The following is a 144179-nucleotide window of genomic DNA, read 5'->3' on the forward strand; positions in this document are numbered from 1 at the left end:
TAGGCACCTGAACAACTAAACAGACCATATGGACCCACAACATCCAATCTTCCAGAATAAGAACTAAGGGGACAAGCTAAAAATTAACCAAAAGAACAGGATGGGGAACGAGATTATTCTATAACTACCCTCATTCAAAGATAAGTATACATAAACAAGCAAACACAATAAACATGAAAAAACACACACACAACCAACCTCAACTAAAATGGAGGAAATCAACACAAAATACAAAAGATAGATGAAACAGATGAGAAACATTCCTTGGAAGGTTTGTACTAGGAAACTCTAAACACTTTGCTTCCTCTCAAGGAAATTAAAGCAAACACTGAGCTCATGAAATAAGAAATTAAGAAACAGATGAGAAGACAACAGTTCACAAGGTGAAATAGCAGCTGGCCTAACTAGGAAAAATCAATTTCCATCCTCCAAAGGTCATAGAATCTCCAGTCTTCTAGGTCACTCTAATCAGAAACATAGCAGAAATTTAACTCTGGAAAACAGAGTTTGGCCAAGGCAAGTTGAAACATTACAAAGACTACAGTCTACCCCTTCTCAACTGGCCACCCACACGTTGCTCGAAACACCATTTAATCTCCAAATAAAGACAAAAACAAAGCTATGCTTCTGCTTAACATGACACACTATCCCTCTTACAACCAAAACCATTCTAACCTCATCCCCAGGAGAGCATCAAGGTCCCTTTTTCATCTTTGGATAACATTCATTCTTTTCCTAGCTGATTCACACTCCTGTTTTGACATCTTGTAACTTAAAACACTTACATATAAAGTGATTATGAGCACATCTCAGGTTAGATGATAAGAGTTTGAGAGAGGAGATAAAAAATTTTTGGTTAATATTTATTAAAATATAGTCACATCAAAATAAAGAAGAAATACTTTAAACTATTAGAGTCCTCATTCTACAGCTGGTCACAAGGCCACAGCTAGTATTTGTAACTATCATCATCTACTGCTCATTTCATATTTCTTTTGCCCTCAGCAAACACCTCCGTCGTCATAGCTCCTTGCCTGGTGGAATGACTCAAGCCCTTTGTGAAGGATATGGGACGTTAGCAGTCTATATTGGGCGGTTGTAGTTTTCCACTGATTTTTGTTTGTTTGTTTTATTGACGTATAGTTGATTTACAACATTGTGTTAATTTCTGCTGTACAGAAAAGTGATTCAGTTATATATATATATTCTTTTAATATTCTTTAATATCGTTCATCATAGGATACTGAATATAGTTCTCTGTGCTATACAGTAGTAGGACCTTGTTGTTTATGTGTTTTCCATTGATCTTAATCAGAGGATATGGGAGTACTAAGAGGCACCCCAAAGGGTCTCCTGCAGTACCCCTTCTTACCCCCACCGTGCAGCAGCAACCCAGTTTCCCCTTGATAGTCAGGTCAATCACCCCAGCCAGTACTCTGCCTATTGATTCAGTGCCCAAAGAGGCCAGATGGCAGCTTCAAGTTCCAATTTAATGCAATCTTTGCTGTGTCTCCTTGTGAAAGCATTTCTCCAAGATCTCTACACCAGCAGATGCTAAAACTGCAGAGATGGGAAGCAAAACTTTGACTATTGGATCATTAGGGTTAATACTGAGAGGATTGACTTTCATATTTATCCCTTGATTCCTGAACTTCTGAATCCAGGGTATGGGAGAAACATAATGCTGATTTAGAGAATTTACCACAAAGCGGAGGACACTGCCCCAGCCCTTGCAAGATGTCACCACCTATTTGGCAATATAACTGAATCTTCAAAAAGTCATTCAATTGTCTGTCAAAGCAGTTGCTTTGAGATGATGAAGACTAGGGTTGGACCAGTGAATCCCAAAAGCACGAACACACTGCTGTATTTCATTTGCTGTGAATAACATGATGGCGGATGAGACATCCTGTAAGGCCACAGGTGGTAGTTTTGGCAGAAGCATTGTGGGCAGGGAAGGCAAATCTATGCCCGGAGCAAGTGTCAATTCCAGTAAGAGCAACTTGCTGCCTCTTCCAAAATGAAAGTGGTCCAATGTAATCAACCTAACACCAGGTAGCTGGCTGATTCCTTGCGGCAATGGTGCCACATTAGGGGCTCAGCGCTGTCTCCTGCTGGCAGGTTGGGCACTGAGCAGTAGCTGTAGCCAGTTCAGTCTTGGCGAACACACGTTCATGTTGCTGAGGCCATGCATAGCCTCCATCACTATCACCAGGGCCACTATGTTCACAAGTCCACAGGAGTTGCTGGGGAAGGGGGCTGTCTGATGTCTACCAAATGGGTCATCCCATCCACCCGATTATTAAAACCTTCCCCTGCCCTTCAGTGAGCATTCACATGGAACCCAAACATCTTCACCCTCTGCCAATCAGAACTCTATCCTCAGACCTCTCTCCTTCAGACCTTTCGATTTTCCAGTTGTGCTCCTTCCAGTTCAACGACCCAACCAAACCATGACTCAGGGCAGACCCTTTCTTCTGGCCATCTCTTTGCAGGCAAAATAAACAGGTGCACTGCTCCCAGTTCTGTCCAGTAGGAGGATTTCCATTCACCACCACCTTCCAGGGCTGTCCCAGAGAGGAACTCCAGTGCCAAAGCAGTCCACGTTCAGGTGATGCATGCATATCGCACAGAACCACCTACAAACCAAGCCTGAGACTTTTCTTCCTCAGTCAACACATCATAGGGAATCCCATGAAGGCATGGGTGTGGGTTGAGAGAGAATACAATGTAGCAGGAACAGGGGCCTTAGGCAAGTCTGGGAATTTGCTATAGGATCTTAGGGCAAGAGACTAACCTCCTCAGACAGGGATGGAAGGGCTGCTCCCAATGGCAAAAAAGCTTTGAGGTCCCAGGTTCATTGGAATCTGCCCATATGACGTATCCTAATGCTCAAACTTTCACTCCTTCCCCCCAAATACCCTAACCTCTAACAAAAAGACTCTGTGAGGATGGGAATTCAACTTATGTTGTAATTCAACGCCCAAAGGACTCGTAAGACCCAGTAACTAGTTATACTCATAGTTCAATGTTTTTCCAGCAAATGATACCCGGCAGAAGCAGCAGGAGAACGATACGCATTGGTGGAGTCCAGAGGGGCCCAGCACAAGTCTCTGCATTCTTCCCCATCCACACAGGAGTACAGGAGCCCTCTCTTCCCAACAGCAAACCGAACTGTGGGGAAAGCGTGGAGCACCACCCAAGGAAGCCTGTTTTAGTCTCAGGTCAGAAGGGGCTCGTCACGTAGGCGTAACCTGTTAGTAACTCTTTCCTCACATACTGCAGGACGAGACTTTGGGTTTGGTTTTCAAAATCTCAGCCCCACAACTACAGGAAGTGGTATTTCTTTCAGGGCTACCATAGAAGCTATCAGGTCCCTTTGCAGATCTTGAGCCATGAATTAAAACTCTAAAGTCCCAAATTCATCATTTCAATTTTAAAGAAATGTTACAATTTTTTAACTGAACAAGTATGCTTTTAGGAAATTATTCTAAGAAAATGATAAGGATGTGTGTAAAAATGTAACTAACAGGATAAACCACCAGAGCACCGTTTATAAAAGTGACAAACTAGACACTGCTTATGGGCAACACTGGGCATTTGGTAGGTAAATTATGGTACATCCATAAAATGGAATGCTCAGCAGACATCATACTGACGTGTGAACAAAGTAGACTGTGAAATAACATAGAAATGATTGCGTTTTTTGTGTAAAATATATATGTATACATAGCAAAAAAAGATTTGCAAGAATACACACTTAAGTGGTAACAGTGCTTATCCGTGGGAAGGGAGCATGAGTGTTCATTTTGTTCTTTGCCTGTATTTCCTGATTTTTCTATAAATCGCATAATTTGCTTTTGTAATAAGAAAATGTTAATCTACTTCAACCCTTTATTTTGATGAAAACAAATCCAGCTTTTAATTTTAATTAATTAATTTATTTATTTATTTGCGGTATGCGGGCCTCTCTCACTGTTGTGGCCTCTCCCGTTGCGGAGCACAGGCTCCGGACGCGCAGGCTCAGAGGCCATGGCTCATGGGCCCAGCCGCTCCGCGGCATGTGGGATCTTCCCGGACCGGGGCACGAACCCGTGTCCCCTGCATCGGCAGGCGGACTCTCAGCCACTGCGCCACCAGGGAAGCCCCAAATCCAGTTTTTTAAAACTTAGTTTTCAGAAGCAGAAATGATTTCCAAGTTGTCACAGAGGCAATGATTTTGTTCTCTGTCGAAGCTGATGGGACCCTTCACAATCACAGCCCAAGTGAAGTTCTCTCCCCCGAGTCAGATTCAAAGGGAAAAGAGTGGTTCCTACACCTTCAGGGCGCTTGCTTCGGCTTCCGTGCCCCAAGGCCAAGCAGCTCACCTCCAGCCCAGGCCATCCTATTCTTGCTGAGTCACCAGCCTCATCATCTGCAGAGCCATGTCCCCTTGGTCGGAAGGAACCTGGAAGCAAGCAGTATCTGCGTTAGCACTCCTGGTTCTATGCCTGGAGCTGGGGTCAGGGCCGGCATCCCGAGACCCTGCTCCCAGGAAGGGGGCCAGCTCTGTGACAACAACCTGGGAGGACAGCTGCACTTAGGTGCCATTCCTTAAAAGAGCGTCCCTTCTAGGGCTTCCCTGGTGGCGCAGTGGTTGACAATCTGCCTGCCAATGCAGGGGACACGGGTTCGAGCCCTGGTCTGGGAAGTTGCTCCCACATGCCGTGGAGCAACTGGGCCCGTGAGCCACAATTACTGAGCCTGCGCATCTGGAGCCTGTGCTCCGCAACAAGAGAGGCTGCGATAGTGAGAGGCCCGCGCACCGCGATGAAGAGTGGCCCCCGCTTGCCACAACTAGAGAAAGCCCTCGCACTGAAACGAAGACCCAACACAGTCATAAATAAAAATAAATAAATAAATCTAAATCATAATGGGCTTCTAAGAAGCCCTCTGCTTAAAAAAAAAAAACAAAAGAGCGTCCCTTCTGTGAAATGACCCTACCCCCACCTGCTGGGCTGCAGGGGTCTAGAGAAGCCAGCATTTAGGAAGGAATCTCCTATTCCATTGGGGCTGATCTGCTGATTTCTTTCTTTCTTTTTTTTTTTTTGGCCACACTGCATGCAGGATCTTAGTTCCCCAACCAGGGATGGAACCCTCATCCCCTGCAGTGGAAGCGTGGAGTCTTAACCCCTGGACCACCAGGGAAGTCCCTGTTGATTTCTTTATAAGGGCTGTGCTTATGTTACTAGGACCCAGCCTGTTCAAGGAAGAGGGAAGATTGTAAACATTTTAAAGGATTCTACGTGTAGGAAGGGTCCCAGAGTGGAAGGGGAACTAACAGCAAATCTGTAAACCAACAAGACCCTTTGTTTGGGGCACCCCTGCTTTTACAGTTATTCAACTTTCTGTTTTCCTGTAAGATTTTTCAAATAATCCTTGTAAAAAATCTTCCCACACACCATCAAAAGGGGGAGGGGCAGAGGCCTCAGTTTGTCCTCCACAAGGATGGCGGTAGAGTAGATGGCTCCAAGTTCTGAAATTCTGCGGCTCCACGATTCTCACACTCCTGCCGACTCTCCTGCCAGGCTTGGCCCCCAGGAGGCACAGGCACGGTGGGGTATGCCAAAATGACACTTAATCAGCTAAAGAGGAAGTGGTTGGGGGATGATTTAATAACAGTCTCCAACAGCTATTTTAAGTCTGCCCCAACTGATGCCTTGTTCTATGGGTGACAAACCAAGAGGAAACGGGCCTGAACTCCTCACACCAGTGACAGCCTACAGCTGGTTCCTCCTGCCTCCCTCTCCTCTCTGACTCCGCGGAGACCCTTTCTTGGAATAGTGTTCTGCTCTAAGACCTCCTACTGCCTTTTCCCAGTCAACACCGAAGGTACTCAGAGCCATGACAAAATGCCTTCTTAACCCTGTGTCTTGCTGCCTTGTCCACTGTCTCTTCGGATCAAGTTTATTAAAAGGGTGGGCTACTACTTCCCTCTGGTTTCTTAAAGGAAGTTGTCTTCCGTCTTCACTGCTCATTCTTTCCCTCTGTCCTTTCCGTGCTGGCTTCTGAGCCTGCCGATTCACTAAACATGCTTTTGCCACAATTACCACCAACATCGGTGCACCCGAATCACTGCTTATGCTTCAGTCCTTTATCTGAGCTCCTGGCAGCATTCGACACCACTGGCCTCTCTCTGCTTTGGGGATGCCCCTGGTCTCCCTCCCACTTTTCTAGCTGTTCTTTACTCAAGTCTCATTTGTGGGTCCTTCTTTTTCCTCCTGCCTCTTAAATACTGGTGTATCCAGGGCCCTGCCCCTGGCCTTTTCCATATTTGACTGCCGAATCTCTATCTCTAAGGACAAACATTTAACTCTAGACCCACAAATACACAGTTTATATAGTCAATTGCCTATGGATAGCCCACTCGGCTGGTCTATCGAAAAACAGTTACCAAGTCCTGCTTATTCTCCCTTCCTACATCAAATTCCTCTATATGTCACTCCCGCCTGGACTATTATAAAAGCATCTTAGATCAGCTCTCTGCTCCAGTCTTGTCCCATGCCCTCCATTGCTAGAATGTTATTTCTTAGACAAATCTGGTAATTTTACTCCTTTGCTTAAAACCCCCCAGTGGCACATCATTGCTTTCAGGGTAGGTCTAAGCTCTGTACCAAGGCATGCAAAGTCTCCCTCTCCAGCCTCACGTCTCCTCAGTGATGCGGAGACAACCCTCCGAGGCCGCAGTTGCCTGAAGGCGCCTCTGGACTTGCATGCACTGCTCTCTTTGACCCCACACCTTCTCCTCTTTACCCAGCTAACTCCTGCCCATCCTTAGGGCCTCGTATTTGACCCCCAAGCCTGGGCTGGGCCTCCTTCCCAGGGCCAAGCCCCATCGTGGGATTTCTCACCCCATGTTACTAGAGTCTCTTTGCCTGTCTGCCGTTCTGGTCCATGAGCTCCCAGAGGACAGAGATGGTGTATCATCCATCTGTGTACTCCCAGTGCCTGGCACAGAGATGAGTAGTTATGAGACACTAAAATGTTTGCTCAGTGAATAAAGGAACCAAAGAGTAAAATACCTGCTAGACAGCCACTTGCCATTAGAGAAAAGGTCATTAAGTTTGGGATACTTGTTCTTTTTTTAAAGAATAACAGGCAGCTTTGCTTCAAGTTTTGCACTCATTTTAAGTACTCACTGTGACATAATCAGAGAGACTCTGAGCTACATGAGATGTTATGGTCACTTCCCTTCCTGTTTCAAGCATCCTAATGACTGACTGTATTTTTCTTTTTAACATCTTTATTGGAGTATAATTGCTTTACAATGGTGTTTCAGTTTCTGCTTTGTAACAAAGTGAATCAGGTATACATATACATGTTCCCATCTCTTCGCTCTTGCGTCTCCCTCCCTCGCACCCTCCATATCCCACCCCTCTAGGTGGTCACTAACCACCTAGCTGATCTCCCTGTGCTATGTCGCTACTTCCCACTAGCTATCTATTTTACATTTGGTAGTGTATATATGTCCATGCCACTCTCTCACTTTGTCACAGCTTACCCCTCCTCCTCCCCATATCCTCAAGTCCATTCTCCAGTAGGTCTGTGTCTTTATTCCCGTCTTGCCCCTAGGTTCTTCATGACCTTTTTTTCCCTTTTTCTTAGATTCCATATATATGTGTTAGCATATGGTATTTGTTTTTCTCTTTCTGACTTACTTCATTCTGTATGACAGACTCTAGGTCCATCCACCTCACTACAATTAACTCAATTTCATTTCTTTTTATGGCTGAGTAATATTCCATTGTATATATGTGCCACATCTTCTTTATCTGTTCATCCGATGATGGACACTTAGGTTGTTTCCATCTCCGGGCTATTGTAAATAGAGCTGCAATGAACATTTTGGTACATGACTCTTTTTGAATTATGGTTCTCAGGGTATATGCCCAGTAGTGGGATTGCTGGGTCGTACGGTAGTTCTATTTGTAGTTTTTAAGGAACCTCCATAGTGGCTGTATCAATTTACATTTCCACCAACAGTGCAAGAGGGTTCCCTTTTCTCCACACCCTCTCCAGCATTTATTGTTTCTAGATTTTTTGATGATGGCCATTCTGACCGGTGTGAGATGATATCTCATTGTAGTTTTGATTTGCATTTCTCTAATGATTAATGATGTTGAGCATTCTTTCATGTGTTTGTTGGCAGTCTGTATATCTTCTTTGGAGAAATGTCTATTTAGGTCTTCTGCCCATTTTTGGATTGGGTTGTTTGTTTTTTGGTTATTGAGCTGCGTGAGCTACTTGTAAATTTTGGAGATTAATCCTTTGTCAGTTGCTTCATTTGCAAATATTTTTTCCCATTCTGAGAGTTGTCTTTTGGTCTTGTTAATGGTTTCCTTTGCTGTGCAAAAGCTGTTAAGTTTCATTAGGTCCCATTTGTTTATTTTTGGTTTTATTTCCATTTCTCTAGGAGGTGGGTCAAAAAGGATCTTGCTGTGATTTATGTCATGTAGTGTTCTGCCTATGTTTTCCTCTAAGACTTTGATAGTGTCTGGCCTTACATTTAGGTCTTTAATCCATTTTGAGCTTATTTTTGTGTATGGTGTTAGGGAGTGTTCTAATCTCATACATTTACATATAGCTGTCCAGTTTTCCCAGCACCACTTATTGAAGAGGCTCTCTTTCCTCCACTGTACATGCTTGCCTCCTTTATCAAAGATAAGGTGACCATATGTGCGTGGGTTTATCTCTGGGCTTTCTGTCCTGTTCCATTGATCTATATTTCTGTTTTTATGCCAGTACCATACTGTCTTGATTACTGTAGCTTTGTAGTATAGCCTGAAGTCCGGGAGCCTGATTCCTCCGGCTCTGTTTTTTGTTCTCAAGATTGCTTTTGCTATTTGGGGTCTTTTGTGTTTCCATACAACTTGTGAAATTTTTTGTTCTAGTTCTGTGAAAAATACCTGTGGTAGTTTGATAGGGATTGCATTGAACCTGTAGATTGCTTTGGGTAATAGAGTCATTTTCACAATGTTGATGCTTCCAATCCAAGAACATGGTATATCTCTCCATCTATTTGTATCATCCTTAATTTCTTTCATCAGTGTCTTATAATTTTCTGCATACAGGTCTTTTGTCTTCTTAGGTAGGTTTACTCCTAGACATTTTATTCTTTTTGTTGCAATGGTAAATGGGAGTGTCTTCTTAATTTCACTTTCAGATTTTTCATCACTAGTGTACAAGAATGCCAGAGATCTCTGTGCATTAATTTTGTATCCTGCTACTTTACCAGATTCATTGATTACCTCTAGTAGTTTTCTGGTAGCATCTTTAGGATTCTCTATGTATAGTATCATGTCATCTGCAAATAGTAACAGTTTTACTTCTTCTTTTCCGATTTGGATTCCTTTTATTTTTCTTCTCTGATTCCTGTGGCTAAAACTTCCAAAACTATCTTGAATAAGAGTGGCGAGAGTGGGCAACCTTGTCTTGTTCCTGATCTTAGTGGGAATGGTTTCAGTTTTTCACCATTGAAGACGATGTTGGCTGTGGGCTTGTCATATATGGCCTTTATTATGTTGAGGAAAGTTCCCTCTATGCCTACTTTCTGCAGGGTTTTTATCATAAATGGGTGTTGAATTTTGTTGAAAGCTTTCTCTGCATCTATTGAGATGATCATATGGTTTTTCTCCTTCAATTTGTTAATATGGTGTATCACGTTGATTGATTTGCGTATATTGAAGAATCCTTGCATTCCTGGAATAAACCCCACTTGATCATGGTGTATGATCCTTTTAATGTGCTGTTGCATTCTGTTTGCTAGCATTTTGTTGAGGAGTTTTGCATCTATGTTCATCAGTGATATTGGCCTGTAGTTTTCTTTCTTTGTGACATCTTTGCCTGGTTTTGGTATCAGGGTGATGGTGGCCCCGTAGAATGAGTTTGGGAGTGTTCCTCCCTCTACTATATTTTGGAAGAGTTTGAAAAGGATAGGTGTTAGCTCTTCTCTAAGTGTTTGACAGAATTCGCAAGTGAAGCCATCTGGTCCTGGGCTTTTGTTTGTTGGAAGATTTTTAATCACAGTTTCAATTTCAGTGCTTGCGATTGGTCTGTGCATATTTTCTATTTCTTCCTGGTTCAGTCTCGGCAGGTTGTGCATTTCTAAGAATTTGTTCATTTCTTCCAGGTTGTCCATTTTATTGGTATAGCGTTGCTTGTAGTAATCTCTCATGATCTTTTTTATTTCTGCAGTGTCAGTTGTTACTTCTCCTTTTTCATTTCTAATTCTATTGACTTGAGTCTTCTCCCTTTTTTTCTCAATGAGTCTGCCTAACGGTTTATCAATTTTGTTTATCTTCTCAAAGAACCAGCTTTTAGTTTTATTGATCTTTGCTATCGTTTCCTTCATTTCTTTTTCATTTATTCCTGATCCGATCTTCATGATTTCTTTCCTTCTGCTAAATTTGGGGGTTTTTTGTTCTTCTTTCTCTAATTGCTTTAGGTGCAAGGTTAGGTTGTTTATTTGAGATGTTTCCTGTTTCTTTTTTTTTTTTGTGGTATGTGGGCCTCTCACTGTTGTGGCCTCTCCTGTTGCGGAGCACAGGCTCTGGATGTGCAGGCTCATGGGCCTAGCCACTCCGCGGCGTGTGGGATCTTCCCAGACGGGGGCATGAACCCGTGTCTCCTGCATCGGCAGGCGGACTCTCAACCACTGCGCCACCAAGGAAGCCCTTTCCTGTTTCTTAAGGTAGGATTGTATTGCTATAAACTTCCCTCTTAGAACTGCTTTTGTTGCATCCCACAGGTTTTGGGTCGTCATGTATCCATTGTCATTTGTTTCTAGGTATTTTTTGATTTCCTTTGATTTATTCAGTGATCACTTCGTTATTAAGTAGTGTATTGTTTAGCCTTCATGTGTTTGTACTTTTTACAGATCTTTTCCTGTAATTGATATCTAGCCTCATATCATTGTGGTTGGAAAGATACTTGATACGATTTCAATTTTCTTAAATTTACCAAGGCTAGTTTTGTGACCGAAGATATGATCTATCCTGGAGAATGTTCCATGAGCACTTGAGAAAAATGTGTATTCTGTTGCTTTTGGATGGAATGTCCTATAAATATCAATTAAGTCCATCTTGTTTAATGTATCATTTAAGGCTTGTGTTTCCTAATTTATTTTCATTTTGGATGATCTGTCCATTGGTGAAAGTGGGGTGTTAAAAGTCCCCTACTCAACTGTGGAGTCGGGGCTTTGCTTTGGGGGCACGAGCCGAGGGGACTAAAAAAAAAAAAAAAAAAAACAACGTCCCCTATTATGATTGTGTTACTGTCGATTTCCCCTTTTATGGCTATTAGTATTTGCCTTATGTATTGAGGTGATCCTATGTTGGGTACATAAATATTTACAATTGTTATATCTTCTCTTCTTCTTGGATTGATCCCTTGATCATTATGTAGTGCCCTTCTTTGTCTCTTGTAATAGTCTTTATTTTAAAGTCTATTTTGTCTGATATGAGAATTGCTACTCCAGCTTTCTTCTGATTTCCATTTGCATGGAATATCTTTTTCCATCCCCTCACTTTCAGTCTGTATGTGTCCCTAGGTCTGAAGTGGGTCTCTTCTAGACAGCATATACACGGGTCTTGTTTTTGTATCCATTCAGCCAGTCTGTGTCTTTTGCTGGGAGCATTTAATCCATTTACATTTAAGGTAATTATCGATATGTATTTTCCTATTCCCATTTTCTTAATTGTTTTGGGTATTTTATTGTAGATCTTTTCCTTCTCTTGTGTGTCTTGCCTAGAGAAGTTCCTTTAGCGTTTTTTGTAAAGCTGGTTTGGTGGTGCTGAGCTCTCTCAGCTTTTGCTTGTCTGTAAAGGTTTTAATTTCTCCATCAAATCTGAATGTGATCCTTGCTGGGTAGAGTAATCTTGCTTGTAGGTTTTTCTCCTTCTTCACTTTAAATATGTCCTGCCACCCACTTCTGGCTTGCAGAGTTTCTGGTGAAAGATCAGCTGTTAACCTTATGGGGATTCCCTTGTGTGTTATTTGTTGTTTTTCCCTTGCTGCTTGTAATATGTTTTCTTTGTATTTACTTTTTGACAGTTTGATTAATATGTGTCTTGGCGTGTTTCTCCTTGGATTTATCCTGTGTGGGACTCTGTGCTTCCTGGACTTGATTAACTATTTCCTTTCCCATATTAGGGAAGTTTTCAACTATAATCTCTTCAAATATTTTCTCAATCCCTTTCTTTTTCTGTTCTTCTTCTGGGACCCCTATAGTTCGAATGTTGGTGCGTTTAATGCTGTCCAAGAGGTCTCTGAGACTGTCCTCAGTTCTTCTCATTCTTTTTTCTTTATTCCGCTCTGCAGTAGTTATTTCCACTATTTTATCTTCCAGGTCACTTATCCGTTCTTCTCCCTCAGTTATTTTGCTATTGATCCCTTCTAGAGTATGTTTAATTTCATTTATTGTGTTGTTCATCATTGTTTGTTCCCTCTTTAGTTCTTCTAGGTCCTTGGTAAATGTTTCTTGCATTTTCTCTATTCTATGTCCAAGATTTTGGATCATCTTTACTATCATTATTCTGAATTTTTTTCAGGTAGACTGCCTATTTCCTCTTCATTTGTTAGGTCTCGTGGGTTTTTACTTTGCTCCTTCATCTGCTGTGTGTTTTTCTGTCTTTTCATTTTGCTTATCTTACTGTGTTTGCGGTCTCCTTTTCGCAGGCTGCAGGTTCATAGTTCCTGTTGTTTTTGGTGTCTGTCCCCAGTGGCTAACGTTGGTTCAGTGGGTTGTGTAGGTTTCCTGGTGGAGGGGACTAGTGCCTGTGTTCTGGTGAATGAGGCTGGATCTTGTCTTTCTGGTGGGCAGGTCCACGTCTGGTGGTGTGTTTTGTGGTGTCTGTGGCCTTATTATGATTTTAGGCAGCCTCTCTGATAATGGGTGGGGTTGTGTTCCTGTCTTGCTAGTTGTTTGGTATAGGGTGTCCAGCACTGTAGCTTGCTGGTCGTTGAGTGAAGCTGGGTCTTGGCGTTGAGATGGAGATTTCTGGGAGATTTTTGCTGTTTGATATTATGTGGAGCTGGGAGGTCTATTGTGGACCAATGTCCTGAACTTGGCTCTCTCACCTCAGTGGCACAGCCCTGACACCTGGCTGGAGCACCAAGAGACTCTCCTCCACGCGCCTCAGAATAAAAGGTAGAAAAAACAGAAAGATGAAAGAGAGAAAGAAAAGAAAGAAAGAAAGAAAGAAAGAAAGAAACGATAAAATAAAATAAAGTAAGGTAAAATAAAATAATTATTAAGAAAAAAATTTTGAAAAGTAAAACAAAACAAAAAACGGACGGACAGAACTCTAGGACAAATGGTGAAAGCAAAGGTATATAGACAAAATCTCACACAGAAGCATACACATACACACTTACAAAAAGAGGAAAAGGAGAAAAAATAATCTATCTTGCTCCCAAAGTACACCTTCTCAATTTGGGATGATTCGTTGTCTATTCAGGTATTCCACAGATGCAGGGTACATCAAGTTGATTGTGGAGCTTTAATCGCTGCTTCTGAGGCTGCTGGGAGATATTTCCCTTTCTCTTCTTTGTCCTCACAGCTCCCGGGGTTCAGGTTTGGATTTGGCCCTGCCTGTGCATGTAGGTCGCCTGAGGGCGTCTGTTCTTCGCTCAGACAGGATAGGGTTAAAGGAGCAGCTGATTCGCGGGCTCTGGCTCACTCAGGCTCGGGGGAGGGAGGGGTACGGATGCAGGGTGAGCCCACGGCGGCAGAGGCCAGCGTGACATTGCACCAGCCCAAGGCGCGCCGTGTGTTCTCCTGGGTAAGTTGTCCCTGGATCCCGGGACCCTGGCAGTGGCGGGCTGCACAGGCTCCTGGGAGGGGAGGTGTGGATAGTGACCTGTGCTCACACACAGGCTTCTTGGCGGCGGCAGCAGCAGCCTTAGCGTCTCATGCCCGTCTCTGGGGTCCTTGCTGTTAGCCGCAGCTTGCGCCCGTCTCTGTAGCTCCTTTAAGCAGCGCTCTTAATCCCCTCTCCCAGGCACCAGGAAACAAAGAGGCAAGAAAAAGTCTCTTGTCTCTTCGGCAGCTCCAGACTTTTCCCAGACTCCCTCCCAGCTAGCCATGGCGCACTAACCCCTCCAGGCTGTGTTCACGCCGCCAACCCCAGTCCTCTCCCTGGGATCCGACCTCCGAAGCCCGAGCCTCAGCTTCCAGCCCCCGCCTGTTCCAGCAGGTGAGCAGACAAGCCTCTCGGGCTGGTGAGTGCTGGTCGGCACCGATCCTCTGTGCGGGAATCTCTCCACTTTGCCCTCCGCACCCCTGTTGCTGCGCTCTCCTCCATGGCTCTGAAGCTTCTTTCCCCCTCGCCACCCGTAGTCTTTGCCTGCGAAGGGGCTTCTAATGTCTGGAAACCTTTCCTCCTTCACAGCTCCCTCCCACTGGTGCAGGTCCCATCCCTATCCTTTTGTCTCTGTTTTTTCTTTTTTTCTTTTGCTCTACCTAGGTACGTGGGGAGTTTCTTGCCTTTTGGGAGGTCTGAGGTCTTCTGCCAGCATTCAGTAGGTGTTCTGTAGGAGTTGTTCCACGTGTAGATGTGTTTCTGGTGTATCTGTGGGGAGGAAGGTGATCTCCACGTCCTACTCTTCTGCTATCTTCCCGTCTCTCTCTGGGAGGTTCTTAAGAGAAGACTAAGGGAAGGGCTTTTTGGTGGCACAGTGGTTGAGAGTCTGCCTGCCCATGCAAGGGACATGGGTTCGATCTCTGGTTTGGGAAGATCCCACATGCCGCGGAGCAACTAAGCCCATGTGCCACAACTACTGAGCCTGTGCTCTAGATCCCACGAGTCACAACTACTGAGCACACGTGCCACAACTACTGAAGCCCAAGCGCCTAGAGCCTGTGCCCCACAAGAGAAGCCACTGCAGTGAGAAGCCTGTGCACAGCAACGAAGAGTAGCCCCCCTCACCACAACTAAAGAAAGCCTGTGCTCAGCAGCAAAGACCCAACACAGCCAAAAATAAATAAAATAAATAAATTTACATATATAAAAAAATAGAAGACTAAGGGTCAGAAAGGTTGAGGATAAGTTATTCATGGCCAATATACCTAATAAATATTGTGAGAACAAGTATACCATACACCCAAGCTCCCACTTTCCTCTAGGTCAGGGTTTCTCAACCTGGACACGACTAACGTTTTGCGCAACACAATTCTCTGTGGCGGGGGGCTGGCCTGTGTGCAGCAGGATGTTTACCAGGATCCATGGCCTCTGCCCACCACATACCAGTAGCAACCTGCCCCAAGCTGTGACAACCCCAAATGTCTCCAGACATCCCTGAAGTCCCCTTGGGGCAAAACTGACCCCAGTTGAGAACCACTGCTGCTAACCCTCAAGTCCCTCAGCATTTCCTTGGCGGTCCAAGTGAGTGCTCTATGATGTCCTCACTGTGCACATGAAGCTTTAAGGCCAGTTCCTTAGGCCCTCCTTTCCAGCCAGACAGCTGTCCCTCAGTCCTGGCTCTGTGGAGATTCTGTCTTAGCGCTATGGCGCCAAGCCTTCCCATCTCTCCCACAGGTCTCCTCCAGGAAACTGCCATCTGGGACGAAAGGAGAGGCTGCATTTAAACGGCTGGACCGAAGCATAACCGTGAGGGGAACACCTGGGCCCCTCTGCTTGCTGGGCACTCCCGTCTTTGGCTCCTTTGCAGGTCGTCTGTGTGTGTATGCGTGTGCATGAGCGTGCATGTGCTTGCATAGTGGATCCATCCCTCCATCATCTCCCTCAGCCCAGGGAAAGCTACTCAGTCCACCTACAGCCTAAGGGAAAACACCGTGTTCGCTAGGCAAGTGCAAGAGTGCTGCAGCCTCAGTGCCCGTCTTTGCAGGTGAAGCCTCTTCTGAACTGAAGTTCCAGAGCCACCGCTCTTCACAAACACTTGTACTCTGCACTGTGCTCAGCCTTACAGACCACCGAGCTCTGATTTCACTCCCTGAAAATGTCAGGGAAAGACAATTTCTCCCTCCTCCCTCCCTCCCTCGGGACAAGTTGTTCCTTCAGGACAAACTGTCCAGAGGAAAGTAACATTCAACTCATTTAACCTAAAGAGCAGAGGATAGAGAACCCAGCGTAAGTCTCTCAGGAGGATTTACTTTTTCAATGAAGCACAAATAGAGTTTCATTAGCAACCCCCAAACCCCCCAAACCCAATGCACTTATGAGACCAGTGCGTGTGTCTCCCCCACCCCCAACTCGAGTGGCAAATCTGGAACAAACGCTGACCCTCTCTCACCATGTGTCCAGCTCTGAGAATCCAGTAGAAAGCCAGGTTCTTGTGGGACTTGACAAAGGCAGACGTTTCTGAAGTCTCAGGGTCACTGTGCAGGGGCTTCCACTTCAGCTGACTGAATTTGGGCAGTTCTGCCCACTTCAGTTTTCGCACCCAGGCCTCCTGACCTGGCAAGGGGGATAAAGAAGGCCCCAGCATTAAGAGCTGAGTGGAGGAGAACCCAAAATCTGGGTCCCATGATTAGGCATAGAATCTGCAAGCTGGGATGTACATAAAACTCACTTTGGGATCTTGTTAAAATGCACATTCCAATGCAGTAGGTCTGGGCATGGCCTGGGACTCTGCATTTGTAGCACTGGTTGTCCCAGCCACAGCCAGGCTGCCCAGGAGAAATCTAACAGCTGTGACTACTTTTTGCCCCTGACCCTCCCACTGCCCTACGCTCTGTAGGAAGGAAATCGGGGACCTCTGGAGGTGGACAGCACTGTCAGGAGGACGGAGAAGCCTCAGGGTAAGGAGATGCTGGATCACATCGGGCAGGTCGTGGAAGAAACACAGAATCTTTTCAAATCGTCCTCGGTACCCTTGGTTCCCAAGTCGCAAAAATATTCAATCCTGCTGACTGAGGAATGCTCATACCCTCCAGACCGTGTGCCTCGATTTATCTGCCAGTTCTGAGAACCTGCCTGAGCTTCTCCCTGGCCCTCCCTGAAACCAGAGGTGGGCACAGGTGGCAGCCAACGCGGGAGGGACCCCACCAAGACCATTTCCCCTGGGTCCTCATCTCTACAGGGTCGGCAGGGCTGTCTTGATTCACGCTGCAGTGCTTTCCCATCCCCTGTGACGCTGCACAAAAATGAGGTTTTCCCTCAGTTAAATGGTGCCTCTGTCCAGTGGCTAGGGAAATGTCTTCTTTTTAAATTTCGAGGTGGGCGTGGGTATTATCCTTTTCTGTAATCATACCTAAGGCCTCAAAAGCTGGACAGGCCAGGCTTCTCTGAGGGGTCACAACCTCGGGCAGCCCTACCCTCTTCAAAGAGTCAAGGTCAGGGGTGGATGCATGTAACAGGAAATGGCCTTCCTCCTGCCATTTCAATGTCAACAGTCCCCCAAGAGGCCAGTTCCCTTCCAGCTCAACCTACGACACTGCCTCCATGGGCCCCGAGTGGTTCCTACCCATGGTGTCCACGATGAGGTCAAGCTGTCCATTATACACGGTCACGTTGACCCCGGCTTCCAGCAGCTCGTCCACAATGCTGATGACGGGTTTCATGAAGTCCCCCTTCATGTTCAGGAAGACGCTGGCAGCCTGGCCTGTACAAGGGGAAGGAGAAAGAGGTAGCAGCTTGGAACCTGCCAGAACAAGAGGCACCTTTCAGCCCAGAGCACCCAGCACCCAAAAGTGACCACCGTGCAGCACCTAACAAAGACCGAATACACAGCTGCTTCACCCACAGGGACCAGCTGGCCCAGAAATCTGTGCCCCGAGCTGGCCGTGTAGAAGGGGAGCCCAAACAGCACATGTGTCTGTTCATCCAGGTGCTTGTGATGACAGCAGATACCATCTGTCATGAGGGATGGAAACCCAGAGAAAGCTAACACCCAAGGAAACAGGGAGGTTTAGAAAATACCCTTTGAGGGACTTCCTTGGTGGCGCAGTGGTTAAGAATCCACCTGCCAACACAGGGGACACAGGTTCGATCCCTGGTTCGGGAAGATCACACACGCCGCGGATCAACTAAGCCCGTGCGCCACAATTACTGAGCCCACATGCCGCAACGACTGAAGCCCGCGTGCCTAGAGCCCGTGCTCCACAACAAGAGAAGTCACCACAATGAGAAGCCCATGCACCGCAACAAAGATTAGCCTCCACTCTCCACAACTAGAGAAAGCCCGCGCGCAGCAACGAAGACCCAATGCAGCCAAAAAAATAAGTAAAATTTTTAAAAGAAAGAAAATACCCATTGCGCTGGTCCTCTCAGGGGACAAACTGATTTGGGGCCAGCATTAGTTTTCCTCCTTTGCTGAGTCACCCCAGAGACAAGGTTTTTTTGTTTTGCTTTGTTTTTGCTTTTTCAGGGCCAAGTTTTAAGCTCTGAACCAGTAGGGCTACCTTAGTAATCAACAAATCAGTCCTAAACCAATTCAGAGCTGGCCCTTGGTAAAGTCACATGGATGACTAGCCCCAGGCAAGAGAGGAGGCAGTCCACACAGCCTTCTTGCTGGGTCCCTGACCATCACTCTCATCGTATGTACTGAACGACGGCAGCAGCCATCATTGACTTTTAGTGCTAAGTAAGCACTCTGCAAGCAACATCCCATTGCCTCCTTCCTTCACCAACCCTGTGAGGTTAGGCTCTTTAGCCTGTGCAATGGCTAAAGAACATAAGGCTCAGAGAGGCTGAGCAACACGCCCCGGGTGAAACAGCCAGTGGCAAGCTGGGACCGGAACGCAGGTCTGGCTGACTCCTAAGTATGTAGGCCTTAACTACAAACTGGACTTGGGACACTGAGGGTACCCGGAAAGGACAGTCTGTCCTTTCCAGACCCATACACAGGCACACCCGAGCTAGGAAGAGTTTGCTCTTATCAGCTTTCATCTGCAAAAGTGTAGTTGGCTCGCCCGTCTAGCCACACTGGGCAGCGAGGGAGGGTCCCTATAACGAGAGAAGCTGGGGCTGGACAACACTGTCATGAAGGTAAGATGAGGGGGTTGAGCTGAAAAGATGTGCTCTTGTGAGCTTGACCTTCACCTGGCCTCCTGGAGGTGCTCACATCTCCTCCTTCTCAGCATCCAACCTCCCATGGGTGTCTGTACCCCTTTAAGCTCTGACACCGCATTCTTTTGTTTGAGCTAACTTTTCCCTCATTACTAGAAAACTCTAAGGGATGAGGGGGAAATGAAGACACTAGGTCTAGGACGAGTCCTCTGTTGACTGCGTGTTGGGAGATGGCCGTGTCCCCTGAAGAAGCCAGGGCCAGAGCCAAGTCCCAGCCTCTCCACCGCTGTCAACGTTCTGCTCTAACAGAGGCATAGCTTTGGGGTCTCTTAGACATGAACAAAACCCTCCTTAGCTTGAGTGTTTCCCCTCCAGGAGTCTGGGGGTCCCACTTACTCACAGCTTCCCTATAAGACTGAGCAGGAACTTACTGGGGTCCCTGAGGACCCCTGTATTTCCCCACTATGACCTTCAGACCAGAAGGCAATAGATGGCAGACCACATCCACATCAGGACGCCTGCAGAGGCCAGCCCGAGAGAGCTTCTCAAACCCTGTCCGGAAGGGCCTTTGTCTGGAAGTCTCACCCACAACCAACTGTGGCCTTGGGCATGGCTTTTTTTTTTTTTTTTTTTTTTGCAGTACGCGGGCCTCTCCCTGTTGTGGCCTCTCCTGTTGCGGAGCACAGGCTCCAGACGCGCAGGCTCTGCGGCCATGGCTCACGGGCCCAGCCGCTCCGCGGCATGTGGGATCTTCCCGGACCGGGGCACGAACCCGCGTCCCCTGCATCGGCAGGCGGACTCTCAACCACTGCGCCACCAGGGAAGCCCTGGGCATGGCTTTTTTAATCTCAATTTTTTATTATGGAAAACCTCACACTGATACAAAAGTAAAGAGGGTGTGATGATTCCCATGTACTCACTCCTGGCTTCCACTTACAAAAAGTCGCTTCATTTCTCTCCCCAGCCACTTCCCTTGGTTCAAAACCCCCGATTTTGAACCAATTTTGGCATGTTATTTACTGTCTTTCTATGTTTGCTCATCTATCAATGTCAATACTATTCTACCTGCAACACACTATCGCCACCACCAAAGCCCATTCAACAGATTAAGGCCTTTGAATTTCCACCTTTTTCACCCCCCCAGCTCTACAAAAGACGTTTTAATTTGATCACACAAGTTACCTCCCCAGGAGCAATCTTCAGGAATAATTTTGAGTTTCTTTCTGATGGGACCATTCATGAGCTGACTTAAGGCATCCTGCTGTAAGTGTCTCACGTGGCGCTGGAAAAGGTGAACTAAAACAAACTGGTACACGGTGAGTCAAAGGACTGGAAATAAGACCATCCTCTTTTCTAAGCGGCCGGGGATGCTGTGTGTAAGAGGGAGACCTGCACCTGGAAGAAGAAAAGTGTCCCCGATTCCCCCCAGATGGCGGGGGGTGGGGGGAGTCAGGAACATGTTCAAAGTGCAGATGCTTCATTGGTTTTGATTGCTGCATTTTATGTACTCTGCGGCCACTGAGATTAGCCAGCACGGCCAAAGGCAATCAGCTGAGTGGAATCTAGAGGCCTCCTGCAGCTTCTACGTGGCGGGAGGATACCAGGCGTTCAGCACCCGCAGGGAAGACAACTCAATCCAGCCTTCAGAGAACTGAAGGCTGGTTCAATGTGCAGAAGCTGGTTTCCAAACTTCAAAACACTGTCTAAGTGCAAGAAGCCGGATGCAAACGCCTACCTAGTGCATGACTCCATCTATGTGAAATGTCCTGAAATGGCAAATGTAGAGAGACTGAAAGCAGATTAGTGGTTGCCTGGGGCTGGGAGTGGGAACAGAAATTGATGGCAGACAGACACGCGGGCTCTTTCTGGGGTGATGGAAATGTGCTAAAACTGGATGGTGGTGATAAGTGCACAACTCCGTAAATAAACTAAAAACCATGGAACTACACACTTAAAATGGGTGAATTTTATGGTACGGAAATTATATATCCATAACGCTTTTTAAAAAATTGGTTTCCTCTCCCACGGAGGCTGAGACAGGGTCTAGCAACGTCAAGGTCCACTCACCTATGTGGCTCTGGGTGAATTCTAGACTCGATTTCATGGTAGACGTGGGAGACGTCTTAGTTAAGATGTTATAGAAGTTCACTCCGTCTGTGTTCTGAGATACAGAAGAAATATATTCGGCTGTTTGTTTTACTTATTCATTATCAAAGTTGCAAAACAGAACGGCACCTGGCTCTCCACCTTATCCGAGGACAGCTTTAACTCTGTACATTTGCTCGGACCAGAAAGAAACGTAGCCCTTAAGGCTCAGAGACCAGCAGTGTCAGCCCAGTCTCCTGGCAAAGTGAGCAGCTCATTCCAGTGGAGCTCCGATGCCGCAGGAGGAAACCAAGGGCCTGTGTGTTAATTACCAGGGAAAACCGAGCTACAGAGTGTCCTTCATACTCAAGTCCTCAGCCTGTGCATTCCTCCCTCCTGGCTCACTGGGGCCAAAGCACTGCTCGGCAAGGATCCAAACACTTGCCTCTGTGGGACATATTCCTTTTTACAGAAGCCATACCTTCAGTCAAGAGGCAGGCAAGTCTTGCAGGCTGGGTGGCTTTCTGACCCCGTCTTTGCTCAGACTCGCCAGATTTATCGTTTAGTTTGACATTATTTCTCGACTTGTGGGCAGTCTCAGGATAGATCCCAATCTTAACAACGCCAACCAAGGTCCCTTCACCCAAGGGGAAAAGCCAAGCAGGCTGGCCCCGAGCGCGTCCCCTCTTACCTGTTCAATGACCATTTCTGCTTTCTCCCACAGCTCGGTGGCCTCTTTGTAGAGTCTCTTATTTATGGCATCCAGGACTTGTTCTGCAACCCGAGACACCTCTGCCAGACCTTGGTCGTCGAGAAGAGACTGGAACGCAAAGCAAGAACTAAAAGGCCCACTTTGTGAGAGACACAAACCTGGCATGGCTCCAGTTAGGGATGGGTAACAGAAAGAGCGGCAGGAAGGAGAAGGGACCGTCCATATTGATGATGGAAATATAGGAAAACGGTAACTGAGTCTAAGTGATGGGTATATGGGTGTTCCCCATGATCTTTCAACTTTTCTGTGTATTTGAAAATGTCTGTAATAAAAAGCTGGGGGGGGGGAATTTTAAAATGTGCATTTCTTATAGCTGGAGAAATGGGATAACTGTGCTGATATTTCTTTAAATTTGTCCCCAAGGCCGGCTGTTGCTTAGGGTCTTTGATTTGATACAGATTATTTGATAAGTCCCTAAGGGGCAATGTCAACCACACAGGCAAACCCAGCTAGCTTTGTCCTTCCTTCGGACAGAGCCAGAAGAGGTCAGCTGGGCTGTTAACCACAGAAGGTGCAGAGCTGGGGACTCATCTACTTACCATGCTGTACAAGTAAGGTCCCCAGGAGAGCACTGAATCTAAAGGAAACCACATAAGAAAATAAGTTTGTTGTGGCTCTGTCCTCCCCACAAAATACCTAACTAGTTTTCCTTCCAAAGCAGAAAGAGACAGAAGAAATGCAGTGGCTTTGGGTCTGAAGGCTCCTTAACTCACCAGGGCCCATGCAGGGCTGATGTCTCAGTGGCTGGGAGGTGGGGCGAGGCTGTGGGGGTCTTTCTGGTGACTGGACTAAATGCTACATTAATTTGGCCTGATACTGGCACAGCCAGTGAGTCGCCAGGGATGGTACCACAGGCGAGCAGTGCGTGTGCAGTGGAGGCCCTCATTTGCAGACTTCTAGACTTTGTGACAGCCTAAAATATTTCCCCACCTTCAGAGTTCTGCTCTGCATCCTGCCTGCTCCTCCAATCTGGGGACGCCAGCTTCCGTCAAGGAGCTAATTAAGGAAAAAGACTAATGACCTCACAAGTGTCTGTGCTGTAACTGCCAATCAATTCATTTCAATCCCGAAAATGTATTGAGAGTTTACTATGGGCCTAAAGCCAGTAAGGAGCTTTATAAGATATAAACACGAGTAAGACAATACCTGACTTCAAAGAGAATAGTTGGGCTTGGTTTGGACAAGTTCACAACTACCATAACACTAAGTACGGCTAGTGCCATTGAGAGATGTGCCCAAAAAGTAGCAAGGCCCACAACTTTTTTTTTTTTGGCTTATGTGATTTTCTTCTTCTGTAATTAAAAAAAAAAACTCAAGTATAGTTGATTTCCATCAACGACCACAACTTATAGAGCACATTTGAACACGTCACTCCTTTGCTTAAAAGCCTTCAATGGTTCCCCCTAAGCCCAAGTATCTCAAAGTCTGTTTCAAATAACCCCAGTTCTACAGAATGTTAACCAAAGTATTAGAAGGAAAAATGACTTGGTGGTGAAATACCTTTGGGGTTATGCAAAAGACAACATATTTTTATTTTTTACTGCAGGACTTCTCAGAGCCTTTAATGTACCTGTGAACCGTGAGGAAGTGGCACCAGTATTTGGCACTTCTGAAACTTATTTGGCCATGGAGCCCTTTGCATAGCACTTCATTGGACTGGTATTCTTCAGAGCACACCCTGAGAAATGCAGGCACACCAGGTCCTACAGGACCCAGTTGTCATTCACCTTTCCAGCTAAACCATCAAACCTGTGCCTCAGTTTCTGTTTCTGTTGCCTTTTTTTTTTTTTTTTGCGGTACGCGGGCCTCTCACTGCTGTGGCCTCTCCCGTTGCGGAGCACAGGCTCCGGACGCACAGGCTCAGCGGCCATGGCTCACGGGCCCAGCCGCTCTGTAGCATGTGGGATCTTCCCAGACCGGGGCATGAACCCGTGTCCCCTGCATCGGCAGGTGGACTCTCAACCACTGCGCCACCAGGGAAGCCCCTCAGTTTCTTTTTCTTTTTTCTTTTTTTTTTTTTTGTGGTACGCAGGCCTCTCCCGTTGCGGAGCACAGGCTCCAGGCGTGCAGGCTCAGCGGCCATGGCTCACGGGCCCAGCCGCTCCGCGGCATGTGGGATCTTCCCGGACCGGGGCACGAACCCATGTCCCCTGCATCGGCTGGCGGACTCAACCACTAAGCCACCAGGGAAGCCCCCCTCAGTTTCTTATAAAGAATCATCTGCAGTTCTCCAATGCATCCCATTCCCTGCTTGATCTAGACCAGGGACTGACAAACCTTTTCTGAAAGAAAGAGATAAATAATGAATATTTCTGGCTTTGCAGGCCAGCTGATCTCTGTTACAACTACTCAACTCTGTTTCGGCAGCCTCCAAACAGTCAGAGGATATGTAAATAAATAGGTGTGACTGTGTCCCAGTAAAAACTTTATTTACTAAAGCAGAGTGGCAGGACAGAATTGACTTGGAGGCCGTAGTTGCTGAACTCTGATGAGGACCTCTGATGTCCAGTAGAACTTTCTGCAATGATGGAAATGTTCTATACCTTTTTCTTTTTCTTCCACACCGCAAGGCTTGTGGGATCGTAGTTCCACGACCAGGGACTGAACCCGTGCCCCCTGCTGTGGAAGCACAGAGTCCTAACCCACTGGACCGCCAGGGAACTCTCAAAATGTTCTGTATCTGTGTGGTCCAGAACAATAGTCAACAGCCACATGTGGCCATTGGGCACTTTGAAATTGTGGGTAGTACAAATGAAAGGTGGAAAATTTAATGTATATTTATTAATGTAAATAGTCATATGTGGCTACGGCTACCATACTGAACTGTGCAGATCTTCTTGAAGAAATGAAGCATGTCTGCATCTTTCCTAGCACCCAACAAAACAACTACTCCCTAGCAAGCAATTAATAATTGCTTGTGAAAATTAATAGTACTTCTTCAAAAAAGAGAGTACTTCTGGGGTGGAAGAGTGATACGTAAGGTGGATCTGGAAGAAGGGATCAAGGCGGACCTGGAAGGAGGGATTAAGAGCTGGGCAGGAAGATTCAAAAGGGGAGGTGGGTCACAACAATGTGAATTCGGGAGATTTTCGACCAGATGAAGAGCACATGCAAAGCCATGAGGCTAACTTACTGGTCTCAGGGAGGAATGCAGGGTAATGGTTAAGTGCATGGATTCCACTGCCTGCTGCCTTCATGTGCATCCTGGCTTTAGCTGTGTGACTTTAGGAAGATTGCTTAACCTCTCTGAGTCCCCATTTCATCACCTCCAAAACTAGGATAATAATACCATCCATCCCATGGAGCTGTTGCAAGCATTAAGTGAAGTTAACACATGAAAAGTGTTTAGTGTTATTAACACAGCTGTGATGAGACCCTCGAAGGAAGTGTGAGGCCAGGACCGTCACTCTGAGTGAGACACCTGTCAGGAAACCTGCTGACTCCCTCACGCCTCAGGTCAAGGCTTCTGCAACATCTTGGCATCCTAGGAAGTACACCCAGGAAGGAAACACAAAGAGCAGCCCTTTTCACAATGCGGACTGAGCTTTCAGTTCTGTCCTTTAACCCCTGCCCTGGAGATGCCAAGAACGAGAGCAAGAAATAACCATTCCAAGCAGCTTCAGAATGTCTTGAATCCATCAGGGACATACCTCTGTAACAAGCCAAATTTCTATCTTTTAAGGGAAAAATATTACCTTTTATAAATTATTATTTTTAAAAACCTGAGGCATCATCACAAACCATAGACATACATTTAGAAGAGTTTCGATTAACACATCCACTCATGTAACCACCACCCAACGAGAGCCTAAAAAGTTCCTTCGTGTCCCTTTCCAGCTTACTCCCCTCCCTATTTCAGAGGCAACTTCTCTTCTGAAATCTAACTCTACCGTTTGGTTTTGCCTGTGAAAAGTCACCTTTTGTTAGGTTAGGGCAGTAGTTCCTAACCGGGGTGATTTTGTCCCCTGGGGACATTTGGCAATATGTCTGGAGATATTGTTGGTTGCCAAGCTGGGGTGGAAATACTGGCATCTAACGGGCAGAGATGCTGCTAACATCCTTCACTGCACAGGACACGCCCCCCAAAACAAAGAATCACATGACGCTCAAAACATCAACATTGCTGAGATTTAGAAATCCTCACTAGAGTTAACCCTACCACAGTGACTATTTCAGATGCCTGAAGCCACACCCTGGGTGTATACATTCCAAACGACTTTTATCTATACTCCCAACGAGGATGCTCAGGTTATGAAACTTCGAACCTCTGAGTTACAGGACCAGATGGTAGCCCTGCCTCACCATCAAAATGAGCAACAGGTGGGAATTTCACCCCAAATGCTCATGTTAGCATAAGGATGGTGGACAGGACGAGATGACAAACAGACTTGGGTTTGTATCCTGCCCAGGCAACTCATTCTGTGTGTCAGAGGGCAAATTCCATCATCTTTCTACGTCTCTAGAATGTCTTCAACTGTAAAATTTGGTTCTTTTGTTGTGAAAATCAAAGAAGAGACCTCGGTTCAGCCTGTAGCAGTCCACGATAGGTGCACTGTAAGTGAGTTCTCACTCCTGAATTTCTTGGAATACTCCTGGAGTAAACATTTTCTGTGTTGACTTTTTCAAGGACCCAGAGAATTCCATTGCCTTGTTCTTTGATCTAGATACCACAGCCCAAAGTCCCGAAGGGTAGGGAAAGGGACTTTTAAAATGTCTGAAAATTCCCTACTTACCGATGGGAGAGATCCAGGAATCGCCCAAAGCAACCCCGGCAAAGTTGCACTGGATGGTCCCTTGCTGAGTGGCCTGAAAGAGAAGCCAAGAAAAGTCCTTGTCAAGAAGACCCAGGGGCCTCCATCCCTTCCTCAACAGGAGGGGGCCAGGCCTTTAGACACTGCCTTTCCTGAGCAGAGACAGCTCCTGCCCACCCAGGATACCCTGGCTATCCAAAGACGACAGATGCCCACTAGAGGGCAAGGGTAACTCTTTCCTGCTGCCATTTGCAAAATGAGTAGGAACTGTTTGAGTTTTCCCAAGGGTGTTGGCAGGATGTGCGGGGGACCTGGTGTAGCTCCTATCTCTTCCTTAGAAGGGACGCTGGCACTCTTTCCCCTGGAGGTCTCTGATTTCTCACAAGGTGCTCTGGGGGCTCTCTGGGTACAATCGCCACTGTCTCCAGTGGTCACTGGAGAGCTGGGAGGCCTCCTCAGAAGGTCCTTGAGGGTGGGATGGATGCCTTAGGACTGGGAACTCATGCCCCCTGCTGCTTTTATCCATTTAAAAGGAATTCATCTGCCCAGTAGCAGAACATTGGGAACAACTGAAATATTTATCAATACGGTGGGCTAAATTAATTACGGTTATTTCCATGGTGCATGATACAGCTTACAAAAAGGAATGAGGGGCTTCCCTGGTGGCGCAGCGGTTGAGAGTCTGCCTGCCGATGCAGGGGACACGGGTTCGTGCCCCGGTCCGGGAAGATCCCACATGCCACGGAGCGGCTGGGCCCGTGAGCCGTGGCCACTGAGCCTGTGAGTCTGGAGCCTGTGCTCCGCCAACGGGAGAGGCCACAACGGTGAGAGGCCCGCGTGCCGCAAAAAACAAACGAACAAACAAAAGGAATGAGAAGGCTTTTTATGGTCGAATATAAAAAGATCTCCAGGGTATATTGTTAAAGTAAAAAAGAGACATGTAGAAGAGTGTGCAGTATATACAATCATTTGTATAAAAATGGGGGAAAAGAATATACATGAACTAGCTTATATAGGCATGAAATACTCTGAAAAGGTACAGAAAAAACTAATACAGGTTGCCTTGGGCAGGGTGACAGAGGCAAGACGGACATTTTTTTTTTTTTTTTTTTGCGGTACGCGGGCCTCTCACTGTTGCAAAGCGGAGAGATTCCCGCACAGAGGATCAGTGCCGACCAGCACTCACCAGCCCGAGAGGCTTGTCTGCTCACCCGCCAGGGCGGGCGGGGGCTGGAAGCTGAGGCTCGGGCTTCGGAGGTCAGATCCCAGGGAGAGGACTAGGGTTGGCGGTGTGAACACAGCCTGAAGGGGGCTAGTGCACCACGGCTAGCCGGGAAGGAGTCCAGGAAAAGTCTGCAGCTGCCGAAGAGACAGGAGACTTTTTCTTGCCTCCGTTTCCTGGTGCGCGAGGAGAGGGGATTAAGAGCGCTGCTTAAAGGAGCTCCAGAGACGGGCGTGAGCCGCGGCTAAAAGCGTGGACCCCAGAGACGAGCATGAGATGCTAAGGCTGCTGCTGCCGCCACCAAGAAGCCTGTGTGCGAGCACAGGTCACTCTCCACACCTCCCCTCCTGGGAGCCTGTGCAGCCCGCTACTGCCAAGGTCCCGTGATCCAGGGACAACTTCCCCGGGAGAACGCACGGCGCGCCTCAGGCTGGTGCAACGTCATGCTGGCCTCTGCCGCTGCAGGCTTGCCCCACATCCGTACCCCTCCCTCCTCCCGGCCTGAGTGAGCCAGAGCCCCCCCGAATCACCTGCTCCTTTAACCTCATCATGTCTGAGTGGGAACAGATGCCCTCAGGCGACCTACACAAAGAGGCGGGGCCAAATCCAAAGCTGAGCCCTAGGAACTGTACAAACAGAGAAGGGAAAGGGAAATCTCTCCCAGCAGACTCAGGAGCAGCGGATTAAAGCTCCACAATCAACTTGATGTACCCTGCATCTGTGGAATACATGAATAGACAACGAATCATCCCAAATTGAGGAGGTAGGCTTTGGGAACAACGATATATATATATATATTTTTTTTCCCTTTTTCTCTTTTTGTGAGTACGTGTATGCTTCTGTGTGTGATTTTGTCTGTATCGCTTGGCTCTTACAATTTGTCCTAGGGTTCTGTCTGTCCATTTTTTTTTCATAGTATAGTTTTTAGCACTTGTTATCATTGTTGGATTTGGTTTTTGGTTTGGTTGCTCTCTTATTTCTTTCTCTCTTTTTTTTTATTAATTTAAAAAATTTTTAATAATTATTTTTAATTTTAAAGACTTTATTTTATTTTACTTTATTTTATTTTATCTTCTTCTTTCTTTCTTTCTTTTCTCCCTTTTATTCTGAGCCGTGTGGATGACAGGCTCTTTGTGCTCCAGCCAGGCCTCAGGGCTGTGCCTCTCAGGTGGGAGAGCCAAGTTCAGAACACTGATTCACAAGAGACCTCCCAGCACCACGTAATATCAAATGGCGAAAATCTCCCAGAGATCTCCATCTCAACACCAAGACCCAACTCCACTCAACAACCACCAAACTACAGTGCTGGACACCCTATGCCAAACAACTAGCAAGACAGGAACACAACCCCATACATTATCAGAGAGGCTGCCTAAAATCATAATAAGGCCACAGAGACCACAAAACACAACACCAGACGTGGACCTGCCCAACAGAAAAACAAGATCCAGCCTCATCCACCAGAACACAGGCACTAGGTTCCCTCCACCAGGAAGCCTACACAACCCACTGAACCAACCTTAACCACTGGGGACAGACACCAAAAACAACGGGAACTACGAACCTGCAGCCTGCGAAAAGGAGACCCCAAACACAATAAGATAAGCAAAATGAGAAGACAGAAAAACACACAGCAGATGAAGGAGCAAGGTAAAAACCCACCAGACCTAACAAATGAAGAGGAAATAGGCAGTCTACCTGAAAAAGAATTCAGAATAATGATAGTAAAGATGATCCAAAATCTTGAAATAGAATAGAGAAAATGCAAGAAACAATTATCAAGGACCTAGAAGAACTAAAGAGGAAACAAACAATGATGAACAACACAATAAGTGAAATTAAAAATTCTCTAGAAGGGGTCAATAGCAAAATAACTGAGGCAGAAGAACGGATAAGTGACCTGGAAGATAAAATAATGGAAATAACTACCGCAGAGCAGAAAAAAGAATGAAAGAACTGAGGACAGTCTCAGAGACCTCTGGGACAACATTAAACGCACCAACATTCGAATTATAGGGGCCCCAGAAGAAGAAGAGAAATAGAAAGGGACTGAGAAAATATATGAAGAGATTACAGTTGAAAACTTCCCTAATTTGGGAAAGGAAATAGTTAATCAAGTCCAGGAAGCAGAGAGAGTCCCATACAGGATAAATACAAGGAGGAACACGCCAAGACACATACTAATTAAACTATCAAAAATTAAATACAGGGTTTCCCTGGTGGTGCAGTGGTTGGGAGTCCGCCTGCCAATGCAGGGGACACGGATTTGTGCCCCAGTCTGGGAAGATCCCACATGCCGCGGAGCAGCTGGGTCCGTGAGCCATGGCCGCTGAGCCTGCGCGTCCGGAGCCTGTGCTCTGCAACGGGAGAGGCCACAACAGTGAGAGGCCACAGCAGTGAGAGGCCCGCGTACCGCAAAAAGAAAAGAAAAGAAAAAAAAATTAAATACAAAGAAAAAATATTAAAAGCAGCAAGGGAAAAACAACAAATAACACACAAGGGAATCCCCATAAAGTTAACAGCTGATCTTTCACCAGAAACTCTACAAGCCAGAAGTGGGTGGCAGGACATATTAAACTGATGAAGGAGAAAAATCTACAACCAAGATTACTCGAACCAGCAAAGATCACATTCAGATTTGACAGAGAAATTAAAAACTTTACAGATAAGCAAAAGCTAAGAGAATTCAGCACCACCAAACCAACTTTACAACAAATGCTAAAGGAACTTCTCTAGGCAGGAAACACAAGAGAAGGAAAAGACCTACAATAACAAACCCAAAACAATTAGGAAAATGCTCATAGGAACATACATATAGATAATTACCTTAAATGTAAATGGATTAAATGCTCCAACCAAAAGACATAGACTGGCTGAATGGATACAAAACAAGACCCGTATATATGCTGTCTAGAAGAGACCCACTTCAGACCTAGGGACACATACAGACTGAAAGTGAGGGGATGGAAAAAGATATTCCATGCAAATGGAAATCAAAAGAAAGCTGGAGTAGCAATTCTCTTATCAGACAAAATAGACTTTAAAAAAAGACTATTACAAGAGAAAAAGAAGGACATTACATAATGATCAAGGGATCAATCCAAGAAGAAGATATAACAATTGTAAATATTTATGCACCCAACATAGGAGCACCTCAATACATAAGGCAAATACTAACAGCCATAAAAGGGGAAATCGACAGTAACACAATCATAGTAGGGGACTTCAACACCCCATTTTCACCAATGGACAGATCATCCAAAATGAAAATAAATAAGGAAACACACGCTTTAAATGATACGTTAAACAAGATGGACTTAATTGATATTTATAGGACATTCCATCAAAAACAACAGAATACACATTTTTCTCAACTGCTCATGAAACATTCTCCAGGATAGATCATATCTTGGGTCACAAATCAAGCCTTGGTATTTAAGAAAACTGAAATCGTATTATGTATCTTTCTGACCACAACACTATGAGACTAGATATCAATTACAGGAAAAAATCTGTAAAAAATACAAACACATGGAAGCTAAACGTGATACAAACTTAATAAACTTAATACAAAACTTAATAAACTTAATACAAACTTAATAAACTTAATACAAAAATACAAACACGTGGAAGCTATACTTAATAACCAAAAGATCACTGAAGAAATGAAAGAGCAAATCAAAAAATACCTAGAAACAAACGACAATGAAAACATGATGACCCAAAACCTATGGGATGCAGCAAAAGCAGTTCTAAGAGGGAAGTTTATAGAAATACAATCCTACCTTAAGAAACAAGAAACATCTCAAATAAACAACCTAAACTTACACCGAAAGCAATTAGAGAAAGAAGAACAAAAGAACCCCAAAGTTAGCATAAGGCAAGAAATCATAAAGATCAGATCAGGAATAAATGAAAAAGAAATGAAGGAAACGATAGCAAAGACCAATAAAACTAAAAGCTGGTTCTTTGAGAAGATAAACAATATTGATAAACCATTAGACAGACTCATCAAGAAAAAAAGGGAGAAGACTCAAATCAATAGAATTAGAAATGAAAAAGGAGAAGTAAAAACTGACACTGCAGAAATACAAAGGATCATGAGAGATTACTACAAGCAACTCTGTGCCAATAAAATGGACAACCTGGAGAAATGGACAAATTCTCAGAAATGCACAACCTTCCGAGACTGAACCAGGAAGAAACAGAAAATATGAACAGACCAACCACAAGCACTGAAATTGAAACTGTGATTAAAAATCTTCCAACAAACAAAAGCCCAGGACCAGATGGCTTCACAGGCAAATTCTATCAAACACTTAGAGAAGAGCTAACACCTATCCTTCTCAAACTCTTCCAAAATATAGCAGAGGGAGGAACACTCCCAAACTCATTCTACAAGGCCACCATCACCCTGATACCAAAGCCAGACAAAGATGTCACAAAGACAGAAAACTACAGGCCAATATCACCAATGAACATAGATGCAAACATCCTCAACAAAATACTAGCAAACAGAATCCAACAGCACATTAAAAGGATCATGCACCATGATCAAATGGGGTTTATTCCAGGAATGCAAAGATTTTTCAATATATGCAAATCAATCAATGTGATACACCAAATTAACAAACTGAAGGAGAAAAACCATATGATCCTCTCAATAGATGCAGAGAAAGCTTTTGACAAAATTCAACACCCATTTATCATAAAAACCCTCCAGAAAGTAGGCATAGAGTGAAATTTCCTCAACATAATAAAGGTCATCTATGACAAATCCACAGCCAACATCGTCCTCAATGGTAATAAACTGAAACCATTCCCACTAAGATCAGGAACAAGACAAGGTTGCCCACTCTCACCACTCTTATTCAACATAGTTTTGGAAGTTTTAGCCACAGCAATCAGAGAAGAAAAAGAAATAAAAGGTATCCAAATCAGAAAAGAAGTAAAGCTGTCACTGTTTGCAGATGACGTGATACATAGAGACGTGTACACAGAGAATCCTAAAGATGCTACCAGAAAACTACTAGAGGTAATCAATGAATCTGGTAAAGTAGCAGGATACAAAATTAATGCACAGAAATCTCTTGCATTCTTGTACACTAGTGATGAAAAATCTGAAAGTGAAATTAAGAAAAGACTCCCATTTACCATTGCAACAAAAAGAATAAAATATCTAGGAGTAAACCTACCTAAGAAGACAAAAGACCTGTATGCAGAAAATTATAAGACACTGATGAAAGAAATTAAAGATGATACAAATAGATGGAGAGATATACCATGTTCTTGGATTGGAAGCATCAACATTGTGAAAATGACTCTACTACCCAAAGCAATCTACAGATTCATTGCAATCCTTATCAAACTAACAATGGCATTTTTCACAGAACTAGATCCAAAAATTTCACAATTTATATGGAAACACAAAAGACTCCGAATAGCCAAAGCAATCTTGAGAAAGAAAAACGGAGCTGGAGGAATCAGGCTCCCGGACTTCAGGCTATACTACAAAGCTACAGTAATCAAGACAGTATGGTACTGGCATAAAAACAGAAATATAGATCAATGGAACAGGACAGAAAGCCCAGAGATAAACCCACGCACATATGGTCACCTTATCTTTGATAAAGGAGGCAAGAATATACAGTGGAGAAAAGACAGCCTCTTCAATAAGTGGTGCTGGGAAAACTAGACAGCTACATGTAAACGAATGAAATTAGAACACTCCCTAAAAACATACACAAAAATAAGCTCAAAATGGATTAAAGACCTAAATGTAAGGCCAGACACTATCAAAGTCTTAGAGGAAAACATAGGCAGAACACTGCATGACAGAAACCACAGCAAGATCCTTTTTGACCCACCTCCTAGAGAAATGGAATTATAACCAAAAATAAACAAAGGGGACCTAATGAAACTTAAAAGCTTTTGCACAGCAAAGGAAACCATAAACAAGACCAAAAGACAACCCTCAGAATGGGAGAAGATATTTGCAAATGAAGCAACTGACAAAGGATTAATCTCCAAAATTTACAAGAGGGTCATTCAGCTCAATATCAGAAAAACTAACAACCCAATCCAAAAATGGGTAGAAGACCTAAACAGACATTTTTCCAAAGAAGATATACAGATTGCCAAGAAACACATGAAAGAATGCTCAACATCATTAATCATTAGAGAAACGCAAATCAAAACTACAATGAGATATCATCTCACACCGGTCAGAATGGCCATCATAAAAAAATGTACAAACAATAAATACTGGAGAGGGTGTGGAGAAAATGGAACCCTCTTGCACTGTTGGTGGGAATTTAATTTGATACAGCCACTATGGAGAACAGTATGGAGGTTCCTTAAAAAAATAAAAATAGAACTACCATACGACCCAGCAATCCCACTGCTGGGCATATACCCTGAGAAAACCATAATTCAAAAAGAGTCATGTACCAAAATGTTCATTGCAGCTCTATTTACAATAGCCAGGACATGGAAGCAACCTAAGTGTCCACCAACAGATGAATGGATAAAGAAGTTGTGACACATATATACAATGGAATATTACTAAGCCATAAAAAGAAACAAAATTGAGTTATTTGTAGTGAGGTGGATGGACCTAGAGTCTGTCATACAGATTGAAGTAAGTCAGAAAGAGAAAAACAAATACCATATTCTAACACACATATATGGAACATTAAAAAAAAAAAGTTCTGAAGAACCTACGGGCAAGACGGGAATAAAGACACAGACCTAGTAGAGCATGGACTTGAGGATATGGTGATGGAGAAGGGTAAGCTGGGACAAAGGGAGAGAGTGGCATGGACATATATACACTACCAAACGTAAAATAGACAGCTAGTGGGAAGCAGCCACAAAGCACAGGGAGATCAACTTGGTGCTTTGTGACCACCTAGAGGGGTGGGATAGGGAGGGTGGGAGGGAGGGAGATGCAAGAGGGAAGACACATGGGGACATATGTATATGAATAACTGATTCACTTTGTTATAAAGCAGAAACTAACACACCATTGTAAAGCAGTTATACTCCACTAAAGATGTTAAAAAAAATAAAATAAAATATCATTACAAAAAAACCCAGCTTTATTTTTGGACCTTGAAATTTGATTTTCACACAACTTTCATGTGTCATGAAATATTATTCTTCTTTTAATCCACCCCACCCCACCACTGTCACTCGATAATGTAAAAACCATTCTTAGCTCATGAGTCGTATAAAAGCAGGTGGTGGACTGAATTTGACCTATAGGCCATCGTTTCCTGAAATCTGACCTATTATAATATATTCTCTTCAAAACTTTTACCTTGAATGCATCAGACCTTTAACTATGACCTCCAGTTTTGTAGGAAACACCATGAAGAGAGGAATAAACTAAATTACACCATGAAGATGCTACCACACAATTCCAGAAAATGGGATATTCTGTTAGTCTGGTTTCTTTATCAAATGGGGGTCATAAAAAAGGAACTGTGTTAGATGAAAACGGACTTTAGGGACATCCCAGCCACATGTAATTCACGGATCTGGACTGAGTCCTGGCTTAAACAAACTGACCACAAAGGACGTGTTGGGATTATTAAAGCCTGAATATTTGAGATGAAAGTTTACTGAAGTAGGAAAGGGAGGACTAGTGACGGAAGGAAGCAGGCTACAGACATTATGTATACTACTATCTCCTATTGGTTAAAAAATTTACTTATTTCTAAAAGCGCAGAAAAAGATTTAAAGGCTATACACTGAAGTGTTAACAATGGTGATCTCTTTTTAATTTTTTTAATTTGTGCTTGCTGTATTTTCTAATTTTATGTTATGTACCTATACTGCTTCTTATAAAAGGTTCATTTTTAAAGAGAATTAATAAATCTTAAAAAAAAAAGCTCATACTGTATAACACGAGGAATATAGCCAATATTTTACTATAGAGTATAATCTTTATAAATTGTGAATCACTATATTGTATATGTGTAACTTATATAATACTGTACATCAACTATACTTCAATTTAAAAAAGCTCATACTAGCTCACTGTAAAAAGTTTAATCACAGAAGGAGACAGGAGAAAATGTGAAAAAACTCCTACCTCTGCCCCACCTGCACCCTCACGCTCACTAACCAGTTAACATGGTATATATCCTTCTAACTCCTTTCTTTGTTTTCACAAGCATATATATATACATACATGTATACATATGCACAGATCTACCCATTCTTTCTGATGGCTTCAAAGTGTCCATCACGGAAGGATCCATGTATTTCATTTAAGTAATCCTCTACACACAGCCACTGATCTCGTTTTCCGTTTATGGACATTATAAGCAACGATGAACTTAACATCCTCTGACACACACACGTATAAGTATTCCCACAGGACAGATTCCTGGAAGTGAAATTATTGGGTCAAAGGGCACATATATTTTAAAGTTTATAGATACTGCCAAAGTGCCCTTTTACAATGATTTACCAGTTTTCATTCCCATCAAACGTGCACAAGAGCACTTGTTTCCCTGACTGCTTACCAAAACTGGGGGTTACCAAATTTTTACTTTATTTTATTTTATTTATTTATTTTTTTGGCCATGCCATGTGGCATGCAGGATCTTAGTTCCCCGACCAGGAATCGAACCCGTGCCCCCTGCAGTGGAAGCGTGGAGTGCTAATCACTGGACCCCCAGAGACCTCCCACCAATTTTTAAAAATATTTGCAAATCTCACAGATTTGACTTACTACTAAAAGTTGAACATTGTTCACATGTCCATAGGCAGTTTGCATTTCTTCTATAAATTGTTTGCCCATATTTTCTGGCCAATATCCTATTAGAATATTATCTTTTTTTTTTTTTTTTTTTTTTTTTTGTGGTACGCGGGCCTCTCACTGTTGTGGCGTCTCCCGTTGCGGAGCACAGGCTCCGGACGTGCAGACTCAGCGGCCATGGCTCACGGGCCTAGCCGCTCCGCGGCATGTGGGATCTTCCCGGACTGAGGCACGAACCCGCGTCCCCTGTATGGGCAGGTGGACTCTCAACCACTGCGCCACCAGGGAAGCCCCCTAGAATATTATCTTCTTTAATGAACTTATTGATGTGAATACTACTTCTACTATATATTTATTTGTGTGTATATATCTTTTAAAATTGTTTATGAAACTCTAATTAGTTTTAAATTTCTATGTGGTCTAAATACGTCAAACTTATTCTTTTTGCTTTTGGGTGTTTCATCTTATGAAGGAAAAGCAAGTTTTTCGTACCCAAGATTATAAAACTTTTCTCCTATATTTTCAGGTTCTCTTACAGTTTTGATTTTTATGTTTAGATTTTAATCTATCAAGAACTGATGTTTCGGGGCTTCCCTGTTGGCGCAGTGGTTAAGAATCTGCCTGCCAATGCAGGGGACACGGGTTCAAGCCCTGGTCTGGGAAGATCCCACATGCCGCGGAGCAACTAAGCCCGTGCACCACAACTACTGAGCCTGTGCTCTAGAGCCCGTGAGCCACAACTACTGAAGCCCTCACGCCTAGAGCCTGTGCTCTGCAACAAGAGAAGCCACCGCAATGAGAAGCCCGCGCACCGCAACAAAGAGTAGCCCCCGCTCGCCACAACTAGAGAAAGCCTGAGTGCAGCAACAAAGACCCAACGCAGCCAAAAATAAAATAAATAAAATAAATAATTAAAAAAATAAAAAGAACTGATGTTTCATGTAAGGCAAGAATCTAACTTTACTATTTTCCAAAGTGATAGCCACTTGTCTCCATATCATTTATTGAACATTCTGTTTTCCTCAATGATTTGAAATATCACCTTATCATTTATATGTTCATATGTAAGCATGATACATATGTATGTGTTATAAACATACACAGATACATATATACATATACATAAGTACATATAAAATATGTTTCTAGATTCTTTAGCCTGATGCACGTATCTGCATTTCTGTTGCTATGCCAGCCGCAAATTGCTTTACTCGCTTAGCTGTATAGCCTGTTCGATATCTGGTGGGGCAAACTCCATTGTTCTTTTTGAAACTTTTCATGGTTATTATTACAGACTTACTCTGTATGTACAAGGTCCTATTCAAAGAATATTCAATTATCAGGTGACTATAACAAGTAAGATAATCAGTTTCTGTCCAACATCAAAACAAAGTCATCTTCCTTGTTACCTTATAAAGTTCTAGAGCAATGCCAGCAGCCATTTTTCCTCCATAGGACTCTGAGAAAATGTAGAATGGAATCGTCTAGGAAGAAAAGGAATTTACAAAGAATTAAATATCCTGAATGTCTTTTAATTCACACAAATCAATTTCAAATTTCTATTGCATGTAATGGCCAGACAAAACAAATCTGCTTTTGCTGATCTTTCCTCCCATATCTGATTATTATGTTTAATTAGAATACTGGCTGCAGGGTCATTTTTTTCAAGCTAAAACCACCTTTAGTGATGACTGAAACAGAAGCCCACAATCTGATCCTGGGTGCAAAAAAGTTTTCTCTGGAATCAGTTAGGCATGTAACTCTTGGGGAAGTTTGCATCTGATGGATGCAGTGCTGCAACTGCTAGCCCCCTCTGAGCTTGCTTACCTGGAATTCTTTGTGGCATTCAAAGAAAGTCTTCAGGAGAACCATCATGTCTGATGCCACCATGGCCAGGTCTTTGGTGTACGCGTCACTCTTGTTCACATAACTGAACCCAGTGCCCACTGGGTTATCCACAAACAGGAGACTGGCCGACTGGAGCTACAAGCCACAGAGGAAAGTCAAATGTTGCAATCAGGGGCTTCCCTGGTGATGCAGTGGTTGAGAGTCCACCTGCCAATGCAGGGGACACGGGTTCGTGTCCCAGTCCGGGAAGATCCCACATGCCGCGGAGCTGCTGGGCCCGTGAGCCATGGCCGCTGAGCCTGCGCGTCCAGAGCCTGTGCTCTGCAACGGGAGAGGCCACAACAGTGAGAGGCCCGCGTACCGCAAAAAAAAAAAAAAAAAAATGTTGCAATCAGCCAGCCAGTCACCAACTATCTTCTGATCACCTTATATAAGCTCAACAAAAACCACACATGTGAGGATATCAGTGTGGTTATGATCTGTTACTAAAATGTATTAAAAAAAAAAATGGGGCTTCCCTGGTGGCACAGTGGTTGAGAGTCCGCCTGCCGACGCAGGGGACACGGGTTCGTGCCCCGGTCCGGAAAGGTCCCACATGCCGTGGAGCAGCTGGGCCCGTGAGCCATGGCCGCTGTGCCTGCGCATCTGGAGCCTGTGCTCCGCAATGGAAGAGGCCACAACAGTGAGAGGCCCGCGTACCGCAAAAAAAAAAAAAAAAAAATTGGAACAGGAACACAGACTAGTATAGCAAAGAAAGGCAAAGAAAAGGAGAGGCAAGAAGGAAAAATTAACATATACACAGGGATCGAAGCATCTAGGCTGTTACTTTCAGACACTACAAATGTCCTGAATGTAATTCATTCGTGCCGGTAGAACCACGCAGTGTCAGTCTGAGCAACAGCTCGAAGCAGTGAGAGGTTGGAATACCACACGTCTGTTTTCTTCAAGATGAATCCAGTTTCCACATTGGCCTGGCTTTGCTGAACACTACAAGAACAGAATTTATTCTAACACCTTTCCCAAAGAGGTTTAGAGTTATAGAATTTTACATCCTGAAGGATCCCTAGTGATGACACACTACAGCCATGTCCTTTACTGATCAGGACATTAAAGCCCAGAAAGGCCCAGGACTTGTCCAAGGTCACAAAGTTGGATAGGTAATGGCAGCGTCAGGACCAAGGCCAGCATCTCCTCACTTCTTGTTCAGGCTCTCTGCCCCAGTCACATTACCCTGTTAGTCGTGGGAGGCTTGGGGACAAGCCAGTGGGGTACTCTGCTACTGGAAGTGAGTATGTGAATGTTCTAGGCTGAGGGAACAGCATGTGCAAAGACCCTGAGGCAAGAGTAAGTAAAATGTGCTTAAAGAAGACCAGTATGGAGACAGACAAGAAAATCAAAGGGCTCAGAGGGGATCTTCAGGTGGAGGTGCTCCTGCAGAGTCTTAGAGGTGAGTCTGGTGAGCTAGGTGTGACCGGGTGACCAAAGGAATGAAGTGCAAGCCCAGGAATGGCCTGCGCAGAGGCCTCAAGGAGAGTGCGCATGCAGAGAAGCTGGGAGGTATGGCTAGCAGAAGCCAGTTTACGCCCAGGAATCTGGATCCGATCTTTGGGGAACTGAAAGACAGTAAACTAAGGAGTGACTGGCATTGGAGGGTTTCACCCAAGCACCATGTGGGAAGTGGATTGGGGGTGGGGGGGCATGTTGAAAGCACCCACGAGAGGCGATGGAAAAGGGGTGGATGAAGAATATTAGCAACACTTGGGTAGTAAACATAGAGCTACCATAGGACCCAGCAATTCCCCACCCCGCCCCACCAAATTGAAAATAGGGGCCCAAACAAATATTTGTACGCTAATGTTCCCTGCATTATTCACAACAGCCAAAAGGTGAAAACAACCTAAGTGTCCATCAACAGATGGGAGAGGAGCAGAGGAGAAGCACAGAGCAGAGGGTGGCCACCAGCTGGGAGCAACAGCCCCACCCTGCCCACTGGTGTGGGTTTACCCACCAGTGTTTGGCAGCCTGGAGGAAGGGGCTGAGCAGGTGGACAGGGGGACGGACCCCAGGCTGGGCATGGCAAGGATGCGGAGGGAGAAGAATGAGGGAACCAGGGGTGGGGGTTAGGTAAAGAAGTGAAGTGAAGAATGAGGGGGCGGGGTGAGACAGAGAACTAGAGAGGCATCAAAAGGGCAGAGGACAAGGGGTTTGAAGTCCTGAGGAAGACAAGAATGGAAGTAGGAGAGTAGGAAGGGAAAGGACTGCAGGTTGTGGCCAGAAGGTGGGACCCCGGGGTCTCAGATTGCAGGGATGGCCAATATGTGGGTCATGACAAGGTCCAGGGGGTCTGCTAGAGTAGACAGAGGTTTCTGCAGGCAAGTGGAGAGAAAGGTCACCGAGTTGGGAAGGTGACCAGTGTGGGATAAGCTGCCCCAAGAAATGGAAGAGGCTGGCCAGAGAGGAAGCCTGTGGACAAGTACGCAAGGTCCCCCCGGACACAGAGGAAGAGGGAGGGGGGTGGAGTGGGATGGCTCAACTTGTGGCGCCACCCAGAATGGGGTAGGGCTGGGTGGGACTCAGCCTGGGGGGGCCACGCGGCAGTTTGAGTTCGAGGCCTTCCTCATTGTACCCAAGTAGTTCTTCGTGGTTTGAGATCTCTGTCGAGGGGCCCGATTTCCTCAAAGTTCCCAAATCCAGTGCTGGAACCACCTGGACCACCCTGTGAAAGCAAAACAAACAAACAAACAAAAATAAAGTCAGAGGAAATGTTAGTCAAACCTTCGTCACTCCAACAATGACCCCATTCACTGTAAACAATTTATGAGTCAGTGATGGCTGGGTCAGCCTTACACACAGGACACAACTGATCCAGTGTCTGCACTAACTGAGCCCCTGGTAACTGCTCAAGTCTTTCTAAGAAAAGGAAGCAACCGGGCTAAGAGCCCCCAGAGGGAACGTTCCTACCTCTGACCCTCTGAGCTCGAGCCTTGGCCTCACGTGGGGTTTGCTGACCTCAAAACATCTCGTCCAAACCTCTCCCTTCAAAGATGAGCAGTATGGCCCAGAGAGGGAACGTGGCAATTAGGGGCTCCACCAGGACTGGACCCGGGGCCTTGTGACTCTCCACCACCCTCTCCTCAGTGTCCCTGAGGATTTACAAGGGACCCAGACTGAGGGGCAGTTTGATCAAGATGATCCCCAGGATATAACATAGTAAATGCGGAAGTCCCTGGGCAGGAAGCACTCAACACTGTGGGCATCCAAGGCCAGGGGCGAGGCAGGATTCTGAACAGAAGCTCAGTGCTGGGGGCCCAGACAATGGGAGGCAGAGGTTCTATGGCTTCTAAGGGCTAAGAGAGGGGAGGAGGTCCTTCAGGAGATGGTCAGGGGTAAGGATGGTCAGTGCTTTTCTGGACAAAACCTCAGGGGTCAGCTGAGCCAACAGGATAGGCTGAGGGCCTTGAATAAAAGGATGCTGTGTCCCTGTGCAAGATGGTTAGGAAAGGGAGATACACAATGATGGAAGGAAACAGCTCAGGCAAAACAGAAACCAGGGCAATCTGTACAGGGAAATCTAAAGGAAAAGAGAGACAACATAGAGTCAGGGCTCAGGGGTAACTAAAGGACCCCAAAAGAGAGTTTATGAAACTACTGAATGTTTTGAACCGACACCAAGCTAACTATTATAAAACTGGGAGGCTATAAATCCCTCTAAGCAATGTCCTCACCATCGACAGAATGAAAAGACCTATGGAACGGGAGAAAATAGTTCCAAATGATACGACCGATAAGGGGTTAATATCCAACATATATGAACAGCTCATATAACTCAACATCAAAAAAACAAACAACCTGATTAAAAAATGGGCAGAAGAACTCAATAGACATTTTTCCAAAGAGGAAATGCAGGTGGCCAGCATGAACATGAAAAGATGCTCAACACTGCTGATCATCAGGGAAATGCAAATCAAAACCATAATGATGTACCACCTCCCACCTGTCAGAATGGCTATCATCAAAAAGACCACAAACAAGTGTTGGCGAAGATGTGGAGAAAAGGGAATCCTTGTAACACTGTCGGTGGGAATGTAAATTGGTGCAGCCACTGTGGAAAACAGTATGGAGGTTTCTCAAAAAACTAAAAATAGAACTACCACATGATCCAGTGATTCCACTCCTGAGTATATATTTGAAAAAAACAAAAACACTAATTTGAAAAAATACATGCACCCTAATGTTCATAGAAGCATTATTTATAATAGCCAAGATATGGAAGCAACCTAAGTGCCCATCAACAGATGAATGGATAAAGAAGATGCGGTGTATATATATACAATGGAATACTACTCAGCCATAAAAAAGAATGAAATTTTGCCAACTGCAGCAACATGATTGGACTTTGAGGGTATTATTCTAAGTGAAATAAGTCAGACAAAGAAAGACAAATACTGTATGATGTCACTGATATGGAAAATCTAAAAAATACAACAAACGAGTAGCTGTAACAGAAAAGAAGCAGACTCACAGATATAGAGAACAAACTAGTGGCTACCAGGGGGGAGAGGGAAGGGAGGGGGGAATGTAAAGGAAGGGGATTAAGAGATACAAACCACTATGTATAAAATAAACTACAAGGATATATTGTACAACACGGGGAATATAGCCCATATTTATAGAACTATAAATGGAGGAGAACCTTTAAAAATTGTGAATCACTATACTGTATACCTGTAACATATAATACTGTACACCAACTATTATTCAATTTAAAAAAAAGCAAAGCAAAAAACAAAATAAAATAAAAGCAAGGGTCCTTGAGTGAAAGCTGGGCCCCTTTTTCCTAGTGGACTTACTGGGCTGGGATAGGACCAAAGTGAAAGGAGAGAAGCTGGAATCCTAGAGGTACGGTCTTTGTGGGAGAAATCCCATTCTCCTGTTCTGTTCTACTAGATAACACTGCAAAATCTCTTTGTCTAGAACTTTGGGATGGGGGTACTGTCACGGCCCGGGACTATGCAGTGACTCTGAAATATGGCAAGTGTGTCCAAGGACAAACTAAAACGCTTAAATGACTTGAAAGTGTGCCTAACGTAGCACACTGCATCACTCAGAGCTACTCCACTCAGATGACGTGACCTTGATTCCCAAAGACCTGTCCAGAGAAGTCAGCGCATGGATTCTCAGTAGGCTGCTAAGAGAGATCTCCTTTTAACCTGAATTAATTATTTCTTCCTTAATCATACTCTTTTCCCCTTCCCTTGGGCCTCTGAGGAGATGAAGAGCAGGACAGTGAGCCCGTTGATAACCATCAAATAGCATCTCAGCTCACAGAAACCAAAGGTCACAAACTGCACGGTCTTGAGGGGCCAGAAGTACACCACACGGTCTTGAGGGGCCAGAAGTACACCACACGGAACAGAGAGGGCAGGTGGGTCCCCTCCCCCAGAAGCTCCTGCCTGTGTGCAAGAGGGGCCCCACCACTCCGCTCCGGGACAGCAAGTTCAGGCCCCAAGTAATCGCATCTCCTGGTTTTGGGAAAAAGGAAGGAAATGTCTTGATTTGTAAATGTTGGCAACTCATTCAAATAAAACAACTGCCCTACTCTGCAGTCAACCAGAAGGAAGGTTTGCCGTTTCAGAAGTTCAGTGGTTTTCAAACTGTGTTCCTGGAAGCCCAGAAAGTACCTGAGGGGCAGCACGTGACAAAGGGGAGGCTGAATGGGTGGGACTTGGCACTCCGCCCCAACCTCGGCCCCAGCACTTCCTTCTTCTGCTTTGGCTGGTCTGCAAGCTTTCACTTGGGAGCGGAAGAAGTTCTGCTGATTAATACAAAGTTTGAAAACCGCTGAAATCCCGCAGACCAAAGCCCAGAGAAGGGAAGTGTTTTGCCACGGCTCTAAGTGGCAGGAAGGCAGAACTGGGCTTGTCCACTGCACGGCTCTCCCTGACAGCCCTGCCACAGCTTCATCTCCAGCTGCCCGGGATGCACAAAAGCTCCCTGGGCCACACAGACGGGTTCTTCTTCTGAGACATTTTCATATCTGCGCTCTCGGGCTGAGCCTCACCCCAGCCTTCAAATAAAATACTTGCGATAATCCCAAGAGAAAAAGGCCCCTCCGTGCAAACTGCTCTTCTTATCTCATCAGAAAGCCTGTATCCACTGGTCTGGAAGGCAAAGCTGGGGGCACTGGGAGGCTGCTTACGAATAATGACATTTTTGGAGGAAGTGACATTTACATCCCATGGGGGTGAGTATCAGGGCGCCCTATTTTTTTTTTTTTTTCCGGTACGCGGGCCTCTCACTGTTGTGGTCTCTCCCGCTGCGGAGCACAGGCTCCAGACGCGCAGGCTCAGCGGCCATGGCTCATGGGCCCAGCCGCTCCGCGGCATGTGGGATCTTCCCGGACCGGGGCACGAACACGTGTCCCCTGCATGGGCAGGCGGACTCTCAACCACTGCGCCACCAGGGAAGCCCTAGGGCGCCCTATTTACTGGTGAGCAACCTGGTGCCCCAGCTGGGCCATGCCTACAGTTTCCAGAAGGTGAAGCAAGACCGCATTCCTCAACCCCTCCCTAGATCTTGGTCTTCCAGGTGGGTGTGGGCCACCTTTGTACAGACATTTTAGGAATGAAAGGAAGGAAGGATCCTCTGCCTGCCCTCAAATAATTTCCAACCAGTTTCCTGTCTTCAATCCTACCACTAGAGCTCAAGATTAAAAATGCAAACATTCTTTAGGGAGAAGGATAGGGCCCGACACTTAATGCTAAGATACAAAAGGCTGAGTTCTTTCAAAATACCAGTTTTTCTAGGGGCAAGGAATTCAGATCTAGGAAAGGACTGGGAGGGGAGAGGAAGGGCTGGTCAGGGTACCTCAGTCTTTGCTTTGGAACCTTCCAGAAACACTTTCTGTCAGCATATTGTCAAATGTGTCTTCAGGAGCTTCCAGTAAGGGTTCCTACTGCTGCCTGTGCTGGGCTCAATAGAAAAAGACCCCCGTAAAAGACTAGAACCTCTCACTCTCTGATTTGGCTTCCTTGACTGTACCATCGCCTTTGCCTGCCTCAGAAGGACACTGAATTCCCAAGCCTAGGAGAGCCCCAGCTGGCTGCTGGACCACATCAGTTCTTCACTGCTGAGCTGTGAGCCTTTAAGGGCAAGCAAGGTGGTAAGTGGGGGAAACCTGGCCTCAACCTCAGGCCAGGCAGTGAAACCAATTTTACCTGAAGCCACATGACCAGGGGCAGTTCTGAGAAGTTCTTGCTGGGGCTGGTGGCATAATAGAGCCACCAGAACATGTGGGCGTCCTTCCGGACAGTCACATAATCCCATACTTCCTTGCCCTCTTCTGTGGGCCAGCTGATGACAGCTCCTGAAACAGAAGCACAATTCGATTTTCCAGAAGAATGTCTATGTCCAGTTAAATTCCCAGCCCAGGAGACACGGCTGGGTTAGGCTAGTGATGATTTGGTTTATACTTCAGACAATTTATTTACTCCAATATATTGTGGAGATAAGGAAAAAAAACCTCAAAAAACTCAGCTATGAAAAAACATACCAAACTTAATAGTGGCACAGGGGGCTGGAGGCTTTCACATTTTCACCTACACCCTCTGTAACGTTTGGATTTTTAACAGGAAGCATAAAACGTGTTTATAATTCTGTTTAAAAGAGAGAGATTTACACTTTGGGGGAAAAAAATCTCAAAATGCAGCACGTTGATTTTTGTTCCTCATTTAATATACAATTAAAGAAGCATCACGGGCTTCCCTGGTGGCGCAGTGGTTGAGAGTCCGCCTGCCGATGCAGGGGACACGGGTTCATGCCCCGGTCCGGGAAAATCCCACATGCCGCGGAGCGGCTGGGCCCGTGAGCCATGGCCGCTGAGCCTGCGCGTCCGGAGCCTGTGCTCTGCAACGGGTGAGGCCACAACAGTGAGAGGCCCACATAACGCAAAAAAAAAAAAAAAGAAGAAGAAGCATCACAAGTTAGTGGGGCAAGATTACTCACTATATTACTCTGGAGTAACAGATTTTGGAAGAAAAAAAATAGAGATGTAGGTTCTTTCTTAACACTCTAAACCAAAATAAATTCCAAGTGGATCAGATATTTCAATTTTAAAATTTAGATGTGAAAAATAATATGAAAATAGAGTTGAAAGTCTCTTTGACCTCTGGATGGGGAAACGATTAAAGCATACCCTAGAGACTATAAAACAAAATATCAAGAGTTGAGCACAGAAACTTGTTACATTTCTGTACAACAAAAATAAAAGGCAAAACAACAAAGAAAGGTCGGCAACAAATATGAAAAAGGGTATTTCCTTAATCGTTAGACCAACTAAAAAATGCAAGATCCTTGAAACAATCAAGATAGTTGTACAATACCTAGCACTTACCAGGCATTCAATAAATGCCCCCGCTCGCCGCAACTAGAGAAAGCCCGCGCGCAGCAACAAAGATCCAACGCAGCCAAAAATAAATAATAATAAAATAAATTTATATAAAAAAAATCGGGGGGCAACCTATTCGACAACATTTCCCAGACACAAGTCGAAGGGTCATATGATCCCCATTTTACAAAAGGGAAAACAAGTAAAGCAACTTGCCTAAGATCACAAGGCAAGTTTGTGGTTAGTTCGAATTCTCAGTTCTTGATTCACACCAGGGCTCATTTTGCTTAAAGAAAAGACTGAAAATCAATTTGCAAGTCATCCCATTAAACACGAATTTGTTTTTGCCAAAAAGGACTGCGGTGAGGGGACATATTATCCTGCCTGTTCTGATCAGGTAGAGGGAGAAAGGCTTACTCGCAATTAAACGTCCCATTCGTGGTAGGATTTTTCAGTCTTGGTACCGCGTGTTTCAGCTCAAAATAAAAAGACCTTATAATCTCATTTAGCAGCCTATCGCGGCAGGAAAAGGGGGGTGGCCTTAAGATTGCGGAACCCTCATTGATCAGGAGCTTCTCCAAATCTTACATTTTGCAAAACTGCTTCTACCTACACGCAGGGAAGAAACAAGGCAGCAGACCACCCAGAGCCAGAAAAAAGTAGAAAAAGAACTTTGAATCCGGAAAAAAAAAAATAGAGTGAGACTCAAAAGCAAAAATAATTACGCAAGGTAGAAACAGGGGAAAAGGAATATGCTTTAAAAAGCACAAACCCACTAACAGATTCTTATCCCTAAAGAAGAGAAGGAGGCACCGGCCGCTGAAGCACTTTTGCCCGAACCTACCCGTGCTCAGGCCCAGGAGCAGCAGCAGCACCGGCATAAGACAACTCCGCGGCGCCAGCTCCATGACGAATACCGCGCGGCAGCATCAGCTACGGGCTGGACGCCGCGCCTCAGCACGTGACGGTTGCGGGCTGGGCGAGGCCGAGCCGGAACGGGGGCGGAGCCTGGGCGTCAGGGGCGGGGCCTGGGCGTCGGGGGCGGGGGCTGGGGCGGGGGCTGGGGCGGGGGCTGGGGCGGGGGCTGGGGCGGGGCTGGGGCGGGGGCTGGGGCGGGGCTGGGGCGGGGGCTGGGGCGGGGCTGGGGCTGGGGCTGGGGCGGGGCGGGGCTTGGGCGGGTGGAGAGGCTAGCGACGTCTCGCGCGCCCTTTGCCCAATTGGCCCACTAGGATCCCTGCAACGGCGCTCGGGGTGTTCTTTTTGCCCCACTACGTCGTTCTTTGCCGTTTTGGGGACAAGCAGAAAGGAAGAGGCGTTTAATGCATTGATTTGACTTGGGTTGTGCGACAGAACTGAGACGCTACAGAGAAATAACCACGAGGACCGTCCTTCCTGCCCCGCCCATCTCTTCCATCCCCAACAAAAGACCTGGCATTTCAAACTGCTGCATCTGCCCCAATCAGATTAAACCTGGCCAGCTTAATCTGGAAACTGTGGGATTCCGTTTTCATAGATTTGTTCTTAAAATTATTTTTCTTATAAAATTACGAATATAATGGACATTTTGGAAATTTGGGGGGAAAATTAGATACTACATAAACAGTGTTGGCATTTGGGATTTTTTTTCCTCTAGTCTTTTACGTCATCTTTTTAAATAGGATAATAGAATTTTTTATTGTTTTCTTTCTCGATACTTTGTCATTGGCATAATTCTGTGTTGTTAATGATAGGGATTGAGTAGGATAATCAAATAGCTTAGAAACCCCATTAGGGGGATTGTTGATAGGGAACCTTAGGGAGCTTTGGGAGACCACAGTAAGATTAATGATCACTCAAGAAAGTAATGGGAAAATCCTGAAAAAATGAGGGCTTGCTTGAGTCAAAGCAGAACAAGTGGCTTAGCATCAAAGCCAGATTGGCTTGCTTAACAACAAAATAAAGCTAGCTTGATTAGCAACAAAATAATGCAACAGAAGCCTAAGACATGCCCCGGAACAATACAACAATGGTGGCATGAGACCTATATCCTGCCCAGTGGTGTCATCAAGTTAATGACAACCGCTACATGCTCTGTGCGCACAAAAAACAATCATTTATGGAAAGGTGACATATCAAAGTGAAAGGTCCTCATTGTACTGAGACCTGAAATAAGTTTTCCAAAGTGCCATGACAGTCCTGGCCTGACTATGTAGGGACAAAAAACCCAATCTGGAGGAGGAACTGATGAGGAAAGCATGACATCTACTCAAGAAAGACAAAGAAGGTCTTCTCCCCCTCCTCTCTCTTCCTCTGATTATAAAAATGTAACCCACTAAGTACTCGGGGCATCGCAATGCTTGCCTGACTGCTTGTTAAGCCTCGCAAGTGTCCTATTCTAATAAATCACTTCTTACCTATCAGTTTGTCTCTCGCTGAATTCTTTCTACGCTGAAACATAAAGGACCGAGCCCCCTAAATAACACCTAACCGTTTCGTTAACGTGACAACAGTCATTTTGAAGAGGCAATTAGAGGTTTGGGAAGGGGAAGGGAGGAAAAAGGATGGGAGAGGTGTTTTCTTGTGTGTGTGTGTGTGTGTGTGTGTGTCTAAATGTCACTTTTATTTTAGGGTGTACAGAATAACTCACCTCAGAGCTAGGAAACAAGATTGTGCAGGGCGGTATGAGGGTCAGGTTACTTCTAAATATTCTGCTTCAAAGGTGCACATGGCAAAACAGAAAAACGAAGTACATGTGACAACTCTCTCTTTCCTGTTCCCTTTTCTAACCCTCTGCCCCTGCAGGTAATTAACAGACAGATGTTTTCATCTGCAGCCTTGTGAAATGGCAGAGTGCTGCAGATGAAGGGGGAGGGTGCTGAGATTTGGGCCAGAGAAGAGAAATATGCAACCAGGTTCTCTTAAACTTTAGCATGGGATGCTCCAGAATGAGTAAAATCCCATAATGCTGGTATTGGGGATGAGCCTCTGGAGAAACATTTGAAAGATATTATTTATGTAAAAGTTACACCGTTAGTCAAACAGAAGTAATGATGTAACAAAGATTGTTCTAAACTTTTCCTAGCTAAACATTCAAAGTTGTTCTGTGTCGCCAGAGCTTCAAATACACTTAAACCCTTCCATAATTAGACTCTAGGGCTTCACTTTGTCACAGAAAAATAGCACTATGATAAGTATCTATATTTTGCCTATGGTATTTTCCATATTTGGGGTTATTTCTCTAAGATAAAATAGAAGTGGTACTATTGCATTAAAGGCTGTAACCGTTATTCTGCAAGTCAGCCCTCCCTCACTATTGGCTGGTTCCATATCTGTGGATTCCACATCCGTGGATTCAACCAACAGGAGATAAAAATATTTGGAAAAAATTCTAGAAAGTTCCTAAAAGCAAAACTTGAATTTACTGCATGCAAGCAACTATTTACATAGCATTAACATTGTACAGGCATACCTTGGAGATTTTGCCGGTTTGATTCCAGACCACCACAATAGAGTCACACAGATGTTTTTGTTTCCCAGTGCATGTAAAAGTTATGTCTACAGTATACTGTAGTCTATTAAGTGTGCAATAGCGTTATGTCTTAAAAAATGTACATGCCTTAATTAAAAAAAAATTTATTGCTAAAAAAAATACTGACCATCATCTGAGCCTTCAGCAAGTCATAATCTTTTTGTAATAGTAACACCAAAGATCACAGATCACAAGTCACCGTAACAAATATAATAATAATGAAAGTTTGAAATAGTGGCAAATTGTGAAAAATTACCAAAATGTTACACAAGATGCAAAGTGAGCAAATGTTATTGGAAAAATGGCACCAATAGACTTCCTTGAAACAGGGTTGCCACAAACCTTCAATTTGTGAAAAATGCAATACCTGTGAAGTACAATAAAATGAGTCACGCCTGTATCTACAACTATTTACATAGCACGTATTAGGTATTATAAGTAATCTAGAGATGATTTAAAGTGTATGGGAGATTATATGCAAATACTACACTATTTTATATGAGGGACTTGAGCATCTGTGAATTTTGGTATCTGTGGGGTGATTTGGAACCAATCCCCTATAGATACTGAGGGGCGACTGAATATAACATTAAAAGTGTTATTTTTAAATCATGGGATGGGCTTATTCAGTAGAAGTAATGGAGGGGAGGGAACTCCCTGATAAAATGACAGAGTAAAAATCAACTAGAAACTGTGGTTGATAAAAGGCAGGGATCAAAGGGATAAAAGGCAGGCATTGACAGGGAAGGGATATGAAATTTCCTGGGGGTAGTGGTAATATTGCACATTTTGATAGGTGTGTTAACGAAGAAAATTCAACTGAGTAAAAAAATTTTTTTTTTTTTGGCCACGTCTTGCAGCATGCGGGATCTTAGTTCCCTGACTAGGGATCAAACCTGTGCCCGCTGCATTGGGAGGGTGGAGTCTTAACCATTGGACCGCCAGGGAAGTCCCCTCAACTGAGTAAATTTTAAAGATCTTATTGGCTTTATTCAGTGATTCATGAATCAGGCATCATTCAACCTAGCAGATAGAAAGGAGCTCCAATGTACAAAATGAAAGACTTTTATAGGTAGAAAGGAGCAGAATGAGGAAGTTATACAGACAAAAAAGTGGGTTGGTTATTGCAAGTTTACTTGCCTTTACGGGATGGCAGGGGTCTATTAGGCAGATTAACTGGTGCTGAATAGGCAAATCCTGATGGACTGGCTTAAGATTCCATTTCTGGGACAGCCAAAACTGTAATTAAGTCTCGATTTGGTGATGTGGGGCTGAGCATAAGTGACTTCATTTGGGGCCTGTTGTCTTGTTTGTAACAGGTGTTTGGATTACAAAGATGTATATATTTGTCGAAACTCAGCAAACATACACTTGATTTGCTCGTTTCATAAGAGACAAATTTTGCTTGAAAAGGAAAAAATTGTAAACAAAACTTCACCTTTAGTTAATCATATGGGTTTGAAGTGTTTAGGAGGAAGTGTACGCAATCTTTAAAATGTATCCAAAATATACGATGGAATGATGGGTGGAAAGAGCAATGAATAGATGGATAAATATGTGATAAAGCAAGTATTATAGTAAGATGTTGATGGTAGAATATGGGTGGCAGGTATATGGGTGTTCACTATATATTTTTTTCAAACTTTATATGTGTCCGGAAATTTTTATAATAAAATATAAGGAAAAAGCTAGGAAAAAGTAGGACTAGACCTCTGATGGATTGTAGAAGTCCATTCTTAAAATGCCTTAGGACTTGAAATGCATACTATTTCATCTGTTTAAGTTTTTGACGATATAAGCAAAGGCTAACCAAACAAGGAGACCCCCAAAGTGCTCTTATGACACAAGAATCACCAATGAGTCACTTACAGTGGCTGTGTAGATAACTGTGGTGTTAAGTATAGCACACTGTGAGTAGGTGCACTATAATCTCCATTTTAATCTGGCCTTCAACACTGGGTGGTCTTTTATGAGGGCAAACACTAACATATCCCCTTTTCTTTACAGTTTATAATCACTAGAATCAAAGCAACAAAACACGCCTGGGAACCAAGTGAAAGATTATTATTCTAAGAGCCAGCAGTAAAGTTCCTCCCAACAACTGGAATGGTCTTTGTTTAAGAAAAATATCTTTTTGAATGAAATAATGCCATTTGCAGCAACATGGATGGACCTAGAAACCACTGTACTAACTGAAGTAAGTCAGAAAGAGAAAGACAAATATCACTTATACGTGGAATCTAAAATACGACCCAAATTAACTTATGTATGAAACGGAAATAGACTCAGACATAGAAAACCAATGGATGATTAAAAAGGGAAAAGGGTGTGGGGAGGGATAAATTAGGAGTTTGGGGGTAGCAGATACGAACTACTATATATAAAATACAGAAACAACACGGTCCTACTGTATAGCACAGAGAACTGTATTCAATATCCTGTAATAAACCATAATGAGAAAAAAAAAACTTATTGGTTCCTTGACATGAGGAGGTGGGAGCTGAGAGTATAGGGGCATCAGCAAAGGCAACAAAGAATTGCTAAACTGTGCTGCACAGGAATTTGAGAGGAATTTGGTTTCCTTCTAGGAGAGAAAGAAGCAAGATAGATGAAAAGAAGGGGACTGTGCAGAAAGACCAGCAAAAGAGAGTTAAGACTGAAGAGCCAATGGAATTTTCTCTCATGGAGAGTGGCAAAAGCACATTTTTTAAGGTGATGCTTGTGCTTGTGGTTCAGTTTGAACTTGCATTTTCTGTGATGTAAACTCGTCCTCTCAGGACAGATCAAAAAGTAATAGAGCTTTGGGGGAGGCAACAGGATTGGAAGAAACTTATCTCAAAACTGTGTTTGCAACAATACTTTATTTTTTAAATTATATGTTGGGGAAAGGTATGAGAAGCTGATGGAGGCTCATTGCCTGGGGGTTCGTTAAAGGCCTTCCCCGTGAATTGTTGCAGAATAAAGTACAAGGGTCTGGATCTTGGTTGGTCTGGATCAGAATGCAGCTACTGCGGACAAGCTACTAATTCAAGATTCACTGCAGGTGGTGTGAATCCTGGGAAGGGGATTCGGCACGCAATCACATGACCAGATCTGCGGGGGGTGGGGGGGCAGGCAATTTTGTTTCATAGTTGCAACAAAAGTGTTTTTTCTCTTCTTCAGGGCTAATTTCCTGAAGGAACCGGACTAAACGCCATAGCAATTATTTCCAAAACTCGAAAAGGATGATAGCAGGCAGGGAATCATAACAAGGCCCCCCAGTCAAGGAGGAGGGAAGATATAAATGTGCTTGACAAAGCTGAGTGAGAACAGGAAAATATGAGAGAAGGAATGGACTAGAAATCATTCTCAGGAGTGAGGAAAACCCAGGAGGCCAATGCTATTTTCATGCTCCTTAGTTTCAGCTTCAGTTTCTAAATTTAAATCCTGTAGGTGCAACAACAGGAATTCAACTCTATATGTGGAGTGAATCAGAATGCACCTTGTTTCTCAAATTTCCAAACTCAGATAAAAATAAATCGGGGACCAGAGACAAATGAGTTTGCTTGAGTCCATTCTTACATGTCAACCAGGATGGGAACTCCCACCAGTGGCAGCAGCAAGGAGGAGCTTCTCTGCCACTTGCGCCTTCAGGTGTTAACATAGCCCAGGTAAGGAACTTGGACTTCAATCCCCACCTGCCGTACCTCCCCTCCCCCACCAGAGCAGTGTCAGAGAAAGACAGCTAAAACAGAATAAACAAGATCCAGAATCTCAGACCATAATATGAAAATGTTCAGATTTCAACTTCTTCAATTTCATACCCAGAACCAGGAAGATCTCAAACTGAAAAAAAGACAATTAATAGATGCCGACACGGAGATAATGGAGTTGTTAGAATTATCTGACAAATATTTTAAAGCAGACAGGATAAACATGTTGAAATGAATGAAAGAAAAGAAAGACTCAGCAAGGAAATATAAAGTCTCAGCAAAGGAATAGAAGATGTAAAGGAGAACCAGAAGGAAATTTTAGAACTGAAAAATACAATTACCAAAGTAAGAAGCTCAGTGATGGACTCTACAACAAAATGGAGGGGAGAGAGGAAATAATCAGTGATCTGAAAGAGAACAATAGAAAATTCACAATCTGAACAATTGAAAGAAAATAAAGTTAAAAAAAAAAAGAGCCTCAAGGATCTGTGGGACTATAATAAGAGACCTAACGTTTAAGCGATTGGAATCCTAGGAAGAGAGGCTGAAAAAGTACCCAAAGAAATAATGGCTGAAAATGCCCCAAATTTGGCATGAGATATAAACCTACAGATTCTCAAAGCTGAGTGAAACTCCAGCAGGATAAACCTTAAAAAATCCATGCCAAGACACAGCATAATTAAAATTTTGAAACCCAAAGACAAAAAAAAAATCTTGAAAGCAGAGAAAAATGACACCTTACCTATAAAGTAAAGACAATTCCAAGGATAGCAGATTTCTCACCAGAAACCACAGAGGACACACTCGAGGTCCTGATAATAGGGGGAATGGTGGTGTTTTGCGCATCTCCAGAAAGGAAACAAGACTAGCCAGGTAAACACAGCTTAGCTAACTTTCCATGTTTTGGAGTAGCTGTCTTCAAACTGGGCGTAAATGTGTCCTGAGGAGTCGCACGTACTTTCTAAGGAGAGGTAGGCCTGCGTGGTTTTAAGAGAATTCAGTTCATCTCCTTCTTTCACTGGGACTCCTTCCTACAGCTGATTGCCTGAGAATGCACCTGTGCACTGTTTCTGTTCTCCTCAAAGTGTCTTTCTCCCTCCTGACCCCATCCACATAGCCTTACAGCACCTACTGTACTTGTTTGTTTCCTCCAGCTATTATTAAATTTAGATTAACTTTAGGGAAACATGTAGTGGATTCTGCTGTAAATCATGTCCATAACAGCAATCATTCATACAAAAAATGTAACAATGCCCTGAACTTGAGAACCCAGCTTCATTTTATTGGGATTAACTCTTCTTTCTTAGATGTTGATATGCTCTTCCAATTCTATCAAATGAATATTTATAAACATAATTGATTTCAACTATCAGATTAAATTGCTAATAAATCTATATGTAAGAGTTTTATATGGATGATTTATATAGATGATTTATATATAATCATCCATCTCTCTATCCATCTGTCATCAATATACAGGTCTTTGACCATAATCCCCATTTTTATGAATTGTCATTTTTACCCCCGTTTCATCTAAGTTTAGCGCCATAAACAAGGCACCTCTAATTGTAAAAGTAAGTGGTATAATAATCACTTAAATCTTAGTAGAGCCTTCCCAGATATTGAGAAAGTGAACAACTCTAGCGACTGGGTAAACACTTTCTTTGAAAGTCAGGTGATTCCCAATTCTTTGTTTTTAACATTATTGAACCTAACTGAATTGTTGACTGAAGGAGTACTGAAAATAATTTTTAACGAACGATCTCTAGGTGATTTTAGCATGTAAGTTGGAAAGAGTTTTAAGGAGTTGACTGATATAGCCAATAACATAAGTCCTTCCATTCTTGTCTACTTACACAAATGAACATGTTTTCTCAGGGCGTCACATCTATAAAAACGAAAAATAGGTCCAGGTTTGATGGGGAGCCCTGTCTCATTTAGCAATATCCATTCACAGAGACTTGGACTAATTAAAAAAACCCACACAGACCTCCATTTATTTTATTAATAGATATGGTCCATGTCCATTTTATTTTCTCCGTTTAATAATTATGTAACAAAATGTGTGGCGTTTTATGCTATTTTGATCAATTGTGTACCTCTAATAATAGTAATAACTCAATCCAGAAGACCTAGAGCATTAGGGTCACAGGAAAATAAAACTTAAAAAAAACTTTTTTAAACGTATCTACTGACTGCAAGGTATTAGCCACGTACTTAGTCCAGTGACCCTGGGGAAGTTACTTAGCCTCTCTGAACTTTTTGGCTTTTTTTAATCTTCAAAATGGGAATAATAATAGCTTATAATTCATACCTTTGTGATGAAAACTAAAGGAGTTAATATACTATGTGGAAGAAATGGAATGGAAATTCAAGTGATGTAAAACTTCTGATTCACTTACCTAAGAGTTAATAAGAGGACTATTTTTTATATTTTAAAATTTGCATGGTGGTAGGTATTAAACTGCTAAGGTATTTAAATTCCACTGAATACTTTTAAAAGAGTGATTAATGGTTTTATTTTAAAATGTCAATATTTACAATACATTAGGAATTACATCTTTTGCAACTCTGTATGATGAAACATTTTGTAAACTAGATGCATTGGGAGTTACGTTTTTGAAATTATTTTATGTATATGAGCAAATATCTTAGAAGAAGACCACAGCTGAGCAGTGCTTGTTTATCTAGAGAGTTGCCTAAATTCGGACCCTACGTAGGGCTCAGCAGGAAAGGAATAAAGGCATTTCGCTTATTCTCTTCCCTAGCCCTGTCTTGAGCGGACCTGAATCAATCCCGCTCCGCGTTCTCGTCATTCACAAAGCCTGGAGCAGCCGTTTGCCACCAACAGGTGGCACCCGTTAACAGGCTCCAGGGGGCGGGCCCCGAGCACGCCTCTCGGCGGCCCCGTGGAGTTTCTCGGCTTCCGTTGCGCATCGAGCAAGATGGCAGCCTCCGAGACGGTTAGGCTACGCCTTCAATTTGATTACCCGCCGCCAGCCACCCCGCACTGCACGTCCTTCTGGCTTCTCATCGACTTGAACAGATGCCGAGTAGTCACGGATCTCATCAGTCTCATCCGCCAGCGCTTCGGCTTCAGTTCTGGGGCCCTCCTGGGCCTCTACTTGGAGGGGGGGCTCTTGCCCCCCGCCGAGAGTGCGCGCCTGGTACGAGACAACGACTGCCTCAGGTGCGCGGGCGGGATGGGGGCACGGCGGTGGGGCGCCGGGGACGAGCCTGCGCACGTCCGGGGGCGCCTCCGGCGTCTGGAGACCGCGTGTGGGTGTGGGTCCGGGTGAGGGTCGGGGTGAGCCGGGGGGGGGGGCTGTCAAACTGCACTTCCGTGAACCCCGGAGATTCTGATTGGTCCAGTCAGGTTTGGGGCTCAGGAGTCTGCATTGTAACTAGCATCCTTCCCCGGGAAGCTTCTAATGCAGAAGGTTGGTGGACCACACTTGGAAAAACCCTGATCTTGGGTGTGGGCAGGGCCCGCGTTTCTTCCAGCCTTGACTTAGCAAGCGCTCACTTAGCCGGGCACAGTGTTAGGTGCGCGGGGTGCCGGGCGTGCCTGAGACCCGGCCTTCCCCTGGCAGTTCGCAGGGTCAGGTGCCGGAGACCCAAGCAAACGGACCCGCAGTCATGTTTTCTTCACCGCTTGCAGCGTGTCCGATCTCAGAACTCCTGCGATACCCCCTGGGACTGGTGGGCGTCATTCAGTGTCTCACCTGGGTTCACTTAAATAGGTGTTTGGAACCTTTTGGGTTGTGAATTGGGAAACAAAATAGTTTTAAATATGCTTTTGGAAGTTTTAAAAGATGATACTGAGATGAGTATCAAGGAGCGGTTGTGGTGTAAATTGCTCACGTGTGGCTGATTTATCTCAATAAAATGGTAAGACACGATTTCAGTTCGGATTCATATCTTGGACTGATTTATTCAGGGCTTCTTTTTAAAAGTTTCATCTACAGTGAAAAAAATTCTAGAGTTGTGAACCAGGTTACTTACTTCTGCTTGCCATTTGTTGCATGTTGAATATTCCTTTCCCCAGAGTATGTCAGATTCATAAGATTTCTTCAGAGCATCAGGGAATTTAACTTGGAACAACTGCTACATCTTTGAGCATATGTGTGTCGTCCTCTCTTTTAAAAGCAGGAACACTGATTTACTAATAACGTTTAGCGGTTTCCAGTGACAATTTGAAATAATCCAAGTTTCAAAAAGGGGTCTTTTTCCTTTTTATTCACTGTGAAATAGATCTCCATTCTCTCTGCAATTCAGGGACTATTTAAATATTGCAGTTGTAAGGACTGCATCCTCTCCTGGTAAGTTTACTTTCTGATCTATCTCCTGTCTAATGAATTAATAACTTGCTGATGGCTAACTGCAGTTATACTTCATTTAATGAATCGTCTGGAAATTAGACTCTTTGTAATGAAGTCAACAGTGTCAAAAGCAAACCATGAAAGCTGTTATGGGAAATAAATACAGCACAGTGGCAGGCAGAATTCCTCCTAAACACCAGAATGCACAATTGCATATGGCAAGAAATACCTCTGCAGCTAGCTTCAGTGGTAAATGGGGCAGACCTTAGGAAAAAGTTGAATTTGGAAAAGTTTTGTATGTTTTCGTGGTTTCATGTCCATAGTCATTCTCTGTCTTCCCCTGACAGACTCACGTTTCTTCAGAGCTACAGAAGAAAACAGTTTCTTTTCTCAAAGATACCCAATATTGTTGGAGTAGACCAAAATAACTAGTTTTGTGTTTCTGTATATTATGTTCTTGTGTCATGTGGAGTGGATAATTATCTGACTGGATAATCATACCAGGCTTTGCTGCTAAGTGCAGAAGATGGTTGAAAAGAAGAGATCATCGTGGAACACAAATGGTCAGGGAATTTCACAGTACCTTGAAGGTTGGATAGCCTCGTACAGTTGTGGAGGCAAAAGCTACCCTGACTTGGTGAAGGGATGAGTTTGACCAGCAGAAGAATTCTGTTGGGATTGCCAGGAGTGCTGAGAGAGCTCTCATGAGGAGAAGCGGAGCCTGGTTGTGGGAATCCTGAGAACTAGCCCTGGAGGCGCGAGCATCTCCACACTTGTGTGCCATGGCCACTTCCTCACAGCCCCTTCTTTTGAGCCCCCAGAATCTGACTTCCTCTGCCCCCAGGCTGCTAACGTGGAGCTCCTCAAGGCGGTCTCCATCTCCCCTGGGAGGAGGAAGTGCTCCCATTTGCCTGGAGCCCCATCCATCTGCTAGGGCTGCTCTAACAAAACACCACAGGCTTAAGCAACCGAAATTTCCCTCTCACAGTTCTGGAGGCTGGAAGTCCAAGGTTAAGTGTTGGCAAGTTTTGTTTCTTTTTGAGGCCTCTCTGCTTGGCTAGTAGGTGTCTCTCTTCTTACTGTGTCCTCACATGACCTTTTTTCTGTCCTCAGAAAAAGGCACGTGACCTGGTGTCTCTTTGTGTGTCCAGATTTTCTCTCATAAGGACACCAGTCAGATTGGATTAGGGCCCCGCTCTTAACGGCCTCATCTTAACTTGATTACCTCTTTAAAGGCCCTGTCTCTAAATACAGTCACATTTAGAGGTACTATGGGTTAGGGCTTCAGCATAAGAATTTTGAGGGGACACAGTACATCCCATAACACCCCCTGAAGAGAGCTTCACAGAGGCCTGGCTGCAGCACCTGGAGAGCGACCAGCAGGAGTGAGATCTCCCTGTTGAAGAGCCATTCTGTGAGGAAACAGAATGCCTTCTCTCCTCTGTCACTCTTTTGACTCTGCGGCATTTAATACTGATTATTAAATGCTGAACATTAGAGATGAGCTCTCATTTCATGTTGCTGTGATCAGTGGCTCCTTGGATAGCCAGCCAAGCCCCTCTTGACATGTCTGTGAGGCTGGCAGTGGGAGTGAAGAAGACAGAGCGTCTGAGCCAGGCTGAGGGCAGTTTGGTTTCCTGAAACCTCGGGAGCCAAAGAAGATACTTGCCGTTAAGGCTGCCGCTCCTTGTGCAGCTCTGGGTCTCTTGACGCTCAGTCTCGTTTTGTAACGCACTGATGGTTTTGGGGATATAGAATACTGAGGGCTCTTCTCTCACGTTCAGGAGTGTGTTTGTCCAATGCCCGTGGGTGAGCAGAGACCAGTGGAAGTTAGGCCTGGGCTGCTTTCATTGTGGAACATTGATAGTCCCTTCCTATTCTTTTATTAAAATAAAGCAAACAAAAAGGCTTATTGTTAAAAAAAAATTATACTTCAAAATAGTTCAGGGTACAAAATCCCTTATTTCTTTTCTCATGTACTCTTCCTACACCCCACTCTCCAGAAGTATCCTCAGTTAAATTTGGAGTGTCTTTTCCATACATATGCAAACATATATACTTACACTCTTTAAATACACATGTCATTATAATATACATTTTTTCCTGCACCTCACTTTTTCTTACCTAACGTATCTTGGGTATCTTTCATTTTAGTATATACGATATGTGATGCAATTGCTACGTCATTCTTTTTAAATGCTATATTATTCCTTTGCATGGCCATGTTAATTTATTTAACCAGCCCCGTATTAATGGACATTTTAGGTGGTAATCTTAGTTTGACTGGGCTTCTATAATAAAAATACCATAAACTGGGTAGCTTATAAATAACAGAAGTTTAATTCTCACAGTTTAGAGGCCAAGGAGCCCAAGGTCAAGGTGCTGGCAGACTTATGGTCTGGTGAGGGCTTGCTTTCTGGTTCACAGATGGTACCGTCTTCCTGTGTCCTTACATGGTAGAAGGGGACTAGGGAGCCCTGGGGGTCTCTTTCATAAGGGCGCTAATCCCATTCATGAGGGCTTTACCCTTATGATGTAATCACTTCCCAAAGGCCCCATCTCCTAACACCATAACATTGGAGGGTTAGGATTTCAACATATGAATTTGGGGGGGACACCGAAACGTTCAGCCCTTGGCAGTTGTCATCTGGTTTTCACTGTTACATACTGCTGTGGTGAGTATTCTTCTATATCTTTGTGTACTTGGGCAATGATTCAGTAAGATACATTCCCAGAAGGGGTACTCCTTGGTCAAATTTTAAAATTTGATAAATACTGTCAAGTTGACCTCCAGAAGAGTTGTACAGGTCTGTATTTATGCCAGAAATATATGAGTTACTTTTGTTCAATATTGTGCGAAAGGTAAGAGAGCAGAGTGATTAAGAGCTCAGGGTCTGGAATCAGGGCCCTGGATTCAAATCTTGGCTCTATGACTCATTAGCTGTGTGCCCTTGGTCAGGTAACTTACTTCTCTGAAGGTGGTAATGCAGGGCACTGCAAGCAGCAGCTAGACAGGAGGGAGGCTGCAGGGAACAGGTGGGACCCAAAGAGATTGCAGGTCCCTGCTTTCACCCTCTTTGTTGAATTTCACCTCCATTTGATGGGACAAGTTCATTAAAAACCCATCAACTCCTGCCCTCAGAGGACTAACAACATTCACTGTATTAATAAAAATTAGAGCTAACATTTAGATAGCACTTGCTCTGAGCCCAGCACGGCTCTAAATATATATGATAGCTCATCTGAGTACTATAATTATTACTGTTACCCCCATTTGTACAGATGGGAAAAGTTGAGGTAATGATATTTTAAAATTTTAACTAAAGGCAGAAGAAGGATTTGAATCCAGTCACTTTGGCCTTGGCAGGCAGTGGCTAGTGGGAGTGGGGAGGTGTCAGGCAGTGCAGATGGGCTTGTCTGTATTTATGTATGATAGAATCCTAGAGGTGAACTTGCAAATTGAAAGGGAATACCTTGCATTTTGACACCAGTGCCCAGTTTGCCCTGCAAAGGGTTTGAATGAACAGTGGAGAGTCTGTTTTAAACATTTCTTAGGATCAAATCTCTTTCATTGCTAATTATACAGGTAATTCACTTTTCTTTGTAAAAGGACAGCTACATTCACTTCTGTTTGTAAAAGGACAGTTACATTTGTTGTCTGTGATCCAAGTGGGGAAATGAAGAACATTGCCAGGGAAAGTGTCCACCCTGAAAAGAATGGTAACTGAGCAGACCCAGGTGAAACGTTTCTTGTTCTCTGGATGGTGTTTTGTTTCTCAGTCTTAATATGCTCCAAACTGAAATTACTCTCTTCAGGAGTAGCAGGTAGCGAGGCTGCAGCAATCACAGGTCAAGTGTCCACAGATCCATGATCTTCAGGATGGGTGAGGTGATGACAGGAGCTGCTCTTGAAAGCATGATGCTGTTGTAGGCTCCTTTGAAAGCCAGGGGTCCTGCCTACACGGGATGCAGCACATGCAGTGTTCCAGTGAATTAATGAACCACAGTGACTGAACAGAAGGTCTTGCATCCATTTTCAAAGTGTGATGGAAAGTTTGGTACTAATTGTCATCTCAGAATTGAAACTTGAATCATAGCATTGCTACAGGTGAAAACAAATTAATCAAGAATGTTATGGAAAGTTCCATATCCAGGAAGTTCCTAAGTAGTTCTTAGATTCACAGGATGCCAAACTAGCTTTTGCCTGTTTAAGAATTACTTTCTTGCTGCTAGGTGCCAAGGTCCACAGCTGAGAACAGGGGGTAGTGAGTTTTATTTAAGTCCCTGCTCTTTCAGAGTTTTATTTCTCTCTTCATCCTACTCCTGGTATCAGTAGCTTTTATTTTATCTTCACTTGTATGTGTCTGTGTATTTGTGTATCCTGAAGAATAATTGAGGATTTTTTTCAACTACCACATTGAGATAAATCCACAGGATTACTATACCTTAAAAAAAATTAAAGAATGCCTATAATCTATCTTATTACTCACCAATTATACTTTATTTTCTATTTTTTTAAAATAAATTTATTTATTTTTGGCTGCATTGGGTCTTCGTTGCTGCGTGCGGGCTTTCTCTAGTTGTGGCGAGCGGGGACTACTCTTCGTTGAGGTGCGCAGGCTTCTCATTGCGGTGGCTTCTCTTGTTGCGGAGCACGGGCTCTAGGCCCGTGGGCTCAGTAGTTGTGGCTCCCGGGCTCTAGAGAGCAGGCTCAGTAGTTGTGGCGCATGGGCTTAGTTGCTCCGCGGCATGTGGGATCTTCCCGGACCAGGGCTCAAACCCATGTCCCCTGCATTGGCAGGCAGATTCTTAACCACTGTGCCACCAGGGAAGCCCTGTACTTTATTTTCAAATATGATTGTCCACATCTTTCCCTGGTCACTAAAAGTACTTAATGAAAGATACAGCTGGATGTAAATGTATTGAAAGAATAATGTATGTTTTTAGGAGACATTTTTTAAAAATAAATTTATTTATTTTATTTATTTTTGGCTGCATTGGGTCTTCGTTGCTGTGCATGGGCTTTCTCTAGCTGCGGTGAGCGGGGGCTACTCTTTGTTGCAGTGAGTGGGCTTCTCATTGCAGTGACTTCTCGTTGCAGAGCACGGGCTCTAGGCATGTGGACTTCAGTAGTTGTGGCATGTGGGCTCAGTAGTTTTGGCTCACGGGCTCTAGAGTGCAGGCTCAGTAGTTGTGGCTTACGGGCCTAGTTGCTCCATGGCATGTGGGATCTTCCTGGACCAGGGCTTGAACCCATGTCCCCTGCATTGGCAGGCGGATTCTTAACCATTGCGCCACCAGGGAAGCCCCAGCAGGCATTTTTAAACACCCACTATGTGCTTGACATTGACGACACTCACTCAGCTCTCTGTCACTGGGCTGTGCCTATTAGAATTAACTGTTGCCGGTTCATGGAGGAACAGAATTCCTTTACTATAGTGAAATGACTTTGGATGAACTGTATATTAGTCAGAGTTCTCCAGAGAAACAGAAACAGTAGGAGATGATATAGATATAGACATAGCTATAGCTCTAGGTACAGAAATGAGATTTATTATAAGGACCTGACTCATGAGATTATGGAGACAGAGAAGTCCCAAGATCTGCAGTCGGCAAGCTGGAGACCTGGGAAAGCTGATGATAAAGTTCCGGCCCAAGTGCAAAGGCCAGGAAAGCAGATGGTGTGTTTCAGTCTGATTCCTTGTCTGAGGCAGAAGTTCTTCTGACGTCCCAGCTCAAAGACAGGCAGGCAGGGAAAGCGGATTCCCTCTTGCTCAGCCTTTTATTCCATTCAGGCCTTCAGGGGATTGGGTGAGGGCCATTCACACTGGGACCATCTGCTCACAAAGGCAGTCTATTTAGTGTACAAATTCAAATGTTAATCTGATCCTGAAACACCCTGACAGACATGCCCAGAACAATGTTTAACCAAATATCTGGTCACCCCAGGGCCTAGTCAAATTGGCACATAAAATCAATAATCACCAAATGTTATGGAATTTTACAGTTATGGCTGTCAGTACCGCAGAGAACATAAATTATAAATTGTTCGGTGTTTTCCTAAATTTAAACAAAATGAAATCTGATTTTTAAAATAGTAGCTTACAGTTAAACCCAAAACGGATAGTTAGCATCATCACCATTTAGCGCAGGCGTATAATGTAGTGGAAAGGTTGTGGACGTTGATGCTACACAAACAGGTTTGAATCCTATTTCTGTGGCTTATTAGCTGTGGATCCTGGGCAGTTACTTGTCTGAACCATAATTTTGTGATCTGTTTTAAAATGAAAGATACTTACTTCATGGTCGTGTTTAGAGAAAATCTATAGGAAATGTTTAGGATGCAGTAGTTGATCAATAAATAAATTTAGTCATTTGAAAGTTGACTGTAAGTGATGCCATATAGGCCATTTTGTTAAAAAGAGTCTTTTGTCCTCAAGCGATTTGACATTTTTTCATTGCCTGATGACAGTGACAGTTTGCAGTCCTCTTAGTATATAACTACATCCTGGAGACATGCTTATGAATTACTTACTAAAGCTTTCTCTCTTGTTCTTTTGATAGAGTTAAATTAGAAGAGAGAGGAGTTGCTGAGAGTCCTGCAACAGTTAACAATGGTGATAGTACTCGTTTATTACCTAGAAAAGCAAAGAAGCGGGCATTTAAGTTGGAGGAAGATGAAGAAACCGAACTAGATTACAAAAATTCAAAGAAGCGTTGGAAGAGGCATGAGAACAATAAAAGTGAGAAGACCTTGGATCTAGAAACAAAAGTTGTCACAGATCAGAGTGTGAGTAAAAAAAACAAGAGGAAAAAGAAAGCCACATGTGGTGTAGTGGATGCTGATGGTGGAGAGACCGAAAGAAAATCACCAAAGAAAACGGAGAAATGTGAATATAAAAAGCAGGCAAAGACTCCCAAGTCTTCTAAAGCACAGTCAGTGAAAGAGTGGACCATCCTGAAGTACAGTCCTCCAAAAGGTCCTGCTGCTAGAAACAGCCTTGTGAAAGCCAAAAGAAAAGGTGGCCCAGGCATTCCTACAAAAGAGAGTCCCGACGACTCCTCAGAGTCTGAGTCTTATCATGAATCAACCAGTGATGGTCTCAGCAATGTCATCTTGGAGGTCACACATTCCCCAGAGAAAATCTCGACTGAAGTATCAAAGGAAGGATCCTCTATGAAAACCACAACTGCAAACAAAGGGGCTGCAAATACTGGTTTTACCTCTACCCCCATCAAGGGCAAGACCTCCAGAACATCATCTTCTAGTTCAGACTCTAGTTCAGAGTCAGATAACCAATGTGTGATGTCAAAGAGTACCCCGGTGTGTACTGCAGATTTCTTAAAGACTGTAGGTCTCTTTGCAGGAAAACGTTGTCCAGGGCCATCCTCACAGGTTCCAAATGCTGCTGGATGGAAGCAGTCGGACTCAAATGGTGGCAGACAGGCCCTTGGTCCTCCTCCCAATGTGACTCTCCCCATCACTTTGGGAAGAGGTTGGAGTAGGGGAGAGGACCTTCTTTCTTGGAAGGGAGCGAGGGGTCGGGGTATGCGGGGCAGAGGTCGAGGACGAGGGCATGCTGTTCCCTGTGTTTTAAATAGAAATGCTGATTATCAGAAGCAACAGCAGTTGAATGAAATGGTGACAAACTCATCTACTGTTATCCAGGTAAGTGTTATTTATTGTGAGTTTACCTCTTCCCCTTTCCTCATGTAGTGTTTCTGGAATTGATGTCATGGGTTCACAGTTTCTCACTAGTAACAAAATCACATGACTAATACTGTTTTTCAGAATCCCATAGAGACACACAAGAAGGACTACAGTCTCTTACCGCTTTTAGCAGCTGCCCCTCAAGTTGGAGAAAAGATTGCATTTAAGGTATATTTTTAAAAAACAACAATAGTTACAACAAAAAAGATTATTCCCCCCTAAATAAACTTACTCATTAACATGTCAGGTTACATTTATATTTATAATTTAATATATATTAATAAAATTTAATAAATTTATTAAACTACTTTATATTAAATCATATTTATAATAACTCTTCCTGGATCATATCTTTCGTGTTCTCTTGCCTAGCATGTAGTAGGTGCCTAGTAATTGTTTTCTGAATGAGTAGAAATGGCTCAGCCTGGTGTCTGGAACATAGCAAGTGCTCAATAAAAAAAGCCTCTACATATCACCCCAAAAGCCTCCGAAACCCCAAAAAAAACTTTCCTACTGGAACCCCTGTTTTGCCACAGGCTCATGGTAGGGCTCCCAGAGAGGTGGAGTGGGCACCCCAATATTGTGTGTTTTGTTTTCTCAGGAGTAGGGGAAAGGAGCCACAGGGCATGTGTATTTGTGAGTTTTTTTCTTCTTTTTTAGCTTTTGGAACTAACATCCGATTATTCTCCTGATGTTTCTGACTACAAGGTAAGGTTCTTTATTTTAAAATAATCAAATGTCAGTATATTAAAGAAGCTAAAGTCATGTTTAATGCTGCTAATATGGATAATACGGATTTTTATGGAGTAAATAATGTCATAAAGTAGAAAAAAATATTTTCAAAATGTAAACTTTTTGATAGTATCACTTTGAAGTCTCCCAGTGTTATTTTTCTTAATACTTGGGAAAAATATAGAATGAGAATGACGAATTTAATTTTTTTTTATTACTCATTTATTTCTAATCAGCTTAGATACACAGTTATTTGAGAACCGCTCTCCCATGATCCTAAACTTTGAAAGAGAAAAATAGATAGCTCTCAGCCAGAAAATTTGATTATTTTCAGCATAGGAATCTACTTCATATATTTGTGAATTACTACTGGTTATTATCATCTAATGTGTTTTGTTTTGCTTTACCAGTTAACCACTGGTAGTTCACAAATACTGTCCTTGGAATTTACTCACTTAATATTTGTATGGGACTTCATGTTGGCATATGAACTTTATCACAGTTCAGTAAAAGTTTGACTCAATCAGTAATTACATGTTTCCTTCCCTTTCTCACCCATTAAAAATTTTGCTGAAAATCTTGTTAAAATGCATACTTTCTTATTTTGATGTGAGATTCAGAATGTAAGTCCATTTTTTTAAGGGAATAATTGATAACGTTAATATATAACGTATAATATAGTGATACGGATAAGGTATAACAAGATTTGATTCAATCTGAGTTGATCCCTAGGTAGCCTTTTAAAATCTTGGTAAGAATCTTTCTTCAAAAGCAGGCTAGAAGAAGAATCAGTTCATGAAGGGATTTGGTTGGTTAGTTCTGGGTACTGGTGTTTTATCATCTTTTTCATCTTAGCCCCTTAATATAGGTGACCACATAACTTACATAAATCAGAACACTTGTGAGTGAAAAGGATGAATATTGTATTAATAATTATACTGAAAGGAAATGTAAATGGACCTGTCTTGGGCAAACCAGGATGTTTTTTCACCCTACCATAGATGACTAATTCAATTCTGTGGTACATGAGGAAATGGAGATAAACATGAATTGGTATGTCCCACGGCCTCTACCGATCGTTGATTCTAGATGATATTGATTTTTTTTAAACTCATATTAAATGGATGTTGGTCATTATAGTTATCATCTTGGTAAGCTATTTGCTTACTTTATTTCCCAGTGTTTTTAGAACTTTTTTGAAGTTGCTTTCAAAACCGTTTCAAGGGTGAAAATCAGTATCACTTTTTTGCTTTGATGTCAAGTACTTTTATCCAGCTAGATCATTGGCTTTATTCATTAAGCTTGTCTTTAAAAGTCAAATCTACCTTCAAAGAATGTAGTCTCCTCAGCCTCTAACCTGTCTCATTTGTATCCGTGGAATTTTAATTTATGGAGGTGACTGAGTGATGACACAGAGAAGTCAGTGCTACTGAGAAAGGAATTTATTACTTACATTTCCCGAGAGAAGAGGGGGATGCCACACCAGGCAGGACCACAGGGGACAGCACCTGGTTGTGGCTGGGAGGCAGAAGCAGGAGGGAGGAGCTTTTATCGGGGTTTCCTTGGTGTAGGCAAGGCAGGGTGAGGGAGACAGCTTAGGATCAGCTAGTCTGAATAAGTAGCAGGCTGTTGGCTAGAGGGGCTGTCCCTGTTTGGTACCTGCTCCTGGGATGATTGAGACCAGGGGAAATGCTGGCTTGGTATGTGGGAGTTTTATTTCAAATGCATGTTGATTTATTTAAAAACTTTTTTTGTTGCGATAAAACCCACATAACAAAACTCACTATTTAACTGTTTTAAAGTGTGCGATTCAGTGGCTTTAGTATATTCGTAATAGTTGACATGTTGACTTTTGACTTGAACTTTTGTTTTTGAAAGGAAGGAAAAATATTAAGCCATAATCCGGAGACCCAGCAAGTAGATATAGAAATTCTTTCATCTTTACCTGGTGAGTGTTCTAGAAAAGAATTTGGCAGTGTAGGCTCTTCACATCTACACTGGTTTCTAAACAGCTTTCACACACAGGCGCTGCTGTCTTCCTTGGCCCCCATGGCTGCCTGGCGCTCTGCATACCTCTGTCAGCACAGAGTGGCCGGGAGGGTGGGTGCTGCACTCCCACAAGTGGAGGTGCGTGTCTACTAAGAGTTGTTGGGTTTGTTCCCAGAGCTGTTAGGCGAGTTGTTCTTCTTGCTGTAGTTATGTAATTTCGTGAAATTACATAAATTGATGAAAATTGATGGCAAAAAAAATTATGTCTGTGAAACCTAAGTTGAATGCTGACTCAGGATTGTTACTGAAAAATTTGCTTTTGAATTATATGTGGTGGGTCAGCTATAAGAGATTGGGAGGAATTTGGTAAAAATCTGTGAAGATTCTACACTTACATTGTGTTGCTAGCTTTTGTATTCTTTTTATTATTATTATTCATTCTTGCATCACTTTAAAAAAAAACCCAAAACTCAAAAATTGTGGAAATTACATATATACATTAAGGATATGATTTATAAAAGAAAGACAGCTCTAGTTGGTGGACTCATAAGACCTGCTAGCTCTGTTTCAAAAGATTGGCAAATGAACATACTTCTGTGTGTTAAGTCAAAATAAAATGTCTAAAGTATAAGTGTATCCACACGCTCACACATTATTTTAAATGGTTCCCTGCTTTATCCCTGATTCACCCCACCCATTATTGGTTCTGAAATCCTGGAATAAGAGGGCTTTTACTGTATATGGCTTAACTGGGGTTGTGTTTGCAGGGGTCCCTGGCCAGGGAGTAGAGGAGATCTCTTTTTCTTTAGCAGACTCTAAGGAGTTGATTATTTTCTGTTCGTGTTTAAATAAGGTAGTGAGTAAAAGATTCAAAACTCCAGTACATAGAAATCATTCAAAAAGGTTTTTCAGAGAAACCCCTGGTCGGGGAACAAAGGTCACACAAGCCGTGCAGTGCAGCCAGAAAACACACACACAGACACAGAGACACACGCACACAGACACACACAGACACACACACACGCGCGCGCGCGCGCGCACACACACACACACACACACACACACACACACACACACACACACACACCTTCCACTGGTTTTCCAGCTTTCTTCTGATTAGGTTTCATTTGAAGAAATCCCCCTTCTTTGGAATGGTGGACAGAGGTTTGTCCGTGATCAAATTTTGTGGACACAGCCTGATCACTTCTTGTCAGGTGATTGACAGTGATGACATCCAATTAGAACTTTTCTTTTTGGGAGCATCAAGAAACAGTTTATCTGTTTTCTAGCAAAAGTACGGGTAGTCCTCACTTTGCATGTTTCTAATATACATGAATTTCAGTTACCATGATTTAGTTAAATAAAACCAGCTCCCCGGTGACATTGGTATGTAACTCTTAACTGTAAGTAACTGTATAGAGTACCGCTAGCTCTCCCATCCACAAATCACTGCATAAATAACACATGGCCATATGATTAGTGACAAGTCACATCACTTCTTTCAAAGTCTGTTGGTGGTTGGTCACTGTGCATCTGTTACTCAATTCCCATAACACAGCAAAGTGTGTAGTTGTGCTGCTTCCTTGTCTCTCAGTGATAAATCCACGTAACACCTTACAAAAATGGATAATTGAAATAGGGAATTGGCCAACAAAGATGAAAGCACAACAAAGAAACAAAAAGTGATAATGCTAAAAGTGACATCCAAATCGAGTTTAAGTGAAATCGTAGCTCACTGTGGGAATGTTGACATTGAGCTTTATGTGAGCTTCTTGACATCAACGAGGAAAGTGGTTGTGATGAAAGGGATGAGGATGTCCTAGAAGTGACATCAGCAAAAACTTCGCAAAACTGTGAAAAAGAAACTCTCAGAGCTATTTCATGATGTTAAAAGCTCAAAGAATAACAAACTGAGAGGAGTATAACAGTTATGTAAGGCGTAGAAAAGATTCTCACTCTGTACTGTGGTTACATGACAAGAAGGTGAGCACTGCTTAAACTACCCTTGATAAGTTTCTTACAAAGACATAGAACACTTTAATTCTCAGTATTTCTGTTTTTTTTTTTTTTTTAGTATTTCTGTTTTAAATTAGATCCGTGTACTACATAAATAGCAGTTGTAGTATTTTTTTAATTTCCCTATACAGTAAAGGTTTTAAAGTTTTGACAGAAAATTTTAAAGATCATGAGACAATCATAAGTTTTCCCATTGATTAAGATTGTTTTCCATGATTTCAGCCTGCATGGTCACTTTAACGGCCCCACCCTACCATGTAAAGTGAGGACTGCTGTATTACCAAGTAGTAAGCCTGTGTGATTTCTGAGGATACAGCAAGATATAAGAACTTGGCAGAATTCACATTACCTTCCCTTGTTGAAACATACCAGCTATTTTGGGGATTATCTTGTGGTTACACGTTCTTTTCCGGGATTACTAGTGGTAGCGGATCAAGCTCATTTCTTTTTGATGAAGGAAAGATTGTCACTGATCAGTAGCCGAGAAGCTCCTGTCTTTTGATGCAGGGTTTTCGAAGGCTCTCCCGTCACTGAGCACTCCATACTTTCATGTGTGTCGCCAGCCTCCACATCAATGGACAGTGTGTTTGTGGTTGTTTTTCTAATGATATGAATTCCCTGTAGAGGAACATTTCACTACTGGGAAATGACTTATTGTCTCTCCTTCCTACCGTCTGCTTTCAGCCGTGAAAGAACCTGGGAAGTTTGATCTGGTTTATCACAACGAAAATGGAGCCGAGGTAGTGGAGTACGCGGTGACGCAGGAGAAGAGGGTAGGCGCGCTTCTCTTCTTGGGATTTGCTTGGTCGTCCACTCTCTTGACTGGCCACTGGTGGCCTGGAAGGGGACACTGCAGCTTCCTGAACTGCCTGTGTTAAAATCATAAAGGATCTCAGCCTTGGGGACCTCTGTCGTGCCTGCAGGGTGGCTGTGACAGTGCCAAGTGCCAAGTTAGGGTGCATCTTGAACGTCAGAGAGCCTATAAGACAAGATGCACAAATAAATCTTATTTAAGAGTGTACAGTTGCATAAAATCAGTTTTGGGAGTTCCCTGGTGGCCTAGTGGTTAAGATTCTGGGCTTTCACTGCCATGGCCCTGGTTTAGTCCTTGGTCAGGGAACTGAGATCCCACAAGCCATGTGGCATGGCCAAAAATCAAAATCAAATCAGATCAAATCACAGTTTTATAAGGGTGTCAGTAGAAAAGAGTAGCATTTTAAAAACAAAAGTACACATAAATGTACAGCTTGGGCGATTTTCACCAATGAACATACCCCATGTAGTAACCAGCACCCAGATCAAGAAATAGCACATGAGCAGCCCCTCCAGAAATCTCCATCACGCCTCCTTGCACTTACTACTACCTCTCAAACGTTAACCATGATTCTGACTTACAACAGCACAGGTCGTTTTGAAGAATGACGTGAAATGATGAATCTGTCTTTTGATTTTGTTTCAGTCCTTAAATTTCCATTTTAGGAAGTGTATGGTTTAGAGCTTTGTAGGCAGCAGACTTGCAGAGTTGCTGGAATGGCTGCCTCATTAGAGTATGGTAGCATTGAAGTGAGTAGAATTTATAGTTAAGAAACCACTTCTTAAGGTGTTTATACTTGAAATGTTATGATAGTATTCTGAGTTTTAGTACTGCAGAGTCACGTTTTATCTGAAATGTGAATTTGTGGAAACCCTAAGCTGACTGTATGTTTTGCTTTGTCTTTGGGGTAGTTGCCACTCAGGGATTTACTCCAAAAGCACATTTTTAGGGTCTGTGGTAGGCTCAGCAGATATTGCCCAGTCTCCTGTACTTCTTCAATTGCAATATATGCAGCCCCACTTTTTTGTAGAAATGTATTCTTGGAAACTACATTGGAAAATTAAACGTTGAAGGCTTTCCTCTTGGAGGCCTTACTAAACAGCAGGCTGAAATAGGGCCTGTAATTACCTTTTTTGACACTAGATGGCTCTCATTATTCATATGGCCAGTGTTAGCTTTGCTTTCTCTTGATAAAATGTGAAATACCTCCTATTTTTAGGCAGCACAGGAAAAGAACTACAGAGCTGCACAAAAGGGCATCAGCAGTATAGTGATAACCTTCCTGGGCCACATCTGCCTCCCGGGAGGTCTGTGGGCTGCCTTTCCACAGAGGCTTGCTGGGCAAATCCTCCTGACCGCTTTGTAACCAGCTACCCTCCCCATATAGCCCCTGCTCTAATCAAAGAAAGATGAAGTATGTTTACTGTAAAATTTAGCTGCATTCTAGGTAAACAAGACCTTCTACCCTAAATGAACTGAGTTTACTGGGACTCAAATTACTCCAGGTCTTAAAGCATTCTGCATAAATGGAAATTGACTTTTTAAATGACTAAAATTCATACGACCTCAAAATGAAGTCTCTAAACTGAATATTTTCTGTTTTTCCTCAGATCACCATTTTCTGGAGAGAATTAATTGATCCAAGACTGATTATCGAATCTCCAAGTAACACAAAGTGCGGAGCTTCCCTGAGTATGATCTCTCCACCTCATGGTTTATAAATGTCTTATTTGTGAAAGTGACTATAACTTGAACTTCTTTTTTTTCTTTTAAAGAAAATTTGAGAGTTGTATGCATTTTTCGTTATCTTTACCGCATAGGAAAAAATCTACCTCATCATTTAAAATAACATGGGTGTTGCTTTTTTAGACCTCTTTTTTTCCCGCAGGCTTAATTTTAGTAACAAAATTCAGAACATGACATTCTTCAGGCATTGTGTATAAAGCAGGCATGACATTCTTCAGGCTTTGTGTATAAAGCAGTATGTATGGTTTCTTCTCGTTTTTATTTTGTTTGACCATCAAGTAGCCATTGTCAGTAGGAGTTTATAATACCAAGTACAAAAAAGTGCTGCATTTCTTGTCTCAGTAAGTTTTATTAAGTAATATTTTAAAACGTGAAAGCATGTTACTTGACTTAATTTTTTAACATTTAAGATGTTCCATTCAATATGGAACGTCTTATACATTTCAAGTATTTTATACTTGTAATTGTCAAGCATTAACCAGTAGTTGGGTTTATTGCAGGCAGTGAGTTAAGGAATCCTTTCATACTCTTTTCAACTTTCTTTAAAATGAAGGATTCTTAGGGCCTGTGGAGAGCAGTGGAAATAAGTATGTGTGCCTGGGGCTCCACTCGGGGGAGAGGATTTACTGTGGGCTCAGACCAGGGTTATCTTGCTCCAAATCCCGAGCACCTGGCTGAGTGTGCTGGAGTTAGGATCGTGAACAGAAACTTCCTCTTCTGTTATTATTCAGCACAGAACTAAAAAGGCTAAAATATATAGTGTGAAAATTGTTTTCTTTTCACAAAACATCAGATCCCTCCTTCAGCTTTGCAGATTTTAAATAAAATCATATTGAACTAAACTTCTGTGCTGAGTCATCTTGTTCGGTTGAGTTTTGCAAATTGCTGTCTTGTTTTATAGTAATGCAAAAGATTAAAAATTTCTGAAAAAAAAAAAAATTTCTGGAACAAGGTTTGCCTTGACTAAAGACTCTGGTGTTGCAAGGTTTAGTCCAATGGAGTTTGTTAGATTTGGGAGCTATTGGACCAAAGGAGATGCTGTCCAGTTTTAATTTGCATGACATTGGTGTGTATCAAAGTGTGTATTTATTGATTTGAGAGGTATGACTCCAGAAAGAGTGAGATTAACACGAATGATGGAATCTTGGCACTGGGTTTCTTGTGTAAGCATGCTTTCTTTCCAGGGTTTGGAAAACAAGACAAATAGTAAAGGCCAACAGGTGCATGAAAAAAAAAACGCTCAACATCACTAATCTGGGAAATGCAAATCAAAACCACAGTGAGATATCACCTCACACCTGTTAGGATGGCTTTTATCAAAAAGAAAAGAAATAACAATTGTCGGAAAGCACGTGCAGAAAAGGGAACCCCTGTGCACTATGGGTGTAAATTGATACATCCACTATGGAAAACAGTATGGAGATTCCTCAAAAACTTAAAAGTAGAACTACCATATGATCCAGCAATTTCACTTGTGGGTGTTTATCCGAAGAAAACAAAAACACTGACTCGAAGTCAGAAAGAGAAAAACAAGTACCGTATGCTAACACATCTATATGGAATTTTGAAAAGCGGTACTGATGAACCTAGTGGTAGGGCAGGAATAAAGACACAGACGTAAAGAACAGACTTGAGGGCAAGGGGGCGGGGGAGGGGAAGCTGGGATGAAGTGAGAGAGTAGCATTGATGTATATACACTACTGAATGTAAAATGGATGGCTAGTGGGAAGCTGCTGCATAGCACAGGGAGATCAGCTCAGTGCTTTGTGACCACCTAGAGGGGTGGGATAGGGAGGGTGGGAGGGAGCCTCAAAAGGGAGAGGATATGGGGATATATGTATATGTATAGCTGATGCACTTTGTTGTACAGCAGAAACTAACACAACATTGTCAAGCATTTATACTCCAATAAAGATATGAAAAAAAGCAAAACACTAACTCGAAAAGATATGTGCACCCCCATGTTCATTGCAGCATTGTTTACAATAGCCAAGATACGGAAACACTGATGTCCATCGATGGATGAATGGATGAAGAAAATGTGGTGTGTGTGTGTATATATATATATATATATATATATATATATATATATATATATATATATATATATATTCAGCCAGAAAAAAGAATGAAATCTTGTCATTTGTGATAACATGGATGGATCTTGAGGGCATTATGCTAAATGAATTAAGTCAGACAGAGAAAGACAAATAGTGTATGATCTCACTTATCTGTGGAATTTCAAAAAAAACCCCAGACTTACAAAGAACAGATTGGTGGTTGGCAGAGGCAGGGGCTGGGTGGTGGGCAAAATGGGTGAAGGAGGTCAAAAGGTATAAACTTCTAGTTATAAAATAAATAAGTCCTGGGGATGTAAGATACAGCATGATGACTGTAGTTAATACTGTATTGCATACTGTATTTGAAAGTTGTTAAGAGTAGATCTTAGAGATTCTCATCACAAGAAAAAAAATTGTTACTACATCTGGTAACTAGACTTGTGATGATCATTTTGCTATGTCTACAAATACTGAACATATTGTACTCCTGAGACTTACGTTATATGTCAGTTATACCTCAGTTTAAAAAAAAAGATAGCTACTAAACATTGAGTAGACCACAGGAGGGTGTTGACCTCAGGGTGTCTTTTCTTCAGATTATAATCAGTTTATTAGTCACCTTTTTCCTCTATGGTGGTGGTTTTCAAACTATGAATAACAGTCTACTAGAAGAGTCATGGTATTGATTTAGGGGGTCATGACCTGCATTTTGAAAAATGAAATAGAATAGAAAAATAGTGCACCACATTTAGTAAATTTCAGTTTGCTTTATGAAAGACGTAATTTACATATAGCCATATGCCATATCCAGGTGTCCTGGATCACCATGTAAAATGTAAATGTATTTCTTACTGCTCGAAATCAGACGTAATTTTCAGTTGTGGAAACTCTAAACAATACCGTTTATTCTAGGAGTGACAGAGAAGAGAGGTGAAAACAGGTGCTAGGCAAAAAGCCCCTGCCAGGGACTGAATGTGCCTCGCTGCTCCTGGACTGGTGGTCCAGAAGCACAGTTCTTGATGTCAGCCCATATTATTCTAGGATTATTCTCTGGGCTCACAGCAGTGACTCATCTAACTCCTCTCAACTCAAAATTGAATAACTTGCCAAAGACCACCCAACCAGAAGAGGGAGAGTCTAGTGTCATTTCAGAGCAGGATGGTGGCTGTCCCTAAAGAGGCTGTGTCTTGGCCTGAGTGTCAGCAGCATCAGGGTGCCTGCCTCACATTTCCCCTTGCTGCCTTTATCCTTGGGAGCTCATGTGAACCTTCTGGCTAATTACCTTTCTGGCCCCATGGCCCAGTTTTGTCCATCTTCAGGTTGTCTCCTCACCATTAAGTTCTTTTTTCTTTTTTTTTTTAATCAAGTGTTTATTGTTTTGGTTTGGATTAAAATTTTTTAAAAAACAGCTTTATTGAGTTATAACTGATATACCAAAAACTGCACATATTTATTCAATTTGATAAATGCACACAGTTGTGAAACCATCACCACAATCAAGGTAATAAATATCTGTCACCTCCGAAAGTTTCCATACACTTTTTTTTGTTTTTGTTTTGTTTTTGTTTTATACCCTCTTAACAAAAATTTTAAGTGCACAATACAGTATTGTTAACTATATTGTACAGCAGATCTCTAGAATGCATTCATCTCGCATAACAAACTTTATACCCCTTGAACAAGAGCTCCCTGTTTCCGCTAGCTCCAGTCTCTGGAAACCACCATTCTCTGCTTCTATGGGTTTGATTTTTCTAGATACCTTATGTAAGTGCAGTCATGCAGTATTTGTCCCTCTGTGACTGGTTTATTTCACTTAGCATAATGCCCTTTGGTTCATCTCTGTTGTCACATAGGCAGGATTTCCTTTTTTAAGGCTGAATAATACTCCATGGTATGTATTACCACATGATACATACCATGGATGGACACTTAGGTTGTTTCCACATCTTGGCTATTGTAAATAATGCTGCAGTGACCGTGGTCACTGTTAAGTTCTAAACTGTTTTAGCTCTCAGCTGTTCAACTCTATATAGAAAGACTCTGACCCCTGACTTGGTCCAATTTCACACTGGGTCTTTTTCCTCTTCTTGTGAAACCTTCAAGCTCTCCCGTTCAACTCACATCACTGATATGATTGGTCTCCTCTTTGCTGTCCTCATCTTGGACACTGTGATGGTAACTTCATCACCTGTTAACTATTTTTTAAGCTACTTCCAAACCTGAACCGGTTGGATCATTCACTCCCTAGTCCTTTAACTGTTCTGAAGGGATGACGTCACGAAAACTCTTTGCACTGGTGAAAGAACTAGCCTGCTGGAGATGTAGGTACTATTTGAGTCCAATTTTCTTTCTTTTTTTAAAAATCTTTTTTAAAAATTATTTTATTTTATTTTACTTTAAAAAAATATTTATTTATTTATTTTTGGCTGTGTTGGGTCTTCGTTTCTGTGCGAGGGCTTTCTCTAGTTGCAGCAAGTGGGGGCCACTCTTCATCGCGGCGCACGGGCCTCTCACTGTCGCGGCCTCTCTTGTTGCGGAGCACAGGCTGCAGACGCGCAGGCTCAGTAGTTGTGGCTCACGGGCCTAGTTGCTCCGCGGCATGTGGGATCTTCCCAGACCAGAGCTCGAACCCGTGTCCCTTGCATTGGCAGGCAGACTCTCAACCACTGCGCCATCAGGGAAGCCCTTGAGTCTAACTTTCAATTCTTTATTTATATCTAAAAGCAGCTGTTCCAAACTTTCTCCTTCAAACCGCATCCCCGCCCTCCTCCGTGTCAAATAGACAGCTCTTGCTGTTGACAAAGATGAGGAGGGTGGTTGGTCGTGCCCCTCTCCTTGCTCTCTTCCCTTCACAGCAGTGACTGTTCTGGTTTGGTTTTCTTCCCTGGTGACTGATGTCAGCGCTTGCCTGCAAGGCCAGCTGTATCAGCCTCAATCCAATCAGGAGAGAGAGAGACCACACGGTAATTCAACCAGAGAACTACTAACTATAGCAGGGGCTGGAGTCATATATGAGGGGCAGCCGCAATCCCTAGGGCTGAGGTAGAGCCCCCAAGGAAGAGTCTGCAATACCCTCACCCCCTGGGTTGTGATCAGACCTTGTTGGGAGGGTTGCTGGATATCTGCCATCTTTCAAATCCTGACACATTTAATTATGCAGTATTTTAAAATTACACTTATTAATACTGCCAAGCACCTCATCTCATCAGAAAAGTCTAAGTAGTGGGAAGCTATCAGCTCACTATAGCAGATAGGAGTTTTCCAAAATTCTAATTTTTGCTTGAAAGCTCAAATTTTTTCATTGGCAGCTAACACTGTCAGTTGTTCTTGAAGTGAGAGGCTCACTTCATTCATTGGCAAGACAATGTCTGCCAATACCCATGTCAGAATGACCACTGATTTTCTGTCTGTACTTATTTCAAGTAACACTGGTGTTCCCTGAAAAATGGGGCAGTCCGGCTCACAATGGGACCAGTTGCACGAGTGGTTTTTCTTAAGACAACTGCCGTACTGCGGTATGCTGTGGAAACTGTGCCTTTAAGGGTCACGACTTAATAACAATCGTCTCTGCTCCATCAGGGACATTCTTAAGTGCAACTGGCTTTTTTTTTCTTTCCTACTGTGAGTGAGGCCAAGGACACCACTGACTAGATTGGTGCTCAAGTGCAGCAGTTTGTTGCTTTTGCACCATCATTGCAAACATCAAGATGTGAAAAGACAAATGATGTCTTAGGAGTTTTGACCTCACAGACCCCCCCAAAAGCATCTAGAGGACCTGCAGGAGTCCACAGACTACATCTGGAGAACTGCTGTCACAGTGGAAAGAAAACGGGTTTTGAAATCCGAGTTGTGTCCTCATCTGAGCTGGGTGACAAAGGGTGAGTGTCTTCATTTGTAGAATGAGACTAACCCACCCTTAGATTTATAATGAAATGTTAAAGTAATGCTTGAAAATGTTACATTCAGAAAGTATTGGTCTAAAGACTTTAGTAAGACTCAAAAGAAGCTAATTAATCAACTCTGGCCAATTCCCTGGCGGTCCAGAGGTTAGAGCTCCTTGCTCTTACTGCCAAGGGCCTGGGTTCGATCCCTGGTCAGGGAACTTAAATCCCACAAGCCGTGTGGAGTGGCCAAATAATAATAATAATAAACTCCAACTCTGGGACTTCCTTGGCGGTCCAGTGGTTAAGACTCTGTGCTTCTACTGCAGGGGGAACGGGTTCTATCCCTGGTCAGGGAACCAAGATCCTCCGTGCCACGCAGCGCGGCCCCATTAAATAAAAAAATAAAAATGAAGTAAACTCCAACTTAAACTTCAGAAAGAAAAGTCACTACTGAGTATTAGCATAGGATATTCTTTATGATGGATTCATTTCACTCTCAAGTTATATTTAGGTATCCTGTTTTAAGATGTTCATTCTAAAGATTCACTGCCTAAATGAGAGTGGGGTTACAGTGAGCAGCTCTTTAAACAGTCCAGGCACCCCCATGGGAATGGATCAGCCAGGAGAATATCATCTCTTCCGTGTCCCAGTGGACTCAAGGGAGAAATAAAGCTCCGGTCTGAACTGTGAGTCTTTTTTTTTTTTTTTTTTTTTTTGCGGTACGCGGGCCTCTCACTGCTGTGGTCTCTCCCGTTGCGGAGTACAGGCTCCGGACGCGCAGGCTCAGCGGCCATGGCTCACGGGCCCAGCCGCTCCGCGGCATGTGGGATCCTCCCGGACCAGGGCAGGCGGACTCTCAACCACTGCGCCACCAGGCAAGCCCTGACCTGTGAGTCTTTACTGGAATCTAAGCATACAATCTTCGGTCATTGTAGGGTCACAAAATGTTAAAGCCAGAAGCCACCTTTGGAATAATGAAGCCCAACCTCCATTTTACCCTGAAACGGCAGACTCAGCATAGGTGAAATAACAGAGATGCTTGTGGTTAGAACATGGGTGCTGGCGTCTGATGAACCAGGTACAGTTCTGCCTTATACTCTTCTTAGTAGTTTTTTCATAAGACAAATTATCTAACCTCTCCGAGCCTCGATTTTCCTCATCACAATATCCGCCAATAGGAGTGTGGTGAGGACTGAGTGAGATACTAATGCATGTAAAGCATTTTAGCACAGGCCCTGGCACATGGTAAGCGCTTGATGAGACATTAGTTATCATTTATGTTTCCATTATGTGACTTGCTCCAAATTTTTGGTAGCACTTGAACCCCCTTATTTTTAATTTATTTTCACCTGTTAGAAATAACTTGTGTCATGTTTCATATCATATTTGTCATGTTTAGATTTTCTCTAATTTCCTCTTGCAGGTAGGAGGAAGTCAGTCATCTAATTCTCATCAGTGATGCTTTCTAGAATAGGAGGCTTGGAGATTTCTGCGCATCCACCCATTATCTCCAAAGTGTTGTGTCTTATTCTAATGTTTGAGTGGTACAGCTTTTCTCCCAGGGTTCTAGCCACTTAGAACACATGATCTCCACTTTCAAAGTGGTTATATTAAGAAAACAACTCAGGTGGTTTTTTGTTTTGTTTTGTTTTGTTCCAGTTAATGGAAAAGTCATTCGGAGATGAACCAGTGAGAGATTATGGGAACATAAGTATAATGAAACCGCAGAAAAAATGCATTTGGGATATAAGGGGATTGGCAGTTTGCTCTGCAGGACACACAGGCTGGTAAATTTGTTAACCTTGCAGTAATGCTACCCCACGTGTTAAGTGACTGGATTGGGGCAGGGTTTGGGGAGGGTTTTACTGTATGAAATGTGGCTATAAGGTAATGTCTGAATTTTTTTCTTTTAAAAAACAAACGCATCATAACAGAGTCCAAAGGCATTGGTTGTGTTGGTTACACATCTCAGCCAGCAAGTTTCCACTGAACCAGGTCGGTTTCGCTGAGATACAGCCTCAGGGTCAATGGCACAAACCACTCTCTTGGCTCCTGGGTTTCAAACACTGAGGGAAAGGGTTCAGCAGGCTAAGGCAAGACCTTGCTGCTCCGTGGGTCCGCACATCAGCAGCGGCCCCTTCCTGGGAGCTGATTAGGAATGCAGGGTCTCCGCCCACCCCAGACCTGCTGTGTCGGAAGTTGCATTAACCAAACCCCAACCAAACAGGGGACGCGTGCACAGGAAGATCTGCCAAGTACTGAGGCAGAGGAGGACACAGGCGGAACGCTGGCACTGCCCTGCCCATCAGACTACTCAAAGGAACTTCTGCTTGACTGCACCTGCTCTCTGCTGTGAAGCGTTCTCTTGGGGGCTTTCATTGCAGAGGAAAAAGGGAGTGACACAGCTACTGCAACTGGGGGCTGGCTTAGGGCTTTCAGAGGCCGAATGTTTTATCTGGGCCAGGACTGATACATTCAGTGAGTGCTGTGAGCAGTGCTTTGTGACCTTTCTTACACAGGGGCTCACATAGAGAATTATATTGGTAGGGCATACTGGGAGAAGAAAATGACGCTGTTAGGGGCCAGAGGTGACCACCCCTGGGTTCTGGCTGGCCCAAAGCTGTGGGGATCCAAGTCTTGGCACACAGGATGCCATGAGCCCTTTGGGTACCTCACACATTTTTGGACACTGTTTCATGACACAGCAGTTCGTTCAGGAGCAGGAAATGGACCCAGCATGGCCTGAGCGGCTCTGAGCAGCCCTACCACCATGCTGGCCCGGTCATCCTCATAGCCTAGGAGGGGCCCCAGACTGAGACCCACGGCTGGAGATGAGAAGATCGTGACAGGGAAGTTTGGAGAATAGAGGTGATGACGACAGCTCTGGGCCCGATGTTTTTCTAAGCACTTTACATGTGTTAATTCATTTACATGAGATAGGAACTGTTAGTATTTCCTTTCTACAGAAGAGCAAACTGAGGCACAGAGGTTAAGTCCCTTGCCTGTGATCACACAGCTAGCAGATGAAGGAGCCGGGGTCCAGATCTAAGGTTGTCCGCTTCAGAGTCTGTCCTCTTAACCACTAAGCTCTACCACCTCCCCAGCAGTAGAAGATTCCAGGGAAGACATAGATGTAGTATTAAGTGAAAATGCAAATTGTAACACATAATATATTTACAGAGTATATTTCCCATTTGCATTAGAAAAGAGGTTCCTGATACAGGATATGGATAAAAATATTCTGGAAGGACTTCTGTGAAACTTAATAGTGGTCACCTCTGCACAGAGGGACTGATGGACGGGGGCTTTTCACTGTTTTAATCCTTCCTCTCTGTAAATGTATTGCCACAGGCATGCCATACCTGTATAATTTTGTAGTAGGTTTTAAAGGGATATGGTATCAGTAGGAATGTTACTTAGGAAAACATCAGAAAGTAGAACTACTGGGCAACAGGAAGGACAGAAGTTGTAGGGTTGGGGTGGGCGCGGGGAGAGAAGATGCAGAAGCAGCTTAGTGATACAGGCCCTGATGGATTTCCAGCGTGGAGTAAGACGTGTACAGCAAACCTTGACCGCCAGAGATGTTTCTGTCTTTCTGAGGCTCCACAGTTCCCCCAGGCGACGGGGGAAAGAATAAGGGATCTGCAATTGTCCAAAAGCATAACCCTCTGTGGGGGCGGAGAGCCTGGGGGACACCAAGGAAATGTGACCCAGGGCCTCAATCACGGTGCCTCCGCAGACATCCAGACCTGGCAGTGGCCAGTTGCCAGCAGCTGAGGGGGTGTGGCCAAACGTGCAGGGTCCCACCTCCCCATCACGTGGTTAGTAGATGAGCAAGAAGAAACAAACAAAATTCCACTGTTAGGAGCTGAGCAAAAGGTTTGGAGCTAAATCTCTTAAGAATGAGCTCTTGCAAAATCATTAGGTACAAAAAGCCAAGCACAATTGAGTTCCAGAATGTGTTTTTGGCCTCTTAATAGATAATTAGAATGAGCTGCTCTGTGTGCAACATAAGGGTCTTGCTGCTTTTTTTTTTTAATTTCTTTATGATAATAACCAGTGAAATAGTTTTAGTTTTTTTTTCCCCTTCCATATAAATCCAAATGTATGATGTGTCATGCATGGTCATATTGAGATTTTTAACAACAATATAGAAATAGGAGAAATATAGGTAACATGCTCCCCCTTCCCATTTTTTAAAACAAATGCTGTCTTATAAAACCCTTGGATTTCCAAACACTTATTGCATTAAAACTGCCAGTCTGCCAACCCTCTTTGGATCTCCTTTTGGGCAACAATCTAGAGAAAGCTAGTCAAATAATCACAGTAATGACAGTGATAAAAATAGGGCTAATCTTCTATTTTGAATTCCAGATTTAATTTCTGGAAACAGCCAAGTTTGGTGGACAAAGTGGAGATACCATCTTTGTTTCCAAATGAGGTACAACTATAATATAATGTCCCTGATTTTACTGTGTGGGTTTGAAGGACAGCCACAAACACAGTTTTAAATACCTTGGTAACACTGGAGATCCAAGGACCTCAGATGAAAAACTCCAACTTTAGAGAATTGCTTTTGGCTCATTTAACTGAAGGAGTATACTAACGCTCTGATCATACCCTCAAGGTGGCTTTTGGCAGGGCGCACACCCTCAGAGGCCATGGCGATTTAAACTACTGAGGGCTCCCTGGCAGACAGGAGCTAAGAACAATAGATCAGCAGAGTTGGAGCCCTGCTTTCCAGTCACAATACTGCATCTGAGCAATGATCTGGCTCGTAGGATGGAAGAGAATGGATGTGACATTGCGCTCCAGCTGACCTTTATCAGTTATTGAGTTCTTACTGTTTTAAGTGCTTTACATACCTTCACTCATTTGATCCTCACAGAAACCCTAAGTCAAGTTGCCTCCCTTTTATGGCTAACACACGGAGGCACCAAGAAGCCAAGTAATTTGTCCAGAAGACACACAGAATAAATGGCAGATTTGGGATTTGAAACCAGCTATTCTGAGCTCTGAGCTCTCAAAGAGCTCTGAGCTCTTTGACCACTGTTGGTGGTCAAAGACACCAACAGTGGTCTTGTTGCTATCCCAACAAGAATCTTAAGCCGCTTAGGTGTGTATTTCGGAATCTTATAATGTAGGTTGTTGGGGTTTTTTTGTTTGTTTGTTTTTGTTTGTTTTTAACAGATGTCTCATATAAAAGTCATAGGAACTTGGACAAGTCACTTAACAGCTGCGAAGAAACGGGGAGCTGAAGGAGAATGCAAACTCAGAGTTGTGAAGGTTCCTAAAAAATTGATACAAAGCTCCTGGTATATAAGAGGCATACCCGGCCATTTCCTATAGAAGAAGGGTAAACTATAGAAAATACTGTTCACTTACTACTTTCTTTTTTTGGGCGGGGGGGCACATTATGAGAAGATTAGTATGATTCTAATTTAATGTAATAACATTTTGCTTAATGTCATGAACCATCATTCTTCTGTGGAAATAAAGTTGATAAAAATCAACCATCTTCCCTATTTCTAACATTAACTCCTTTTTGTTCATATCATTCAACTCATTTTAAAAATTATATATTTTTCTTCTTAAAAACAATATATACATTGTAAAAATTTAGAAAATGCATAAATGATAAAGAAGAAAAATGCCCATAATACATTTACCCACAAATAACTAAACATTTTGATGTATAACCTCTTTCTACACACAAATAAATTTAAATGAAACAGGATCAAATTGTATATACTCTTCTGCAAGTTGCTTTGTTCACTTAAAAAAGTTATCATGGGGCTTCCCTGGTGGCGCAGTGGTTAAGAATCCACCTGCCAATGCAAAGGACAGAGGTTCGAGCCCTGGTCAGGGAAGATCCCACATGCCGTGGAGCAACTAAGCCCGTGTGCCACAACTAGTGAGCCCACAAGCCACAACTACTGAGCCCACGTGACACAACTACTGAAGCCCGCGCACGACAACAAAGAGCAGCCCTCACTCTACCCAACTGGAGAAAGCCTGCGTGCAGCAACGAAGACCCAATGCAGCCAAAAATAAATAAATAAATAATAATAAAAATAAATAAATCAACTTATTTTTTAAAAAAAAGGTCCAAACTGAAATACACCCACTCTAATAAAGAATAAAACCAAGGCTAAAATGGCCAAAAGGATATACCTGTAATTTAACTACCTACCAGAACAAAAATCAATACCCTTTAAAGGAAGACAATGTAATCCAGACTTCTTAAAATATATCACCCACAATGGGGACTTCCCTGGTGGCGCAGTGGTTAAGAATCCGCCTGCCAATGCAAGGGACACGGGTTCGAGCCCTGGTCCGGGAAGACCCCACATGTCAGGGAGCAACTAAGCCTGTGCATCACATCTACTGAGCCTGTGTGCCACAACTAGTGAAGCCTCTGCGCCTAGAGCCCATGCTCCACAATAAGAGAAGCCACCGCAATGAGAAGGCCGCACACTGCAACGAAGAGTAGTCCCAGCTCGCCACAACTAGAGAAAGACCCAAAGCAACAAAGACCCAACACAGCCAAAAATAAATAAATAAATTTATAAAAACATAAAGTAAATGTAATAATATAATACTGTTAAAAGATAAACTGAGGCACATTAAACTTTTGAAGAGTTCATTGGAGCGAACATTGATTTGAATCAGGCAGTGCCAAACTGAAACTGGTTAGAGGGCACTCTACTGTCAGGAGCCAAGGGAAAAGGCTTTTACAGAGCAGTCGCAGGAGCAAAGCAAGGACATTATTTAACTGGCTCTAGCTTGAGCAGTTGCATTATCTGGGAAAGCCTAGTTGGCTGTTTGTGATTGGCTGTTCTCAAGTGTTGATTTTTTACCCTTGAGGCATTTATAGAAATTGACTCTGGCTTAGGTTTTGGCTTGCTTACTTTGGGGGCCAAAGCGTTAGAGCCACCCTAGTCTAATGACTTCCTTGTTAATGACTTTCACGATAGTATGGGGTTTATTATGTATGTCTATGTAAAATACATGACAACAATAGCAAAAGAGGCGGTAAACAAAATTTTAATGTAATAAGATTCTCATATTTTACATATTCATTCATTTAATATATTCATTCTAAATAGACTGTGATGAGGTAAGGATGCAAATTATAATCCCTAGAACAACCACCAGAAATGTAACTGAAAGACAGGATAGTTAGGGCGTTTGGGATTGACATGTACACAATGTTATATTTAAAATGGATAACCAACAAGAACCTACTGTATAGCACAGGGAACTCTGCTCAATATTATGTAACAACCTAAATGGGAAAATAATTTGGAAAAGAATAGATACATGTATATGTATAACTGAATCACTTTGCTGTACACCTGAAACTAACACAACATTGTTAATCAACTATATTCCAGCCCCTTTTCCTCTCGCGGGTCCCGGGTCTTGGTTTGCTAAGTGCACTTGGGACCGGCAGGTGCTGAAAGGTTGGGGTCGTGGACCCTCGCCGGGTCTCAGCAGCACGGAGGTGCGGGCTGTCGCCGAGGGCGCGGGGCCGGCGCCGCTAGCGGGGCGCTCCGCCCCGGGGCCCCCGCCCCTGCCCCCGGCCAGGCCCTGGCTCCAGCCCCCGTCCCGGCTGCGGCCTCACAGTTTACCCTGCTGGTGATGCGCCCCTGTGGAGAGCAGGACGCGGCTGCGGCCGAAATGTGTCCTGCGGCAGGCTCCGGCCCTGGGGGGGCAGCGCCAGGGCTGGCAAGCCCGTTCGGTACCTGTGCGAAGTGGCGGGGGATGGCGAGGAGGAGGCGAGGGAAGGTGAGACAGACCTGCTGGACACTTCGGACCCCGGGGGGAGGCGAGAGCACGGCTAGTTTGGAGGATCTGGAGGACGAGGAGACCCACTCTGGGGGAGAGGGCGGCAGTGCGGGAACCCGGGGCCGGGGCAGAGGCAGGGGCAGCGGCGGGGGCCTCATGAGCAAGACCTGCACTTACGAGGGCTGCAGCGAGACCACGAGCCAGGTGGCCAAACAGCGCAAGCCGTGGATGTGCAAGAAACATCGCAACAAGATGTACAAGGATAAGCACAAGAAGAAGAAAAGTGACCAAGGCCTGAACTGCAGTGCGGCCGCCCAGGCTGGCAGCGCGGGAAACGTCAAACTTGAGGAAAGTGCAGATAATATACTCTCTACTGTTAAACAGAGAACAGGATCTTTTGGGGATCAACCTGCAAGACCTACTCTTTCAGAACAAGTGTTAAATCAAAAAAGACTTCTTACTAAGAAGTCCAGAAGTGGTGCAGTTTTTACAGAAACAGCAACAACTATTATATTAGCAAGTTTTGGAGCAAAGACAACAGCAGTTTCCAGGAACATCAGTGTGAGGGAATTTATCAAGAAGATCTATACGTTTTTTTATCTTATTGTAGTGGGTGGACATATTTTTATACTAAAGATAAATGGGGTAAGATTTGCCAGTAGAAGGTAAACAGTCATTTTCCTGTCACTGTATGTGTCCATTTGGGGACGATAAGTTTTGCACATTGTGCATCTAATCCTTTCAGATCACTGTGGATGTGAAGAAATCAGCTTATCTTTCCAAAGTCATATTTAATTACAATGTTTTTTTAAACAATGTGTTCCTCTTCAGTCATTGTTATTGAAGGTAATGAAGTAGTTGCTTTCTGTGGGAGTCAGGAAGTTAATAGATTTTAATCTTGGATCTCAGTGATTCTCATTAAGGGGCAGTTGGAAACATATGGGTATGTTTTTGCTTGTCACAGCGACCTTGAAAACTGCTGGGTTTTAGTGAATAGGACAGGAATGCTAAGTGTCTGGAATGGTCCCCCACAACTAAAAATTATGTTACACGCAATGCCAATAATCCTCCTGTTTAGAAACACTGAGAGCTATTTGTGATGATAAAATGTAGTTGGGCACCTAGAATTGGGTTCTTGTAATAACCTTTTCTTTGCAGTCAAGACTGGAGCTGTCAAAGAGGTAAGCATATTTTCTGTGTATAAGGAAAGTGATCACTGTTAAATAGCTGTGAGATTAGGATGTGCATCTCCTTTCAGAGATACGCTGGTAAAACCCAAGAGGCATTAACCAAGTACCCTGGAATGAATGCATCTCCTAAAGTTGGCTTCTCTACTTCTTGTTCCCTATTTGTGTTGATCTTATTTAAAACAGGCAGTCCTGTGTGTAGAATTTGTGAACAGTACAAATGTGTCTCATCCCACCAATGTCAGGACAAAATTACTCTTTTATACTCATTTCTTTTTCAAAAAGAGATCCTGAGTGTAAGAGTAACACTCCAGCATTTTCTCAGTGTTTTTCAAAATTGAGCTATTTTAAGATTGTGTTATTCCTAAGTAATGTTCAAAGAGTGATGGGTAATCTGGATAGATACCTTTTTCTTGTATTTTCTCCCAGGAAAACTTTTAAAAGGCAAAGCTTACCAATAAGAGTATCAAATCAAATGTCAAGAAAGTATTTCCAGTGTTAGGACAATAAATGCATATGCCTCAAGTTAAACTTGTGCAAAAATTTGTTAGTTTCTTGGGTTTTAAACTCTGAAACATGTATCAAGTTAAACTTAGTCATGGCTGTTCTAAGATGTACTTAAGGAGAGAAGGAATCTTTTTGTTCATTTTATTTATTTATTTATTTTTGATTGCGTTGGGTCTTCATTGCTGCACGCAGGCTTTCTTTATTTGCGGCGAGCAGGGGCTACTCTTTGTTGCGGTGCGTGGTCTTCTCATTGCGGTGGCTTCTCTTGTCGCAGAGCATGGGCTCTAGGTGCACAGGCTTCAGTAGTTGTGACTCACGGGCTCTAGAGTGCAGGCTCAGTAGCTGTGGGACACGGGCTTAGTTGCTCCACGGCATGTGGGATCTTCCCAGACCAGGGCTCGAACCTGTGTCCCTTGCATTGGCAGGCGGATTCTTAACCACTGTGCCACAAGGGAAGCCCTCTTTTTGCTCATTTTTGATATATGTTTTATACCTGCATATCTGTGCACAAACGCTTTTACCAGAATTATTCATTAAAGTCCAGTTATTGACCTCTGGAAAAAAAAACTATATTCCAATATAAAATAAAAAGTTAAAAAAAGAAAGAAATAGAAGTATAGGCAAAAGGCCAATAAGAGGAAATGAAAATGAAATGTATAGCATATTGGATTAGTCCAAAAGAAGACTGGAAAAGAGGAACATAGGGAAAAAAACACAAAGAGACAACCAAAAAACAAGTAGCATTTTGGTGGACTTAAAATCAATAAGTACGTTAAATACAAATGGACTAAACACACTAATTAAAAGGCTGAGCTTGTCAGACTGCATAAAAAGCAAGACCCAAATATGTTCAGTATACAAGAGACACACTTTAAACATAAAGACACAGAGAAATAGAAATTAACAAGTTAGGGCTCCCCTGGTGGCACAGTGGTTGAGAGTCCGCCTGCCGATGCAGGGGACACGGGTTTGTGCCCCGGTCCGGGAAGATCCCACATGCTGCGAAGAGGCTGAGCCCGTGAGCCGTGGCCACTGAGCCTGCGCGTCCAGAGCCTGTGCTCCACAACGGGAGAGGCCACAGCGGTGAGAGGCCCGTGTACCGCAAAAAAAAAAAAAAAAAAAAAAAAAAAGAAATTAACACGTTAGAAAGCTATACCATGCAATGTGTACGTACTTGTATTAGTTTCCTAGCGTTGCCGTAACAAAGTACCACAGACTAGGAGATGTAAAACAAAAATTTATTCTCTCACAGTTCTAGAGGCTGGAAGTCTGAAATCAAGGTATCGGAGGGCCACGCTTCCTCTGGAATCTGTAGGAAAGGCTTTCTTGCTTCTTCCTAGCTTATGAGGATTTTCTGGCAATCTTTGGTGTCCCTTGGCTTGCAGCTACAGCAGTTCAATCTGTGCCTTCAGTGGCATCTGAATTTGTCTTCACATGGCATTTTCCTATATCATGTTGAATTAGGGCCCACCGTAATGACCCCATCTTAATTGATTATACCTCCAAAACTGTATGTCTAAATCAGGAGTTAGGACTTCAACATATATTTTGCTTATGTTGGCTGCCAAAGCATTAGAGCCACCCTATTTTGGGAGGATATAATTCAATGCATAATAGTGCCTAATAATAAAGCTTCACAATACATGGGGGAAAAAAGGGACAAATACAAAGTGAGAAATAGACAAGTTCATTATCATATTGAAATTAACATCCTGCCAAGTCTCAACATATTTCAAAAGACAAACATCTGAGATAGTAGAGCTGACTAAAATGGAATTATATTAGTAATTAATAACAATAAGATATACTGGAAAGCACTAGATAGTGGGAAATGAAGCCATATCTTTATACGTAATTACAAAGAAATTACAAAGAAGAAATTATAAAGGAAATTAGAAAATATTTTGAATGAAATTGATAATGAAAACACTTATCAAAACTTGTGGAATACAACTAAAACAGTGCTTAGAGGGAGATTTATATTTTTAAACACCTATATTAGACAAGAAGAAGGTTTAACAATAATGATCTGATGTTCCAGCTTAATAAACTTGAAAAAGAAGAGCAAATTAAACCAAAAGTAAATAGAAGGAAATAACAGATATGAGGAGAAATCAATGAAAAAAAGAGCAGACAGAGAAAATTAAAGCCAAAAGCTGGTTCTCTGAAAAAATTAATAAAATAAATAATCTATTAGATGGATTAATCAAGAAAAAAGAAAGAAAACAGATTACTTAAATCAGGAACGAAAGAGGGGTTATTACTACAGTGTCTACTGACATTGAAAAAGTAATATGGCAGAATAAGGACCCCTGAAAATTCTGCCTCCATAAAAGAAAACTAGCAAAAATTGTCAGGATCAACTTTTTCAGAACTCTGTAAATTAGCAAAAAGCTTGCAACAATTCAGAAAAATGCTTATTCAAAAAAAGTGGTTGAATCTTGGTAAGAACAGCAAGCTTTGTGGGGTTTTAACTTGACCTTTTCCCATTACCCCCACCCTAGCTCCATGGTAGTCTTAAAAACCAATAGTCTGCAAATAACTCCAAGCCCTTGGAAAACACTGGGAAACTTGCTGGTTTTAGGCACTTAAGGAAATCCTTATCTAGTCATTAGCTGATCATGAAGCTAACCAAGCAGACAGTTTAGAGAAACACATGATGAAGAATACACACTTTACGGAATTAATTCAGAAAAGTCACTAAACAAATAACAACAGACAGCCACAACAACAAACCCTAGGAAGGGGGGCATCTGGTGTCCACAGTGCTACATTGTATTATTTTAAATGTCCATGTCCAGCTTTGAACAAAAAATTGATGACAATTGGTGATACATACAAAGAACAAGAAAACATGGCTCATATAAGAAAAAAAAATCAACAGAAACTGTCCCTGAGTAGGCACAGATGTTGGACTTTCTAGACAAATACTTTACAACAGTTATTTTAAATATGTTCCAAGAACATTAGGAAATCATGTCTGAAGAAATAAAGGAAAGCATGAGAATGAGGTCTCTTTAAATAGAGTATCAGTAAGGAAACAGAAATTATTATTATTTTTTAAAAAGAACCAAATGGAAATTCTGGAGTTGAAAAGTACAATAACTGAAATGAAAAATTCACTAGAGGGGCTCAACAGCAGATTTGATCAGGCAGAAGAGAGGATTCATGAATCAGGAGACAGAGATCAATTGAGATGATTCAGTCTGTGAATCAGAAAAGAAAAAGAATAAAGAAAAATGAACAGAGGCTCAAACACCTGTGAGACATCAACAAGCTCACCAACATACACATGATGGGAGTTCCTAAATGAGAGGAGAGGAAGGAGGGCAGAAAGAAAATTGGAAGAAATAACAAAGGAATAAAAAGAGTATACTAGAAAATATTTAACACAGAAGAAGGCAGTAATGGAGAAATTGAAGAGCAAAAAAGATATATCACATAAAAATAGGTAGTGAATGGCAGACGTAAATCCTACTTCTTAGTAATTTAATGTAAATGGATTAGATGCTCCAATTAAAAGGCAGAGACTGGCAGAATGCACAAAAAACATGATCTGACTACATTCTGTCCACAAGAACCACACTTTAGTTTCAAAGACACCAATAGGTTGAAAGTAAAAGGAGACACCATGCAAATAGTAACCAATAAGAAGACAGACCACATTTGGGTCTCAATAAATTTAAAGGATTGAAATAATACAAAGTATATTCTCTAACCACAGTGGAATGTATTTAGGTAGGTCTTAGTAAATATCTACTGCATAGAATTTGATACACATAAAGTATGCCCCTCCTGGTGTTCTTCACTGGCAAACCAGCCTTTTTAAACTTCTCTGCCTGGAAGGAGAGTTCTACAAGCCTTCTGGCATGAGTCAGGTCACCTCGCACACAAGAGCTAGGTCAGAGGGGATTTCATAATGTTCATTTCCTGGAAACTGCTCCCCATGGAGGCGGGGCAGCATTTTATAGTAGGAAATGCTTTGCTTCTGGAATCAGATAGTCTGGATGCCAATAACCATTACCTTTGGCAAGTTATTTAGTTTCTCTAAGTCTCAGTTTTCTCATTTGTGCCATGAGATAACTATACCTCAAAGATTTAGTGGGAGAATTAAATGAGGTACTAAATAGCTAAATACATAAATCTTAATTTCCTACCCTCCTCATTCTTCTGTCTTCCTTCTTCTCATGGAAATAACAACGCAATATGAAAGAGAAGAAATGGGTAAAGAGTCCTGGAGGAATAGAATTACTATTATTATATTACTATAGTAATTACTATTACTGTTACTATTACTACAGGAAAAGCGGGAATTAGAATATTAAATAAAGCAATCCTGAGCTAGTATCCTAGTCCTATTTTGTATAAAATACGTGACCTTCATCTGTAAAATGATATAATGACTTCTGTCTTGTAGTGCTTACAAGGATTATAAGAGATTATAAGGATATCTATGACTTGTCTAGCACCCAGCAGGTGCCCAATAAATGGTAGTGATCACTATTAGCATTTACCTTGTCCTCCTTTTTGCTGCCCACCCTATCCCCAAAGCAAACTCCAGCTTATTCCTCCCAAAACACTTTCTCTTCGCTCCCCATCCCCTCTCTTGAACACTTCTCCCTTATTGTACACCCACTTTACCTGCACCCAGGCCAGAGCAGGGAGGGAAACAAAGCTAAAAATAAATGAAAGAAAATAAACCTAAATAAACAATTTTGAGAAAAATGTTTCAAAATTATATTTGTGTGTGTGTGTGTGTGCACGGGCAAGTGTGTATGTATGTGTATGAGAGGAAAACTTTGTTAAACTGGGATGAATCCGAACTCCAGTAAAGTAGAAATGGAAAATAAAATAAAATAAAAAGCATGTTATACCGGCGGCATGGAAAGAAATCACCAAGTTTAAGCCTGAGCGTGTGGGTGTGTGACCATGGGCTCCAGGCTGCAGAGATTGTAAGCCGATACGCCAGCGCCCAGGACCAGGGAAGAGAAAGGAAGGATTTAAAAAAAAAAAAGGCAGTCAGTCGTTTACTGTTCCTGCAGTTATTTTTTTAAGACCCTGTCCTGATAAGACAGCCTTGCTCGCGGGGCGGTGCGGACAACTCCTGTCCGGATGAGTTCTCCGAAGGAAGGTACCTGCTGCAGGGGCTTCTGTGCAGTAGTCCCCTCACTCCCGGGATCCGGGGTTCACCACTCGAGGCGTCAGTTTCCTCATCCGCAGAGTGGCCGCAAGAACCCCCTGGTGGTCGAGAGGCTCGTCTGAAACCCCGAGCCCAGCGCCCCGCACCCAACCCCCGGAAACCACCGGGGTACGAACGTCGCAACTCGCACGTCAGCAACCCTGGGGGCCCCGCGCGGCCCGCCCCACCTGCCCCACGTGACTTCCCGAAAGGCCCGGGGACCGCCCCTCCCGCAGATCAGTTTCGTTTCCTTGGCGGCCTCCGGGCGATAGTGCAGCAGTCGCGGCCGCGGTTCCAGCGCGTCCCGTCGGGTTCCCCCAGGATGGCCATGGCGGAGCTGTGCCCCCTGGCCGAGGAGCTGTCGTGCTCCATCTGCCTGGAGCCCTTCAAGGGGCCGGTCACCACGCCCTGCGGCCACAACTTCTGCGGGTCGTGCCTGGACCAGACGTGGGCCGTCCAGGGCCCGCCGTACCTATGCCCGCAGTGCCGCACCGGCTTCCAGACGCGGCCACAGCTGCACAAGAACACGGTGTTGTGTGCGGTGGTGGAGCAGTTCCTGCAGGCCGAGCAGGTCCGTCCCGAGCTCCCCGACGACTGGACGCCGCCCACCCGGGCCGCCGCCCCCAACCAGGCCGACCAGGTGCCTTGCGACCACTGCCTGAAGGCGGCCGCCGTCAAGACGTGCCTGGTGTGCACGGTCTCCTTCTGCCAGGAGCACCTGCGGCCGCATCTCGACAGCCCCGCCTTCCGGGACCACCCGCTGCAGCCGCCCATCCGTGACCTGATGCGCCGCAAGTGCCCCCAGCACAACCGGCTGCGGGACTTCTTCTGCCCTGAGCACGGCGAGTGCATCTGCCACATCTGCGTAGTGGAGCACAAGACCTGCTCGCCTGCGCCCCTGAGTCAGGCCAGCACTGACCTGGAGGTAGGGGCTGGCGGATGAGGGCCCAGAGGGGCAGCCTGGGCCTGCTGGGTTGTGCGGAGGGCACCACTGTGGGCATCTTGGCCTACTTGGGTCACCTGGGTGCGGGGGATGGGCCTCGCTGGGCCTGAGATCAGGGCAGGGGCATCCCCAGGGTCCAGGTAGAAAGGGGCTGGGAGAACATACAGCCCTTCTGGATCATTCCTGGTCTACCTTCTCTGCCCCCACCCCTCTCACCCATTATACGGAGGGACATTGCTTGCCTTAAGCCTAGCACTTGTCTGACATGGTTAGTACAGGGTTTTGAACATTAGATATGAGCGCTAGAGGTTACCTCTGTTCTCTCAATAAATCCGGGTAGCACCCGGGAGGTGGGTATAATTAGTTATTTACAGCTGAGGAAATGGAGGTTCAGAGAAGTTAATTTAACCTGAGCTAACCCAAGTGGCCAAGTGGGCATTGGGCCCCCAGCTGGTCTGGCTCCACATGTGCTGTTTCTCCCTATGGACCAGCCTCAAAGCCAAGTCCACGGAGTTCAGAGCATAGGACATTCCTGAGGTCATGTGAGAAAAAGCCTTTGGTGAGCCAGAGACTTCCAGCGACCAGGGAGGACAGTTACGGGTGGGAGGGTGGGCAGAGTCCCAGGAATCCCTGGACAGGATGCACAGCCAGACTCCTGCACCGTGGCGCCCTATATACTTCCTGTGCCGCTTTAAAGCACAGGACTGGCCCTCATCAGTAAAGTGAGGGGGTGGGGCTGGGTGGATTCATTCCCAAGGGGCCTTTTGGGTCTGTGGTGATTTCAGTGGTTTGGGGATCATAATTTCCCCCTGTGGACTCCAGGCAGAGGCTGAAAAGCTGTAGTCTAACTACCTTTCATTGCATCCGTCTGAGCTCCAGAGTGAAGCCTGATTTCCTTTCACTCCGGCAGTGCTGTCCGGGAGAACAAGGGCTGTCCTCGTATCATCAAAGGAGACGGGAGGCCTGTGGGAGGTTTGCAGTGGCGCCAGGGCCAGGGTGAAGGCTTTGCTCCCGTCCGGGCACGGCTCCTCCCTGGCCTGGTCTGCTTCTCCAGTCTGAGCTGGGTTTCTGTGTACTTCCTCCCTGAGTCCCAGAAGTCAGACCTCAGGCAGTGCCTGACAGTTGACTTTGGAGGTACCACCATCTCAGGCCCAGACTACCTGGGTCTCTACCTGTTGCAGGAAGGAACCTGCCTGGCCTGCGGAGGCTGGAGCCCTGCTCTGCCCTGCATCCGCTGTGGTTCAGGGCAAGTCACTGAGTTCTCTGAACCTTATCTTCATCCGTAAAATGGGATTAATAGCATTCCCTCCCCACCTCCAAGGGTGACCAGGAGGCTCCGGAGGGATGAATTGTGTGGGAAGTGCCTCGTAGGCAGGCCCCAGGGTCAGGCTGGTTGACACAGGCTCTGACCAGGGCTGGATGTTGAGATTTGGGTTTGAATTCTGGCTCTGCTTCCTAGCTAGGAACTCAAAAAAGGGGCACAATAATAGTACCTATCTCAGAAGGTTATTGGGAAGATTAAATGAGATGTTCCGTAAATGGCATTTTACAGTTCGCTAATGCTGCACAGACGTGCCGCTATCATTTCTGTTACTCAGAAATCCCTGAGCAGAGTTTGCTGCATGGAGGGGGTTAGGCTGCCCAGATCTTCTTTGCCTCAGGATGCATGGCTCTGAGGACTAGGGTAGCCTGGCTCCTATCGAAAGACCCTTCTAGAAGTTCTTATCCAGGAGGCTGAAGGCAAGTAGGGGCAGAAGGACCCATTTCCGCCTGGTCTGGAGCCCCAGCTCCCTCTCAGCCTCCAGGGCCTGGAGCTGGAGTCTGCGCTCAGATTATTTGTATGCCATACACACTGGGCTTTTTAATCCTTTTACCAAGGCTTTCCTGCCATCTCTCCCCTTCCCCTCGTTGTCCTGGCTTGCTCAGTCCTTTAACCTGTCTCCTTTTCCAGCCCTGCTGCTGGTCAGTACTGGTGGCAGAGCCAGCCCAGCTTGGCCCAGTCACTGGTGTGGGGTGGACTCAGGACTCCGGTGCCTCCCACGTGGAGGACCCAAGTCCCCAGTCTGTGAAGCGATCCTCAGAACTTCGAAAGGTTCTCTACCCTTGATTAGGGGATTGTCGCTGCTGTCAAAGTCCTTGGGTGGCTTTCCTTTCGTCATCTATAGCCCTGTGGGCCCCTCTCTACCATCAGGGGACTGTTGTATGCATTTGATTAATAGTGGGTAAAATCTTTCAGAGTATAGGGTTCAGGGGTGTACTACTAAGAGTGAGTCTTGGAGGTGAAACATTTGGCAGCCCCCAGGTATTCTGAGGTCTCTTCCAGCTCTGAGACCTGTGAGGCCAGATCTGCCTGGGCCTGGCCTTCTGCCTTTGGCCCACAGTTCATCTTGGCCACTGTTAGAGACCAGGTCAAAGGGCATTGTCACAGAGGTCACATCTGAAACGCTATCAGTGACTTGGGCTTTTGGGGTTGAGTTAGTGTGGCCTTGGTCTCTGCTTCTAGCTTTTACATGTGACTCTCTCTGGGTTGTTCAAATCCAGAGTCAAGGTCAGTGGTGGAGTGGGAGAGGCAGGGAAGAGGAAGGGAGGGCCAGAGTATTGTTGAGCCAGCTAGTTAGGGGACATACATTTTTTTCTAGAATTTTCCTGTGTGCTCAGTTTGGACACAAGTCTGTAATTGTAACACCAGGATCTTGTAACACTAGTTAATGGCGATGTGACCTAGGGCAAGCCACTTAATTACTCTGTGCTTCAGTGACCTCATCTGTAAAGGGGGGATAACCCTCTACCTCCTAGTGTTGCTTTTAGCTTTACATAGTTAATACATGGAAAGCACTAGAACAATGCCTGGCTGAGAGTAAGTACATGATAAACACTAGCTCCCATTATGGTAGTGGTGGTGGTGATTTTCCTACCCATTTCTATGCCCCAACATTTCACCTGAGTAGGGTGAAATTGGACATTGACTATGAAAATTTATGGCAATACTAAGAGGCCTTGGGTGATATTAGCTTCCACTGGGCATAATTTACCTTTGTATCTGAAGGCTAGGGGCCTAGCAATTCTGAATCACCTTAGTTCAGTTTCAGGGACTGAACTGTCGATGGCTGGTTTACTGCTGGTTCGTCCCTATTCCTAGGGTTTAGCCCTTGGAGGTCCCTGCCTGTGGGGCTTATCAAGTGAGCCTTGGACTCTGATCTTTGTCCACCTGCCTCTCCGAGGCTGACAGAGGCCCTCCCAGCTGTCTTCCAGAACTGGCCGATGGATCTGGGAGAACAACCCCCGATGCCAGGCTTATCTCTCTGGGTTTCCTTCTTCTGGATCTTAATTACATAATCCTTCCCTGCTTTCTTAGCTCCCCATTGGTTTTTAATAGATCCCCCCTCCCCCAATATTCTGTCTGCTTTTATGGTTGTTTGCAGTGGGAGGCTTGGTTTGTACAACCCCGCCTGCCACTTTCTGAAGCAGCTGCCCCAGCTCGTTCTGTCTGTGTGAGCTTGACCACCTTGCTGTCCTCTTTGCCTCAGTTTCATCATCTATAAAATGGGTGCTAGTGAAGAAGCTCATAATCAAGCTGAAATTTACTAAGACCATTTGTCCTGACTAAGATCCAGGCACTATGCTGAGGACTTAACCCTGCTTCAGTTAATTCTCCTACTAGCCCTGCGGGGTGGGAACAGTTGCGTTGATATCTATTTCATGGCCAAAGAAACAAGTGAGAGACAGCTGGAGAGCCTGGGTATTGAGTCTTGTCCGTCTGGCTCCAAATCCTATCCTTGTAACTTCTTTACTGTCCAGTTCCCCTGAAAGGATGAAGGGAGGCAGTAAATATGAGAATGCTTCAAAAAGCTACAAGCAGGGACTTTCCTGGCTGTCCAGTGGTTAAGACTTCACCTTTCAGTACAGAGGGTGCGGGTTTGATCCCTGGTCAGGGAGCTAAGATCCCACATGCCTCGTGGCCAAAAAACCAAAACATAAAACAGAAGCAATATTGTAACAAATTCAATAAAGACTTTAAAAATGGTCCACATCAAAAAAAACAAACTTAATAAAAAAAAAAGCTACAAGCAGATGAGACTTGGGGTGGTGGAAACACCTGTGGGATAGACTTGAGGGCAGTCGCTGGTGTTGGGTGCTGGTGGGGGGCTGGATGGGGTATTTTCTCACTCGGTTTGTTTTCTCCGCAGAACAAGTTGAGGCATAAACTGACTGTCATGTACAGTCAGATCAACGGGGCGTCAAGAGCACTGGAGGACGTGAGAGCCAGGCAGCAGGACGTGCGGGTGAGTGACAGGGCTCCCCGCCACCAGCCTGGCCCTGGAGCCTCCCTTCACCTCTGGGGAGGACAAGGCTTGTGTCAGGTTCACTCACAGTGTCAGAATTCGACTTCAGCCTTGCAGAACATGCAAAAAGCTATGTGCCCAGAGAGATCCTTCACAGACTCAAAGCCTACCTACAAGCCCAACCATTAAAAATTAGGGTTAAAATATAGTCATATAAAAAGTGGTTATGATTTAAGGGGGAGAAAAACAGGAAGTAAAAGTTGCATCTATTTATTTTTAAAAAGTGTATTTGTTTCTAGGGCGACTGTAACAAGTTACTGCAGACTGGGCTTACAACCACAGAAATGTGGTCTCCCACAGTTCTGGAGGCCAGAAGTCCCAATTCAAAGTGTCGACAGGGCCACACTCTTTCCGAAGGTTCTGGGGAAGAATCCTTCCTCGCCTCTTCCAGCCTCTCGTGGCTCAGGCATTCCTTGGCTGGTGGCTGCATCACTCCAATCTCTGTCCCTATCTTCACACGGCCTCCTCTGTCTTCTCCTCTTTTGTCTCTAATAAGGACACTTGCTATTGGATTAGAGCTCACCTGGGTAATCCAGGATGATCTCATCTCAAGATTCCTACCTTAATTACATCTGCAAAGACTCATTTTCTAAGTAAGTTCCGAAATGTGGACATATCTTTTGGGGGGCTGCCATTCAACCCATTACAGGAAGTATAGGAAAAAAGACTGGAAGGAAATATAATAAAGGAATAGTAGTGCAAGTGTTGGAGTGGTAGAATTAGGGATATTTTTTTCCCTCTAGTTTTTTTTACAGTTTTTATAAGGTTACAATGCTTTTACATTGAAAGAAGATTTGATTTTTAAGCATTCTGGTCTGGAGCTGCAGCATTCAGTTTTATTGCCACAGCTGTGGCTTAATTAGATGAAATGTGGGTTAGAATACTAGCCTGTGTTGGCAGATCTCTGAGCCTTAGTTTTGAAGCAATCACAACTTCTTTCCAGAGGTGAGTTATGAGGCTTAAATGAAAGGATGCACATGAAAATACCTGTATCAGTGGGGGGGCAGGCTAAACTGCTGTAACAGAGATACCCCTCAAAATCAGAGGTTTAAAGAAGATAGCCGTTTATTTTGCTCCCTGTGACAGTTCAGGTGAGGAACCCAGGCTAGTGGGATGGCTCTGCTCCATGTGATCCTTCAGAGTTCAGGATCTTTCCTTTTTATTGCCCTTCCTCATCTCTGTGGTTGCAGCTGGGTCACCATTACATCTTTGCTCTAGCCTGTGAGAAGGGGGAAGGAGAGTGTTGCCATTATCACTTTTGCTCCTGTTGTGAGCAGCTTAGTCACATGACCAAGCCCAGCTGCAGGGGATGCTGGGAAATGTAGTCTGCGGCTGGGCTGCCACGTGCCGGTCTAAACTCCAGGGGTGTTCTCTTATTGACGGGAGCAGAAGGAGGATGAATACTCAGGGACATTGGTAGTCACATTGGAGGTGGCAGGGTAAAGTGTTGGTTAAAGAAAGAATTGAATTCCCGGGACTTCCCTGGTGGTCCAGTGGTTAAGACTCTGTGCTTCCACTGCAGGGGGCACGGGTTCAATCCCCGGTCGGGGAACTAAGATGCCATGTGCCGCGCAGTGTGGCCAAAAAAGAAAGAAAAAGAGATAATTGAGTTCCAGTCTTCCTGTTCCTCTTATGTGTGTTTCTGTCACGTTTGATTCTGAGCTATTGAGGTTTCCCAACATGTAAAGCGAAACTGCAGCTTCTAGAGCAGTGCTGTCCGCTAGAAATATAAAGTGAGCCTTATACTGTGTATAACTCTAATTTGAATAACACATGAAATTAATTTTAATAATATATTTTATTTAACTCAGTATATCCAAAGTATTATTTTAATCAGTATAAAGTATTAATGAGATATTTCAAATTCCTTTTATTTTACACTTATAGCACATCTTAACTTGGACTAGCCATAGTTCAAGTGCTCTGTAGCTGCGTGTAGCAAGTAGCTATGGTATTAGAAAGCGCAGTTCTAGAGGAAATTTTCTAGAGCAGCCTCATACCCCTTAAAAAATTACTCATGAACTGCTTTCCAGCTTAAGAAATAAAATATCGCCATGGAAGATGAAGCCCCTGCTTTGCTTCTCCCTTTTTATATCCCCTTTCCTCTCTTCCAGAAGTAACCACTATCCTGAATTTATACATTCCCATGTGTTTCTTTATACTTGTAATATGTATGTAATGTATTCCTTTGGCAATAAATACTACCATTCTGTTTGTTTCTAACCTTTATGTAAGGAGCATCATACTGTATGTCTTCTTCTACAAGTTGTTTTTCCCTTATTACTGTTTAATATTCCATCCTGTGAATAATTTTCCGTCTTCTATTGATAGACATTCAGGTTGTTTCCAGGGTTTTGCTAATTCAAACAGTGCTGCTTAGAGCATTCTTGTGTGTCTCTTGGACAGGTTCTGAGATTTTTTTCTTTATTTATTTACTTGGTTGCATGGGGTCTTAGTGGCTGCAGGTGGGCTCCTTAGTTGCAGCTCCAGGACTCCTTAGTTGCGGCTCGCCAGCTCCTTAGTTGCGGTACGTGGGCTCCTTACTTACGGTTCGCGGGCTTCTTAGTGGTGGCATGAGAACTCTTAGTTCCAGCATGCATGTGGGATCTAGTTCCCTGACCAGGGATTGAACGCAGGCCCCCTGCATTGGGGGCACGGGGTCTTATCCACTGCGCCACCAGGGAAGTCCCAGATTTTTTCTAGAGTATATTCCTAGACTGAGTTGCTGGGTCAAAGGGTATGAGCACCTTCAGATACACCAGATCTTGCTCTCCAAAGTGGTTGCATCCCTTTGTATTCCCAGGAAGTATAGGTAAGAGCTCCTGGCGCTCCGTGTCTCAGGCTTAGCTTTTTTGCCGGTCTGATGGATGCCCTCTTGTTTTGCCTTCTCAGGAGGTTGCACACAGGAAGATGGACCAGCTTAGACAAGAATACATGGAAATGAAGGCTCTCATTGATGCCTCAGAGGCCAACTCCGCACGAAAGATAAAGGAAGAGGAGAAGAGGGTCAACAGCAAGTTCGACAACATTTATCAGATCCTCCTCAAGAAGAAGAGTGAGATCCAGACCCTGAAGGAAGAGATTGAACTTGCCCTGACTAAGGGGGACGAGTATGAGTTTCTGGAGGTGGGTCAAGATGAGGGCGTTGAGTACTCTTTCTGCCTAGCGTCATGATGTTGACTGTGGGTGCGTTGGGGCCCTCGAGGAGCTGAGGCTGTATGAGGTCATGGGAAGCATCCCTGAGACACATGCTGTGTTAGTTTTCTACATTTCATGACAACTTACCACAAACTGAGTGGCTTAGAAGAACATCTGTCTGTTATCTCACACTTTCTGTGGCTCAGGGCATGGCTGAGGTCTCACCAGGCTACATTCCTTTTGCAGCTCAAGGTTGTCTTCCAAACTCACATTCTTGTTGGCAGAATTCAGTCCCCTGTAATGCAGGACGGGGGTTCCCGTGTCCTTGCTGGCTGTCAGCAGGGGCCGTCCGCAGTTCCTAGAGGCTGCTGTGATTCCTCGCCGTGTGGCCCTCTTTCGAGTTGGCAGCCGGCTTCTTCAAAACCGGCAGAGAATTTCTCCCTCCCCGAAAGCCCAGTTCCTTTTTTAAGGACTTTTACCTGATTAAGTGAGGCCCACCTGGGAGAATCATCTTTTTGATTAACTCAAAACCAACAGATTCGGGATCTTAATTACATCTCAGTATTCCTTCAGTTTTCCCATGTAATGTAACCTAACCATGGAGTAATATCCTTTCATACTCAGTGTCATGCTCATACTCAGGAGGAGAGGATGTATAGGATGTGTGCCCGGGGCAGGCAGGAGTCTTGGGGGCCATCTTAGCATGCTGCCTACTGCATAGGCCTCCACCGCTTGCCTCCATCCTGCCTCTGCACGGCCCCTGGAAGTGTCTCTCTAAAGCACAGGCACCACCCCCCGCCCTTTCTGATTTCACATTCCCACAGGACCTTGGTGACCAGCCTGCCTTTGCCAGCCACCCCCTGCCCATGCCCTGTGCTCTAACCACAGCAGAGCACTCCTCAGATGCACTGGGCATTGGGAGGGAATGCCGTGGCTGGCTCTGCCTAGTAAACCCTGTCCTTTGTCCTCAGATCCCGTTATTCTGCCATTGCTGGCGATCCGGAGCATGTTACCTGCCTCTGCTCTTGCCCTCGACAACGTTGTTTTAGATGTGCTTGTTTTCATGTCTGTTTAAAAGGCTGTCAGGGGACCTGCCTGGTGGTCCAGTGGTTAAGACTCCGTGCTCCCAACGCAGGGGGTGTGGGTTCAATCCCTGGTCAGGGAACTAAGATCCCACATGGCGCACAGTGTGGCCAAAAAAAAAAGAAAAAAGAAAAATGCTGTCAGCTCTTTTCAGGCGGGGCCCTTCACCCTCCTGGCATGTCCAGTGCACGGCAGAGTGTCTGGCACGCGGCAGATGTTCTGGGGTGGCCCGTTGATTGGGTGACGTGCTACTTTGACACGTCCAAGGCCCAGATTCCATGTTCAGGTCCTGAGGAAGGACAGGAGTGCCTGGCAGCCTTCTCTTCTCTGTTCAGGGTCTTCTAGCCACACCTAGGCTGGATGGCATTAAGTTTCATCTCACGTGCTCTTTCCTGTTTGCTGGCCTAGCCGCCTTGAGCGCCCACATAAGGATTCCGAGTCCACATCTGGTCCTCTGGTTGCTGTATGACATGATTTGGTCCCCAGGTCTGGAACCTTCTGTAAGATCCTGCTTTTTCGTTGGATATGTGGCTGAATCCTGCAGCCTTCCAGGCATTCCTGTCTATTTTCAGGACTTGTGTTCAGAGCTGGTCCTTGCGGGATGGAGATGGTAATGAGTCTCCTGTACTTCTTCAGCCACAGCTGGAGGGGTGGAAAGAGCATTGTCCATGGGGGTCAGGAGATCTGGGTCCCAGCTTTGTCCCTGCCATGAATTGGCAGAGGTCCTGGCAAGACACTTGTCATTTTTGACTTCAGTTTTCCCGTTTGTAAGGTGAGGGACCTCTGAGGGCCCTTCCAGCTCCAGATCGCTGTGTCTTGAAGTGGCACTTTAACCCCCAGTGACCTCTGGCTCTAATTTGAGAGGCTGATTAGACTTAGTGCCCATGGGCACAGGGAAGCTCCTTCTGGGGTTCATGAGGCCTGAGCCCAGGCCCTGGCTTCAACCAGAGCTGCCTGAACTAACCCCCTGGCTTGTTGCAGAAAGCAGCAAAACTGCAAGGAATCACAACGAAGCCAGTCTATGTCCCCAGGGTGGAGCTGAATCACGAGCTGATAAAGGGTGTCTGTCAGGGCACCTCTGAGCTCAAAAATGAGCTGAAGCAGTACCTCAAACAGCTCCAGGACAAGAAGCCTGAGGAGCTCATCATCCCAGGTAACTATTAGCAACCTCCTATGCTTTCCACTGGGAGCCCTGAAATGGGATGTGTCCCCTCAGTGTTTTGGGGTGGGAGAGAAATCTTGAACTGGAGCATTGGGGCTTGAGTTTCGGGGGTTATAAAACATTTGCCCTCCATCTAGGAGGTAGTGGGGAGTTTTTGCCTCTTCCTGAGATTGTAGCTGTCCTTCCTAAAATATTTTTGGGGGCTGGATGTTGTGAAGGGTCTTTCTAGATAGGCTTTTTTTTGTGAGTCTGAGGTTGGCTCAGATGGGCTGAATGGATTCTGGGTTGTCAGTGTTATTTGGTAGGGAAGTGGCTAGTTTGGGGGTCAGAGAAACATGGAACTTCTTGATACCCCCTGCCCTTCCACTTATATCCAACCCATTGTCAGATTTTGCTTCTTAAATATCTCGTGCTTCAGTCCGCTGATTTCACTGCCAGCCACCAGTCACCTGCTGTCCATTGCAATCACCCGTGGCAGCTTCCTAATGAGTCCCTCTGCATGCACTCCTGTTGCAGCTGGAGAGAGCTTTTCAGGATGCAAATCTGATTTCTTGGCACCTTCTCCCCTGCCTCCTGTTCAGAGACTTTCCGTTGCTTTTAGATTGCAGACCAGACTCTTGACCCTGGCTGTCAACCCCTGCCTGGTCAGGCCCCGTCTGTCTCTTTAGCCCTGAAGTTACCCCCTCCTCCCATACATCCCTCTACACTCTACAATTCTTCAAATATGTTAAGCTTAAAAAAAAAAAAATGTTAAGCTTCCTGCCACAGGGCCTTTGTACATGCTCCCCCACTGCCTAGAGGGCTCAGACTCCAACATCTTCACCAGGTGACTCCTGTCACCCTTCAGAGGTCAGTTGAAACATTCCATTTCTCAGCAAACCTCCCCTGTTGCCACTCCTCCTCCTCAGACCAGGTTGCCGGGTCCTTATCATCCCTCGGGGCCCTTAGCGCATCTGTCATTTTACTCTTCCTTGCCATTCACCAGACTGTGATCAGTGAGGGCAGGGGCTGGGTCTGTTTTCATCCAGCACTCTCCCCAGCACCTGGCACAGAGGGGAAAGCCACTGATGGATTAGCCCTGCATACTTGTTTTCCTGCTATGTCAGTGATCACTGGTCTGGGGAAGGAGGGGTGAGAGGAACCAGAGGGAAAGGAGCTACCACGACATGCCAGACATCTTGATCTCACCACCACGAGCGAGGAGAGTCAGCCCCGTCATACGTCGGAAGAAACCAAAGCTCACGGACGGTTCAGAGGTCATGGAGCTGGGTGCTGGTGGAGGAAAGACTCCACCCTGGCTGCATGTTAAGGCAGAGAAAAGAGGGAACACGCCGAATTTGTCTTTCAGTTATCTTGTTTCTAGTGCTTGTAAGTGATCGGATGGGGAAGGTCAGCGGAAATCAACTTTGTAAGCCTCTCCCCGCCTGCCGACCGCGGGGCTGGCTCCTAGGCTTGGTTCGGAAGAGCCGCATAGACTACCCTCTTCTTCTTTGGCACAGGGGGCCCTGGAGGACATGACCTGCCGCACATGCCGAAACCCCCACGGCCTGTGAAGAAGATCCCAAGTAAGTAAAGTAAGCCCACCTCTGTCCCTGGGGCAGCAGCGACTGTGGCAGGCGGTGCTCGGGCTGAGGCACTGGCAGGCGTCACGGCTCCTTTCAGTGGGGCACAGCCCATCCCAGGCTCCGCGGGGCCCGGGCGCACCTGGAGGCAAGTGCTGCCTGACCCCACTGAGGGGAGGTGGCAGGACTGTTGCAGGAGCCCTGCTGGGGCACGCGGGAGGACCGGCCATCAGCACTGGATATTCTGACTGCCTGGAACGGCAAGATGACCGAAGCTGGCTTGTCTTGAGAAATACTTACGATGCCCGAGTTCTGGCATTTGGGGTGACCCCCTGAGCAGAGGCTGAGCCTCACCGTAGCCCAGTGCCGTTCAGCCTCGGGTTGGGATGTGTTTCTGCCATCACAGAGCTCTTCAACCTTTTTTCCCTGTTGCCCTCCTTTGCTCTTACCTCTCAGGCCCTTTTAGAAATTATTTTCCTAATCACCCCCATCCATGAAATTTTAATACCGCACATACGATATATCTGTTTATATACTGTGCTTTTATACATAAAAAGAACAAGTTTTTTCCATCCTTCTCTCCCCCTCACCTCCTAAGAATCAATTTTTGCTCCCCCTTGGGGGCGAAATCACCTTGTTGAGATGGGGCTGGGGTGAAGAATGGTCCTCAGTTTCCTCATCTGTCAAATTTGGACCATAATGATGTCCACCTCATGGGATTATTGTGTGAGGTTCACATGGGACACTGATGGTGAAAGCTCTCTAAAGGACGGGCATATGTCACCGAACTGTTGGCCAAAAAGTCAGTGAGGACGGAGGAGGGCTGCCCCCTATTGGGTGGTTGGGATGAGAGAACTCCGGGCTGGTTTTTGTTGTTGTTTGCTTGGTGTTAGTGTTTAGTGGTTGTCTTTGGCAGACAAATGTGTGATACCAGTTCCTGAGTGGAATGGGGTCGGGGACTGGGATGCCTGGGACAGGTGAGGAGGGAGCCATCAGCGGAGCCTGAAAACGTGGAAGGGCACCTTGTGTGAAGAGGGAGGTACTGTAAACCTGTGGCCTTCTCAAGGCACAGCTCCTGAAAGCCTCCTTCCCGCTGCCCCACTTCATAAGCCCCGCGCTTCACGTGAGTGAGCTGTGGGGGGCTGAGGCGGGGAAACAGGCAAGGAAGGGGTAGGCTCATCACTGTGGATGAGGCTTCTAAGAATCGTGCTGCCTGGGGGGGGGGCCCTTTGCCTGAGGCCAAGGTCATAGCCCGGGGTCCTGCCAAGATGCTGGTCCAGTGGCAGTGGGCAGGAGAGGAGCAGGGGGGAGATGGGAAGAGTGAGAACGACTCCCGAGAAATACGGCTGGGAAGCGGGAGGAACCGGGAGCCAGTGGGGCATGTGGGACCAGGGAGGGTCTGGTGGGGGGAGAGCAGGGCTGGTCTGGAATGTACAGGATCCTGCAGGCAGGCAGGGATGAGATCCAAAACCCCCTTTGTCATTTCAGTGGTGGGGAAGGTGGCAGAAAGGGAACTTGAAATCTTCTAGCCTGCTCAAACTTGAGCCTTCATCGCAATCCCAGGGGCTTGTAAGAGACAGACTTCTGAGCCCCACCCCCAGACTCTCAGTTTCAGCTGGTCTGGGTGGGTCTGAGAATTTGCATCCCTACAGCTTCCCAGGTGATGCTGATGCTACTGGTTTGGGGACCACGCTTTGCGGACGGGTGTTTTAGCTAAACTCAGTTCCCACAGGCACACACTCGTGATACTTTCTAAAGACTGCCGTGATCCTTGGCAAGCACATTTTTTTGGCCGGCTCCCTATGTGGGTCTTTTTTTGTGTTTGTTTTTGCATTTTTTCTTCTGTGGAGATATAATTTAATACTGCAGTAAAATGCCCAGATCTTAAAAGTACAGTTAGATTAATTTTGACAAATGCACACATCTGTGTTACCATTACCCAGATCAGGATAAAGATTTCCATTATTCCAGGAAATTCGTTCCTGCTGCTTATTAGTGAGCCCCCTCCCTACCAAAACCATGATTCAGGCTTCTATCACCGTAGATTGATTTGCCTGTTGACCCCTTATATTTTTCGAGTTTAAAACATCCTAGCTTTATTTACGTGGGTCACATTAGTGCATTGATTGCTATTATGGTGTTTTGAAAGGGTCATTGTGTTTAAAATATGTTAATTCTGAAAATTTTCTTTTTCAGAAGAAGAAAAGAAACCCAAGAAACCTGGTAAGTTACGCATTTCTGCATCTCTTTGTTTCTTGAGTGCCTGAGTGTAGAACTGAATGCCAGCAGGGAAGGCTGAGCCATGGGGCTCGGGGGTCTGGGCTCTGTGACTGTGTCCCGTGCTGGCAGCCAGGCCTGGGCTTGGAGGCGGCAAGTGTAAATGCATAAGACCAATAGGATGAGTGTTGCCCTGTCTGGACTCATTTGTGTCGCCGTGGCTGTCCAGGTGTGTGTTTGTGGAAGCAGCTCTTGAGAATCAGCGTGGCAGGGAGTATAGGCCATCAGGTCACCCTGTCACGTCCCCAACTCATGCGTCTCCTCCCTCAGCCCCAATCCTTGTCTCAGCCAGCAAGCTTCCCACCTTCGGAGCCCCAGAACATTTAGTGGATCTCAAACAAACTGGCCAGGAGGGTGAGTTCTGGTGGGCCAGGGGCAGTGGGCTGCCCACTCTGAGTTTGTTCTGAAAACATCTCTCTCTTCTTCATCCAGCTGAGGCCAAAGTCCCCGCCAGACCGTTGACCCCAGTGACTCTCAAGGCCAAGGTGCTGGAGACCTTCCTAGCCAAGTCCAGGCCTGAGCTCCTGGCGTGTGAGTAGCTGCTGGCTTGCTTACCCTTGCCTCTGTCTAGCTTGGTCAGCCTCTCCCCTAGAGGACCCACTGTGCTCTACTCTGTCACATCCTTACTTGCTCCCCTCTGGCTTCCAGCCCGGAAGTGGTGGGAGTTCCTTCCTCCAGGCCAGCCTAGGGGCCACCCGCCCGTAGCTTCACCCACAGAGCATCCTGCACTTGTGCTCACTTCCACGCAGTGGCCATAACCTCTCTCTGCAAAGTGCGCTCTGGCCCTCCTTTCCCCACAGCCACAGCAGGCTTGTTGGGGAGCAGTGGATGGCTGGTTCTCGGGCCGGCGCCTCCCCCCACCGCCCCCCATTTGTGGGGCCCCCTGTGCTCTGTGATACAGCCGTGTAAGCAGAGGAAGCGAGTTCTAGGGACTTAGGATCTTAGAGGACATTTTCCCAGGCCATTCATTTTGCCCTGGGGGAAAACCGGAGCAAAGTATCCTTCCCTGAGCCCCCGAGCCAGGGAGTGGCAGATAACCCCAGTCCTGAATTCCCAAGCTAGGGATTGTCTTCTCTGCCTGCTGTCTCCCACTGGTCCAGGGTTCCCTGTGAGCAGAGGGGCAGAGATGGGTATGTCCTGGGGAGGAGGTGGAGGGTGGGGACAGCACTCATCTCTGCTCAGTCTTCGGACTTGCCAGAACTGGCTGGAAGTGTGGCAGGAAGGGCGGGGAGGCCATGCTCGTGTCCCAACCAAGGAGTATATTCAGGTCATGGGTGTGCTTCCAGACCTTGACTGGTTCCCCGTTGCAACCAATACAAGTCTAGACCGCTTAGCTCTCTACTTGTGGCCCCATGTGTCCCTCTCCTCCTGCTGTGGCCTCTGTGCTCCCAGCTGCCCAGCCTTCCCTGGTCCCAGCACCTGTCCACCGTCCTCGTGACTCCACGTTTGCCTTCACTGTCCCCTCTGCCGAGCATAGCCTTTCTCCCTCCTCTGCTCTCCTCTGTTTAATTCTCTTCCTCTTCCTGTCGCCAGCTCCAATTCTAGCCCACCTGTGAAGTGTTCCCCTGTGCTCTCCCCACCCTTTAGCCGTTGCCCCGTGGCTGTGTCCCTCCAGCAGTGTGCCTGCCCTTTAGCAGAGTGCAGGGCCCGTAGTGTTGTCATTACTGACGGGCTTGCCTTGTTTGTGGGAGTGTGAGCTCCACAAGGCCAGGCACCGTGTCTGGTTCATGGTTGTACATCCTGCATGGAATCTGGCATAAGCCAGGGGCTCAATAAATGGTCTTAGATGGAGGAATAGACAGAGAGATGGGTGACTAATAGAGGCACAGATGGCTGGATTGATGGATAGAGAGATGGACAAATGTCCGCCTGGCTAGATAGAATGGATGGATGAAACAAATGAATAAATATGACCAGTTAGGAAAAGGATTGAAAGTGAGAGCACTTTGGGCTCCTTGTAACTGACTCCTTGGTGCTCCCTTAGATACTGTTAAAGTCGTCCTGGACCACAACACTGCCCACAACAAGGTGACTGTGTCCAAGGACTACACCGTAGCTTCTGTGGCTGACGTACCCCAAAACTACCGATCACATCCCCAGAGGTTCACATGCTGCCCTCAGGTGTTGGGCCTGCACTGCTACAAGAAAGGGATCCACTACTGGGAGGTGGAGCTGCAGAAGAACAACTTCTGTGGGGTGGGCGTCTGCTATGGCAGCATGGAGCGGCAGGGCCACGAGAGCCGGCTTGGCCGCAACAGTGCCTCTTGGTGCGTGGAGTGGTTCAATACCAAGATTTCTGCCTGGCACAACAACGTGGAGAAAACCCTGCCCTCCACAAAGGCCTCGCGAGTGGGCGTGCTTCTCAACTGCGACCATGGCTTTGTCATCTTCTTCGCCGTGGCTGACAAGGTCCACTTGTTGTATAAGTACAAGGTGGACTTTACTGAAGCTCTGTACCCGGCCTTCTGGCTGTTCACCACAGGCGCCACGCTCTCCGTCTGCTCCTCCAAGTAGGCGGGCTCTGGACGCCTGGCCTGACTGCCTGTGCAGTGCCCGGGACTCTAGTGAAAATGCTGTATGTAGGTGGAGCTCTCAGGGGGGTTCCTGAGAGTCCCCAAGGGCTGAAAGGATGGGAGGGGAGCTGGTGAGGGTGGGAGGATAGGGAGATGGGCTAAGAGGATGGGTTTGGCCAGGGAAAGGGATGGGGTGATTGCGTTATGGGTGAGGAAGCCTTTCTGCCTTCTGCTGCCCATCAGGCAGGATGACCCCCCCCCCCTCTTGTTCTGGTAGATCTCCAGGCTGCCCGGTGGCCGGGTGCGGCTTTGCGGAGTGAAGTCCTTAGTGCCCCTCTGCTCTTGGACATAATCTATAGCCACTGTGGGTTCTTCCTTAGGCCTCTGGTGTCTGCCTCTCTGCTGTCTGGGGTAGCCTTCAAATCTTGGAGTTTTGATGATTCTCTACAGAGCTACTTAACTCTATAGATTTTTTAAAACATTCCGAAGTCACTGAATTTCATTATTACTCACCCTCCACTACCTACACGTGGGAGTTGGGGTGAATGCTCAGACCTCTGGTTATTTTCTGTGCTTGAGGGAAGCTGCGCACAGCAGGTCTCCACCCAGACCAGAGTTTCCCAAAGAAGTATGTCCTTTTCCTCCACTGTTTCCCTTTCTGTCTTGGACCTCAACACCCCATCCATGGTTTTAAAGTGTTGAGTCCAACAGGACCCTTTTCAGTCTAAGATTTCAAACCATAATCTGAATCAGCCTGTTTTGGATTTGTGATTCAGGGTCAAGGTGACCCAGGTCCCATGTGGCTAGAAACCCCTCCCACTCTCATGTATTGTGAAAGGCGTCTCAGCAGAGATGCCTTGGTTACAACTACAGAGCCTTCTTCCCCTAGCCCAGGCTTTGGGGCAAGGCTCTTCACCAGGCAAGAGGGACCCTGACTGTGTTCACAGTTGGAGGTTTTCTTCTGAGTGGAGCCTCTTGCCTTCTTACTGATCACCCTCCTCAGTGACAGCCTCTGTTCCCCAGGATTGTGAGATCCTGCACTGGCTGGTGGAGATACCACCGTGGCCAGCACAGTTGAACGTTCAGCTAAGCCCGCTGTCAGGCAGACAGGCCAGGTGTGGCTACCTCAGGGACCATACTAGGTCACCTGCTGGGCTGACTACCTATGGCCAGAAGGGCCTTCTAGCAGATCCATGGGAAACAGCAACATTCCCGTTCAACCCAGCACTGGTCCTTGTGTGAGTTAGAGGCCTGTCACCAGCCCTAGCCCTTTCTACTTTCCTCCTCGTTTGAGCCAATTCCAGATTTAGGAATTGACCAGGCAAAGGGTCAGGAAGACTTAAGGACCAGGGAGGAAAGAAGCTGCCAGGCTTCAGCACAAGGAGCTATTTTTCCTGCAGTGTTTCTGTGCAGTGAAAATAACCCCAGTCCACTCAGGGCGGGAGTGAATGGATTGCTGGAATTTCCCAAGCTCCTTATATCCTGATACTGTCAGGATGTAAGTTCTGATCCCCAAAGTGAGAGAAATGGAACCTCTTGTGGTGAAATGTGTCCTGCTCTGGGCTTTGCCAAGAGGGAGAGCTGAAGTCAGCCTCCTTGTGGTATGAAAAGGATAATAATACCACTGGAGACGGGGACCCCAGGCCTGTCCACATGGATGTTTGACAAGTTAGTGCTTCTGGAGCCTTGTGCTGGGCCCCCAGGGCACTCTAGCCAGGCCCAGAGCACTTGATATTTCTGACAGATGTGTTCATCTGTGTCACCTCCCAACAAGAACTTCCACTTCCTTGGGAGAGAAATCATCTTTGTAGGGAAGATCCCCCTGCGATAGCTGAAATGTGGTTTTTAAAAGTTTTCTTTCTTTGCTCCTGGGAAGAAAAGTTCTTTGTTGATTCTTCTCTGCTTTTGGAGATGGTCCAAAGCATCTTCATCGATCTCCTGAAACAAACGCCTTGTTTGAAGACAGTTTATACTCGGGAAACAGCTGGGTTTAGAGGGGAATGCCGAAGATTAAACCACGGGTCCTGCTTGGGCTCTTCTGCAGAAATGAGGGCAGCCAAGAGGGCTGTTCCCTGATGATCTGTCATCCAGCTCAGGAAAGGGAAGCATGAGCCCCTGTGTTGATGAGAGGCAAGCAGGTAACCCAAGGTGAGCCCTGTGTGGGTTCTTTGCGTGAACTGAGGGGCATTCCGAACCATTCTGTTTCCAGTGGTGAGACTTTACGTCCCCTCCCTTGACTTGCGGGGCCGGTGCCCGACACTAGCGTCCTAGAGTTGGGGGAAATTTTGTGTTCATCTGACTTCCCGTTTTGCAAAGTAAGTCAGATGGGGAGGTATCGGATGACTCCACTCACCGCTCTTGACATCCCATTATGGAGGAGGTACCTCCTTAGATGCCCCTGGTACCCTGGAGGAAGGGTCAGAACTTCCCAGATACGCAGACATAAAAACACTCTCCCAACCTAGGTATCAGGGGCTGTCTCAGTCACTCTGGTGTGACAAACGAAAGGTCAGGGTCAAGTGTTCATTATTATTCAAGGGCTGCTTGGTTCTCCTGTTATAATTACTCTGAAATGGGTCTGTGATCTATACATAATACTGATACATTATTTCTTACCTTATTCTGCCCCACTGTATTGATTTTAAATAATTAGGAGTATTTAAGCTTATATTCTTGAGCTTATATTTTTAAGAGTTGATTCTTTCAGAGATAATAAGGGCTGTAGACACAGATCTTCTGAAACCCACGAGAAATACCAGAGCCAGGGCCCGCTGACATGCCTTAGAAGCTTTGAATGCAATAAAGCTGTGTGTGGTATTGTTTCACACATTGCAGTGTGTGTAGAAAGTGTTACTTACCTGTCATGCTGGAGTCAGCAAATGAGGTGTCCAAGGGCCCCTGGCTGCCCCCCACCCAGATGCCTGGGGGCTGGGATTTCAGCAGAACTATAGCCCATTTGAGGCTGTCATGGGTGTGGCAGCCACTCAGGAAGCTTTCGATGCAGAAATCTCAGCTGGATAAGATGTCCTTCTGGGCTTTGCCTCAGGATGTGGGTGGGGAGGAAGGGGAGGGGTATGAGTGAAAAGGTAAATGGGGTAATCAGGGCAACAGTGATGGAAGTGGGAGGGTTCATTGTATTATGCCTTCTATTGTTATCTCAGTTTGAAATTTTCTATAATAAAAAGTTGAAAAAATGAAACAAAAACCAGCCAGCAGTGGGCCCTGTTCACGGATTTTATCCTTGTTTGAAGAGAGGTAGGAGTTGGGCTTGGTGTGGATTTGAGGTTGTTGAATAATAATTTGACTGGCTGTTGTCTCTTGTTCCTGCTGGGGAGATACTAAATCCTTGGAATTTCCCCAGTAATAGGAGCGTCCTTATTATTCATGAGCCCCTTGGATCACACCTGAATTTATGCTAAGAAGTGAGATGACCCAGGATCGGGGCTGGTCGGCAGAGAGACCAGGCGTGAGATTAGAGGGTTGGTCTCCCTGAGCCAGCCTTACCCCCAGGAGGGGAGAGGGGCTGGAAATCGAGTTGAAATATGTGGTCAGTGATTCAATCAGTCGTGCCTGATAAAAGCTGGTCACCCCAAAGACCTGAAACAGGAGGGAAGAGGGCAGGGCACAACCTTTGAAAGAATGACATAGCCCGAGGACATGACATAAACTGATTAGAAGCAAATGAGTCCAAGCTGGAGGACAAGTCGACTTCACTAGACGTTGTGCCTCAGTATACACTCTTCTTCTTTTTAAATGTATTTATTTTATTTATTTTTATTTTTGGCAGCGTTGGGTCTTTGTTGCTGCGCGCGGGCTTTCTCTAGTTGCAGCGAGCAGGGGCTACTCTTTGTTGCGGTGCGTGGGCTTCTCATTATGGTGGCTTCTCTTGTTGTGTAGCATGGGCTCTAGGTGCACGGGCTTCAATAGTTGTGGCACGTGGGCTCAGTAGCTGTGGCTCGTGGGCTCTAGAGCTCAGGCTCAGTAGTTGTGGCGCACGGGCTTAGTTGCTGCGTGGCATGTGGGATCTTCCTGGACCAGGGCTCGAACCCATGTCCCCCGCATTGGCAGGCGGATTCTTAACCACTGCGCCACCAGGGAAGCCCGGTATACGCTCTTTGTAACACATCAGCAAGCTAAATGACACAGCCACAGGCGCCATGACAGTTCCAAGGCCCACCATAAGGATCAAAAAGTGGGCGGTGGCCCAATTCCTGGAAATCCCCACCCCTTCCTGAAATAGCTGGAATACTCCTCCCACTCATTAGCCTATGAAATCACCCACCTCTTTAAAAACTGAGAACCGCATACCCTGGGGCTGCTCTCAGCTTCTGAGATGGCCCACACGCTGTCTGTGTAGTGTGTTTCTTTCTAAATAAATCCACTTCTTACCTATCACTTTGTTTCTCACTGAATTCTTTCTGCCATGAGACATCAAGAACCTGAGCTTCATTAAGTCCTGAAACCAGGTGTGTGATCTCAGTTGGAAGACGGTGGGTTTTGCCCGGGTTTGAGTCCCGGCATGTGGGTTCAAGTCCCAATCTGAGGTGCATGGTTTCAGCTCCACTGAACACCCCGATTCCACAGGGAGAGGGACAGGAGCTCTGGGTGGTGTCCCTTCTGGACCTCACTCCATATGTCTCTTCATCTGGGCAGTCTTGATCTGTATCCTTTCCAATGAAACTGTAATCATAAGTATAGTGATTTCCTGAGCTCTGTGAATTCGAGTAACACTTACACTGAAGCTGAGGGAGGTCATGTGCTATAGACCGGAGGTTGGTGCTGCCGCCCAATTCATATGTTGAAACCTCACCCCCAGTGTGGTGGTATTGGAGGTGATTAGAGGGTGGCACCCTCATGAAAGGGGTTAGTGCCCTTATACGTGAGACCCCAGAGAGCTCCCTCACCCCTTTTGTCATGTGAGGACAGAGCAAGAAGACAGCTGTCTCTCAACAAGGAAGCAGTTCCTTACCAGACACAACCTGCCAGCGCCTGCTTCTTGGACTTCAGCCTTCAGAGCTGTGAGAAATAAGTGTTTTTGTTTAAGCCACCCAGTTTATGGCATTTTTGTTATAGCAGACCAGACTAAGCCTTCTGGATGTGTGTGTAGCCAGTTGGTCAGAAGTGTGGGTGGCCTGGGGACCCCCTGAAGTGTGGCTGGGGTCTGAAGTGAGGGCAGTCTTGCTGGGACTGTGTCCTTTGGCCTGTGGAGCCTGACTCTGACTCCAGGGGTTATCAGCAGAATTGTACTGCAGGATGCCAGCTGGTGTCAGAGAGAGATGGCAGGACTTGCAAACTTTGAATAAGCCCTTGACCAACTTGTCAGAAGAAACTACACTGTTCTTTCTTTCTTTTTAAACATTTCTTATAGCAGGTTTATTTGCAAAAACTGGAAACAACCCAAGTGTCCATAAACAGGGTGAACAGATAAATTTTGCTGTAGCCATACAGTGGAAAACTGCTCAGCAGTATAAGGAAGGAACTATTGATGCACGTGAAAACATAGATAAATCTCAAAATAATTATGCTGACTGAAAAAAGCCAGACGTGAAAGAGTATATAGTGTATGATTGCATTTATGTAAAACTCTAGAAAATGCAAACTCTCTATAGTGACAGAAAGCAGTTTAGGTATTGCCCTGGAAGGGGGGTGGGCAGGAGAGGCTGCAGGGAGGGATTATAATGAGGCATGAGGAAACTTAGGGGAAGATGGTTATGTTCACTATCTTGATTAAGGTGATAGTTTCATGGGTATTTGCGTATGTCGAAACTTAAATTGTACAACTTAAATATATGCAGCTTACTGTGTCAATTATACCTCAATAAAGCTTTTTTTAATTTTAATTTTTTAATTGAAGTATAATCGTTAGCTCCAGGTGCACAATTTAGTGATTCAATATTTCTATACATGACAAGATGATCACCACGTTTAGTTACCATCTGTCACCATCAGTCTCCCTCACCTCTTTCATTCATCCCCACAACCCCCTCCCCTCTAGCAACCCCCTCCCCTCTAGCAACAACCTGTTTTGTTCTCTGTATCTATGAGTCTGTTTCTGTTTAAAACACATTGTTCTATATATGCAATCTAAAAAAAAAAAAAGGTTCTGGTGAACCTAGGGGTTGGACAGGAATAAAGATGCAGATGTAGAGAATGAACTTGATATGGGGAGGGGGAAGGGTAAGCTGGGACGAAGTAAGAGAGTAGCATGGACATATATCCACTACCAAATGTAAAATAGATAGCTAGTGGGAAGCTGCTGCATCGCACAGGGAGATCAGCTCAGTGCTTTGTGACCATCTAGAGGGGTGGGATAGGGAGGGTGGGAGGGAGGGAGATGCAAGAGGGAGGGGATATGGAGATATATGTATGCATATAGCTGATTCACTTTGTTGTACAGCAGCAACTAACACACCATTGTAAAGCAGTTATACTCCAATAAAGATGTTAGAAATATATATATAAAATAAAATAATAAAATAAAACAAAACACATTGTTCGTTCTTTTTTTTCGTTTTGGCCGCGCCTCTTGGCTTGTGGGATTTTACTTCCCCAACCAGGGGTTGAACCTGGGCCTTTGGCAGTGAGAGCACCGAGTCCTAACCACTGGACCACCAGGGAATTCCCTAAAACACACTGCTCTTAAAGGAGCTTCGAAAGTTTCTTCTTTCCGATGCCAAGTCTCCAGGGCTTAAAGTCTTGGGTTTTGCTCTCTCACCCCCACTCCTCTTGCAGCTTTTTCTTCCTCACTGTCACTGTGCCCACAAAAATACTCAGGATGTCAGTTACAGAAGTGTCCTCCCATTCAGAGATGCCACTTAAACTGTCATGGGACACTCTTCTGTTCCAGTGAAAAGTTCAGGACAGTAACTTTAGACTCCTTAGTAAAGTACAGAAGGGTGGTGAGTGGTGTGTGTGTGTTTATGTGTGTGTGTGTTTGTGTTTATGTGTGTGTGTTTATGTGTGTGTGTGTTTATGTGTGTGTGTGTGAGGGGCTAATTTCAAAGTCACCTGTGGTCAGGGAATGACTCATTTATTTTTCCTCGATTCTCTCATGGGTCTTCCATCTGTTTTCTCTCCAGTTCCCAGGTGGTCTTAAAAGGCCATTGCACCTTCATTAATGGGAGGCTCCCCAGCCTTTACTGACCCTGGGTGTTGGTCTACCTGTCTTTTACTGTGGAACAATCTTAATGCGTATACTACAGGAAGACACTAAAACAGTGGGTCTAAGAGTGGGGGTAAAGGAAGGGATTGTAATACTGACACAATAAGAAAGCCTAGTGGAAAGGGGATAATTGGGGTAAAAACGCCTCATGACTGATGATTTTCCTGCCTATCTTCTGTGCTGAGGTTATTTCCTCTCAAAAGTTCAGACACTTGAGTTTCTTTTACATTTCCCCATATGCTTCTGGCTTTTCTTGATTGAAAACATGTAGGTGGGAGCACATCTTCCAGTTGGATTTGGAAAAGTTCCTGCTGGGCAGCCCCCAGGCCCTTCCCTCAGAAGCTTGCTGATGAGAAGCTGCATGGCGTGGGGCATGGCACAGGCTGCAGTGCTTCTAGGATGTCCAGCTGCTGGGTCCACCGCATGGGCTGACAGTGTCTGAGTCATGGGAGAAATCCATGCTCTGTGGCTTCTGAAGAGTCCTGGAGCCTGGATATGTGGGTCTCATCCTGGATTTCCACAGAATCCCTGTGAGGGACTTAGTGGGCAGACACGAATGTAGTGTGACTCTAGGTGATGGTCTTTCTCCATAGGGATTTCCCAGAAGGTTTATGCCCTAAAACCTTATTATCTACAGATGGAATGTGAGTATAGGATTTGAGAAGCTGCTTCACTGCTAACTGGCTCTTAACCAGGGGTCACACACCATTTCCAAACTTGCATTAGTGACTAATGATGATTTTCCATTTCCATGGCACCAACAATTCAGCTTTTTAAAGCATCCCTGAAGACTTCGTTTTGTACTCATCTCACCTGTCTTTTCTACAAGGGTCCCATGGCCTTGAAGGATCCAACTCAGCTTTCTCAGACGTGTCCCCTCTGAGAAGGATGTCGAGAGAGATTCCTCACTCTTCCTGCACCCTGACCCATGGCTCATCCTCTTTGGGTCCCTGGCAGCAACACCATTGTGCCACACTCAATGCTAGTCTGCCATCCAGTGTCATATGCAAAAAGCAGTTCTTTGCCTTATGAGGATAGTTTATTCCAGGAAAAGATATAAGAAGTTTGAAGCTCCCCAATGTCTTACCCCTAGACCAGTGATATTGTCTCCATTAAACAAGAGCTAATCCATCTATTAGAAGTTGTAAATTCTCACCCAGCCTTGACAACCAGTTCGTCCAGGTCAAATCTGGAAGAGGTCTTGCCTAGGTCAGTCCCTCTCCTAGAGCCAGGAGCTCAGTGAGACAGAATTCCCACTGAGAATTCCTGAATCATTCAGGATTCAGAATGTTCTGTCTGAGTACTGAGTGTTTACTCACCACCAGGATTCACTCCATACTGGCTGGATTGGGCCATTCTGGGTCTGGACCTCAATGTTTCAGAACCCTTGATGGCTGGAAGCAGGGACAGAATACCTATTCTAAAATCACCTGAAATACATGTCTAATGGCTAACAGTGGAATCAGGGAATTTTTCTTTGGGCAGATATTTTCATTGTCTTGGGACAGATATCTTGGGTGACTTCCAGTCATCAATGAAATAATCCAAGTGCAAACACCTCAGACTGGGATGCTAAGTGATTATCAAATCTGTGGGCATGGAGTTATTCATAGTATCCCTTTATTAATGTTCTAATGCTCATAGGGTCAGTAGTGATATCTCTTTTTTTCATTTCTGATATTAGTAATTCATGTCCTTTTTTTTGGTCTTAGTCTGGCTAGAGGCCTATTGATTTTACTGATTTTTTTTAAAGGATCAGTTTTTGGTTTCATTGATTTTCTCTATTAATTTCCTGTTTTCAATTTTACTGATTTCTGCTCTATTTCTTATTGTTTCTTTTTCTGCTAAATTTGGACGTAACTTGCCTTCTTTTCCTAGTTTTCTAATGTGGGAACTTATATTATTGATCTTAGATCTTCCTTCTTTTCTAATATTTGCATTCAATGCTATAAATTTCCCTCTAAGCATTGTTTTCACTTCATCCCACAAATTTTGATAAGTTGTGTTTTAATTTTAATTCAGTTCAAAATATTTTAAAATTTCTCTTGAGATTTCTTCTTTGACCCATGTGTTATTTAGAAGTGTTTTCAATCTCCACATATTTTGGGATTTTCCAGTTACCTTTCTGTTACTGATTCCTAGCTTAATTCCATTGTGGTGTGAAAGCAGACATTGTATAATTTCTATTCTTTTAAATTTGCTAAGGTATGTTTTATGCCTCAGAATGTAATCTATCTTGGTGAATGTTTCATGTGAGATTGAGAAGAATGTATATCTTGCCACTGTTGGATAAAATAGTCTATAGATGTCAATTATATCCAGTTAATTGATAGTGTTGTTGAATTTGCTTATGTCCTTATGACTTTGTCCATTTCTGATATAGGATTGTTGAATTATCCAACAGTGATAGTGGATGCATCTATTTCTCTTTGCAATTCCATTCATTTTCGCCTCACATGTTTGATGCTCTGTTGTTAGGTGCATATATATTAAGAATTGTTGTGTCTTCTTGAAGAACTGATCCCTTAACCATCATGTAATGCCTTTTTTTAAAATCCCTGATAATTTTCTTTGCTTTGAAGCCTATTTTGTCTGAAATTAACATAGCTACTCCTGCTTTCTTTTGATTAATGTTAGCATGATGTACTTTTCTCCATCCATTCACTTTTAATCTATATGTGTCTTTATATTTAAAGTGGGTTTCTTGTAGAGAACACATAGTTGGGTCTTGTTTTTTGATCCACTCTGACAATCTCTGTGTTTTAACTGGTACATCTAGACCATTGATGTTTAAAGTGAATATTGATACAGTTGGATTAATATCTGCCATATTCATTGCTTTTTTCTAGTTGCCTCCCTTGTTCTTTGTTCCTATTTTTCTCTTCCACTCTTTTTCTGCCTTTCATGTTTTTTATTTTTTTTAACATCTTTATTGGAGTATAATTGCTTTACAATGGTGTGTTAGTTTCTGCTTTATAACAAAGTGAATCAGTTATACATATACATATGTTCCCATATCTCTTCCCTCTTGTATCTCCCTCCCTCCCACCCTCCCTATCCCACCCCTCTAGGCGGTCACAAAGCACCGAGCTGATCTCCCTGTGCTATGCGCCTGCTTCCCACTAGCTATCTACCTTACGTTTGGTAGTGTATATATGTCCATGCCTCTCTCTCATTTTGTCCCAGCTTATCCTTCCCCCTCCCCATATCCTCAAGCCCATGCTCTAAAAGGTCTGTGTCTTTATTCCCGTCTTGCCCCTAGGTTCTTCATGACCATTTTTTTGGTTTGTTTTTTACATTCCATATATATGTGTTAGCATACGGTATTTGTTTCTCTCTTTCTGACTTGCTTCACTCTGTATGACAGACTCTAGGTCTATCCACCTCATTACAAATAGCTCAATTTCGTTTCTTTTTATGGCTGAGTAATATTCCATTGTATATATGTGCCACATCTTCTTTATCCATTCATCCGATGATGGACACTTAGGTTGTTTCCAACTCCGGGCTATTGTAAATAGAGCTGCAATGAACATTTTGGTACATGACTCTTTTTGAATTATGGTTTTCTCAGGGTATATGCCCAGTAGTGGGATTGCTGGGTCATATGGTAGTTCTATTTGTAGTTTTTTAAGGAACCTCCATACTGTTCTCCACAGTGGCTGTATCAATTTACATTCCCACCAACAGTGCAAGAGGGTTCCCTTTTCTCCACACCCTCTCCAGCATTTATTGTTTCTAGATTTTTTGATGATGGCCATTCTGACCGGTGTGAGATGATATCTCATTGTAGTTTTGATTTGCATTTCTCTAATGATTAATGATGTTGAGCATTCTTTCATGTGTTTGTTGGCAGTCTGTATATCTTCTTTGGAGAAATGTCGATTAAGGTCTTCTGCCCATTTTTGGATTGGGTTGCTTGTTTTTTGGTTATTGAGCTGCATGAGCTGCTTGTAAATTTTGGAGATTAATCCTTTGTCAGTTGCTTCGTTTGCAAATATTCTCTCCCATTCTGAGGGTTGTCTTTTGGTCTTGTTTATGGTTTCCTTTGCTGTGCAAAAGCTTTTAAGTTTCATTAGGTCCCATTTGTTTATTTTTGTTTTTACTTCCATTTCTCTAGGAGGTGGGTCAGAAAGGATCTTGCTGTGATTTATGTCATGTAGTGTTCTGCCTATGTTTTCCTCTAAGAGTTTGATAGTGTCTGGCCTTACATTTAGGTCTATAATCCATTTTGAGTTTATTTTTGTGTATGGTGTTAGGTAATGTTCTAATGTCATTCTTTTACATATAGCTGTCCAGTTTTCCCAGAACCACTTATTGAAGAGGCTGTATTTGCATATAGTTGCTTGTAGTAATCTCTCATGATCCTTTGTATTTCTGCAGTGTCATTTGTTACTTCTCCTTTTTCATTTCTAATTCTATTGATTTGAGTCTTCTCCCTTTTTTTCTTGATGAGTCTGGCTAATGGTTTATCAATTTTGTTTATCTTCTCAAAGAACCAGCTTTTAGTTTTATTGACCTTTGCTATCGTTTCCTACATTTCTTTTTCATTTATTTCTGATCTGATCTTTATCATGTTTCCTTCTGCTAACTTTGGGGTTTTTTTTTGTTCTTCTTTCTCTAATTGCTTTACGTGTAAGGTTAGGTTGTTTATTTGAGGTGTTTCTTGTTTCTTAAGGTAGGATTGTATTGCTATTAACTTCCCTCTTAGAACTGCTTTTGCTGCATCCCATAGGTTTTGGGTCGTCGTGTTTTCATTGTCATTTGTTTCTAGGCATTTTTTGATTTCCTCTTTCATTTCTTCAGTGATCTCTTGGTTATTTAGTAGTGTATTGTTTAGCCTCCATGTGTTTTTATTTTCTACAGATTTTTTCCTGTAACTGATATCTAGTCCCATAGCATTGTCATTGGAAAAGATACTTGATACGATTTCAATTTTCTTAAATACCAAGGCTTGATTTGTGACCCCAAATGTGATCTATCCTGCAGAATGTTCCATGAGCACTTGAGAAGACAGTGTATTCTGTTGTTTTTGGATGGAATGTCCTATAAATATCAGTTAAGTCCATCTTGTTTAATGTATCATTTAAAGCTTGTGTTTCCTTATTTATTTTCATTTTGCATGATCTTTCCATTCGTGAAAGTGGGGTGTTAAAGTCCCCTACTATGATTGTGTTACTGTCGATTTCCCCTTTTATGGCTGTTAGCATTTGCCTTATGTATTGAGGTGCTCCTATGTTGGGTGCATAAATATCTACAATTGTTATATCTTCTTCTTGAATTGATCCCTTGATCATTATGTAGTGTCCTTCTTTGTCTCTTGTAATAGTCTTTTTTTAAAGCCTATTTTTTTCTGATATGAGAATTGCTACTCCAGCTTTCTTTTGATTTCCATTTGCATGGCATATCTTTTTCTATCCCCTCACTTTCAGTCTGTATGTGTCCCTAGGTCTGAAGTGGGTCTCTTGTAGACAGCATATATATGGGTCTTGTTTTTGTATCCATTCAGCCAGTCTATGTCTTTTGGTTGGAGCATTTAATCCATTTACATTTAAGGTAATTATCGATATGTATGTTCCTGTGACCATTTTCCTAATTGTTTTGGGTTTGTTATTGTAGGTCTTTTCCTTCTCTTGTGTTTCCTGCCTAGAGAAGTTCCTTTAGCATTTGTTGTAAAGTTGGTTTTGTGGTGCTGAATTCTCTTAGCTTTTGCTTATCTGTAAAGGTTTTAATTTCTCTGTCAAATCTGAATGAGATCCTTGCTGGGTAGAGTAATCTTGGTTGTAGGTTTTTCCCCTTCATCACTTTAAATATGTCCTGCCACTCCCTTCTGGCTTGCAGAGTTTCTGCTGAAAGATCAGCTGTTAAACTTATGGGGATTCCTTTTTATGTTATTTGTTGTTTTACCCTTTCTGCTCTTAATATTTTTCTTTGTATTTAATTTTTGATAGTTTGATTAATATGTGTCTTGGTGTGTTTCTCCTTGGATTTATTTTTGTATGGGACTCTCTGTGCTTCCTGGATTTAACTATTTCCTTTCCCATATTAGGGAAGTTTTCAACTATAATCTCTTCAAATATTTTCTCAATCCCTTTCTTTTTCTCTTCTTCTGGGATCCCTATAATTCAAATGTTGGTGCATTTAATGTTGTCCCAGAGGTCTCTGAGACTTTGCTCAATTCTTTTCATTCTTTTTTCTTTATTCTGCTCTGCAGTAGTTATTTCCACTATTTTATCTTCCAGGTCACTTATCCGTTCTTCTGCCTCAGTTATTCTGCTATTGATCCCTTCTAGAGAATTTTTAATTTCATTTACTGTATTGTTCATCACTGTTTGTTTGCTCTTTAGTTCCTCTAGGTCCTTGTTAAACGTTTCTTGTATTTTCTCCATTCTGTTTTGAAGATTTTGGATCATCTTTACTATCATTATTCTGAATTCCTTTTCAGGTAGACTGCCTGTTTCCTCTTCATTTGTTAGGTCTCATGGGTTTTTGCCTTGCTCCTTCATCTGCTGTTTCTCTCTCTTCTCATTTTGCTTAACTTACTGTGTTTGGGGTCTCCTTTTTGCAGGCTGCAGGTTCATAGTTCCTGTTGTTTTTGGTGTCTGCCCCCAGTGGCTAACGTTGGTTCAGTGGGTTGTGTAGGTTTCCTGGTGGAGGGCACTAGTGCCTGTGTTCTGGTGGATGAGGCTCATCTTGTCTTTCTGTTGGGCAGGTCCACGTCTGGTGGTGTGTTTTGGGGTATTTGTGCCTTATTATGATTTTAGGTAGCCTCTCTGCTAATGGGTGGGGTTGTGTGCCTGTCTTACTAGTTGTTTGGCATAGGGTGTCCAGCACTGTAGCTTGCTGATCATTGAGTGGAGCTGGATCTTGGCGTTGAGATGGAGATCTCTAGGAGATTTTCACCACTTGATATTATGTGGAGCTGGGAGGTCTCTTGTGGTCCAATGTCCTGAACTTGGCTCTCCCACCTCAGAGAAACAGCCCTGACACCTGGCTGGAGCACCAAGAGCCTGTCATCCACATGGCTCAGAATAAAATGGAGAAAAAAAAAGGAAAGAATGAAAGAAGAAGATAAAATAAGGTAAAATAAAATAAAAGTTATTAAAATAAAAAATAATTATTAAAATTTTTTTAAAAAAATTATAAAAAAGAAAGAAAGAAGAGAGCAACCAAAAAAAAAAAATATCCACCCATGATAACAAGCGCTAAAAACTACACTAAAAAACAAAAACAAAAACGGACAGACCAAACTCTAGGACAAATGGTAAAAGCAAATCTTTACAGACAAAAATCACACACAGAAGCATACACATACACACTCACAAAAAAGAGAAAAAGGGAAAAAAAAAAATCTTTGCTCCCAAAGTCCACCTCCTCAATTTGGGATGATTCGTTGTCTATTCATGTATTCCACAGATGCAGGTACATCAAGTTGATTGTGGAGATTTAATCCACTGCTCCTGAGGCTGCTGGGAGAGATTTCCCTTCTCTTCTTTGTTCGCACAGCTCCCGGGGTTCAGGTTTGGATTTGGCCCCGCCTCTGTGTGTAGGTCGCCTGAGTACGTCTTTTCTTCACTCAGACAGGACGGGGTTAAAGGAGCAGCTGATTCGGGGACTCTGGCTTACTCAAGCCGGGGGGAGGGAGGGGTACGGAGTGCGGGGCGAGCCTGCGGCAGCAGAGGCCAACATGACGTTGCACAGCCTGAGGCGCTGTGCGTTCTCCCTGGGAAGTTGTCCCTGGATCCCGGGACCCTGGCAGTGGTGGGCTGCACAGGCTCCCGGGAGGGGCGGTGTGGATAGTGACCTGTGTTTGCACCCAGGACTCTTGGTGGCGGCAGCAGCAGCCTTAGCGTCTCATGCCCGTCTCTGGGGTCAGCCGCGGCTCGCGCCCGTCTCTGGAGCTCCTTCAAGCAGTGCTGTTAATCTCCTCTCCTCGCGCACCAGGAAAGAAAGAGGCAAGAAAAGGTCTCTTGCCTCTTTGGCAGCTCCAGACTTTTCCCGGACTCCCGCCTAGCTGTGGCACACTAGCCCCCTGCAGGCTGTGTTCATGCAGCCAACCCCAGTCCTCTCCCTGGGATCCGACCGAAGCCCAAGCCTCAGCTCCCAACCCCCGCCCGCCCCGGCGGGTGAGCAGACAAGCCTGTCGGGCTGGTGAGTGCTAGTCGGCACCGATCCTCTGTGCGGGAATCTCTCCGCTTTGCCCTCCGCACCCCTGTTGCTGCACTCTCCTCCGTGGCTTCGAAGCTCCCCCCTCCGCCACCCGCAGTCTCCACCCGCGAAGGGGCTTCCTAGTGTGTGGAAACCTTTCCTCCTTCACAGCTCCCTCCCGCTGGTGCAGGTCCTGTCCCTATTCTTTTGTCTCTTTTTTCTTTTGCCCTACCCAGGTAGGTGAGGAGTTTCTTGCGTTTTGGGAGGTCTGAGGTCTTCTGCCAGCGTCCAGTAGGTGTTCTGTAGGAGCTGTTCCACATGTAGATGTATTTCTGGTTTATCTGTGGGGAGGAAGGTGATCTCTGCGTTGTATTCTTCCGCCATCTTGAAGCTCCTCTGCCTTTCATGGTTTGAATTTTAAATGATTCCTTTTTGTCTTCTTTCTTAGCATATTTCTTAGCACTTAAAAATTTTTTTTTAGTTATTGTTTTTTTTTAGAATTTGCAATATACATTTACGGCTAATCGAAGTCCACTTTCAAATACCTCTATACTACTTCACAGGTAATGTGATTACCTTATAATAACAAAATTATCCTGGACTTCCCTGGTGGCGCAGTGGTTAAGAACCCACCTGCCAGTGCAGGGGACAGGGGTTTGATCCCTGGTCCAGGAAGATCCCACATGCCATGGAGCAAATAAACCCCTGTGTCACAACTACTGAGCCTGCGCTCTAGAGCTGGGTGCCACAACTACGGAGCCCATGCGCCACAACTACTGAAGCACGTGCACCTAGAATCCACAGTGAGAAGTCTGTGCACTGCTACGTAGAGTAGCCCCTGATTGCCACAATTAGAGAAAGCCCATATACAGCAATGAAGACCCAATGCAGCCAAAAATAAATAAATAAAATTTTAAAAATAACAAAATTATCATAATTTATCCCTCCTGTCCCTTTTATCATTGCTGTCATTTATTTCACTTATATATAAGTATACACAAGCATACATAAACATAAGATATATACATAAACACACATAATCAAATACATTGTGGGTATTGAACAAGCAGTTATCTGTTAGATCAATTAAGAATAAGGAAAATAAAATTTTAAATTTTATTTATTCCTTCTTCAGTGTTCTTCTTTACTTTTTGTAGATCTGAGTTTCTGACCTACATTATTTTCCTTTTCTCTAAAGACCTTCTTTTCACGTTTCTTGCAAAGTAGGTCTACTGACAGCAAATTCCTTCACTTTTTGTTTGTCTGAAAAATTCTATTTCTCCTTGACTTTTGAAGGATGATTTCACAGGGTACAGAATTCTAGGATGGTATTTTTTTCTCTCAACACTTTAAATATTTCACTTCTACCTTGTATGATTTCCAAGGAGAAATTGTATGTAATTCTTATCTTTGTTCCTCTATTGGTAAGGTGTTTTTTTTTTCCTTCTGACTTCTTTCTGGATTTTTACTTTATCTTTTATTTTATGTAGCATGAAAATGATATGCCTTTTAAAGTACTTTTCCTACTTGTGTTCTCTGAGTTTCCTGAATCTGTGATTTGCCGTCTGACGTTAACTTGGGGAAATTCTGAGTCATTATTCTTTCAAATAGTTCTGTTCCTTTCTCTCTTTCTTCTCCTTCTGGTATTTTTATTATGCATATATTACACGTTTTGTAGTTGTCCCATAATTGTTGGATATTTTGTTCTCTTTTTTTTTCAGTCTTTGGTCTCTGTGCTTTTCCGTTTTTGAGGATTCTATTGATATATATTTTAGCTCAGAGATTCTTTTCTCAGTCACGTCCAGTCTACTAATAAGCCATCAAAGGCATTCTTCATTATATATATATATATATATATATATATATATAGCTGATTAACAATAACAATGTTGTTATAGTTTCAGGTGCACAGCAAAGTGAATCAGCCATACATATACATGTATCCATTCTCCTCCAGACTCCCCTCCAGGCTGCCACGTAATACATAACATTGAGCAGAGTTCCCTGTGCTATACAGTAGGTCCTTGTTGGTTATCCTTTTTAATATAGTAGTGTGTACATGTCAATCCCAAACTCCCTAACTATTCCTTCCCTCCCCCCTCCCCCCACCTCCATAACCATAAGGTCATTCTCTAAGTCTGTGAGTCCATTTCTGTTTTGTAGATACGCTCATTTGTATTATTTCTGTTTAGATTCCGCATATAACTGATACCATATGATATTCTCTTTCTCTGTCTGACTTACTTCACTCACTATGACCATCTCTAGGTGCATTCATGTTGCTGCAAATGGCATTATTTCATTCTTTTTTATGGCTGAGTAATATTCTATTGTATATATGTACCACATCTTCTTTATCCATTTCTCTGTCGATGGACATTTAGGTTGCTTCCATGTCCTGGCTATTGTAAATAGTGCTGCAATGAACATTGGGGAGCATGTATCCTTTCGGACCATGGTTTTCTCCAGATATATGCACAGGACTGGGATTGCAGGGTCATATGGTAGCTCTATTTTTAATTTTTTAAGAAACCTCCATACTGTTCTCCATAGTGGCTGTATCAATTTACATTCCCACCAACAGTGTAGGAGGGTTCCCTTCTCTCCACACCCTCTCCAGCATCTACTGTTTGTGGATTTTTTGATGATAGCCATTTTGACTGGTGTGGGGTGATATTTCACTGTAGTTTTGATTTGCATTTCTCTAATCATTAGCATGTTGCACATCTTTTCATGTGCCTCTTGGCCATCCGTATGTCTTCCTTGGAAAAATGTCTATTTAGGTCTTCTGCCCATTTTTCGATTGGGTTGTTTGTTTTGATGATATTAAACCACATGAGCTGTTTGTAAATTTTGGAGACTAATCCGTTGTTGGTCACATCATTTGCAAATATTTTCTCCCAACCTGTAGGTTGTCCTTTTGTTTATGGTTTCCTTTGTTGTGCAAAACTTTTGAGTTTAATTAGGTCTCATTTGTTTATTTTTGTTTTTATTTCCATTACTCTGGGAGACGGATCAGTAAAGATATTGCTGCGGTTTAAGGCATTCTTCATCTTCGTTACAGTGTTTTTGTTTTTTTTTCCCCAACCAGGGATTGAACCCGGGCCCTTGGCAGTGAAAGTGCAGAGTCCTAACCACTGAACCTCCAGGGAATTCCCTCTGTTCAGCGTTTTTGATCTCTAGCATTTCATTTTGTTCTTTATTAAGAATTCCATCTCTTGGCTTACCTTGTCCATCTGTACTTGAATGCCGTCTACTTTATCCATTAACTCTCTTAGTATATTAATCACAGCTGGGGTTTTTTTGACTTTTATTTAATTTACTTTTTTATACAGCAGGTTCTTATTAGTTATCCATTTTATACATGTTAGTGTATATATGTCAAGCACAATCTCCCAATTCATTACACCACCACCACCACGCCACCACTTTCCCCCCCCTTGGTGTCCATATGTTTGTTCTCTACATCTGTGTCTCTATTTCTGCCCTGAAAACTGGTTCATCTGTACCACTTTTCTAGGTTCCACATATATGTCTTAACATATGATATTTGTTTTTCTCTTTCTGACTTACTTCACTCTGTATGACAGTCTCTAGATCCATCGACGTCTCTACAAATGACTCAATTTCGTTCCATTTTATGGCTGAGTAATACTCCATTGTATATATGTGCCACATCTTCTTTAGCCATTCATCAATCACAGCTGTGTTAAATTCCCAGTCTGATAATTCCAACATCTCTGCCATGTCTGGTTCTGATGCTTGCTCTGTCTCTTCAAATTGTGTTTTTCCCTTTTGGTATATCCTGTAATTTTTTCTTGCTAGCCAAACCTGTTGTACTAGGTAAATGGTACTGCTGTAAATAGGTCTTTGGTGTGGGAGAAGGGGAAGTGTTCTATAGTACTATTATTTAGGTCTTGGTATTTTAGTGAGCCTATGCTTCTAAACTGTGAACATCACAGTGTTTCTCAGTTTTTTCCTCCTCCCCCTAAGTGGGACAGTATGCTAGAATGGGCTGGAATTGGGTATTTTCCTTTCTCCAGGTCAGGTAGGCTCTGATAAAATCACGGCAGTTTAGGGTCTGGTTAATTAGTTTACCCTGAGGGCAGGCCTTGTTGAGAAGAACAGAGTGCTCTGGTGTATTTCAAAATGATTCCTTTTCTCCTTTGCCTGCCAGAAGCTTGAGGGGATTTTCCTCCGATATTTACTGTGGGAAACACGTTGAGCTTTTGGAGATAAATTTTACAATATGGTGGGGGCCCTATGACTGGGTTTCCTTGTATTTTTTAAACCCTGATAGGTGGTTTCAGCTCCCAAGTCTCTGCTCTGGTAATTCATGATTCCCTGTTATTGCCTGTCTCTCCAACCTTGAGGGCAATGGTTTGCCCTGTGTACTCCCCTCTTTTATGGATTCAAGAAGCACTGATGGGCTCCCCTGGTGGCGCAGTGGTTGCGAGTCCGCCTGCTGATGCAGGGGACGCGGGTTCGTGCCCCGGCCCGGGAGGATCCCACATGCCGCAAATGCGGCTGGGCCCGTGAGCCATGGCCGCTGAGCCTGCGCGTTCAGAGTCTATGCTCCGCAACAGGAGAGGCCACAACAGTGAGAGGCCCGCGTACCGCAAAAAAAAAAAAAAAAGAAGCATTGTTGATTTTTCAGTCTGTTCAGCTTTTTACTTCTCAGGAAGGAACAGCAACTCCAAGCTTCTTACATGTGGAACTGGAAACTGGATATTCATGATTTCATTATCATTCAGTTCAAAATACTTTTTTTTTTTTTTTTTTTTTTTTTGCGGTACGCGGACCTCTCACTGTTGTGGCCTCTCCCGTTGCAGAGCACAGGCTCCGGACGCGCAAGCTCAGCGGCCATGGCTCACGGGCCCAGCCGCTTTGCGGCATGTGGGATCTTCCCGGACCGGGGCACGAACCCGTGTCCCCTGCATCAGCAGGCGGACTCACAACCACTGCGCCACCAGGGAAGCCCCAAAATACTTTTAAGTGTCCCTTTCTTCTTTGACTCATCAGTTATTTAGAAGTGTGCTGTTTAGTTTTCACATATTTGGGGGTTTTCCAGATGTCTTTTTTTTACTGGTTTTTAATTTAATTCCATTGTGTTTGAGACTATCTTTCCATAGTTTTGAGACAGGAGGGAAGTGGGTAGGGCCCAACCTTTAAAAGAATGACATCGCCATTGAGGATACGACATACACTGGTTAAAACCAACTAGGCCCAAGATTGCATAAGCTTCAACTTCTGGTAGACAATTAGCCCCGTTACATCCTCATTGTAATGCATTAGCATACTAAGTGCACACCCACAGGCACCATGACAGTTCTAAGGGTGACCATAAAAAGGGCAAAAATTGGGTGGTGGCCCAATTCCTGGAAATCCCCGCCCTCTTCCCCAAAATAGTTGGAATAATCCTCCTACTCATTAGCCTATGAAATTACCCAGCCCATAAAAACTGATCACCCCATATTTTGGGGCTGCTGTCATCTTCTAAGGTGGCCCACACTCTGTCTGTGGAGTGTGTTTCTCCCATGGCCGCTCTCGCCTTCTGAGACAGACTGCATTCTGCCTATGGAAAGTGTCTCTCTCTCAGTAAACATGCTTTGAGTTTACTATGGCTGCCTCTTGAATTTTTTCCTGCATGAAGCCCAGGTCCCTCACTTGGTGGCCCATTCCAGGGACTTACCTGAGACACGGGACATGACCATCCTCTTGAGCCCCATTTTCCTACAACAGTTTGAATTATTTTAAATTTATCAAGCTTTATGACTGAGAATATGATCTATCTTGGAAAATGTTACATGTGCACTTGAAAATAATGTGTACACAGCAAAGGAAACCATAAACAAAATGAAAAGACAACCTACGGAATGGGAGAAAATATTTGCAAACGATGCAACCGACAAGGGCTTAATTTCCAAAATATACAAACAGTTCAAACAACTCAACAACAAAAAAACCCAGCCCATCTAAAAATGGACAGAAGACCTAAATAGATAGTTCTCTAAAAAAGAAATACAAATGGCCAATAGGCACATGAAAAGATGCTCAACATCACTAATTATTAGACAAATGCAAATTAAAACCACAATGAGGTACCACCTCACTCCAGTCAGAATGGCCATCATTAAAAAGTCTACAAATAACAAATTCTGGAGAGGGTGTGGAGAAAAGAGAACCTCTTACCCTGTTGGTGGGAATGTAAGTTGTTGTAGCCACTATGGAAAACAGTGTAGAGTTTCCTCAGAAAACTAAAAATAGAATTACCATAGGATCCAGCAATCCTACTCCTGGGCATCTATCTGGACAATACTGTAATTCAAAAAGATACATGCACCCATATGTTCACAGCAGCACTATTCACAATAGCCAAGACATGGAAACCACCTAAATGTCCATCAACAGGTGAATGGATAAAGAAGATGTGGTACATATATATAATGGAATACTACTCAGCCACAAAAAAGAATGAAATAATGCCATTTGCAGCAACATGGATGCAACTAGAGATTACCATACTGAATGAAGTAAGTCAGAAAGAGAAAGACAAATACCATATGATATCACTTACATGTGGAATCTAAAATATGGCTCAAATGAACCTATCTGCAAACTAGAAACAGACTCACAGACATAGAGAACAGACTTGTGGTTTCCAAGGGGGAGCAGGGTGGGGGAGGGATGGACTGGGAGTTTGGGGTTAGTAGATGAAAACTATTATATATAGAATGGATGGACAACAAGGTCCTACTGTACAGCACAGGGAACTATATTCACTATCCTGGGATAAACCATAATGGAAAACCATAGAAAAAGAATGTCTCTATAACTGAGTCACTTTGCTGTACAGCAGAGATTGACACAACATTGTACCTCAACAATATTTCAATAAAAAAAGGACACTAATGTGTATGCTGCTATTGTCGGGTGGAGTGTTCTGTTAGTGTCAATTTGTCAAGTTGGTTGATAGTGTTTAGGTCTTTTATATTATTACTGATTTGTGTCTACTTGTATTAATTATTGGGAAAGGGTGTTAAAATCTCTAACTAAAACTTTGAATGTATCTATATTTTCCTTGAAGTTCTATCAGTCTTTTTTTTTCTTTTTTAATAAATTTATTTATTTATTTATTTTGTCTGTGTTGGGTCTTTTTTGCTGCGCTTGGGCTTCCTCTGGTTGTGGCGAGTGGGGGCTACTCTTCGTTGTGGTGCGCAGGCTTCTTGTTGCGGTGGCTTCTCTTGTTGGGGAGCATGGGCTCTAGGCGCACGGGCTTCAGTAGTTGCAGCATGTGGGCTCAGTAGTTGTGGCACACGGGCTCAGTTGCTCTGCGGCATGTGGGATCTTCCCAGACCAGGGCTTGAACCTGTGTCCCCTGTGTTGGCAGGTGGATTCTTAAGCACTGCGCCACCAGGGAAGCCCTCCATCACCCTTCTTTTTATGTAATTTGAAGCTTTTTTTCCTAAGTGTATAAATATTTAGGATTTTTATGTCCTCTTGGTGACTTGACCCCTTTATTATTATGAAGTGACCCTTTGTATCCCTGCTAATATTCTTTGCTCTGAAAACTACTTTGAGTGATATTAATATACACAGTCTAACTTTCTTTTGATTAATGTTAGCGTGACATATCTTTTTTCCATCCTTTTGCTTTTAACCTGTGTCATTATATTTAAAGTGTATTTCTTATAGACAGCATATATTTGGGTCTTGCAGAAATGACAATCTGCTTTTAATTAGTGAGTTTAGACCGTCTGCATTTAATGTAATTGAGCATGTAGAATGGGAAATAATGCTGTGGTCATCTCTGGGGAAAAAAATCTGCCATAATCCTCTGAGTCTTTTCTTTCTCCTGGAGCACTTAGTTTCAGCTTGCCAACACCTATGTTAGTTTACTGTTGTTCTGTAAAAATACTGTTGTTTTACTCTTGAGGATAGGGGAATGTTCATATTAAAAAAAAAAAAAGACTCAGTTTGCAACTTTACATTCATCTTTCCCTATGTAAAAGGTTCACAGACACACACACACAAAGCGTTTGACCTTCAATACCAATACCCATGAATAATATTGGATTATTAATCACCCTCTGATGTTACTGGGACTATCAGATGCAATAACCCTTGAAGTGACACAAAGAGTAGTGTCACCTTTTAAGAGCAAAAAAACTAACTTCTCAAAATGCCACATCAAACAAATGCTTCTTTTAACAGAAATTACTTCTTTTTTAAAAAAGCTCAAAAATGTATTCCCACTTTATAAAGCACTCATTGCTTATCTGTAAGAAATGACACCTCTTTATACAACACTTAAAGAAAAGGCTGAATGCAATCTGTGCTCTGTTCCCTTTTTGGAAAGTTATTTTTTTAAATCTAAGTTTTCTAATGATGTAGGAAGGGCCAACTCTCTTTAGGCAGAAATGGATGCCAGCAATGTCACCTTAAGAAAACTTCTATGAAATGTAAACAAAAAACTTCTGCATTTATTTTGCCGTCGCGGCGTTGCTGCACAATTTTGTACTATTCTGGGAGCAGCTCTTTGCTCTATTAACAGGACCCCACCTGTTAGGTGGAGTGGTTTCTGTTTTGCGTTTCTATCCCTTAATGACTCATAATGAGTCATGACTCTTTACGTCTAGCTGTTTAATATGCCGCAAGTCAGATTTGTTTAGCACATTCTAACAATGGCACACAGTGACCTTTCCTTTGTCACCTCTCTGGAAGGTAACCAACTACCAGGAACTAAGTACAGCAGTACTGGTCACTCTTGTACCCTTTTGGGAAATAGCTGTCTTTACATGGGGAAAAGGAAAGAGTAACAGAAGTGATAATTCCCCATCTTATGGCAAGATGGAAACTAAAAGAAGCTGAAAAGTAGAGGCTGGAATTCTATTCCACAGTTATCTTTTCTCTTGTGTATTTTTAATCTTTCCCTTTCCAGTAGGTAGTTCCTTTCCCCTGTGCTGCCAATTATCCACTACATTTCTTAACAAAGCAACAATATTTAATGAAAAACCCCACCAACTTGCTAAATCTGTTGTAGCCCAAGTGTCTGCCTCTCTAGGTCATGGGTCATCTGCTGCTGCTCCATGTAGGATGGAGCTGCTCCTCTGTTCATGTGCCTCATGCACAGTGAGGCCAAACAAACTGAAATATTGGAGTTTGGGGCAGAGAAAGGTTTATTGCAGGGCCAAGCAAGGAGAATGGGTGGCTTGGGCTTAAAAGCCTGGAACTGAGACTTACCTGGTGGCACAGTGGTTTAAGACTCCACTCTCCCAATGCAGGGGGCGCAGGTTTGATCACTGGCCAGGGAACTAGATCCCACATGCATGCTGCAACTAAGAGTTTGCATGCCACAACTAAAGAGCCTGCCTGCCACAACTGAGGAGCCCACCTGCCACAACTAAGACCCAGCACAACCAAATAAATAAATACATATTGGAAAAAAAAAAAAACCCAAACCTTGAACTCCCCAATGGTTTAGGGGGAGAAGTTTTTATAGGCAAAATTTGGGTTGAGGGCTGCATGGTGTGTGACTTTCTTCTGATTGGTTGGTGATGAGGTAACAGGGTGGTGCTCCAGGGATCTTGTGATCATCCTGAAGTTACCATCCTCCACCATGGTGGGGGCCTTTGTTCACTGCTGTTTCCTAAATACGCAGAAAAATGCCTGGGACACAGTAGACAAAACATTTGCTGAGTGTGTGACTGAATTTCAAGGATACAAACTCCAGTGCCTGAAAGACTCTGCTGTACATTTGGGGGCAGCCAGAGGAATCTATAAAAGAGGAGGAAAGTAAAATTAAAAACCAGACCATAAACATGACTATTCCCAGAGTCCTAGGAAAAAAGGAAAAGTACAGTTTAAATCCTTCATAGGGTCCCCTCGAAGCACTCTAGATACTAGCCTATCTTTTCTGTCCTTGCCCATCCTCTGATTTTACAGTGAAGAGAGAGCCCTTTCTTCAATCTTGCACATAGAAAAATCTCCATCCCTCTGTAACAGGGAAGAGCCGATTCTGACTCCATGTTGGATCTGTTTCTTTGACTTTAACCTTTGCTTTTCGTTGCTTTTGTTATTATAATCATACATAATGACCTGCCTCAGGGAACCTTGCCCCTCTGCCTGCATGTTAAACTAAAGTGCCTTTGTTCAGCTCACAGGGAGACAATCTGACCCTGCCCACCTGTGAATGGCTGCAGAAAAGAAGAAATTAACACATCCCCTCCCTGATGCTGGCCAAGCCAGGCAAAACTAATGGCCTTTTTACTTTACTTCCTCCTGCCCCTCTCTGTTCTATAAAAGAAACTGGCATCCAGACCCTGATAAGATGGTTTTTTGGGAACCCTAGCCCACCATCTTCTCAGTCTGCTGGCTTTCTGAATAAAATCTATTCCTTGCCTCAACACCTCGTCTCCTGGGTTATTGGGCTGTCCTGCAGCTTGCAGAGCAAACTTGACTCAGTAACAAATTTGGCGAGCTAGCTGGGTGCCTTGCTGCTCGTGGCTAGCTGGCCCCAGTCAGGGAATATTGGGGCAAGGCCCTAGCAGCGGCTGAGACCGTTTTCCCTGAGGATCTTCCCTTCAAAATTCCCTGAAGCGGCACCAGCTACACCAGTGCTTGGCAGTTGAAGCAAGGAACCGACAAACTTCTACGAGTCAATGGACTCGATTTTGGAGGGTAAGTCGCTCTGGTGTGTGCACAGTGAATATATTCTCCCCTCAATTTGGGCTTTTCCTTTACAGGACAAGCCAATTGTTTGGTGGGGGTACCGTCTTGGAGAGGGGAATTGTTGGACTTTACCTGATTTGGGAACTGGTTTGTTGGTTTTGGTTTTGATTTTGGTTTTGTGTGCATCAATGTTGGAATTTGTCTGTGCTTTTTGTGTTGGAATTTGTTTGCATCTTTTGTGTTTTGGTGTTAGCAAACTTACAAAAGTGGGAAATACTACATCTATCCCAAAGGAGAACCCTTTGGGGCGTATATCAGATAAATGGGCAAAACATAGCCGTGAGCCTATGACTAAGAAAGACATGATATACTATTGTAGTAAGGTGTGGACACAATATATGTTAAGTTCAGAAAGGTGATGGCTCGAATGGCTCCCTCAATTATTATATGATCTCGCAATTAGAAGTGTTTTGATAAAGAGCAGGGAAAAGAGGTGGGATTCCATATGTAGAAGCATTTATGCTATTGCATCAGGAGGAAAAGGAGTCAGAGGGCTGCTCACCCCCCAATGCTGCCAACATATTTACTCCTTTCACCACCTCCTGTTTCCCCTTCCCATGGGGATCGAATAGAAGTTTCTATGTTAACCCTGGAGCACAGGGACCTGGTTTAGTATTACCATCTAAGACCCAACAGGGCACCCAGTTTGGACCAGGAATCACTTCTGCAACAGGGCAATTTCCCTTACCCCAATATCCTGGAAGAGGCCAGGGAACTCCTTTAGACTTGAGGCATCAGATTCTGATTTCCCCACAGGAGCCCTGGGTAACTTTGACAGTGGGGAACAAGTTGACTGATTTTCTAGTAGATACGGGTGCCACATATTCTGTGGTAAACGCCAAGGTGGCACAGAAAACATCGCAGTCTATCTCACTCACAGGAGTTTCTGGAGAAGTACAAAACCCTTCATTCTTACAACCTCTAGAAGGCCAACTAGGGGACCTCACCCTGAAACATAACTTCTTATATATGCCAGAGTATCCAATCCCCCTTTTTTAGGATGAGATCTCCTTTGTAAATTAAATGCTCAAGTAACTTTTTCGCCAGAACAGCTTGATATCAGGGTCCCACTGGAACTTAAAGCCTACAAATGGTGCTCATGGAAACTGCAGAGAAGGAAACAAAGTCATCCTAGGAGAAACTTGCCTGTATCTTTGAGATGCAAATGTCCCATTTGGTGTTCTCGAGAACCCTCATCTCTGCCATCTTTTTAAATTGCAAATTTTGAAAAAAGTGTGAAGTAATTTAGAAATTGACTTGTCAAGGGTAAATAGAAATCCTCAGTGTTATTCCTGTAAATATTTAGCCATCTAGAGAAGTGAGCTTTATTTGTTCCATCTACCAGAAACCCAACTTTAATCCAACCTCTTGTAAACTGATGAGTTTTACATTGCTGTACCTGCAGGGCTGAAATTTTGAAATGAGAACTATGAGGTCTCTCTGTTTGTTTCTGTGTTTGTATGTGTCTTTGTCTTTGGATAACATTGCTGAGGTTGATTTGTGTATGAGCTCTGTTTAATCGGCTTAAAGAAAAGTAAGCACTTACAAACCAAACAATTCTAAATACAAGAGAAATTCAGCTAAATTAGTTTCAGTTTCACGTGAACTGGGAAATATTTAGTATTAAATTAATGTTTAAGTTTGTGATCTAATTAATATAGACATGACTTCAGAGTCATCAACGTTAAGTAGAATACTTTCACTGCACCTAGGTTTAATAGAAGTTAATGAAATCTTGTTATACCTGTTGCAAATTTGTCAGCAAGGAAAGTAACTTGATATGAAGAAACTTCTAAGGAAAGAAAATGTAAGTGAGATAAGAGCCTTTAGGTCTGAAAAGCTATCTACAATAGTCTCTCCAGATTTTGGTAACTATTACTTGTCTCTTGGCTTTCGCTAGAAATTAAGATTTTTAAGAGTCAGGGATTCTATTTAAATATATAATTAAAGCTACTGAAAATAATAAAACATTTCAGTATGGTAGAATGTGTGTTTTCAGTTATGAAAGTGTGAGGAATGGAAGTACATTTTACTGAGAAAGTTTTATACATGGTCAGGATGAACTAAATTTAGATTGAAGTCAACTAAGTAAACGGATTTTATTAAGTAAGCCAATACAAGACTGGAATTTGACCTCTCTCTCTGTTAGAAGTGCTCCTTTTTGATAACAGATTGTATGAGTTTCTGTGCTCTTAGGAGATCCATATTTGTTTTCTTTTAATCGTTTTGTGATTTTGGTTAAATGAATAAGTCTTGTTTCACAGTGACCTAGGATCCTGTTGTGTTTTAAAACCTTTATGATGTTTTTAACAAACTTCCCAAATATCAAAATCTGACTAAAACTTTTTTAGCCTCCTGCTGACTCTGGAATACTTCAGAAGAACATCTCTGAGACATCTCAGGGAGGAATGTTAAACTAAGTTTATTTGGCATGTTAAATTATTTCAGAAATATTGTCAAGGGATTGGAGATGAACCTTAGGTTATAGTGTATGTATTAATGTCATTAATATAGATATTCCAAAATTTAATTTGAATCCCTAACATCTGATATGTCCTGATATGTTATCAATCATAATTCTAGTTATTCTACAATGTTACATGTCACAGAAATATCCAAGTTTCCTGCTAATTGTATTGTACTCAAATCTTTAACCAGGTTATTTTAAGTTTTGTCCTGGTGCTTTTACAAAGTGAAGATTTTCAAGAGGACTCATAAAAAGGAACTTTTTAACAAATATAAGTTTCTGGTAGCCTTTAGATAATATCACTGGACTGGGTAATGAATGACAAAACTAATGGAAAACCTGATTACTTCATCCAGATCAACACAAATTAATTACATAGGACTGAATAAACTGGTGAATATGGTTATCATTTTTACGGTTTCTATCTGAAAAATTATTGGTTTAAATCTGTGTTTTCCAGGTGTAAGGAAAACTAATTATGACTTCCAGTAATTTGGTAAATTATACCTTGGTAAGTAGAATTGAAACATTTATCTTTTGCTCTCTACCTGGTTGATCCTGCTAGTACCATACGCTTGTCTCAGAGATTAAGCCATGCGTGTATAAGTATTCATGGCTGGTACAGTGAAACTGTGGATGACTCATTAAATCAGTTATGGTTCCTTTGGTTGCTTGTTATTACAACTGGATTACAACTAGTTATACTAATCATTGGTTTAATTTGTTCTTTGTTTCCAAATTGTTTGTGCTTTGTGTCTCCCTGCTGCACTATGTCTTTGTCAATGATACTAGTTGCATTACTTATATCCTGTCTATTTTATAAGATTGTTGTCTCTTACACTACCCAGTGTGTAACCAGGCCTCCAACAAGACTTCTACGGCTAAACATCTTGAGGAAATAGATCACATTTATAACATAAAATAATTGTAATAGTGTGATTCTAGGTATGGGAGGAAGCAACAAGGGAAAGTGTCTCCTGGATCATAATTAGACAGAGGATCCAGAGAAACTTTAATTATCAATAGGGCCTAATCCAAAAATTAACACCTGGAGTGACACATGAAGAATTTCCCCCCGATCTGGGATGAGCCTCCCAGCGCCGTGGGACAACATTTGATCATGAAATGTCTCCCAAATATTGGTCAAATTCCTGACCAAGAGAAGGTATGAGAAATGGAATAGTTCCCTCCATTATCAGTCATCAACAATTGCAGCCCTTCAATGTGAGCCCCGAGGAAACTCAGGCTGTGAGAATACACGACACAGGCCCCAGATATCTGAGGTGCGTATCAAAGGAATGATTTCAGTGAGCCTGGAATCTTCCCATACATAGAAAAGTGCTAAATTCCTTAACTTCAGATGCTGCCTCCCGGTCTTGAAGTCCTCAAAATTCCCACTGAATAAAACATAAGTCTCAACTTCTAGATCATGAGTATTTTTTAAGTCTACAGACGTAAAGTAGACACTTTCCAAAGAGGAACAAAAAAGACACATCTGAACACTGGCACCAATGGTGGACCCTCCCAGAAAGATCCATCTGACAAAGCAGTTAGAAGGTGTCACCCCTTTTTCCACAAGATCGTGGAATGGACACTGACAGTGGAAAATTGTAACAGGGAAGAACCAATTCTGACTCCATGTTGGATCTGCTTCTTTGACTTTAACCTTTGCTTTTCGTTGCCTTTGTTATTATAATCATACTTACTGGCCTGTCTCAGGGAACCCTGCCCCTCAGCCTGCATGTTAAACTAAAGTGTCTTTGTTCAGCACACAGGGAGACAATCTGACCCTGCCCACCTGTGAATGGCTGCAGAAAAGAAGAAATTAACACATCCCCTCCCTGATGCTGGCCAAGCCAGGCAAAACTAATGACCTTTTTACTATACTGCCTCACCTCCTCTCCCTCTCTGTTCTGTAAAAGAAACTGGCATCCAGACCCCAATAAGATGGTTTTTGGAGACCCTAGTCTGCCACCTTCTCGGTTCGCGGGCTTTCTGAATAAAGTCGTTATTCCTTGCCTCAACACCTTGTCTCCCGATTTACTGGCCTGTCGTGCAGCAAGCAGAGAGAGCTTGGACTCAGTAACACCCCTATAGGAAATTCTCACCAACCGCCTCCCCCCAAAGAATTGCTTTTGTCCCCAGATTTAGTTCTCTCCATTTCTCCCCACAGGGCAATTCATAGACACAACATCCTTAGGAGCAAATTTCCTAACATCTAGGTGTTTAGTCTGAGTGATTCCCAGCCTTTAGAGGCATTTGAATCACCTCAAGGACTTGTGGAAACAGATTCCTGGTCTCCACCCCTGAGTTTCTGATTTAATAGGTGTAGGGTGAGATTTGAGAATTTACATTTCTAGCAGGTTCACAGGTGTTGCTGATCTGGGGGCTCCACTCTGAGAATCACTGATCTAGCAGAACACCTCATGGGGTGTCAGCAAATATGACCACCTGGGTTTTGCATGTCAAGTCTGTCCCCTTTGAGCTCACCACTGATGTGATGGCAAGAGAATCTGCTCTGCAGGATTCTATATGGTGGAATAACCCCTTGGTATTGATACAGGTTTTCCCCGCTATCTGAAAGTAGAGTGTTCCTATATGGCATAAAGCAAAGAGTATCCTCCTGCTTTCAAATAATTTGAGCTAGATCACTTTGCTTTTACAAAAAATGTACATTAGTACGTTAATATGGCAATGGATTTTTTTCATAAAAGCGAAAATCCTCTTCGGATGTCTCTCGGTTGTTGAAAACAGGGACTAAGGTAGGTGTTTTGTAAAAGCAAAATAGTGTAATGTGAACTTTCAGAAAGTGGGAGATACCTGTAATCTCATCTCTTTGGCTTGCATCATACTTCACGGCTTCTTTTATTTCCTGGTTATTTGTCACCTTGTCCTCTGTTGATTCTACTTGTCCACTCCTCCATAAAGGGGAGCGTTTTCTTCAAAATCCAGGAGCTCTGCTATTATCACCTGAGTATTCTGCTCTCCAAGAATCCGCCCTCTTTCTTCTTCTTCATCATCATCATCATCATCATCATCATCATCACAGCTGACATTTATTTCCACTGACTGTGTTCCTATGTTCCTTATAATATACCACACTTGACATAAACATGTCAGTTAGGATGTTGCTTTTGGTGGCCATGAACAAAATACCCAACTTTAAAAAATAAGGAAAATTTTCATCTCACATACCATCATATACTCCCAAGGAAGGGCAGTTCCAGGATTGGCTGACTCAGTGCCGCAACATTGTCATCAATGGGTCTTTCCAACTTCCCACACTGCCATTCTTGCCCTGTTGGCTCTGCCCTCATTTCTGCTTACCTCCTCGTTTAAAAAAATGACCTCAGTGGTTGCAGGTATCCCACACAGTCATGACACCATCTCTTTCTCTCTGTATCTCTTTTTTTTTTTTTTTTTCGGTACGCAGGCCTCTCACTGTTGTGGCCTCTCCCGTTGCGGAGCACAGGCTCGGGACGCGCAGGCTCAGCAGCCGTGGCTCACGGGCCCAGCCGCTCCGCGGCATGTGGGATCTTCCTGGACCAGGGCACGAACCCGTGTCCCCTGCATCGGCAGGCGGGCTCTCAACCACTGCGCCACCAGGGAAGCTCTCTCTGTATATCTTTTTAAGAGCCAGGCAGTCTTTTCTGGAGGTACCCCAGCAGATCTGCCCATTATGTCTCATTGACTAGAACTGGGTCACATGTCCACCTCCAGCTGCCAAGAGAATGGGATTACCACGTTGGTTACCCCTGAGTTGGGGTGAGGTCACCTTCTCCGAGTACTTGGCTGTCATTTGGGGGCACAAGGAAGAAGAGGGAAATGATTGTTGGTTGGTTGGTTGGCTTTGAATATAAGAACAGAAACTTATGTTCTGGTTATCTACTGCTGTGTAAAAACACAAAAATAACATTGGTTTTGCTCTTGACTTTGTAACTTGTGTAGGGTTTGCTTGGAACAGCTCATTTCTGCTCCACTTGGCGTCTGTGGTGGTGGCTTGAAGGCTGGGCTGTAATCGTCTTCAGGCTGACTCACTCACACACCTAACAGTTAATGCTAGGGGCTTTTCCTGGCAGCAGATATATTTTCTCTATGCAATACTGAAGAAAGGGCTGAGTCCCAAGGGCAAGTGTCCCAACAGCCAGGCAAAAGTCGTATCACCTTTTATGACGAAGCCTCAGAAGACCCCGATTTCTGCTGCATTCCCTTCATTGGAAACAGGTCACTAAGGCCAGTCCATATAAGTGGAATTAGATTTCACTTTTTGATGGGAGGAGTATCAAGAAATTTGTACACCATAACATGTACTACCGGATTAAATCCTCCAAGCAGCCCTGTTCTATTCTTCATTTTTTTTATAGATGAGAAAAGAGACTCATGTTAGAACCTTGAAAACATTATGCTAAGTGAAATAAACCAGACACAAAAGGACAAATAGTGTATGAATTCCGCTTCAATGAAGTACTTAGAATAGGCACATTCACAGAGACAGAAAGCAGAACAGAGGTGACCAGGGACTGGAAGAAGGATAGGGAGTTATTGTCTCATGGGTTTGGAGTTTCTGTTTGGGATGATGAAATGTTTCTGGGAATGAATAGTGGTGATAATTGCACAACACTGCGAGTGTACTTAATGCCACCAAATTGCACACTTAAAAATGGTTACAGT

General features: G+C 44.0%; 3 protein-coding genes and 1 pseudogene across 4 annotated transcripts; 3 read left to right on the forward strand and 1 right to left on the reverse strand.

The window, feature by feature from the left end:
- Positions 1 to 3925: 3925 nt before the first annotated feature.
- Positions 3926 to 47796, reverse strand: SCPEP1 (serine carboxypeptidase 1). Its single transcript, XM_082679779.1, has 13 exons — positions 47686 to 47796; positions 45673 to 45821; positions 41082 to 41171; positions 38435 to 38590; positions 38017 to 38091; positions 26598 to 26670; positions 22404 to 22441; positions 21784 to 21912; positions 21075 to 21168; positions 20190 to 20303; positions 17464 to 17601; positions 16291 to 16454; positions 3926 to 4447 (listed from the first exon to the last, which is right to left on the reverse strand). Exons 1-13 carry the CDS (start codon positions 47747 to 47749, stop codon positions 4385 to 4387), a joined length of 1347 nt encoding a protein of 448 aa, XP_082535905.1. The 5' UTR covers positions 47750 to 47796; the 3' UTR covers positions 3926 to 4384.
- Positions 47797 to 56986: 9190 nt separating this feature from the next.
- On the forward strand, positions 56987 to 74179 carry COIL (coilin; the record flags this gene model as incomplete). The annotated part of the gene is made up of 7 exons (XM_082679880.1): positions 56987 to 57231; positions 64928 to 66032; positions 66156 to 66242; positions 66735 to 66782; positions 68685 to 68754; positions 71496 to 71584; positions 73236 to 74179. 7 exons carry the CDS (start codon positions 56987 to 56989, stop codon positions 73344 to 73346), a joined length of 1755 nt encoding a protein of 584 aa, XP_082536006.1. The 3' UTR covers positions 73347 to 74179.
- A 12780-nt stretch (positions 74180 to 86959) lies between these two features.
- On the forward strand, positions 86960 to 87671 carry LOC309838697 (regulatory factor X-associated protein-like; annotated as a pseudogene). The gene has a single exon. The product of its transcript is annotated as a regulatory factor X-associated protein-like (transcript).
- A 6587-nt stretch (positions 87672 to 94258) lies between these two features.
- On the forward strand, positions 94259 to 117310 carry TRIM25 (tripartite motif containing 25). Its single transcript, XM_082679581.1, has 9 exons — positions 94259 to 94904; positions 99110 to 99205; positions 102158 to 102391; positions 104468 to 104639; positions 106148 to 106213; positions 108407 to 108433; positions 108758 to 108841; positions 108920 to 109018; positions 110472 to 117310. Exons 1-9 carry the CDS (start codon positions 94302 to 94304, stop codon positions 110999 to 111001), a joined length of 1911 nt encoding a protein of 636 aa, XP_082535707.1. The 5' UTR covers positions 94259 to 94301; the 3' UTR covers positions 111002 to 117310.
- Positions 117311 to 144179: the final 26869 nt, after the last annotated feature.

The sequence above is a fragment of the Grampus griseus genome (genome assembly GCF_964374135.1).
Source record: "Grampus griseus genome assembly, chromosome: 20".
Lineage (NCBI taxonomy): Eukaryota > Metazoa > Chordata > Mammalia > Artiodactyla > Delphinidae > Grampus > Grampus griseus.

Coding starts and splice junctions, on each gene's coding strand:
- SCPEP1 (XM_082679779.1), bottom strand. CDS start 47,749: ATGGAGCTGGCGCCGCGGAGTTGTCTTATGCCGGTGCTGCTGCTGCTC. Junction 38,092..38,434: donor AATGCCACAAAGAATTCCAG/GTAAGCAAGCTC, acceptor TTTTCTTCCTAG/ACGATTCCATTCTACATTTT. Junction 21,169..21,783: donor CAGAAATGGTCATTGAACAG/GTAAGAGGGGAC, acceptor TCTGTATCTCAG/AACACAGACGGAGTGAACTT.
- TRIM25 (XM_082679581.1), top strand. CDS start 94,302: ATGGCCATGGCGGAGCTGTGCCCCCTGGCCGAGGAGCTGTCGTGCTCC. Junction 99,206..102,157: donor CCAGGCAGCAGGACGTGCGG/GTGAGTGACAGG, acceptor TTGCCTTCTCAG/GAGGTTGCACACAGGAAGAT. Junction 104,640..106,147: donor TGAGGAGCTCATCATCCCAG/GTAACTATTAGC, acceptor TCTTTGGCACAG/GGGGCCCTGGAGGACATGAC.